At 38.8% G+C, this 111020-nt stretch overlaps 1 protein-coding gene across 3 annotated transcripts; it reads left to right on the forward strand.

Moving 5' to 3' along the window:
- Positions 1–10235: 10235 nt before the first annotated feature.
- On the forward strand, positions 10236–96631 carry RNF150 (ring finger protein 150). 3 transcript variants are annotated; one of them, XR_015697880.1, is made up of 8 exons: positions 10240–10871; positions 66423–66673; positions 74704–74775; positions 75072–75154; positions 75809–75905; positions 77208–77418; positions 87391–88235; positions 95985–96631. XR_015697880.1 is itself a non-coding variant. In XM_087724359.1 (7 exons), exons 1-7 carry the CDS (start codon positions 10370–10372, stop codon positions 96005–96007), a joined length of 1239 nt encoding a protein of 412 aa, XP_087580485.1. In that variant the 5' UTR covers positions 10236–10369; the 3' UTR covers positions 96008–96631. The 3 variants fall into 3 exon arrangements, 2 of the variants coding, with proteins under 2 accessions (XP_087580485.1, XP_013915263.2); XM_087724359.1 differs by lacking the exon at positions 87391–88235 and having other exon boundaries at positions 10236–10871; XM_014059788.2 differs by having other exon boundaries at positions 87391–96631.
- Positions 96632–111020: the final 14389 nt, after the last annotated feature.

Genomic DNA, 111020 nt, shown 5'->3' on the forward strand with positions numbered 1-111020 from the left:
TATTCATTATTTATAACCTGTGAACTCCATGTAGGCATTAGAAAAGACTTCCATCCTGTAAATGCTTAGCTCCATCCAGTTGCCCCAACGCTTCCCTGAATTTACACTACAGGATCATTAAAAAAAAACATTATTGCAGGCTAATTCTGCTGAATCCCAGGAGTTCAATTCTGACTGGCTCAAGATTGACTCAGTCTTCCACTCTTCCTAGGTCGGTAAAATGAGGACTCAGATTGTTGGGGGGAAAATACGCTGATTCTGTAAACTGCTTAGAGAAGGATCTGAAAGCACTATGAAGTGATATATAAGTCTAAGTGCTATTGCTATATACTTCATATGTATATGAGTAGTTTAAATCCTACTAATAGATGCTTTCATAAATACTGGTGAGCTTTAAGTAAATTATCTCTATATCTTGCAAATCTGATTGCCAAAGATTTACAGCATTCATGGAACAATATCACCCTCTAGTGGCAATCTTGACATTAATTCTCTTGTATATTAGGCATGTTTATTTTTCAAGAAATAAAATTCTAGCCAAAATACTTCTTACTATAGCCAGAGTAAAACACAGGAAGAGCCATTTGATTTCAGTCCAGGCTTAATGTTCAACCTAGCATTTATACAAGTAAAAATAGTTATAATTAACTTTGATCTTATTCTAAATGTAGACAATATATATATTTATTACTTGGCACAACATTGGTCTGCCAGGCCTTTAAAAAGCTCACTGCTCAACATACTACTTAGACATAGAAGATAATTCCTTAACTTGAAGTAATTTTACAATGCAAAAAATGCCTTAAAAATCGGGATTCAATTTTCACTCTTCATTTTTCCGTATTATTTGGCAACCCTTTACAGGCCTTCTAGCTACAAAATCAGAGCATATACTATACAGCATAGTATTTTTGATATTTTTTTAAGCCTAAAATCAAATTAAAAGGTAGTATTAGATTCTTTCAATTCATAGGAAATTGATGAAATGCTATGGAACGCTTACTGTGTATTATTTTCAAAAATAAAAATACCTTCTTTTTATATGCAATCAATGCTCACTAATCTGTTCAGAATTTTACCTGTTCCTGTCACAAGGACCTCTGCAACCTTGTTGCATTTTTCTGGTCATTTTCAAAGTAATTCACCATTTTGTTTTCTAAGAATACGTACAAGACTATTTATAAAGATAATGGTGAAAGTATGCCTCGGTATGCACCATGACAGTCTATTTAATTATTTTAAAAAATAAATGTAAGTCTGAAAGCAGAACCTGGTGGGGCTTGCAAGCATGATGTTTATAGAGTGATTTTGCAGGGGATGGGGTGTAAATTCTGACAACTAATCTGAGATCAAAGCCTTTGTATAAAAGAACATTCGTGGATTCCCATGAATTTCCTACAAATGCAGATCCTAATTTTGAATGCAAAAGACTAATTATGACTAATTTAAGCTCCATCTGAATACATTTATTAATCTTACCCAAAATAAGCATTATATAAAGAAATAAACATTTTTAAAAGGTATGTTTATGTATACTTATGACTGAATAGATGCCCTAATCCAGGAAAGATGACAACATTTCTAGTTACAGGAAATGTAGTTAAATGACAACAGAGGTTTTTCTGACACAAATTCGGATGGAGCAATAATTCATCTCAACTGCCTACTACTACCTACAACTTAAATAAAAAGGAGCTTACACCAAAGTTCCCTTCAGATGTACAGAATTACAGTATCTATAGTTTTGAGTTAGTTTGACAAAGTAGATCACAATCTACTACTTGGTAAGCTAGAAGAATGTGGAAAAGAAAACATCCACCACTAGATAGATTTGTTGCTGGCTGACAAACCATACTCAACGAGTAGTCCTTAATGGTACTACATCCACATGGAGAGAAGTAAGCAGTGGGATACTACAAGGCTCCGTCTGAGGCCCAGTATTCTTCAATATCTTTATAAATGACTTAGATGAGGGAATAGAAGGGAACTCATCAAATTTGCAGATGATACTAAACTGGCAGGAATAGCTAACACCCCAGAAGACAAATTCAGAATCCAAAAAGAACTTGTCAAACTTGAACAATGGGCCCTATCCAACAAAATGAATTTTAATGTGGAGAAAAGCAAAGCTTTATATTTAGGCAGGAAAGTGGAGTTCTAGCGGATGATCATTTAAATATGAGCCAGCAAGGTGTAGCAGCACGTAACCTCTGCAAACTGGTTGTTAAACCGGTAGGATCACACACTTGGGCCCAGCATTTCTATTTTATAGCTGTCACTCTGCCCATTCATGTTCTACATCAGTGAGACATTGGTAAGAATTTGAGGAGGTCATCATAAAACCAGACAATTTTTGTAGCAAATAATTCCTTTAGTATCTCCAAGTGAATTTATTGTAGTGTATTGAATATGAAGTGATATAATGGGGAAAGCATCTCTTAGAGTAGTGCTTTCCAAGCTTGGATATATTACCCAAAATTGGATAAAAGTAGTTGAAACATGAAACCATTACCCAATCATAACAGGGATATTTCACTGACTTAAACTGTTTTACCCACATTGGGTGAAAAAAAGGATTTTCTGATCAGCTGTTATGTGTAATTAAGGAAACGGTTTGAGAAGCACTGTCTTAGAAGTTGTTAGGAAAAAAATAACCCTAGGCCAGACATGTCCTTTTTCTTGTAAAACCACATTTTCCATTTACAGGATTATAAACACTCTTGTCCACAATCACATTTTCTTGTCTTTGTTCTGATTGTGACAATGTGCTGAATAGGATACAGTGGGAAATAGTTTAAGTGCTGAATAGAATGCAGTGGGAAATTATTTAAGGGGGCAAAGCAAGCTCACTTGTTTATCTTGAATTTTCTTTCTCAAAACTCAAAAGTCTACTGCAGATACAATGGCCTTCTTTTCAAAATCATGGAAGGATTCCACAAAGGAAAGCACATGAAACACAACCTTGTAGAAGGTTGGAAGGGGAAGTGAATAGGCTCAGAAAAACCCTGTCATAAGCAAGTATAACTACTATTGATCTCAATTGCGGACACCTGCAGAAACATTCCTTTGCTATAACACTCCAATCACAAGTAGATAAAATTTATACTGCCCTACTGCAGCATGTCTTAATCCTGATGTGTAGACCAACTCCTAGAACTCTTTAAGGTCTGTGGGCTTCAACTCCCAGAATTCCTCAGCCTCCACGCAAAGCCAGAAATGGGACTAATTTCATAAACTATGTGTCAGGTTCCAAGTAATGCATCCATCACAAATTGAACTGTGAGGCATTCCATTTTCTCAAAGTACAAATTTATTTAGATACACCATATTGGCACTAACTGGTGAAAAGCCAGAACTAAAGTTCCTGGGCTTTTCACCCCAATATAAATTTCAGATTCTCAAGTTTCCAAAACAAACTGTCACATTGTCCAACCAAGATGGGAGGTGGTTGCTTGGAGACTTCTATCCTCCTCGGGTCACTCAACCACTGGAATGTGCTTGACTCATTGTTAGCTATGAAGTTATGACTGAAGCAGAGGTGGTATTCAGCCGGTTCGGACTGGTTCACACGAATCGGTAGTGGAAGGCATGCAGAAATTGGCTGTATGCCATCCTATTTAGGCATGTTTTTAAGGCCAGGTGCACGTGCGCAAAGTGAGCAGGCATGTGTGGGGTGAACCGGTGGTAACAAAATGGGAAACCCACCACTGGACTGAAGACTCTGTCCTCCTTCAGCTTCACACTGTGTCAAACTAAATTCATATTAGAATACCCAAAGATACAAATAATCCCACATCCAAATCAAATTCAGGCTTGACACCATGATTAAATTAATAGCTATTTTAGGAGGGACTTCAGGGGACAACATTGGCAAAGTGTGGTTTCACTTTCATAGAGCCAGCAACCACAACAAAGAGTGGGAGAGACTAGGGTGTTGATTTTTGACAGTTAAGGGGCCAGATGGACTTAAAAGAACATTTCCTCTGGGTGTTTTAAAATTTTATAGAGAATATATAAAGATTTTAAAATTAATTGTCAGAAATCCTCCCATGGGAAAGTTTTGTTAATTGAAAAATAAATAGATAAGATAAGAGGACTTTGAAGATTGACTAGAGAGAACCATAAAGAGCTAAAGATTACAATTAAAGGAGAGTCAACCCATTAATGCAATAGAGCAGGGCTGTCAAATCCCCAACCCTCAGGCCAGATGCGTCATGCGCTGGCCACACCCACCCCTGGCTTCGTGAAGGGGGAAAAAACCCCAATACATCACGTGACGCCGCCATGATGACGTGAGTTTGACAACCCTGGGATAGAACAATACTATTCAACTATAGAAGAAATTAAATCTGTAGGGAACAATGTATGCAGAATACTTATAAGATTGTCTGATATTTTATAATGGGATATAGAAAAACAACAGATTTTATGGGAAAAACAGTCTAATTTGAATCAGGATTTAGATTTTGGAAAAAATGCCAGATTATAAAAATGATATGGAAAAAGATGCCGCAATGGATTTGGATGACATGAAACCAGTGTTTAATTCAAATCATAAATCAGCAGAGTACTTGGAAAGTCTTATCTTGGATTTACAAAAGGGACATGAAACTAATAAAATTGCTCTGGAGAGGAAACAAAGAAAAATGCTAAGATATCAGTTTATGGGACAACATTCAACAGGATTAAAGATCAAGAAAAGTAAACAGAAAGAAGTGACTTATCTGATCAGGTTTAATACATATGTTGTTGTTTCTAATAGATACTAATGGTATTTCTTTTTGAACAGGATCAAATAACAAGACTTTGAAGATCTTTTTATAAATGGGGAGATATTTCTTTTGCTTTAGAATAGGGGCATCAAACTGGATTTCTTCGAGGACTGGATCTGCACTGTAATTCTCTGCAGGCCAGAGGGGAGGTAGGGAGCAAGATGGGACAAATGCCCCTTGCAGCACCCTGCTGGCCAAAATGGGCCATGTGGAAGCCCCACCGCAAGGCCCCTGCATGGCCCTTTTTCCACCTCCATGGCCTGCAGAAGCACTCTGCCAGCTGAAAATGGGCTGCATGGGGGCCTTGCGGGGTTTCTGCGTGATCTCCTTTTGGCCAGCAGAGTGCTGCAGGAGGCCAGGGCAGAACCCCCAATGCCTACTTTGGTTGGCAGAGGCACCATGTGCCAGTCCTTTGATATTTCCAAGCCGGCCCCGCAGGCCAGATTTAAGCACCCCGTAGGCCAGATGTGGCCCACGGGCCTTGAGTTTGACACTCCTGCTTTAGAGCATGGGTGTCAAACTCATAGCATCACATTGCCATCACATGATGTTTTGCAATGTTTTTCCCCTTCATGGAGTTGGGGTGGGCATGGCCTGTGCATGATTCATCCAGCCCACGGACAGCCAGTTTGAAATCCTTACTTTAGAGAAACAGATAAGTTAAGGAAAAAAGAGGAGGAAATCAGTTTCTGGTAGCTGTGTAGAGCTTTATAGGTGATAACCAACATCTTGAATTGCACCCAGAACATACTGCACATATTTTTGGGGTGGTGGGAGTTTCAAATCACTATTGATTCCTTCTGATTGCCTAGATAAGTTCTTGTAGTTCTTGGTAAAATTTCAGAAGTGGTTTTCTATAGCTTCTTTCCTAGGGTTGAGTAGGAATGATTGACTCAAAGTCACCAAGCTGGTTTTGTACCTAGGCAGGATTAGAATTCAGTGTCTCCGTGTTTTTAGCTTGATGCCTTAATCACTGCACCACATAGGCTCTCCCTAAGCATAATTAATCCTCAATCATACTTAGCAAGCTGTAAATCCCAGGTGATATCTTGAAACCAGCTTTATGTTTATGCATGCATGTGTGTTGTCAAACACAAAGAAAACATTAATCCTGCCACTGGGGCATTCTTTTTAGTAAGCTGCATATATTGTACATCAAAGATAGTTTTTATCAAAATCCTAACACAAAAGTTTGTAAGAGAGAATAAAAGGTAACATTTTCAATCAACTCAAGCCACTGTCGCAAAGTTGAACTAGATTTTCAGAAGCTCCTTTCTTTCTTGAGTGATTGCTCTTAGACCATAATTGGAAGGAGTCCAGGAATTGTGGATTCGGGCCAAATATTGGCTCACAATTCTTCTACAGCTGTGTTTGATAAGATTTTGGCAGCCGAGGAAGGACAGTCCCAGTCTTAAAATAGTTCACCAGCTGGGATTGCAACTATATGTTTTGATTTTGGAGTTGTGATGCTTATGTGAGGCCAGCTTTTGTGTCTGTAAATCACAACTGATCATCTAGATGCACAGCCTTGGTTGCGTTGTGGGTTGACCAGGCCTACATTTTAAATGTGGGAGAGGCAGTTTGTTTTCTTTACAGGACTCACAACAGTTCATTTAGTGACCATTTGAAGTTACAACAGCACCCCAAAAAGTGACTTATGATAATTTTTCACACAACCGTTGCAGCATTCCCCATGGTCTTGTGATCAAAATTCAGACGCTTGGCAATTGACTCAAATTTATGACGGTTGCAGTGTTCTGAGGGTCATATGATCAGCTTTTCTGACCTTCTGACCAGCAAAGTCAATAGGGAAGCAAGAGTGACTTAACAACCGTGTTACTAACTTAACAACTGCAGTGATTCACAACAAATTTGGCAAGAAAAAAATGGGGCAAAATTCACTTAACAATGTCTTAGCAATAGAAATTTTGGGCTCAATTGTTAATAATACAATACAAATTAGTTCGTATTTTCTGTTTGGGAGGTCAGTTAAGGCAAATGGAAGGTCATACTTCGTAATAAAGGACAGCCACATAGTGCTGCTTTTTAGAGCATAGTATATATAGACAGTCCTTGTTATAGATAGAACAAGGCATTGACTATAGAGACAAGAACGCCCTGCGGCTACAGGGCCTATATTGCCTGCTAATGTATCAAGCAGAATCTTCCCTCCAGGGGAATACATATTATGGTTTTTAAATCAAGATGTATAGCTTATCAGGTTGCAACCAGCCAATTATACTGTAACAGTTTAATATTTTAATAAATCATGGGACCCTGGTTATTGTATAAAATAAAATAATGTAGCTCAGTATCTTGCTTATAGAGAGGGTCAGATTCAGTTAGATATCTTTACATACTCCTTTAAATGTTATATGGGTAGAGATGATCAGATGTCTTCTGTGTTTGGAGAATGTTTGATGCTGTATCTCACAGAACTACTAATAGTTCTGTGCTATAATTCTATAGCTATATAGCTCATATAAAAGGATACCAAGTGGAGGCAGCTAGACATTGTGGTTTTATGAGAATATCCTTCAATTTGCTTCACTGAGGAAATTTAGGATCCACATGCAGCACAATTAATTTATGTTTGCTCAGAAGCAAATCATATTTAGTTAAATGGAAGTTTCTCACAAGAATTGCATGAAATTGTGTTAGTAACTAATGAGATTAAAAGATCCCTGATATCCTTTCTAGACTGAGAAGAATGAAAGCAAGATTCTATTGTTTGAACAGATCTTTATCTTCTCTTTAATATTGGATTATAGTATGGACTTCATATTTAATATGTTTTCTCAAGTTGTTTCTAACACAGTTTTAAATGTGTGCCTAATCTCATTAGCACTACTTGAATTTTTAAATAGATAGCTAACACTTTGAGCTTGTATTCACATGGTAACATATACACTATGCATTTAACAGATTGAATGGTTGGATGCTGCTTCTCAAGGACTAATCTACACATTATCACTGGGTGACTCAAAACTCGTGTTTCGCAGAAAAATGTGGAAATGTCTGCATTTAAGGCTGTTCCTTTGTAAATGAGAGGCAGACAAAGTAAGCTCTGTTGGAGATGTTTGATTTGGGATGATTGCTCCAGGCTTGCAATTCACAATCTGGAATGTGTCCACACCTGTTTTTATACAGCTCCTCTGCATTCATTCCTTCCCTTGCAGGAGTCCCTTTTTAAACAAATGCAAAAGATGTTGCAGCATCTTGAACTAGTCACAACTCCTTGTTTCCTTCCTTTCTTGAATCAAGCTAAGACCTTTGTTCATTTAAAACACAGAACCATTGTGTATTTTAGTTAATAAACTGAGCTCCAGTAAACCAAACATAAAGCATGTGAATCAACTCACTATGTAATCGAAATCCATCTCTTTCTTGTGCATAACAGTTAAAGCCATGAATACTTTTATTTAAAACATTTGCTAGTCAGTTTTGTGCTAGTCAGTTTTTTTCTTAATGATCAAAATAAAAAAGCATAAAACAATTCTTAATCCAAGTTTTATGAAACAAGTTTTATTCTTTGTACGTCTAGATTTTTTACAAGAACACAACATAGTATGTGTGAAGGCTCTACCTTACTTTTTCTCCCAAAAATTTGGAATGCGTTGGGCTGAAAGAGAATGGCTGATCTGTAACTTAGAAGTTGCCATATGCTCTGAAAATAAAATCTTCAAGTTACATTTGATGACTGATGACCCCATTGGCTACATTCATGTAGTTTGCTTTACAAAAAATCAGAATTGGTATGCTATTTGCTTTGTTTTAGAATTTCCCCAATTATTTAGTTAATTCCACACCTTGGGATTTTCTAGTGGGTTCTCATTCCCATAATAACCAGTTCCGTTGAGATTTTTCAAGGTTAGTTGGATGTTGCCATCTGCTAAGAGGCAGTTATTGTTTGCATGTTTCAATTTTCTGTTGTCTCCAGTGAGGAAGGCACTTGTTGAGGAAGGCACTGTCCCTACAGGAACAATTTCGGTGGGGGGGGGAGGGCTCCTACTGGATTCAGAAGCACTGTTTGATGGACAGATGGAGGTCAGGAAATATTTTTTCAACTCAAGTGGGTGAACCTTGGGATATGATGTCACAACAATGACTTATGCCCTCATCATACTTGCATGGACTAGGACGTCGTAACATATTTTCGTAATATGCATGCAGATCCAAGCAGTGCGGCTTTTTGCATTTGACTGATGGTGATTTTGTCCATTTTTAACTGTTTTAAATGTAATTCCAGTGCTTTTGGAATAGTACCCAGTGTGCCAATTACCACTGGAATTACCACTGCTGGTTTGTGCCATAGTCATTGAATTTCAATTTTTAAGTCCTGGTATTTTGCTATTTTTTCATGTTCCTTCTCGGCGACCCTGCTATCACCTGGTATTGCGATGTTTTTATTATTATTATTATTATTATTATTATTATTATTATTATTATTATTATTATTATTATTATTATTATACAATTGTATCACAGCGGCCAGTTGTTTCGCCGGATTTGGCATTGGTTACTAGTCGGGCCCCACCCAGGGGCCTAGGACGTCATAAGGTATTTTCGTAATATGCGTGCAGATCCAAGCAGTGCGGCTTTTGGCATTTGACTGATGGTGATTTTGTCAATTTTTAACTGTTTTAAATGTAATTCCAGTGCTTTTGGAATAGCACCCAGTGTGCCAATTACCACTGGAATTATCACTGCTGGTTTGTGCCATTATTATTATTATTATTATTATTATTATTATTATTATTATTATTATTATTATTATTTGTTTGTTGTTTGTTGCTGTTGTCATTATTATTATGGCAAAGGATTATCAAGCAGCCCTGACCATTCAGCACCTGAGGATTCCACTATATAGCCACGCCAGTGTATGAGCCTATCGGGAGAGGAATGTGGAGACGGGAATTGTCTCGGATTCGAGCCAGGGCAGCCTCGGCGCTTCCAAAGGCTCACCTTGCCGGCCGCCTCCCGCCTTAGCGCGTCTTGGTCCTGCCTTCTCCCCCTCTACCGGCAGAGGTCGACCCTACTATTTCGGCACCGAGCGGGCTCCGAAGCGGAGCTGCGGGAGCTCTTGACATCACATCCAAGCTCCTCCTGCGCACGACCCCTTCCAGCTCTTCCTCTCCCCCCTTTTCTCTCCCCCAAACAAAACATTTCCGCTGGCGAGAGTCGGCCGTAAACCTAGCCGGGCAGGGCTGGGGAGGAATGGGAGAGGTCAAGAGCAGAAGTCGACTCGACATCGCCGGAGCAGCGCGCGGAGCCCGTCTCCCCGGGGCTTTTCCTTCGTCTGGCAGGAGGAGGCAGAAGCCGCTTCTCTCTTCCAGAAGCCCCGCCGGGACCGAAAAGGCGCCCTTTTGGCCAGGCGCGCCAGCCGAAGCCTCCCGTCTTCCCTGAGCAGCCGGCGGCTGCAAGAGGCGTGAGGGGGAGGCAGGCGGGCCACGGCTCGGGGCCCCGATTCGCGCCGCAGAGGCGAAATGCCAGCCTTCGGGTTGCAAAGGTGAGAGGCGCTCGCCCACCTTTGCACGGCTTCGCGCGGGAGCGGCGAGTGTCCCCACGCGCCTCCCCGCGCGCGCTCGCTCGCCCCCATGCAGACACGCGCACGGGGGGGCGAGCAGGAGCCGCCGAAGATGGCAATGTCTGTGATACAAGCGTGCCGCAGTCTGGCTCTTTCAACATGGCTGCTTTCCTTTTGTTTCGTGCATCTGCTCTGCCTGGATTTCACCGTGGCCGAAAAAGAGGAATGGTACACGGCCTTCGTGAACATCACTTATCCGGATCCCAGCGGGGGCGGCAGCGAGCTGCGTAGCGAAAAAACGGAGTGTGGCCGCTACGGGGAACACTCGCCCAAAAACGAGGTCTGGGGGCAGGTGGTCATGACCTCGGCGGCCGCTGACAGGCAAACTTGCGACCCCAACGCTAGGTTCGCCGTGCCGGGCTCCGGCAAGCTCTGGATCGCCCTGGTTCCTAAAGGGAACTGTACTTACAAGGACAAGATTCGGCACGCCGCCTCCCAAAACGCCTCGGCCGTGGTCATCTACAATGTCGGCTCCAGCAACGCCAACGAGACGATTACGATGCCCCCCGCAGGTGAGTGGGAGGCACAATCTCCCCCCTCCTTCCATACACACACACACACACACTTTCGGCTGCACGTCTCTGTCGGAGGATTTCACTTCTGGACTCGTTTAGGCTGCCAAATAGCCAAGGAGGTTATTAATAGCCCAGACTTAGCCGGGTTTAATATCCTGAGATCTGGCTATGCGCTTGTCTTATTACAAGATTGGAAGATCTAGTGACCCCCTTCCTGTCTTCAGTGTTATCTTGAAAAGTGGAGCAGTGAAAGTGGGAGAAATTGACCAGGGAAAGTGTTGCGTTTGAATGACAGTAGATGCAGAGGAGGCTTTTCAATGGACAAAAATCATCAAAAGAGGGCAAGGTCAGGTGCGAAAAGAGAGAGGTCGGTGGTTGCACAATAGGCTAGTGTGTCCCACAAGATGCTAGCACGTACCATAGCTAACCAAAGCTTGGTTAACTGACTTTGCACAATGCAATGAACCATCATGTTCATTCATAAATATTGGTGGGATAGCACAAGTACTGAGTCACAAGAGAGCCATCCACATTGTAGCTGAATGTGTTGGACAAACCTTGTGAATGTCCTTGGTTTATGGCTCCCTAGCTTCTATAAAACTACATTATATATACTAATCAATCACTGCTCATTAAACATTGGTAGGATGTGAACACAGCCTTAAAAAAATGTTGAAGGGACATCAGAAGCTCATCAGGAGTAGATTGAACAGGAAGTAGAAAAAAGTAGAAGCTTTGATGGAATATCATGCACTTTATAGTGGAGTACATCAAGATTAAAATATTGGAGTAATGTTGGGAAAGCTGCAGAATCCTTCACTGTTTTATCCCATTGTTTTCAACCTCCCCTTCAAATTTAGTCAATTGGTCTGTAAGCAGTAAGCTGATCACTAGGATTATTGTGCTAAATTATTCTCTTTTTTTAGGTTGTTCATCTTCTAAAGTCTTTCCCAGCAACACAGAGTTGTAAATCTCAGTTGCAGAGACCAATAAGGAGTAGCTGTGTTGACTGATACTGTGTTTTTGCTGCAACATGGAAAGTTTGAAAGTTCTGGGCCACTTCCTGAGTTGATGGGTTTGTGGTTTCTATGCTGAGTAGCAATAGTGTAAGCAGTTTTAGTGGCTTCTTTGGCTTCTGTTACTGTAGTTGAGAAGCAGCTGTGCTACGCCAGGAATGCAATTAGATTAATCACTGCTGCAAGATTTTACTTGGGAATTGAAATCTTAGTACAATACCTGTGATTCAGGACCAGAATAATTTATCTAATTTCATTCACTCATACACACATTCACATACATACACACACTATATATATTTCCCATCAAAATATCCATATATAGTGTAAGCCTTTGTGTTATTTATCACTTACAACACGATATTGAAGTTATGTGATAATGCTTCTGGACATAGTCTAGTTTGCTGTAGTGTTAGAAAATGTTGCAAAATAGTTACAATTTTAAAAGTTATGTAAATCATAAAAGGTTCATGCATAAAGTGCTATGCATTTACTTAAATACTGTTCTTTGGACAAACTGGAGCTTACATGTATACTCAGATAACTCCTGTAACTGCTTCTTCAGGGACACTGTCCTAGTGAGCCAAGGACATTTTGCTTTTTATCATTTCAAAAATAACTTTCTATTGACAGTTATATGCCATTTTAAGATATTTTTAAGATCCTATTTTCTTGCCAAACCTGTTTCATATTTGTTTGTTTGCAAAATAAGAGTAAATATGAAGTTTCTTCAATGGTGAAATAAAAAAGGTACTCAGTAAAATAGCCTTCCACAGTGTTGCAGTTATTCTTCAAATTGGATAAATCTATTAGACAAAATTACATTTTTTTCTTTTAAAACAGAAGCATTACACATACAGATCTCATTGGAATTATTTCCAGCTAAGTGACTTCAAAGGCAGGTAATAAAATTTCCTGCATTACAAGAATTATTGTACAGGCAACATGAAGGTATTTTTGTTGATTCAGTCTCCTGTTTTCCTTAGAAACTCAAAAGGTGTGTTTTAGATAAGGAAATTAGGAAGTACAGTATTTTTTTAAACAAAACGTGTCACTTTTATTCTTTCTAGGCATAACTGAAACTTTATAATAGCAATATATTTTTATATTACTAATTTCAATAATTAATATAGCAAATGGCAGAATGCTACATCACTCCTTTAGGTTAATCTCTACCATTTGCATTTGTGACAAATTTTTAGACACTAAAAACTGGTTCAGTTCATTGATTTTAGATTATACATTGAATACTTTGGCAGATATTTAAACAGGAAACCATGTGTGCTGAGAATATTTAACAAAAATATAGGTTTAAAAGTTAGGGTGATACATTTTTTCCAAATAATTTCATATAGGTTGTATTATAAGAAATATTTCACAATTTCTCTTAATAGTGAACTGCCATGAACCGCCATTCAGAATTCACAGCTTTTGAATGCTTATGTTTAAGCACTGAAGTTAATCCGTCTTAATTTTATGGACATATACAAATATATTTAGTAGTTCTCTGCTTTAAAAAAGGATAACTAGTTCAATGACCTTCACTGTAATCCTGTAGCACAGATGATGTTACATTCATATTGTATATTTTGAAACAGTAGACAACAGTATTATTACTTAGAATCTAAAAGAGCACAAGATGTATACTTCTGCAAGTATAAATCCTAAATTCCATAACTCCTCCTGTCCGTTCCTGAAAGGCTTTCACAGGACTCACTCAGTCTAGTCTAAAGAGTTGCAGTAGCTGGAAAGGAGTTTGAATTTGTAAACATCCCAAGAGCAGGAATTATCACAACTATCCCAGCATTACCCTTGAATAAACAAAAAATGATCATCTTTACAGACTTGTGAAATTATTCATGGGTGAAAAAAAGACTTTATGTTATTGGCAGGATCAATCACCAGTACAACAATTGCACAAACTGGGAAAACTACATTAATCTATGAAAATTCAAATACATTATAGCAGTGTTGTTCCTTTGAGGAATAATCCTATTAGTTATATAATACTGTTTAAAGAATACGACAAAATGTCTATCCTGTACAATTAAAGATGTTACAACAGGATATTGGTGTGCTTGTAATGTGTGAGATGTTTAACCTGCTTGGATGTGATGGGGAAAATTAGATAAGTATCAGGCTTGAGACACTTAAATTTATTTCACTTTGCTGCAGTCCTAGTGAAATTTGCTGCCTTAAATGCTGTTGCTTACAAGAGGAAAGCTGCCACTGATAATCAAAATGCATTCCTAGAGGAATTAGTTTCAGATCAAGGGAGGGAGGAAGAGGGGGGAGGGAGAGAGGGAGAGTGATTGACTGTGATTGACTTTCTAGGCAAAGGCTTAGTTGCCCTTCCTTGCTAAGACTGTTATAGATTGTTAGTGATGTCTGATTTTAGGCATTGTGATTTGCTAACCACAGCTTATGATTAACTTTCCTGTATGACTCAGGCAATTATGGTTTATACAGTAAGTATGAATAATATAAAAGCTAAATATAGTGGTAATGCCACATTTTGAAGAAGAAATGTGTTCTGAAGTTTCTTGTCAGTTTCATCTTGGTTGTAAATGTTCTTTTAGTCTTGAAGCAAAGCTGATTGTCATTATGCCTATTTTACGGCACTCATATCCTAATTCCTGCCTTTTCTAAATAGAGCTTATATCACTATAATTTGAATTGCTTGAAAAAGAAAACCTCAGACAGCATTTTGAACCATTCCTAGTATTGTCTGTTTTTGGCATTTTTGATTATACAAATTATCATAGCTACTAGTGCTGACATAATATAGTGCAGACTTATTCTCATATGGAAAGCATTACAGTGGAATGTTCTTCCACATTTTCCCTATTTCTGCCAATGACTCCCCAGATAAAAATAATAATGCCGTCTCTGAAAATGTCTAGTTGTGTTGTGCAGCATATTTGTGTATGGGAAAAGAAAACTTTATGTTCACAGGGTTGAATACTTTAGTCAGTTAACTTTGAATAGTAGAGCAGGCAAATGCATAATGCCAGATAAAAAAATATCTTAAGCCTTTTACATGGACAATGCTATATTTGTGCATCTTTTTATAGATCACTTCTTATATAGAACTGAAATTAGTTGTTAGCTGTTAAAACTTGTGAATTATCCAGCTTCATCAGCCTACAGCAGTGGTTCTCAACCTGTGGGTCGGGACCCCTTTGGGGGTCGAACAACCCTTTCACAGGGATCGCCTAAGACCATCGTAAAACACATATTTTTGATGGTCTTAGGAACAGAGACACCAATTTTATGGTTGGGGGGTCACCCCAACATGAGGAACTGTATTAGAGGGTCGCAGCATTGGGAAGATTGAGAACCACTGTCATCTTGATATGGAAGAATTTGTTAGCTTCATTGAACCTGGAAACCAAGCTGCCAGAAGCTTCCAGTAGTGCTATTTTTCCTGGCAAGAGAAAAGTGAAGCTAAAATAATCCACAGTAAAGTTGCAAAATGTTTTTTTAAAAAAATCAGAGAAATCTCAGGGCAATTTACAGCTATGATAAGCAGGGGTGGGCTGCAACCAGGTTAACAACCAGTTTGGTGATAGCACGCTTTGTGCATGCATGCACGCTTCATGCACACCTAACACACTTGGGCACAGCGTTCAAAATACAGCAATTTAATGCTCAGCTGCTTACCTTCTAAGGCAACCCCAGTAAGTAGAACAGAGGAGGCGTGGAAATCAGCTGTGCTGCACGAATCAGCTAAGCCAGAAAGAAGGAAATATAGGACAAGATAGAGTGGGGACAAGATAGGGTGGGGGCCAGCTGTTCGTCGGAACTACCACTTCACCTGAACCAGTCTGAACTGGCAGCAGCCCACCACTGATGATAAGAGTATTTGAATAATCATGAAAGACATCTAATAGAAGCAAATGGAATTGAAAGATGAAAGAAACTCTTTACAAATGAAGTGAGGGAAAAACAAACATTTGCAAAGAAAGAGTATATTTAGGAACTGACTGCACTTAAAAGTGAGATAGTTTAAATAATAGACCAACTGTCAAATAGAAAAGCACCTGGTGCAACTGAAATGCCCAAAGAAATGATTAAAGCTGCAGAAGAAATGCAGATCTGAGTCAGCAGTATGGTGTAAGACTGTAGGGTCCAGGCATTAGAAATGATTAGGGAGTAAAGTTAAATGAAAGAAGGCTGATACCAGAGATTGTAACTGACTAAACTATTTTACTAATGTCTCATGCAAGCTTTTGGTTCAGATAAATTTGAGCTATTCATGGAAAGAAACATTCTAAATGTACAGTCTGCTTTCAAAAAAGTAGAGAGATAAGGAAGAAATGAAGAAAACAAAACAAAAAACATTTTGTACCTTTATTTTTTAATTGAAAATAAAGGCTTTGGTTTTATATATTATGCCATAATGTAGATTATCTTTGACACTGATAAAATTCCAAAACACAGCTGTAGTTTTCTGGAGAATCTTTACAATGAATAATTCCTTTATGAGCTAAAAGAGAGAAAGGGAGTAAGATAAGACTGCCTGTTTCCTGTTTTATATGTCACATATATCATAAGAATGACAGAATTGGAAGAGCCAGAATTAAAATACAGAGCCAGATCACTAACAGTGTGCTAGTGTTAAATATTAGGAAGATGCTAGGTTGAGTGGTGTGAAGGCTAATAATTAATGACTACAATTCTGCTGCTTATAAATTTGGTTGCATTCTCAGTTAAAAGAAATATACCAGTTATGACAGCAATAGGACTGGGATTGCTGTTGCTAAGCAATGCAGTCATAAAGCAAAGTGTAACATAACTGCATTGCTTTGCCGATAACAATCCTGGCAGTCCCAGCTGCTGTCATTATCCAAAGATGTGTGAGTCATTAAGTGAGAAGCAGTGGGAATCTTAGGTGATCAGTGTGGTGGTGCACACCACACTGGGACTGCCATGGGTGCTATGGAGGAGTGTGTGCTACAGGGGAAGGTCCAGGGTGCAGGAGGCATTTGAGTTGAGGGAGACAAGGGGAAGACTTGGGAGGTCTGGCATAGGATGTGCAGGAGGGCAGGAAGGCCAAGGGGTGGATGGCAAGGCAAGATGAATAGTGCAGGAAGTGAAGGAAATTTACCACAACAACTTGCAAGCTTTCCTGCTGGCTTCACCATTAGCTGGCAGGGAATGTGGCAAACAGCGATGGTGGGAAGCTGCAAACACTGTAAGTGCCAAATTGTGATCCCACAATTTCAGGGGTACTGCAATGACCAGAACTTTAAGGACTGTTCATAAGTATTACTCATTCAGCACAACTTTGATTACTGATGACACCAAGGGAAGAAGTACAAAGTATAACAGATGTGTAACATAGACCTTCTACTATATACAGTATATCACAGAAGTGAGTACACTCCCTCACATTTTATAAATATTTAAGTATATCTTTTCATGTCACAACACTGAAGAGATGACAATTGGTTACAATGTAAAGTAGTGAGCATATAACAGTGTAAATGTGCTGTAAAAGACAACTGTTAAATTTTTTTTCTAAAATCTCATACAGGTCCTTACAAGAGTTAGTGACCATTCAGAGTTACAACTGCACTGAAAAAAGTGACTTACGATCGTTTTTCACACTTGACAACTGTTGCAGCATCCCTATAGACATGCGATCAAAATTCAGATGTTGGCAACAGACTCATATTTTGCATTGTCCCGGGATCATGTGATCCCCTTTTGCGACTTTCTGACAAGCAACTATCAGTGGGAAAGCCAGTTTCACTTAACAACCCTTTAACTATCTTAACAACTGCAGGGATTCACTTAACAACTGTGGCAAGAAAGGTCATAAAATGGGGCAAAATTTACTTCACAATTGTCTTGCTTAGCAACACAGAAAATTAGGGCTCAATTGTGGTTGTAAGGCAAGGACTACCTGTAAATAAAGATATAGAGATTTTATTTTTTATGTTCGTTCATCTAGTGTGCTTGCTTGTTTGCAACACTTGCAAAATTTTGCTTCTGGTATATGGTCACGTGTTGTTTTTGCCATAGCTTACAACAATAAATTTTGTCTTGTAATGTTTCTTAATGTATTCAGATATCTTCAGACAAATATTTCTTAGTAATATCTAAAGTTTTATCTGAAGTCCTTAGATATCCTAGCTGGTTGTCTTACAATATTTGCATAGTTTAGTTATGTTTCATTCTGTAAACTGTAGCTGACTGAGTTTGTTCAATACATGCAGCCCAAATCAAACCACTTTATGACTTTGCATGTTGTGTAAAACAGACCATTCTAAAAGTTCTAGATTTATGTAAACAAAATGTCTTAATTATTAACAGTTTCTACAATAGCCAAATTGTCTAAATGTTAATTTTTCATATCGTTTGCCTGCAGCTTGAAAAGGGAGGATGAGTTGCTTCAGAGAATTGTTTATGCCATTCATCTCTGTTTTTTATCCTTAGCTCTTCTTTGCTGTTTTTGCAAAACTGTAGTGAGTGAATTTGTCTTTGCAAGGGAACTGTACTTTCTAATGATTTACAAGCTGACTGCTCCAATTCTCCTAACTATTGTATAATTGAACTGGATTTTTATCAGCTAGATTAGAGTTCCTCAACTCTGGACACTTGAAGATGTGTGCATTCAACTCCCAGAATTCCGCAGCCAGCCACGTATTCTGGGAGTTGAAGTCCACACATCTTCAAGTTGCCAAGCTTGAGAAACACTTGAATTATGTTGTATTGTCATCTCTGGCTTTTGCAAGGTTAACACTATTCATTGCAGTCTTTCAGAAAGTTCTTTCTGTAAAATTCCAAACACCACTGCTAAGGTGTTAGTCTTTTTTTTTAATTGGCCAACAAACAGTATCCAGTCTGTTCAAGTGAGCAACAACAAATGACTCAACAGTTTCTCAGGATCCTGACAATTCTTCTTCTTGTGCCATATCCGTCATTGGACTTTGGCGATCATGTTGGCAATCCTATTTTTGTCAACAGCCACATGAAAAAGTGGTGCTGAGTTTTCTCCAAACCAGTCCATTAGGTTTTGAAGCCATGATGTTCTTCTTCTGCCTGGACCTTGTTTGCTTTCAATTTTTTCCCCTGAAGGATTAATTGAAGTATGCCGTATTTTTCTGGGTGTTATAAACCACATTCCTATTTGGGATGAAACAGAGGCTTTTTTGGGCTGAACATTCATAACTGTGCTTAAGGTTCTTTTAGGCAGCTTGTAAATATTGTCGTCATTTTTACCTATAGGACAAAGAAATGAACTTTCCTCTGCTAATCATTTATACATATAGAAATTGGGATCCAAGGCAACATTTCAAACCACCCTGAAATATTATGAAAGATTCAAGTTACAAAGAACCATGCAATTTTCTTTACCTAAATAAACTATGGGTTTAAAGCCTGTCTTGTAATGCCATGGTATGGAAGGGCTAGAGCAGGGGTAGCCAATCTAAACCTACAGTGACTCAACAGATACACACGCACACGCACACGCACACGTGCACACACACACGCACACACACGTACACAGACAAAATCAGGAAAAGTTTATATTTCAGCCAGATCTATAGCTAAAATGGATACACGAAAAAAGCAGTGTGCCTACATTAGCAGTTGTGAAAAGTGTGAGACAATTGTGACAATAAAGAGGTGAAAATAATGGAAGCATATTGAAGTGAAAAATAAGAGGTTACTCACTGAAAGAAGTACATTATTGACCTTTTTTCTTATCTTAGATCCATTCAGTTAAATTTTCTAGGCTCATTGAAGTATTTGTCATTGAATGGAGAACATATCCCTCTAAAGTTTTCAGTTGCACATTTCCTTTCTTTGTGGTTAGAGAAGACTTTCTGGCATCTAGTTTCTCATCTTCTTTCTTCTTCTCCATATATAGCTTTAAATTCTGTGGCAGAGAAGATTTTTTATATTGCATTCTGTATGGCAAATAATACATTCCTGCTGGTGACTAAGACAAAAATTTTCAGTAAAGAGAAAAAGTTCTACTGGGCAGAAAGAATAACAGTGCCACTCCTGAAATTATTACTCTGCTAGCTCTCTTCTCTTCTCTTCTCCTCTTTCTCTTCTCTTCTCTGAGGTTAGAATAAACAATCCCAATGGTTAATTGAATTAGTAAGTAGAGGAAAATACATACTTTTATGTACCCTTTGCACAAGTGTATATTTCATCATGTACAGGAACAAAACTGGTATTTTTAGCAATAAAAATTGGCAGGGAATTTTATTTTTCTTTTGAATGTAGGACCTGGCTAAAGAAAATATTTTGTTGAATATAGTATAATTAAGGGGTGCTAATTCTGCAGACCTCACTTTCAAAGCAGTAAACATAGTTTGTATTAATGATGCACTAAGGTGACTGGAATTACTTAGGGGTGATATTTTAAAATTGTTATCTAAAAAAAAGGTTCATACTTCGTTAGGCTGCTTCACTTGACATGAACATAAAGATTGTAAGCATACTGATGCCATTTCAGCACTTCCCAAAGAGGTTGGCGTCGTTGTGACTTTAGTGTAGACTTGTACTGGTCAATAAATACCTCTTTGCTGGTGCAGAGTTTAAGGGAGATGACCTGGAAAAAACATATGTGAGCACCATTATTTAGGCAAAGGGGGCTAAAAAATTATTTAAATTGGGAAATAAGATAATATTTGGATGTGACTTAAACAAATACCTTCCTAATTCATGAAGGGAGAAGGAAGAAGGATGGGCAGCACAATCAGATTTGCAGGATTCTGTTCTTATAGCCTACCTTACAGTGGTTGGTTCCTACTGGTTCCGACCAGTTCGGTCGAACTGGTAGTGGTTTGGTGGCCTGGGTTGCTGGAACCGGCAGCAACCACGCCTGCCATACCCCTGAACCGGTTCTCTGGGTGGCGCTGTAGGTGCCGCCATCTTGGTTTTTGCTTCTGCGCATACACAGAGCAATTTTTTTTTAAATTCTTTTTTTAAAATTATTATTATTATTTCAATTTAAAACAAGTACAATATCTTTCTTTACATGTTATAGAAAATATATCAGTCATTTTTTTTTAAATTCTTTTTTTTATTATTATTATTATTTCAATTTAAAACAATACACAGAGCAATTTTTATTGCACTGCGCATGTGCACGTGCTGCACAGCCATGAGCAAACCAGCAGTAGCGACTGCCGGAACCCACCCCTGCTACCTTAGTAAAGTATAATTTTGGTCTTCCTGTGGAGTTGAATATTTTGATCTGGTTTATCTAGAGGGACAGATACTATTTACTACATTTCTTCAAGTGGGGGAAAAACTATCTGGAGGATGGAATATAATTATGATTCACCTTCTGCTGTTAGTTAACCTAGAATAATATATATTACTCTATGATCTGGAAATAAGATAGGAGATATTGGCGCTATCTTTTCCAGAATTCTCAGCCAGCATAACATATTTTGAGGGGGAAAAAACCCACTGCATATAAGTAGATACAATTTGTTCAGTTTATTTTTATTACAGGAATTTTTAACATCTTGCTAAACTGTATGTAGCATGATAATTCAGTACAATAAATGGTTAATGACTAGCACATAATTATCCAATGATTATCATAATTGCTGGCAAACTGAACATGGTTTTAGGATGATAGTGATTGTACAAATTTATCAACTTGTCATAATTTGATTTGATTTTTCACATTTGTGTATCTAGCTACGTAGATATATATGGGTTATGGGTTATGGTTTGATGAGATGGGTGAGTCCATTCACTGTGACATATTCAAGAAACATTGTCTAAAAAATAATGGATATGTGTATGATATACGAACCTAGCCATTTTAACCACTATATAATCTATATTTCTCTTTGCCACTAATGTGTTTTCCGTATGTAGCATTCCTGAATTTGTACATCTAGTAGAAGTTTATATGCACAGAATGACGGGGTGGCTAGTATTTCCAGAAACTGGAAAACCAGACAGTCTTTGCACTACTTGGTGCGACTCACTAAATTGAAACTCTGCTTTGCCAGATGTTTTCTTAAACTCTCCTTAAAAACCAAGATAGAGGAAATTGTTGGATTTTCAAGCTCTAATAAAAGAGTATTTTTAAAAGAGTATGCTTTCATGGGAGAAGAATGAAATGTATTAAAGCCCACGAAAATACTAAGTAAAGTTAAAAATGTTCAGGAGTAGAGGTTTAATTCCAATGTCATTCATTTTGTGGTAGAATTTTTCATCCCACATAATGTATAATACATTACAATTGCAGGCAACTTTATCCATCTCCTTCTTGTATCTCCTTGCTTGTAAACAATTTTATATTGTATGAAAATATGAACATACGTAGCATTTTGGAGCTTATTAAATGCAGTTATCTATATTATACAAGCAAATCTTATTAGGCTCTTCCTTTGATTATATGGGGCCACTTACCGTGTTTTCCTGAAAATACTACATGTCCTGAAACTAAGGCCATGCCACATTTTTGGGTGGGCAAAAATATAAGCCCCCCTGAAAATAAGCCCTCTGGACAATCCCCCCCACCTGGCCAAGCAGAGCACCACTTGCCAACCTAGCGGTATCCTGAAGGCACCAAGCAACAGGAACAAGGTGGGGGGCAAAGGCACTCGTGTTGATTGGCGCCTTTGGGATACCGCTAGGTTGGTCAGTGGCGCTGTGCCCAGCTGAAGAGGGGAGTTGCCGGGTGGCTGCTCTCTTGCGAGCGGGCTCCTGAAGAGCCGGGCACAGCCTCAGGCCTCAGGCTCGAACGGCTGTGTTGCACTGTCTCAGCAGCAACATAGTGCCATTCACTGACCTAGGGGGTATCACCAAGCCGCAGGAGCGCCTGTTTGCCGCCTTCCGGCTCCTGCAGCTTGGTGCCTTCAAAATGCCCCTAGGTCAGTGAATGGAGCTCTGCATGGCTGGAGAGGGGGGTAGAGCCCCATTCACTGACCTAGGGGCATTTCGAAGGCACCAAGCTGCAGGAGCCGTGGGAATTGGCGAACAGGCATTCCCGCAGCTTGGCGATACCCCTAGGTCAGTGAATGGCACTGTGCCCGGCTGGAAAGGGGGGTTGCTGGGCAGCTGCTCATGAGCATGGTCACCTCATGGCTGCTGCGACAGTGCAACACAGCTGTTCAAGCCTGAGGCTGTGCCCAGCTCTTCAGGAGCCCACTCACAAGAGAGCAGCCTCCTAGCAACCCAAAACAATAAGCCCTCCCCTGATAATAAGGCCCAAGCTATATTTTGTGGGCCAAAAGAAAATAAGACCCTGTCTTATTTTCGGGGAAACATGCTATTTCTTGAAGGTAAAGCAGCTGAAAGTTTTTCATACCTATTTCAGTCTATTATTTGTTTAGCACAATGTTTTCATTCCTATGTGGCAGCAGCATTCAAGTAGTTTAACTAGATGCTTGAAAAAGTAACTAGAACTCAATTCTAGTTTTCTTGAATTAGAAAGAACATGTTCTCATCTGTGCTATGGTCTTCTACATGCAAACTGAATTGTATAACATCGTATAGTATGGTCATACTTGGTCCATAAGGTGCCTGGAATGGATCAAGTTCATGGGTGCATATATCCTAGGAGGTTGTGAAGCAAATGTGATCCTATCAGGACTAATATTAATTTTCTGCACTATCAGATCACAAATTAGTCCTTATGAAATCAATACTAGCTTCAATACTAGTTTCATATGAGTAAGATCATGCTATCTAGTGACAAGTCTATGGTTGCCATGGCAGTCATGAATTCCAACACCTACCTTTATTCAATGATAGTAACTGAAGTCCTCCTGAATATGCACAGTGAAGATTTTTTTTATCATTAGCCCAGCAATGAGGTCAAGAAGTCTGGGAAGGGATATACTTGGGTAATTGGGAGATGGTATGCAGCAAACCTTCTAGTTTGTCCCCAGCATCAGTGGCACAGTGGTGAGAATCCAGTATTGTAGGCAAACTCTTCCCCTAGTTTGGAGTTTGATCCTGACTGGCTCATCTTTCTGAGGTCAGTAAAATGAGGCCCAAGATTGTTGGGGGCAACATGCTAACATTGTAAACATCCCAGGAGTGTTGTAAAGCACTATTGGGGCAGTATATAAATCTAAGTGCTATTTCTATTGCTAAGTGCTATTGATGTGTCACATGTATTCCAGTTAGCAGATTTTGGACAGAGGAATCCCTCCATCCTTGGTCTAGATAAGTGTTGGTGAAACATGCAACATCTACTTGCTCTTCCACCTTTAGATTGTACAAGAACAAGGAATTATTATAGATGGGCGTAGCATTCAATAGTTCCAGTACACATTTAAGGTCTCCAATGATCCAGCATATAGGACCTTAGATTGGGGCCAGTAGAAAAGACCACATCTCCCAGACTATTATTTATAAAAAATGTCCTCACCTCCTGTAAACTCCTTCTACTACTCTAATTGTTTCTTCATTCTCTAGACATCCAAAAGCCCTAGCAACTCTACCTCTTATCTACTATCTGCCTGCATTTGCAAAAGTCTTATAAATGTAACTCAACAGTCCACCTGCTGTCTATGCAGGATTATTCCAACAAAATAGTCTGAGTCAGCATTTGTCAGTTTAATTGTTTTCACTAGGCTGTCTCTCCTCATTAACCTGTCTCTCCCCCCTAAGTCTGTTCTCCTGTCATTCTTTCTTTTTCTTCCTCATTCCACCAAACATAAAGCAGCCTTTTTTGACTGTCCTGTCTACTTACAGAGGTGTTCTCTGTGTTGTTCTTTAAAACTCCAGTTATTTTGCTGCCTGTTATCAGTAGTTCTAAAACCCATATTCTATCACCAACTATGTACTCTGCTGCCATGATAGTAGAAAAAAATAACTTAATTTTAGCCTCAGCAAAATTACTGAACTTTTTAAAAATAATTCTACAATGCTATTTTCACCAATAGAGATGTCATGGTAGAGAATAATAACAATAAAGGGCATCCTAGTAAAATTTGAACAGTGTATCCCATTGTAGCAGTCTTCACTAGACTAATGTCCTCCAGTTGTGTTGGGCTTCAATTCCCACTTCCTCAATTAGTATTACTGAAAGTGTTGATCTTGATTGCTAAAGGAGTTGGTTGCACACCTACTGATAGTACTAGGTTGGCAAAGGCAATGTTATGATGTTAGACTGTTGGTTCTAATGTATTTAATCTACAGTTGCTGTCAAGCTAATTCTATGATATAGGTTTATTGATTTACATTTCATACATGTAAAAACAACCTAAAGATTTAATTAATAGTTATAATGTTTTATTGTAAGTCATTGTAAGTTATTGGAATTGACCAAATGGATGCTGTGGGCTGAGAGAGAGTCACTGGTCCAAAGTCATCTAGCTGGCTTTCGTGCCTAAGGGGAGGACTAGAACTCACAGTCTCCTGATTTCAAGCCTGGTGCCTTAACTATTAGACCAACTACCATATACACAAGTGATAGGACTATATTCTAACACTGAAGTATTGTGTTAAAACCAGGGGTGGTTTTACATTTAAACATTTAAACACTTCTACAAATATATTTTCTTCCATAGTGGAGTTCCATGACAAATCTTGTGGTATACAATGCACTTAGCATATGATTCTTTTTTCTAGATATAACAGTGAACATATAGTTGATTAAAAGCAGATACATGAATGGGGTCACAAAGAAACAAAGAGCCTTTTGTTTGCAAAACCAAAAAAAAAAGGACTGAGTAATCCATTACAAGGAATGGGTCTAATCAGGTGTTCATTTGACTTCACTTTCCCCCTTTCTTGCTGCCTGTCTATCATGCCTTTGAGCTAGACAAAAAGAATTTCAAATGCCTTCCCCACCTTCCAATACCTTTTGCATGGTCATGCTAAACAAAGACAGTATTCAGTCTTGTCAAGGTGTTTTCCTACTTTTTCATTTCATATGGTAGATTATTTTGCTCTTGAAGTTCACAATGCATTCATTGATTTATTGTAGCGTGATATTTAAAAAGTTCATTAACTTGTGTAATATTATCTCTTGATAATGGAGTATTATACGTACCCCAGTGCTTTTGTATCACTTCAAAGCATCTATATCACTTCTCTATTAGTAAGAGTTGTTACTAAGAAAAGAACATTGTAGACCTTATCATGTATCTCACAACTACAAGCCAATTGTATTAACACAGTATTGCCTAGGCCTGTACAGCACTTCAGATTCAATTGTCAAATGGTCACTTGAAGGAATATAAACACAGCACATTGAAGCAACCAATTAGATCTTACTTAGTTCCATCCTGGAAATTTATAGAAAAAATTCAATATCACTGTTGTTTAATCTTCAGCCAAACTAACCCAAAGAGTCAAATTGGTTCTCAAGGTTAGATGCAAATAGCCAAAATATTGGCCTGTGGTCAGCAATGTCTAAAAAGCACATATTGAAAGCCAACATGTTTGAATCCTGGGTACTTTTATAAGACTACTTAAATTCTTCTGCTAATTCTAGTACTGTATAGTTTTTTAGGTGTTGGGCTGACATTAGAGAGACAAGTTCTAATCTATTGTCAGCCATAGGAGTTCCATAGGTGACTTCAAAGCTAAGCCTACCTCACAGGATAGCTGTTGGGTATATAAATAGGAGAGGATGAGTGCATATCTTGCCTTAAACTCTTGACCAAAAGGCAGAACAAAATCTAACAAATCATTTAGTTCTGCATATGCCCATTGATCAAAGATTACAATGTTTATATTAAAATCTTATAATAAAATATTATAAGGAAAATGTCTAATTAAAAGAGATGTATATTCATGTTTGTGAATCCTACTGATTTAATAACCTAATGTAGACTCCTTTAACCTTTAACCTGGTGCTCTACAGAAGTGTTGGCAGGCTGTTCCCAGAGTAGGAATTCCATAAGTTACAACACATCGAAAGCACATTGGACCAGATAAGATTGATTTAACATAAATATAAACATTTCACGATTACTAACATCCCAGTTTTTTTTTTAAAAAAATAAGATTTTACTATAAATATTCAGCAGAGACATATCTGCTTTCCATAACTCAAAATTGAATGTTAGCTTCTGTTCTGCTATCCCTGTTAGTATTGGCATTGGCATCCTTTAGTCTCAAAAGACTATGGTATTGTGCTCTGGAAAGAGGTCAGAGATGGAGTGTCCTCTCCAGCACAAGGTCTGGGTAGATTAATATGGAGGATAGACTGTTTCCCAAGCAACATATCCCCCCTCTCCACGTCGTTAAAATAGTCTAATGGAACAGCAGAGTCGATACGATTGGTTCGAGCTGCATCGAAGGAGTTACCAGAACGTGGTTGTACACAGTCACGAACTGCTTCCGGGACTCTGGCTCTGGGTTTTGCCTCAGGGTTGACTCCTGAAGGCTTTTCCAGTAGTGGATATAGCCACAAGGCAGTGGAGGTTTGTAATCAGTTTCCCTTCTCCTAGAAGATGGTTCTGCCGCTTTATCTGCCGTTGGGGCATAGAGCCCTCTTCTGCCTTCAAAACTGTTGACCATCTTCTTCTGTAACCCTGGAAATGGGCCCTTATGCGGTGCTACCAGCCAGGCCAGCTGGACCAAGGTTTTTTAAGGAGGTGTTACTCCTTCATCACTCACCTTTTGTCCTGGCTTGTGATAGACATAGCCTGGCTTCCCAAACGTTGGGCCCAGGATGGCACTGTTAGTATTAAGATTGAATATAATGACATAATAGCTAATATAGAACAATTGCTCCTTGATGAAGTTGATCCATATTAGCTGTCTCATGAACTGTAATTGTGTACTTTATTTCCTAGGCCTTAGGGTTAGTTACAAGATTGTAGAGCCAAGGTGGCGCAGTGGTTAAATGCAGCACTGCAGGCTACTGCTAGATCAGCAGGTCAGCGGTTCAAATCTCACCGGCTCAGGGTTGACTCAGCCTTCCATCCTTCCGAGGTGGGTAAAATGAGGACCCAGATTGTTGGGGGCAATATGCTGACTCTCTGTAAACCGCTTAGAGAGGCCTGAAAGGCCTATGAAGCGGTATATAAGTCTACTGCTATTGCTATTGCTAATAGAGCCACTGCATTTTCATGTTTTGCATGGCTTCTGTTGAGCAACAACCCTATGTCCAAATCCTACAGTGAATTATTATTCTTTAATTGCCTTACATTCCTCTATGCTTCTAAAAATAAATCAGATTTTAAAAATGGAAATCATTAAAAATACTCTTTTAGATTTTTTTTCTCACCGATATCCCAATGAGTAGCTGGGAAGGGAAATTCCCTCAGATTGGAGCTCCTTGCTACTTTACAAGATTCCCTAACTGCAACTCCTAATCTTTCCCAGGTTTGTAGAAAGAAGTTGCAGTAACAAGATAGTGTTACTAAAGATAGTGTGAGAAAATCTGCTTAATAAAAATCTTGAATTAAGGGAGGTGAATCAATAGTCTGATTTAGTGTAAGACCCTCTCCAAATTTTTCCTAACTTTTGAGATAAAGTGAGGTAGTATGGATAGGGCTGCGGAGATTTGGTGTGCTTAATTTCTGTGGAGCTATTACATTTTGTTTTATTTTTAATGCAGTATAAAATCAATAGAATATGTATACATACATACACAGTGTACATACATACATACATACCTTCCTCCCATATTTGGGCATACCAGGGGTTGTGACTTTAAATATATACCTTTCACCCTGGCCTGGCTGATAAGCAGTCGAGCTCCTTGGTTAACACATCTGCCTAAGGAGTCGAGCTCAATGGTTAACACATCTGCCTAAGAGGCAATAGAGCACAGGTTCGATTCCCAGCAAGGGTATGGCTAGCTGATGGGAGCTAAATAGCTTGAAATAAATCTATACTAGTCTCCCTTTATTTATTTATCAGCACAAATATAACATACATACATACATACATACATACATACATACATACATACATACATACATACACACACACACACACACACACACACACACACACACACATAAACAGTGTGTCTCTACTCTATTCTTAATAATTAATAATACAAAATCACATCAAAATGAATTAAATATTATGGTTTTTGTGTTGTGTGCTTTCAAGTTAGTCTTGATTCCTAGCGACTGCCTGGACTAGTACCTGTAGGTTTCTTGGCAAGTATTAAAAACAGAAAGTGAGGACAATTACAAATAGAAAAAGTTCAAATACATTTACAATATTGCTCAAAAGTCTTGCTTCTCTTCTGATAGCTAATAGCTATCAAGTCATGTTTGCAAATCTGTTCTGAATATTTTTTGTTGCATGTCCTCTCAGGATTAGTGATCCACGTAACTCTTGCTGACATTTTGGCATAATCTGATTTTAAAGAACTGGAAACTTGAGGCATTTGTCTTGAAAGAAGAGCTTATGTAATGGTGAACAACCCTTCCTCTTGCTGGTCACTTAACTTGCCTCCTCAGATTTGCATCCAGACACTTAACATTGTATGGTGAGCAAAGTGGCTTCCTCAAATACTCAATTTTATATGAAATTTCTAGCTATTTCAATTCTGTGTCTATCTAACTGATTTACATCCTTTGACATTCTGCAGGAATTGCTTCAATGTCCTTTCAACCATGTATTAATAGCTCCTAGTATCATATTTTGTTTCCACTTGTTAAATGGTTCTGTTCATCAGTGATCATTCTTAGCTGTTCTTCATAGAATTTTATGTACAGTATATCTCCTATTGAAAGGGATTTCCATTTTGCTTGTAGAATACAAGTTTAGAATAGGTTGGACACAATCTAATTTGCTGGACAGAATCCAGAGAGCAGTAAATTGTGTATCATTTTGCTGAGATCCCTAATTTATCTTTGGGGGAAAATATTTCTCTTTGACTTTGAATCAATCAGCTATTATATTTCAGCAACAGTTATTTGTGATGTGTATTAAATCAGTCAAAAATTGTTATCCAATAAGTATTAGAAAATGAAATATAAATGGTTTTATACCGAATTTTAAAAAAATTATGTACAGTCTTGACTGATTTTGATATCTAGACAGGCTCCTTTTCTTAACAAAGTTTTGTCATTAACTCCTTCTTAGGACTGAGAAAAAGTGAATAGCCCAACGTCACACAAATGGTTTTGAACCTAAGGTGGGACTAGATCTCCTGATTTTTGCCTGATGCCTTAACCAATACACCAACTAGCTGTCAAATCAGACTATGATCTGTCTAACTTGAATCCATCACTGTCACAGTCTCCAGGGTATCATGCAAAATATGGGAATCAAAACTTTTGATGCAAGTATTCCTGTACCTCTGAGCAACGCCTCTCCATTGCTCCTAGGCTTCCCTACTATGACTTGGCAGTAAATCAAAACCTCCTGATGCTTCAGGGATTAATTTATTATTTTAGGTAGACTTGCTAGGAACCTTGTGGTCTCACAGGCTTGGCTTTGTTAAAATCTTTACTGTAGACAAAAATGCAGCCATACGTAATAGCTCATTGCTTGTGAGTCTATGTTACAACTGTTGGTTAGGATGTTGTCTTCTCCTTGGCAGATCCTTGATTAGGGTATTGTTTTCTGCTTGATTGTCTGGTGATAATCCCTTCTCAATATTGGAAGGGCAGGATACTCTATAACCATGATGGCAAACCTATGGCACGCATGTCAGAGGTGGCACGCAGAGCCCTCTCTGTGGGCACGCACACATTTCCCAGCTGCTCTTGTGGTTTCTAGCATGCCAGATGGACTTCGTGCACCCAGGAGCATCAAAAACCCGAAGGCTAGTTGGTTAGTGTGCACCTGGTCTTCAGGTTTCCAGTGCTCCGACGTGTGTGAAGACCAGCTGGCTTGCACGCATGCACATGCTGGAAACCCGAAGACCAGGTGGCCGGTATGCACCCCGGCCAGCTGGTTTTTGGGTTTTTGGTGCTCCTGCACGCACATTTCAGTTTGGGCACTTGCTTCCCCATCACTGTTCTATAAAAACAGGAAGCAAACCCACACTTACTAGCACTGATGTTACCTAGTTGGATAATAAAACATCTGCAAACAAACAATCAAGCTCAGAGAGCACAAAGAATTCTATAGTTCTACCCCCTCTACCCCTCAATAAAAGTAATAGTCATACCTTATTTGTAAGCTTGTCTTTCCATTCATTCTGCTGGAAGATTAATTTGTTATCTAAGACATTTTTATGCAGGACTCATATTTTCTCTTCTTGCACTCATTCTGATTTCACTCTAGTTTCTCTCATGTTTTCTTTCTGTATCCTTTTTCCTGCAACTCTAATTTAGATTTAAAATTAGAAAAGACGCTCTCAGATTCCTGATTTTTTTGTCAGCATAGAATAATACTAACCTCTTCCTACAATACCAAATAGTTGTTATCACTTTCTGTAAATAATTTTATATTTTTACATTTTTATTTCAAATTAACATATGAACAACAGATTTAAAACATTTTATAAGCCTTTTTTCCAGTGGTTACTCTCATTCGTGTTGCATCTTTGATTGGCACAGTAACTTTTTCTGTATATTCTTATTTTGTTTCTACCCATCCATCCATTCATGTCATGTAATAAAATCATAGATCCTCTGGATTACACTATATTACATAATTGTTGCTAAAACTCATCTCTGATTCTTCTGTTATTACCGTTTATTGAAATATAGCATGCAACTGTAGCCAGTTCATTAGTTTCTAATTTCATATGCAACACAATAATTGAGATACCAGTAATGTGTCCTTTTAAAAGTGTAATTTAGCCTTTTTCTTGGTGACTTTGTCTACAAGATCTGGTAATTTCCTTTGCAATATAACCTTCCCCTTTCTCTTGAATTGACAAACAGGCATCTATTTTTATTTCTTTCATTAGTAATACATGCTCTCCAGCATTTATTCTTCTTTCATTCCAAATTACACTTTTCCATATGCCATTTCTGTTACTAGATGGACTTCTAAATCTTGGTTTCTGTTGCATATTAGGCTTGTTCTGTTAAGTTGTAGACTATCCTTACACAAGCCCATCCACATGCAGCTTTCCCTTCTAACAGTAAGGAAAATAACGTAAGTTTGGGCATGTTTGTCTAGTATGTCATAAGCATATGCTGGCCAGGAATGTTAACACTGTTTTACACAAGCTGAAAATTCTAATCTAACAACTGTTTTACAAGCTAAAATACTGTTGTCCATGTCACAGGATAGAAGTAGAAGATGGAAGAGTGTAGCTCTCTTCTAGCAAAATTAATATTTCATTATTTTTCATGATGCCTAGACATTGGTGGCATTGCATGAGAATGAAGGATGGAGTTATTTATTTAGAGTAAGAGCTTGAGAATGCATGCTACCAAATGTAGAATATGAGAGAGAGTTAGTATGCAGCCAACTGCAACTTGGATAGAAGCATTAGAAAAACTTGCTGTATGAGAATAGGACAATTTAGGAAAACTGTATTCCAGGTATGTGAGGAAATTTTTAAAAAGTGTTAGTATTGTTGTGATGCAAACTTAACTGTAGAAACCTAGCAGTCTTCTTACTCAAGAATGGATATTACAATACAATGATTGTATCAACTTTAATATCTTGGGCCTATCAAAAATATTCATACAACAGTCCCAGGAACCAGGCTTTAGATCCCTAAAATCAGGTGACATAATATTTATCTATCTTCTTCACAAGAACCATAATTCAAATTTTGCAGCAATATGGAAAGAATGAAATATTGTGTAAGTATATGCTTGGGTAAGAAAATGAACAACATGCACCAAAACGCTTTCCTTTGTTTATTCTCTCTAAAGATGTCATTTGAAATTAAACATATTGTGCTGCAGCAAACTCTTCGTTATAATTAGTTGTTCAAGCAAAAACCAAACAAGTTTAATAATTTCATTAGTGTCATAAACACGGTCTCTCATAAATTAAAACTGACAAGCTATATTAGCAATCTACATATTTCAGGAAATTGCTACTATTTGATTGGCTGATCGTTTTTCTAGATTACAGTGGTTTGAATTTTCTACAAAATACTCTGTTCGAATAATACATTTTTAAAGGAAATGGCAAAACATGATTTTTTTTTTTTTTGCTTTAATATCCACAACATCACCAAAATGAACCTATGTGGGCTGGGGAGTGGGTGGGCAAGAGGGAACAAATGACAATATTTATGTGATGACATCGTCATTGAAATACTGTAAAATTTGTTTGGTTCAAATCTCATAGCACTACATATAGGTTTCTAGATGCTCATATGTGATGTTTCATATATCAAGTTCATTGCCATTTTAGAAGAATCATTTAAGTGCTACTTTTGTAATAATGGTTAAGTGTTATTATCAGTCCTTGAATTACAGTAGAGGAGCAGCAGTTGCCTGAAATATTCAGAGAAAACAAGTGTTTGTACTTTAAAAGTGCCAGTGCTACACTGAGATTTCTTGGTATTAAAAAACCCTATTTTATGAGACCAAAATGGACTGGAAAGACAGGAAGAAATTAACAACAATGTGATACAATCATCTATGTTTCTGTAGTTAACATTGCACTGAATCTTTCTTTGGTGTAGGTGAATGTTACATATATGTATACATATACATACACACACAGACACACATTTTCCAGCTTTGGCGACTTACAAACATGTGAACTTTAGCTCCCGGCAATTTCAATAATAGTCATGCCAGTTGTGAAATTCTGAAACTAGAAGTCCATGCATCAGAAAGGGCATCCATGCATCAACATGGACAGTTTTGAAGGCCTCCCTAGGATGGTACATGTAACACCACTGACTACTGATCTGCTTCTGGGTACAATTCAAAGTGTTGGTTATCACCCTTAAAAACTCCTATGGCCTGGGTCCAGGATATCTACAAAACCGTCTTTCCCCAATGGGATTGGCCACTCCATGCATGCTGGTAGAAAGGGTCTACTGCGAATTCCATCAGCGAAGGAATTTTGCCTGGTATCTCCAAGAGAAAAGACTTTTCTGCCTCGGCTCCTGCTCTTTAGGCAGCGCAGTGGCTCAGAGGTTAAGATGCCGGACTTGTTGTCTGGAAAACTGACAGACTAGGTTAAAACAATTCAAGCAACTAAAAACTATAAAGCATTGTTACCTTCCCATTGGTGGTACTTATTTATCTACTTGCATTTGTATGCTTTCAAACTGCTAGGTTGGCAGTTTGAGCGCCATGTGAAGGGATGAGCTTTCATCTTTGCCCCAGCACCTGCCAACTTAGCAGTTCGAAACCATACAAATGTGAGTAGATAAATAAGTACCATCGGTGGGAAGGTAACAATGCTCTATGACACTATGCTGACTACATGACAGGAAATGTCTTTGGACAGCGCTGGCTCAATGACCTTGAAATGTAGAGGACCACTACTCATTAGATTCAGCAACACAGAGACTGCTTTTTACTTGCCCTTTCGAACATCTTGCCACAAGAGGCGAGATCTATCCCCTCTCTTTTAGTCTTCAGGAAATACCATACCTCAAAACCTGGCTATGCTGGTTGGCTTGGAGATGTAAAAGAGAAGCTGTAGGTGCTTGGTGCAGCAATAGAGAAGGCACCACTATCTTTCTGCTCCAAACCCAGGGTTTTTAGTTTGTTTGATTTTTTTGTATTTTAATCTGTTTTTATATTTATAATTGTGTTTGCATATTTTATCACATTGTAAGGTGCTCAGAGATGCCTCAAACCGCAAATATAATTGAATAATAATCATGTTCTACCTAACATTTCTGAAACAGCAATGAAGCGAGCACTCATATTGACTGACTCAATCCTTCTGCTTTCAATAACTGGGTAACAGCAGCCAGCCATCATTCCCTCTAAATCTGGAGAGCATCATGTTAAATGGTACCAGCTCACAAAGGAAAAGGAAGGACAAGAATATGTTTTAAATTATTTGTAACAACGTAAAACTAATTTGAAATGTTGTACAGAGTGGAAAAATTTTAAAGGCTGTAAATGTAAGGTTCATAATGCTGCATTTCATTTTTTTTTGCCGATTGTTGTACATCAATACAGAGTATCATAAAAAAGGTAGCAATGTTAATTCAACTCCACAGGAGATAATAAATTCAGGTAGTCATCACTTAATGACCACAAATAGGATCAACTACTCTGTTGCTAAGTGGCATAATCATTAAGAGAGATACCATGCAACCACAATCTGTGATTTTATTGCTGGTTTCTCTGTTGACTATACTTGTTGGAAGCTGCCTGTTAAGTGTGAAAATTGGCACCCTGTGACTGAAGGATGCTGCAACAGTTGTAAATTTGAGGAGCAATCATAGTTACTTTTTTAGCACCATAGTAATTTCAAATGGTCGCTAAACAGGACAATCAATTAAGCAAGAACTACCTGCATGAACTTTAAACTTGTTAATCTGTCTTTCCTTGATTGCTTACTAATGTTGTGCAAACATTTTCCATTTAAATTGTTTTCAGCTTGAAATGCCACATTTTAAATTTAAAATGCCCTTCTGGACTTAATGAAGAACTAGATTCACTTCCAAAGCAGTCAGAATAAGCTATTTTAAATCTAAAATATTTTGAGTTTGGAATTTTTTATACTGGTCCTTTTTTGTGTACATGATGTACAATGTTTGACAGACCTCTGTTGTTCACAATAACTAACAACAAAATCAACATTCTTCCATCCTCCATCAAACCGATTTCCACCTGGGGGTTTAATTCGATATTGTAAGGCCTCAGGCTTTAAGAAAATGTAGAGTAGGGGTGTCAAACTCACATTGTGACTCCCCCCCCCTTAACTAAACCAGGTGTGGGCGTGGCCAGCACATGATCCATCCGGGCTGCGGGTGGTGAGTTTAACAGCCCTGATGTAGAGGCCAGACCTGGCAAGAGCTAACAAAAAGTAACAACTGAACTTGGCAAGGATGCTGCCAAGATGTACAATTAAGTTGTAATAGGGTGGTAAAGGTCCTCTTTGAACCAATCAAAACATCTCTTAATTAATGAAGGTCTTGTGAGTAATATTCAAAGAATTAATTAAATTTCCAACATGAGCTTATGATAAAATTGTAACACATGAAAAACACGTGAAATTTTGAGATTTCCCCTTTAGACTTTGAGGCCCTAAGTCAGTGTTTTTCAACCACTGTGCCGGGGCACACTAGTGTGCCGTGACATAGTGTAAGGTGTGCCGTGGGAGAATTACTTTATTCTCTTTTACTTTTAGAGTTAATTTTTTTTAACATTTTCTAATGGTGGTGTGCCTCGTGATTTTTTTCATGAAAAAAGTGTGCCTTTGCACAAAAAAGGTTGAAAAACACTGCCCTAAGTAATACATTATTTAGCTTATGTCTAAATCTAGCCCTGCTTACCACTCAATTTATTTATTAATTACACACACAAAAACACACACTGATACACCATTAGTTATCCTGATATATACTTCTGGGTCTTGGTTTGTTTTAGTATAAACATTTCCTCATTTGGTTTTAGTTAAATACATTTTTTAAGAAACAAATATTTTAATGAAATTTTGGAAAAAATGAAGTGCATGCAATACTTTATCATTAAAGTATGCAAAGATATGTTGACAATAATACTTTAAGACTTACTGCAGGACAATCATAAGTCACACAGTTTAAATTGACTAAAGAAGGACTCATTGCTTCCTTTTTCTGTGAAAATGTCAGTATTGCTTAAAGGAAGAAATATCTTTTCTTGCTTTTGAGCATTGAGCATCTATATAGGTATGTTCATGATTGAAATGAATTGATATTATAAATAGTTGTCTCTATACCATTGTATTAAGAATTTTTGGACAGTCAGTACCAAATAGTAATATATGCATATCTTTAATTGTTTTATGAATCAATTTAAATTTATCTGAAATGCACAATATAATATCTTTCCAAACTTGTCAGAAAACAACACAAAAAATATATAACAATGAAAAGTATTTTTCAGGTTTTTTTTTATTATGGTGGTGGTTTTCCTACTCCTTTTGACACCTAGTTAATCATACTTCAACCCATTTGCCTTTGTACAAAATACTAAAAAAAATCATAACCAGTACATTTCAGACTTCCATTGTTAACCTCTTCTTTGGGTTTTCATCTTTACCTTTTAATGGTCTTGATAGATTTTTTTTTTTTTTGCTTTTCATCCTCTTTTATGCCTCATCTCATCTCACCTCAAGGACACCAGTTGGTTGGAAATATATATTCTATTAGTCAGTTGGAAAATATACATTTCCAAACAATTGATGTCCTTGAGATGAGATAAAGAAGATGAGAGGAGAGGAGATGAGATGAGGCATAAAAGAGGATGAAAAGCAAAAAAAGACTATCAAGACCATTAAGTGCTCAAAAACTAACTTTTATAAATCCCAATATATCTGACAATTACAATACAGCTTACAATTTGCATTTTGTCTGTAAAGACCTATAAAGTATTGTATCTACTACCATGTTGTAGCTTTAAAAAAGCCACCAAATAGCATATAGTTCCAATTGGCAAATAGTGTATGATGTTCTCTATCAGTTACCCAGCATTTCAATGGTTTTTGCCAATTTTTTTATTTTTGGAGTGCACTGCTAATAAAATAATTTAAGGAAATTATATACAATATAAATAGCTGTACCTCACTCCAAATAACATGCACATAAACATGAAAGGGGAAGGGATGGAATAAATCTTTTTAGAAAATAAGCCATAGCTATACTGAAACAGAGGTAGAGGTGGATGGACAGTAAAAACAATATATAAAACAATACATGAATCATGAACTTTAAATATATATGTGTATGTGTATATATTATATATATATATCAATATCACGTGATATGGGTAATTTAAAAGAAAAGGCCTAGTAGTCTCTATAAATCAGCAATGTTATGCTTTCAATTCTGGTATAAAAAGAAATGGGAATGCTAATCATTTATAAAATGTACTTTTTATAAATACTGGCTATACAATTGGTGGTTATTCTTCTGCCAGATTTTGATAACTAACATAATAGAGTAGAACATGTAATATAGAAAAACAGAGTTGGAAAGGAACTTGGAAATCCTCTAGTCCAACCCTTTGCTCAAGTAGAAGAGCATACCTATACCAGGGGTGTCAAACTCATTGCGGCATTGCCATGTGATGTATTATGACTCCCCCCCTTCGCTAAACCGAGCATGGTCAGCACATGACACATCTGGCCTGCAGGCTGGGAGTTTGACAGCCCTGCCCTATATCATTCTGGACAAATGGTTGCCATAGAATGTGAGAATGTGAGACTTAGTAGAGAATATAGGGAAAAGCTGAAATCAGAACAAAGAAGCACAGAAGATGAAGCAAGGTATACATTGGTGACTAGAAGGCATTTTCTATATCTCGGTTGAAGAATATTATTTTGAATATTTTAACTTAATTCTCCTTAAGTTAGAAATTAATAAGGAGCAGCAGACTCTGATAGTCACCTTAGGAAAGAAAGACGCTATTACGATAGCTGCCCTTCAGTTTGGTAATTGAGGTATGCTTGGTGACAGCTTTAATTCTTTTGCCTCTGATTCTGTGCATAAATAGCTTAGTATATAAAAGATTTAGTAAATGCACTAATAAATCTACTTGTATTCTCCAGTTTGATCATTCTAAAGAATGTTACATTTAAAAAAGGAAGTCTGAACAAAATTAAATATGGCATTAAAAAGTTATAAAAGAATAAGATCCTACTATTGTGTCCTTTTGAGAAAAGACCATCTGACTAATAAGATTATAGTGTATTGCTAAGTAAAAACTTTAACCAAGAGAATTGCCTGTTCCCAAAATATTTATGATATTTACATGATTATGGTAGTCAGCTCCTTTGAGAGAAGAATCAGCATGTGGAAGAAGGAGCAGAGGATAATGGCTCCAGTTGTTCCTTCTGATCTGTTTATGGATGCTTTTAGCAGATAATTAAAGAGTGGAGCATCTAACAGTTTGTAGATCTGCTACCACCTGCTGTTCTTCTGCTTTCTTCCCTACACCAACAAGGGAATGGAGAGAAAGATATTGAATTGGAAATCTAGTTGTCCTGGTGATTTGAATTTGTTTTGTTTTGTTTTAAAGCTATCTAAAGACTTTGAGAACAATTGCTGATGACTTTCTTCCTGGTGTTTGATCCTATTCTGTGCAATTAAATGCAATGGCATTTTGACATTCTTGTCATTGTGATTTATTCAAAGCAAAACAACCTATATGTCTTGGAAATGTACAAAAACTTAAAATTTATTAAAAATCGTTATAAAACAATTGTAAATAAGGTTTAATTTAAATTAATTGTCAGAATATGAGCACATGAACCTTATACAATAAGATGTAATAACTGGTGAACTCGCCCAGGTACGCCCAGGTACGCCCATAACTCGCCCAGGTACGCCTGGTGCGCCAGTTGCGACCCTACCTGAATCGGGAGGCACTCACAACAGTCACTCGGGCCCTCGTGACCTCTAGGCTGGAATACTGCAATGTGCTCTACATGGGGCTGCCCTTGAAGAGCATCCGGCGTCTTCAGCTAGTGCAGAACGCAGCCGCGCGAGCGATAGTGGGTGCACCGCGGTTCACCCACATTACACCTATCCTCCGCGAGCTGCGCTGGCTGCCTGTCGACTTCCGGGTGCGCTTCAAGGTGCTGTTAATCACCCATAAAGCCCTACATGGTAGTGGATCTGGATACTTGAGAGACCGCCTTCTGCCAATTACCTCCCTGCGACCAATAAGATCACACAGATTGGGCCTCCTCCGTATTCCATCGGCCAGCCAGTGTCGGCTGGCAACTACAAGGAGGAGGGCCTTCTCAGTAGTCGCCCCGACCCTTTGGAACGAACTCCCCGTGGAGATTCGTACCCTCACCACCGTCCAGGCCTTCCGCGCAGCCTTGAAGAACTGGCTAGCCCGTCAGGCCTGGGGATGAAGATAGTTGCCCCTCCCGAATGATGAATGCATGTTGGTTACTGTTTTTATTATATGTGTCTTTGTTATTGTCTGTATCTCCCCTTCCCCGATTTTGTGTGAGCCGCCCTGAGTCCCCTCAGGGAAAAGGGCGGCCTACAAATCTCAATAAAATGATAAAAAAAAAAATGAACACTGCCTTGTTAAATGCAAGTAACATCCTAAAATATCACTCTGTCATTTTTATGGATAATAATTCCAATTATATTCCGTTTCCATCCCAATATCTGTAGTCTGAGTGACTGTGATAATTAACTGTTCCTATTAAAATTACTCTATCACATTGTCTAGTATTAATTTTAGTACCCCAGTACATTTAAAAGACTTTGTACGAATGTTCACAGACTATCGCTATCCGAATAACAGCACAACAAACCAAACCAAAACAAACTGTGTGCTGTAGTTTCATAATGGCAATAGATTTGTTTGAAATGGAGATTCATTAGTTCAACAAAAAGCTCTAAAGGCACGGAAAATGTATTAAAAGAGGAAGGAGCATTAAGAGATAGTGCGGCTTTCATTCTAGGTTAAGCTCCGTTGGAATGCCAGAGCCCTCACTTCCTTGCCATGAAAAGATCCTGTCTCCTCACTTTGGTTGATTGCAGGAATAAAAAGGAAAGCTTGAGATAAGGAAGAGATAATGTGCTATAGATCAGAGCAGTGGTAAATAAAGACACTCATTTATGTTGGATTAAGTCCATGTTTAAAAGGTTACTATGCCCAGATAATACAGAAATTGTGTGGAGTATTATTTTCCACTGATATTTTCTCTCCCTCACACAGACACAGATACACAGCTTTAAAGCACTGAACAATTTATGAAATGGATTCTTCTCCTGCTTTTGTTTTGTTTTGTTTTGTTTTATTAATGTTACTGAGGTTTGGTATTCCTCTCTAATTAATAAAAGTTCAGGAGAACAAGCCGGATGTGTACTCATGCTCAAGCAGGGAATTAAAGGATTTTAAAGCTTTTGACATAATCACACAATTTTTTTGCATACATTATATATTGTGGTATCTATTTTAAGATTACATTAGTTTTTTTCAGTACACAAATCAAGGAACAGAGAACATAGACTGGATTTTCTCTTTTCTGAATACATCGCAAAGGAAGCTTTTGTTAACAATAACTACAGGGTATTATGGCAAGCGAAACAGCTATATTATATACCAACTGGTATTTTGTGGACCACTGGTGGTCTGTGAGAACATTTTGGTGGTCCACAGAAAAATCCTAGCATTTTTTATATTGCACTAAATCAGGCATCCTCAAACTATGGCCCCTTGGCTGCAATTACTCCTGCTCGCTGATGGGATGGGGTCCTTCGGGCACTTAACTTAGCTGCCAGTTTAGTAGCTCCAGCCCTTCCCTCCCTCCTTCCCTGGGAGTCCAGGCGCTTCAGTGAGTGGTGCACAAAACTTCGGCTGGGCTCCTCGAAAGACAGAGTTTGCAGGGGCCAATCTAGCGGCCGGGCTGGCTACAAGACAAACGTTCATTCTTGACCGTATTTAAGATTCCTAGCTGAAATGGACAGCAAACCTAGGGTTGACCCCGGGAGCTTCTCTTCATTAACAGGCAGCCAAGCTAAGTGCCTGAAGGACCCTATCCCGTAGACCACAATTCATATTCATGTTCTACGAGATTTAAAATTATGGATTTAGTGGTCTATGAGATCCGAAAGGTTGGTGACTCTTGTTATATAGAGTAAATGCTTACATTTTTGCTAAAACTTATAGGAAAGATGCATATTTTTACAAAGCATCATTTTAAAATCTTGATTAGGTGAAAGTTATGATTTTGAAATTCAACTAAAAAACCCCATGAAATAAAATTCTTGGAAGAAGAGGTCTGTCTTAATAACAAAATACTGCAACAAGAGGACACAGACCTACAGCTCTGTAGTACTATGATTCCTATAGAACTAGGATTACCAAATATCTGAATAAGCAAAGGAGGACAAAATAACTGTTTAAGTTGTTTGCTTTAGCAACACATATTTCATTGAAAAACTGAAATTTACTTAGGTCTACATGTATAAGAAATTTATTTTTCTCATATCTGAAAGACTGGATTTTCAGTTTCAGGAATGTGCTAAACTGGGTTAGGTCGGAGAGAAATGCTGTCAGTCTGAAACTGGTTAAGGTCTTGTCAATTTCAAATAAGGCAGGAGGGCAACTGGCCAGAGGATATTAATGAAGTAATGAAGGTGACAGAGCTGGGTTAGTTAACTTGAAGTCTTTGTTTATTCGGGAAGAGCTACATTATTGAAAAAAGTTCTTTAGGAGTACATAAGCATGTTAGATACTTTAAAAAAGCCAGACAATGTTTGATTATCTACCTACCAGATGGAGGAAATGAGGACAAAAAGGAGAATATATGGCAAACTCTTAGGTTCAGAGTCCATAAGTAATGCTCTTGGGTAACAAAGCTTATTCTGAACCTGATAAGCATTTTTCTCTAATTCAAATATAATCTATAGTTATAATGGTAACCTCTTCCAACCTACAATCTACATTGTGAAATTTTGATTTTGTTCTTTCTTCAATTTCTCCCGTGGAACTCTTGGAGCTGGAAAGGAACAAAACAGAGTGTGACCCCTACATGTAAGCATAAGCACATATCCCTTAAGAAATGCCTTTGTCGCCCTTCCCCTTTTCCTGAGAACACAAGAGAGCAGTACCAAAATAACTGGGTATCTATCCTTTCCTTCCGTAAGGGAGAACATCTTCTCCTCTGCCACAAGAATCTGCTAGCTGGGACATTTTGGAATATTTAAAAGTACTCATCTTGTCAATTACATTTGTTGAACATGCATTGGAGCAAATGTTAAGAAGGATGTTTCTTCCTGTCCCAGTTGTCATTGTGCCAAATCTTAGTTTGGCAAACCTCTGTCCCATTGCATCTCCTCCTTTCACCAATTAAAATAGTGTTCCTTCAGAATGTATAACTGTCCTGCTACAAGACAAGGGTCTGTTCTAATAGTTGTCTATCTAGTTTCTAAGATCACTTCATCCATTTGTCTCTGCTATGACTGACAGTTTATTCAACAAATTTTCCAGAATCATGGCTTGCTCAGTCCCCTGATTTCAAATAGAGACCCACATTTGAAGCAATAGTGAAACATTAACAAGAAAGCACTGAAAATAGTATAAACATTCTTACAATGATTCTGGATCCAACATAAATGGGAAAAAGAATGAGAAAGATTGTTCTAATTCAGCTTTTCTGATTTGACATTCACCATTTGAAAAGGAAAAGATGTATCATAAATTCATAAAGTTGAAAAGGACCATTTAGCCCACAGAAATCAACCTCCCACTCATACAGGAATCTGCATTAATGCCTCCCTGACGGATGGACATCTAGTCTCTGGGAAACATTTTTAAATACAAGGGAATCAGGAAACATTTACACTGAATAAATCCAGTTTTGGATACAGAATGTTTAAGGTAACTAGATATTAATTTCAGGAAACGGCAGGCTGGCTCCTTATCAGTAACATAATTCTGTAATAAATACTTATGTATACATGAGCAGTATCAGTTACTTTAATTGACCTTGCTAATGAGGACTCTTTTGAGTGGAGTTAAATCTTAAGGGTTTTGACTAACCTCTGTTCTTTATTTGTTTTATGCTGGTGAAGTGGACTTGTTTGTAGCCATTTAGGGAGAAAAAAATGTTGGCATTAAATATTGGTGTTGAGTACAAGTGTATGGTCAGCTTAAAAAAATTCTGTCATTCCTGTTGAATGAAACCAGCTTCTAAATAAAAAGACTATTGTGAAGTCTAAAAACAATGCCCCATTTCTAAACAAAAGTGAGCAGATGGTAGATTAGAATTTATTGATAGATCTTTGGATGATTTAAAGTAGATTAGTGAGGGTTTCTGAGTTCCAATTATTTATCACTGCAACTAAGATTACATTCTGGCAAAAAGAAAATGATGAGGTTTTTTAAGGGTTTCAATATGTATGGACTTAGAATTCATTTTATTTTTGACAAAACAAAATATGAGGCTCAAAATTCTTTTGCCTACCTTTTTGCTTTGGACTTCAGCTGGGCTGTCTTGGAATTCGGTTAAAATACAAAATAGCCTTATAAAAACATAGAGGAAAGCTCTGTTGCATCAAGCCAAAGATCTTTCTAGTCATATGTTATATGTATTATAAATTTGCTGATTGTGCAAACACCAAGCATGAACAGAGAACAAATCACTTTCCAGCGAATCCCTAACAACTTTTTTTTAGGATATGCTATTTGTGATTTGGGGATAGTAAGCAGCTATCAAGAGTAGACACACTTAATAGCTCAAGTTTATATAAATTTACCTATCCTCTTTAAAAATGATCTAAATTTGATGGCAGAAAATTTCAAATTTCACACTTTAACTCCACAATATACACTGAAGCAGTTCTTTTATCAGTCATGAATTTTTCCATATTCCCTACAATTTCAGTAGATGACCTGGAATTAGAACATTGTGAAAGAAAGAGAAACATTTCAATCTATTCTCACTTTCCATTCCATGCATGGTTTTATTATACCTCTACTACATCTCCCTATGTACACCATCATTGCAGGTAAGAATTCTAATTATTATAATCTTAATTAAGTAATCATAAAGAGGTACCATATGTCCCTAAAAACAACTCATCCAGATCTACAATTATAATACTCTTTTTATACATGCACACATACATAAATCATGGTCAGCACTTTCTAATTTAGATAGATAGTGACTCTAACATAAAGCGGTTGAAGTGGTTTCTTTAATTGAAATATGATGATGAGCTGAACATTTCTGGCTGCAGAAGTTACTTTTATGTGATCCTTAGTCATGACCGGTTTCTGAAATAACATATTTCTCAGAGGTCTTCCTTTTCAGAAACCTGAGAGCAATTTCCTTTAGCTAGCCCTGCTGCCACATGGACCAATAGGATGACTGCCAATATCTTCAGTTGGGAATATGCTTATCCAAAGTTTATGAACCTTACATTCTGTTCTGCGCCAAGAGCCAAGGTGGCGCAGTGGTTAAATGCAGCACTGCAGGCTACTGCTAGATCAGCAGTTCAGCGGTTCAAATCTCACCGGCTCAGGGTTGACTCAGCCTTCCATCCTTCCGATGTGGGTAAAATGAGGACCCAGATTGTTGGGGGCAATATGCTGACTCTCTGTAAACCGCTTAGAGAGGCCTGAAAGGCCTATGAAGCGGTATATAAGTCTACTGCTATTGCTATTGCTATTCTATGTTTGCAGCCATTGACATGACCATTTCAGTGCATTTTATAATCAAATTGAAGCTGTAGCTGTTCCTGACAAAGTGGCCTTTAGATTAAATGGAAATTTAAGCCTTAAAACCAGATATTTCAGTAGAACAGTCACCTAACTAGTATCAAGATCTTTCATCAACAGAAATCTAGAAGAATTCATAAAACAGACATAAACAATAGTTGCCCAACAATTTTATTCCCTAATTGAATAAAAATGTTTTCTAAATGAGAAAAGAGTCCAGACAATGTTATTTCAGGAGGCAGAGAATTCCTGAATCAGGCATGAAATCCTCTTATCTTTGCTACCGGTTCAGTAGCGGGAGCATGCACACCTTGGTCCTTCTACATATGCAGAAGGTCTGTGATGACATCAGGGTGGGTGGGCGGAGACTTGCGCTGCTGCCACTACCAGTTCGCCCGAACCGATGCAAACTGGCAGAATACCACCTCAGTCCTGAATGTGGAAGTTATTATGTTTTGTCTGAACCACATACACCTCATAAGGAGGCAAGATTCTCAACACGCCTTCTTTAGGTCATCATAAAAGGCCAACTGAACGATGCTTTGTAAATTTCTAAAATGTATAACTTGTACATTTTCGAACAGAGCAAGCACTGCCTCTCAAAGTAACATTTGTCTTTATCAAGTTTAATTTAAATCTCTGGTCTATTCAACTGTAGTTGTGCCATGTAATTGTGGCTGATGGTAATACTTCATCATGGCTTTCAAATACATTATGGGATGGTGTTTTGTTTTTGTTAGATAAAATAATTAGGAAATTGCTCAGATTTGTTTAGAGTTTAAACTAATTTATGTTATGTTACCAGCACAGAAACATGTATAAAACTTGAATATTATAACATGAATTTTCATTATTTATTCAGTAAGTCTGTTGTCATTACCAGCCCTAAGACTGCATTGCTAAGCACATGATTTCTAGTCAACTGGGGAAATATAGGATAGGAATATGACTTATCTCTCACCTATGGTGTCTCTCAGGACTCTATCTGTCCTGTTTCACTTTTACAGGAAACATCTGGGGTAAAGTTGCTCAGAACTTTGGATTAGGGTACCATCAGTGTGCTGATGATAGACACCTTAATGTTTTTTTATTGTGCAATTTCAAGGAGAGTATCAGCACCCTTGAAGTTTAATCTCTATGATAAGCTGAACGATCAAGAACAATTTGAAATAAATACAGACAAGATGGACATGCTGTCAGGAAAAATGATGAACTCTAAACTTGGGTAAGGTTTCCTATGGTGGGATCGTGAGCTGTGGTGGCACAGTGGTTAGAATATAGTACTGCAGGGCTAACTCACTGTTCACTCCAGGAGTTCGATTCTGAGCAGCTCAAGGTTGACTCAACCTTCCGTCCTCCCAAGGTTGGTAAAAGGTGACCCAAATTGTTGGAGGCAATATGCTGACTCTGTAAACTGCTTAGAGAGGGCTGTAAAGTGGTATATGAGTGTCAGCTTGTGGGTGCAGGGGATGGATCTTTGACTTTCTTTTGGGTGGGGAAAACCTGGAACTTTCAGATTCAGGTTTTCCCAGATGTACCAATATGACATCTCTATTAAAATGGAACTTTGAGGACCTTCAAGCCTCGGAGTCTTCTTTCATTGGGGGGTGTTACTTGAAACCCTGACATTAAATCTAAGTGCTATTGCTACTGTATTGCTATCTTCCCAGAAGAAAGAGGTTCACAATTTGGGAGTGCCCTTGAATCCTGCTGCCATTTGTAACTGACAGTTCTGGTGAAGAATGGATTTACACAAGTGTAGCTAATGTACCAACTGTGATCCTCCCTGAGCCGTTATAACCCTCCTTGACTACTGTGATGTGATGTGTATAGGAGTACCTTGGAAAAATGTACATTGCAGTACAAAATGTGACATCTAAATAACTCCAAATTACATGGATCGTGAATCCACTAATAAATTCTTTTTTACTGGAGAGGGTTAAACAGACTGGATGACCATCTGTCAAAGCTGTTGTATTATAAGTAGCCCTTTACTTAATGACCACAATTGGGACCGGAACCTCTGTCATGAAGTAATGCAATTGTTGAGTGGCATCTGATTTTTATGACCTTTATTGTTGTTAAACAAATGGTTGTAGATCAAGGACCAGATGGATTCCTATACTGAGGAAGAGTTTCATTTAGATTTCCAGATCTTATATTACCTGATAAATAGGATGTTTGTGTTAATCTCACATAGCTTGAGCCCTGACCTCTCCGTACAGCTGTCTCTCCTGTTATGAATTTGTGTGGCTACTTGAAACATCCTTTTACCTCCAGAATTTGGACCATCTAATATTTGGGGAAAGGGTTTTCTGCAGGGCTCCCAAACTGTGAAATTCAATCCCTAGAATAATGTGTTTACGAATATAGTAAAAATGTATTTTTTCCATAAAAAAATTACGAGCTAACTTATTGGAATAATTAATTTAATTCAGATTTTTAATACAACAGCATAAATGTGTATAAGCCTTTATATAAAAACAGTTTGTATTTTCTGTTTTTATATTACTGTAAACCCCTCGGAGTTCAGCATATCTGAAGTGTCAGAGATTCGTCACAACTGGTTTAAATATAAAATTACTGAAGAGGCCTACAGCAAAGCCTACAGGCCAAATATATCCTCTGGGAATTCCATACTTTGTTTGCCTAACCTCTTCCAAAGTGTCATCCCCTCTTCCAGTTTCTGCCTGCTACATTCCCCAGCACATAGATAAATGACTTATAGAATGGCAAAAAGGTGATGGATTCAACAAGCTTCATTGATCCTACAATTAGAAATACGTTGAAGGTAATTTAACCCCTGCTAAGTTCAGATTTTGCTAAACCATTTGTGATAGGTGGCTGTTAATTGAGTTTAAAGAATTCCAGTGAAGGAGAACATCCCATTTCAAAAAGCAACCTGTTTACTAAAGGATAGTTCTTACCATCAGATTATCTCTCCCGCTATCTAACCCAAATCTATTTCCTCATGATTTGAATTTCAACCTAAGGATTCTGGACCGCTCTTTGGGGCAGCAGAGGACACTTCCACTACTTCCTTTATATGATAATTCTATAATTTGGGTCTATGACAATTTGCCACAGCCAGCTTGCCATGACTAACCTACCACAGCCAACTCGCCATGGCCAACTTGCCATGGCCAACTCGCTGCAGGACAACTCGCCACAGCCATCTCTCGCTACAGGACAACTCACTATGGGACAAGAGTTATACTAATATCAAATAAATGGTGGAATAGGATTATTAAAGAAAGGATTCAAAAGGAGGGACAGAATGAAATGTGAATGGCAAAAATTAAAATAATTTTTATTTATTTTAAATAATTAAATAGAATTGTTAAATTGTCCTGCAATGAGTTGTCTTGCAGTGAGTTGGCCATGGCGAGTTGCCCCGTTGCAAGTTGGCTGGAAAGAGTGGGCTGTGGCGAGTTGGCTGGAGCAAATTGTCCCATTCCCTTCTAGATCATGTCTCATCTGAATCTTCCCTATAGCATAGACATACCCATTTTGTTTAACTGCTCCATAACAACTTAGTGCCCTGACCATTTTGTTTAACTGTCCCTTGAACTCTAGTCCGTCAATGTCTTTATTAGACTGTAGTGCCAGAACTGGGGGGGGGGGGGAGTATTTCAAGTGGGGGCAAATAGGAAGTGTAGAGCAGGTCAATTGCTTTCTGTGATCTGGAGTCTGCTAAGTCCCAAAATAGCATTTGCCTCTTTAGCAACTGCAACGTGCTGTTGGCATATGTTCAATTTGTGAGCTGATAGAATATTCAGTTCCTTTCCCATGTACAACTGCAAAGCCAAATTGTGTACTTCTGCCTTTCATTTTTTACATTTCTTCATGCTGGATTTTATCCTGTTCATTTCAGCTCATTGTTAAAATCTCTAGATTTTTTTTTAATCTCTTCTTTGTTTGGGAGGACTGTATCCAATCCTAGTCTGATGCAATGCAGATTGTATGCCAACTCCTCAAACCTTCTTTTAGATCATTAATAAAAATGTTGAACAGTACAGAGCTCAGAACTGAGCCAGTGGTTCAACACTACTCCCCAAACTGATGAAAAATCATCCAACAACTAATAAAGCCAACTAACACTTGTATCTTCCAGCCTATTATGTATTTTAGCAGTTCTAATTAGGATATTGTGGGTCATTATTGAATACTTGGCTGAGATCAAGGTACATTGTGTCTACAGAATTTCACCAAATTATTAATTTAATAACTCTGTCAAAAACATAGATTAATCTGTCAGAACATATTTGCGAGAAATCCTGCTGGCTCTTATTAATTGCTGAATTTCTTTCAAGTGCTTACAGATATGCAGTTTAATAATCTACTCATAGACATTGTCTAACTGATATGTTTGTAATTTCCTGGGTGGTTGTTGTCCTCTTTTGAAAATGGGGACAAGATTTCTGTTCTCCAGTCTTCTGGTAATTGCCCAATTTTCCTCAAAAACAACAGTTAGCAGTTCTGCAGTCATCTCTTCTGTTTCTTCAGGTTTTTATGATGCAATTTATCTCATGCTGGGGACTTAAATTCTATTTACTTCTAGCTAAGCATTTGTTTATCCTCTTTGGTCTATCTTGAAATTTCAATTCCCTTCCTATTCCAGTGGTGCAGCAATGGTCAGCAAGAGATTTGTTTCCCTTCTGAAGGAAGATGGACATAAAAAATAAAATTTAAGGCGGCCACCTGCTATCAATGTGCCTCTTTCTCCACACGAGAAAGACACAACTTTTCTGCCTTTTGTCTCCATACGAGATTCAAAGCCTTTTGTTTTTAGCATAATTAGGAATGCTGTTCTTGTTGGTTTGGGCATTTCTTGTGAGCCTTATTATCAGTTTAAGACCATGTGAACCAATTCTTTCCATTTCTGGTAACACTTATGTATATCCTCATGTTTATTCTTCCATTTCTATACTTATCCTCTTTATTTTTCAGCATTTATAACTACAGCATTTCTGATTCTACCTGGACTCCTTTCTCCTTCAGGATATTAAATCAGAGATATTATCTACTTTGCATCTGAGCTCATCATAATCTACTGTTTAAGGATTCAGCATTTAATGTCTAGTCCTCCTTCCATAGATATCATGAATTCAAATGACATACTAATTTTCTACTAAAGTTCTAATCTCAGGTGCTTAATATAGAGATATACTTAATATAGAGTATTATTTTTGTATTAGAAATGAAATGAAGAATTTTTCAATTGCAAAGGATTCCATCTGTTATTTTCAAGTGCCCAGAGTAAATATTGACTATAGTATGGATCAAAGCAAACAATATCTTAGTGATGCTATCATAATAACAGAAGTTGGATTCAATATTTGCTTCTTTATTCTTAACAGAGAGTGTTATGGCTTTAAAAAAACTGCTGTTATAATTTATTTATTGTTCAGACAAGATCAACAAGCTGGTCACACTGAATAACACAGTAAATCAAAAGTACAAATTTTGTGGTATTGGAGATGAACAACATGCTGGGTTTATTTCTTGATTGTCTTTAGTTGTTGGTTTGTTGGCCATTAAGAGCAGCTAAACAGACCACAGTTATTTCTATAGTTTGCTTATAAGTTAAATTCTGGTTTAGAATTCACTGAAAAAGTAGAGCCAGAAGCCACAATACTTTCTTAGTCTTAAATAGAGAAACAGAATGAGCACAAGTGAGCAAAAACCATTAGGAGAGGAAGCACCTTCTAAATTGCTGCAAACTTCCCGTTTGACAATAGTTGTGGGAAGCTGGCAAAGAACAACAAAATCACAATCATATCCCCATGGATGACCACAGTGGTGCTGCAACAGCTACAAGTCCTAGAATGCACCATTTTGGCTAATTGAAGGTTACAAACAGGATACTTTTATAGTATACAGATTACAGTTAGCATTATCATTTCAATGCCCATTTGTGGTTAACATCTTTTTTGAAAGTTTGAAAATGTTTTTAAAGTAAACATTTAACAGAGCAAAAAGAGAAAAATCTGGATTAATTCTATTTCTACATTTATACCAGACATTCAATATATTGCTTAATACTCCATGATGTCTTATAATATAAATCAATTTTTCTTTTTATATTAATCTGGATACAGATTAATTGAGAAGTCTTGCCTTTCTGTAGAAGTGCTGATTTATAATGATTAACAACTGACTCCTTAATTAAGCAACTGGCATGGTAATACAATTTAAAATTTGGATGCATCAGTCTGCCTTACTTTTTTCAATCATGTAAAATTTTGAATGTAGTCCTTGATTTTTTATTGGACCATATGTAATTCATAACTTGTTTATGCCAGTCACTTAATATCTTGTTTTCAATATATGTCCATGGAAGACAAAGTTGTCTTTGTAAACAATTCATTTTAACAGCTGCAGTTATTCCTAACCAAGACAGTTTCAACTTTTTCCATCTGGAAATATGTACTGCTATATTTTTCCAAATCTGTGAATAATTATTTTTAAGTAAATCCATATTTTTTGTCAAGTAAATTCCATATATCTGACCTTTTTTGCAGTAGTATTAAACCCCATTATTAACTGCATGTGTTGTTTTTCTTTGTCTTTTTAAATATCACAACAAAATTTTAATTTTACATTTATTTATCATTTGTAATAACCTGACACAAAACCATATTGCTGTATATTTCATTATCAATACATTTTTTATTAAGTATCTATTCATAAATTATCAGCATGTAATTTCAATTTGTGTTCTTATGTTTAGAATTTGACTCTTGGTATTTTATACTCTTGATGTACTTTCATTGCCTGTTGCTCTAATGCCAATAAAAATAAGTGGGGGAAGGGGACAACCTTGACTTGCTCCTTCAATAGGGGGCAAGTTTAATTATTACACAACAAAGGATACACGATGACACTGATTAATTATAATTTTCATCCTCATCTGCAGGAAAAAATTGAACTCAAAATATTGGAAATAAATACATTTATGCATGTCATGATAGATTAGCAGATGAATTGTGATAAATGCAACACTTTTATACAATTACTAAGCTTCTACAAATATATAAAGGAGGTTGAATCTTAGCACCAAGAGACAAAATAAATTAAATTTGATGCCACTCCTACTTAAAATATTTATATATTTCTTAAAGATAAACTTGAGTCTGAAATAAAACTTTTTGCTTCTTTTCTTCTAATTGTGCCCCTGTCTTTTATAACAAGCCTTTTTACTTAGCAGGGAAGGACTTGAGGAAATCTTGGAGCACATCCATCCCTGAGAGAAGGTGTATGTTCAATTTTAGACTGGCAGGAAGGCTGCAAAATTGCAGACGGCTGTTGAGTTAATTACTGCTGACAGTATGGACAAATGGTTGCCATCTTAATCACATATTAATTAGTATTACATTGCACTAGCAGAGTTATACTCTTATCAATTTGCCATGGATAAATGTCTTCTATCTCCATCTCTACTCATAAGGTTGTTGTAAGGATAAATGCAAAGGATATAATTTTAAATAACAAAATGAAAATATTTGGCATGCATACATATCTGCATTCCACAACTAAAGGCTACGTAGTTGTCATATTTTACATAGAATGTACAAAAATAATTTGATATCTTGCTTTTATACATTTGTTTTTCTCAGGATAAAGGCAATTTTAAAAAATCCTCTTTAAAGCACTTAGCTATAAATGCTCTTTTTATATCCACATTTATTTTTCTTTTCATCTAATATTTCATAAAATTATGAGAAGACCAAGCAACATCATTCATTTTTCACATATGATCGTTCTTCTCCATTTACGAACATAGAAATTACTGTAGATCTTTCTTTGAACGGTTCAGGATATTAGTAAATGGAACTGATTATCCTGGCATCATATCCTTTAGTGAAAATGTTACTCTTTTTATTGATGAATAATGTTCACACAAAAAACATAGATGTATATAAGTTGCCATCAACTTATGATAAATATTGGGTTGGGGGTGGGTTGCCAATATTTTTACTACTGGTTCGGGTGTGCTCCCACACGTGCTTCTGCACCTGTGCGACGCTTCTGCACATGCACAGAAGCATTCAGGTGGGCGGGCGGAGCCTCCCACCGCCACTACTACTAGTTTGGCCGGTCCAGGCTGAACCGGCAGCAACCCACCTCTGGTTGGCACATTGAATTATATCCCTGTTTGTGATTAAAAATGCATAGCTTCATTGTGTTTGATCAGTTGTAACTATTACATACATAATGGCTAGAAGTATTTGCTAATTCCTTTGATTGCTGAACTTTGTTCTCTGGAAAGCATACAAAATACAAAAGCATTATTTGAATTAAAGTTGCACCTTAGATTTTATGAATCTCAAGGTTGGGTTGCAAGGCTTTCAATTTTGATTTGGGGCTAAATTCAATATTTCATAAGCAGAATTAGATTCAGCAGAACATGTCTTTGTTTTCCCCTTCTCCTATACATGCTTGCATGCCCCAGATTTGCTTCAGATGATATCCCAATTCTCTGGAACAGATTTAGAGAATGCAGAAGGCTGGGGGGGTGGAATCACAAGCAGATGTTGCTTTACAGTGAAATAAACCAGCAAAGCTGACTCTAAAGCTGATTAAAAAGAGACTGAAGCACAATGGATGCTGTGTCCACAATTTTCATATCAGCCATGCCAGACTTGCTTTTTGATGAACTGAGGATCCTTCTCATGACTTAAGCTCCATTTGTCTTACCATTGTGAGATTTACAGAAAGAGAATCTGTTAAATGGGGGAAGAAAAATATGTAGCTGGATGAGCTTCCAGCAGAAGCACTCTTAGCATGTGTCAATTATTGTGAATATTCTACACTTTTTTTAAAAAATGGATTTGCAAAATTAAACTGAAGGCTAGGCTTCCACTAAAAATAAAATAAAAAATAAAAACACACAGAAGACTATATAAACAAAATAAAAGTAATCTCTTAACATGTGAGAAGTAATATTCTTCTGGAAAGCCCAAAGCAATAAATGGGAGCATTTTCATGATTTTGAATAGAGACGCTAATGCTTAGATATTCTGTGAATGCTTAACTTAATAGAATCAAAGAATATTTCACTTTGCACTGTAATGCAAAGATGTGGAAGCATAAGATCATAAAAGAACACGTCCATTGATTGTGTTTGTGGCATTTGCAAATTTTCAAAGGGTCTGCATGGAATTAAAATGGGCAAATTTTGAATTGGGGCCCTGACAATGATTTCAGAAACTTGAGAAGAAAATGTGACTTCTTTGCATTCTGTCTTGGTTTGTGCAATATTGGAAGTATCACAATCAGGTTTATTTTGTCTTGAGTTCTGATCTGAATTATAAAGGGAATCCTAATTAGAATTTGAGCAGTTTTAATCTGTTCTATTTGATTAATAGCTGAAAAGCAAATGCAGACTGTAATTTCTCCGTGGGAACATTAAATGAAACAAAATGTAATCAGCTATGATTACCATATTATATTGTTAGACTTCTGGGCTGTGATTCAGTTAATAATCCAAGAACAGGATCATTAAGAAGAGAAATTAGGATTTGAAAATATTTTATATAAACATGTTATCTTTCATCATAAAAATCTTCTTTTATGTTCTGTTTCATAGTAAGTTCTTTTTCCTGTAGTAACTCTTTGATTCCTTTCAAGTTGGATCCCTCTAAAGTTCCATATTCCTAGTGCTATTTATTATGAGAAGTCCAGTTTTAAGACAATAAGCACAACTATGTAGCCTATACATTTAACACTTTTGTTTCTACATTGCTTTTGGTAATTTAGTAGTTTGCCTTTCATGGAGACTTGCTCTTAATGTCTAACCGCCTCCTGCCAATAACCTCCCTGCGTCCCATCAGATCGCATAGAGCGGGCCTCCTCCGTATTCCATCCGCCAGTCAGTGCCGACTGGCGACCACCCGGAGGAGAACCTTCTCAGTTGCTGCTCCGACGCTATGGAACAATCTCCCCGTGGAGATTCATACCCTGACCACAGTCCAGGCCTTCCGCACAGCCCTCAAGATCTGGCTAGCCCGTCAGGCCTGGGGATAAATTTTCTTGCCCCTCCCGAATGCTGAGTGAATGTTGTGTTTTAGTACCTTTTAGTTATCTCACATTTTTTTTTCCTGTATTTTGTCTTTCACTCCCCTTTCCTTACTATTGTAAGCCGCCCTGAGTCCCCTCAGGGAAAAGGGCGGCCTATAAATGCTAAATAAAATCTAAAAAATCTAAAATCTAACATGCTTCAAATAATACAAATACTACATCTAGTCCTAGACCTACCAAACATTTGTTTAGTGGCCATTTAAAGTTAGAACAACAGTGAAATGAAGAACATGACTTACAACCTGTCCTTGCATACACCACTGTCATAGCATCCCAGGGTCACATGATCAAAATTCAGGTGCATGACAAAAAGTGTGTATTTACTGTTACACTGTCTTGAGGCCAAGTGATTGCCATTTGTGACTTTCCCAGCTGGCTTTTGACCAGCAAAGTCAAGGGTGGAAAATCAGATTTGCTTAATGGCCATACAGTCACATAACAACTGCAGTGATTTACCTAACAACCATGACAAACAAAATGGAAAATTAAGTGAAACTCCCTTTACTGCTTTGCTTAGCATGGAAATTCTGGTGGTTATAAGTTGAGGAATACCTGTACTGCAGCTTTCTTTGAGTCCTCCTTAGGTTTTTTTTTCATGAAAGTCTTGAGAGGTACTTGCATACTTGCATTTGACTCAGTCTAGCTCAGGACCAAACACTTGGACGTGGGGCTTAATGATATAATGGAAATTAAGGAAAATCTTGTATAAGTTTCTCAGTGCATTTTAGCTTCATAAATATATCCACCCTACCGTCCCGCCAAAAAAAACCCCATACCATACGCAACTCTAAACTGGCCTAAAAGATTTTACAGGGATTTCTGATATATGACCTTAATGAACAGAATACATTGTACACATCTTTGTGAGAAGTTGTATATGTTGTAGGCAGTTCTAATTAGATTACTGGCTTCTCTATATATTAGGTGTGGTGTCCCCATTTGTAAAATAACCCCTCATTCTGTATATATTAGCCTCTTTTTATTTCTTTGTAGTTTTTTTAAAGTTACTGAAAAAGGTGGTATGTTCTAAAAAGGGTCCTAATGAAGAAAGACATGGGGCTAATTTTGCATGCCTCTGCTGCCAAGTCAGTTGGTAACTCACATCTGAAAAGGATTTTGTAGATTATCTTAATTAATGTTTACATTTTAAGAAAAAGCTCTTTGTTGAGGACTGGACCTGCTGGTTAATCAGCCAGATTAAATGAGCCGTCTTCTCTAATGGATATTCTAATGGATACACTAGCATTTTCTGTAGATCCCAAATATTGGTATTAAAAGCTTTGCAACAAACTACTTGATAATAAGGTCATTCTCCATTGATTGGAGCTTAGTTAACTTCCTTGTGATGCCTTTTATAGGAAGTCCTTCTGCTTTCTCACTGCTGCTGCACTCTAATTGAATTTGCTTGAGGTAGTTTTACTGTCTGTAGAGTCTGTTGGGCATATGACAACAGGAAGAGAAAGTGGAGGAAGTTTCAAATTATTTGCTTTTCATTTGAGACCAGGTTTCCAATAATTGATGAGAAATGGAAGGATAGCCATTAACAAGACACATTGTGCTTATTTTGAGTATTTGTTTGATAATGTTGACATTCTTATCTTGATAAGAAGTTGAATTGTAGCATCTTTTGTTTTATATTCTTACATATCCATCACACCCTACACACACACGTACACACACACACATATATATATATGATTGAGATTGTCTTGGCAACGTTTCAACGAGGTCTCACTCACCATCTTCAGGCTGGGTTTTGGGCTTAACGTGTGATTGGAGCTGCCGTCTTTCTATAAATCTTGGTGGGAGTGTGTGGAGTGCTGGCTCTGTTTCAGTAAGTGGAATGATTTGTGTGGCTGTATCATGATTGGTAGATTGGTGCTGATTGGTGCTGGCTGTGTGTCCATTGTTATTTCGTGTTGTAACGGCCTGGATGCAATGTTCCCTCTAATTTTTTTCCAGTGTGAGCAGAAATGTATAGTGTTTGAGCAGCACATTTTCATGCCTGAGCACCTGAATTTTTTTCACAGATGTCACCTAAGATAACAACGAAATCAGTATTATTTGAAACTCAAAGTTATGTTTATTCAAGGTACCCGCTTAATTAAAAGTGTTATATAATATCAGTATCACTTAACAACGCTCCTGCTTAGCAACCAAAATGTTGGCTCAGAAAGTCTGGCATTTGAAGCACGCAAGTCTTAAAGCTGTTGATACAAGGTCCTTGCACCCCTAACCCTTTAGAAAAAAAAACAGGGGTCTTCAAACCTGACAGCTTTAAGACTTGTGGACTTCAACTCCCAGAATTCCTCCTCCAGTCATGTTGGCTCAGAAATTCTGGCATTGAAGCATGCAAGTCTTAAAGCTGTCAAGTTAAAAGATCTTTGCACCCATAACCCTTTAGGAAAAAATACCCCAGGGGTCTTCAAACCTGACAGCTCCACGAAGGGGCCAGAGAAATCTGGACGAGGCCCGCAAACCAAGGGCCCTGGGCCACAAGGGGCCACCACAACGACCATAGCCCTCTATGCACCCACCTTCTGGAAGGACCCCGGAACGCGGGGGATGGGAGGAAATGCATACAAAAGGCCCGCAGGCCACATGGTCCCGAGGGCACTCGCGCCCTCCGTAGATCAGGACAGGAAACGGGTGAACCTGGGGGAATGGCGAGCTCGTGGGCAAGGTGAATAGATGCACCAGAGGAGCGCCGAACCACCGACAGAACCCCCCAAAACAACGACGGATGGAGTTGCCACTCGCCCTCGACCAGAGGCACCCCACTCAGCCAAACCGCTGGGATGTAGGAGAGCCCGGAGATGTGCCCCGACACCAAGGACAACTGGAGCCTCTCCGCCCAGGTGCCCAGTAACAGAGCTTCCAGCCAGAGAGCCCGAGAGTGGATCCCCCCCGACGATAGACGTGGACCTTGGCGGCTACATCTTCCATCAGGACCACCGGGGCCTGAAGGCGTCGCAAAGCCTGGCGGACCTCTCCTGCTCCAATCAAGTGATGTTGTGACGAAAGGCTGAAACGACTACCTGACCTGAATCCTCCGGGAGCCCACCAGCCCCCCCCCACCGAACAGGCCCACGTCTGCAGGGATGCACGCCCTGGCCAGCTTCCTGAAGCAGGAGTCCGCTGAATGGCCCGGGAAAACCTCCACCCCAGCGAGACCCGCTCCCGCCACCAGGAGGCGGAGGATCTGCAAGAAGACTCAATTGCCCCCTTTGACAAGGAACGAAGTCCCCCCAAAGAGGCCGAAGAAGCCTGGCTCGTGGGACTATCCCGATGCCAGAAACCATCCTGTCCACTAACTGAGATAGATAGAGGATCGTCCCCTGGGCAGACGCCCCCCCCCCGACACAGAGACTAAACTGCCGCCAGGCAAAGAATGTGCATGGGGGGGAGAGGTGGCTCCTGGGGAGGTCCACCGAACAACCAGGACTCCGAAGCCGCCAGAAGGTGAGCTGAAGATCCGCAAAGGCCTGAGGAAGACCCCACCTGAACCAAGATATCGCCTAAAGAACAGTAGAGTCCCACTGGGATGGAGTGCAGATGAGCCGCCCCGGGGCGCTAGAACCCTCGTGAAGGCCCGGGGAGCGGAGGCTAGCCCGAAGGGGAGAACCCTGTGTAGGCAGTGAACGCTCCCATGGGGAAACCCCCCGGAACCTGCGATGACCGGCCAGAATTGGGATGCAAAGATAGGTCCCTGTGAGAACCACTGAGGCCAATAAGGCCTCTGCCCAGAGGACAGAAATGAGGGAAGGCTATCACATCGCCTGTGCCCCAGAAAATGGTGCAGATGGTTGAGGCCCCGAAGGCCTCCAGCCCCCGTCAGAACCACGAACAAGTGGGAGAAGTGGACCAGGCCCTGTTCCTCTAGAGGAACTGCCTCCACTGCCTGAACGTCGAGAAGGAGGGCGGTGACCTGAACCCTCAGGCTGGCGGCACTCCAGGCTCCGGGACGGAGGGACTGCCCCGAAGAGAGCTGGAGGGGTGGAGAGAATCCCCACCCCGAGACCGTGGTGAACTGTGGCCCGGACACAAGCGTCCGACGTGATTTTGTCCCAGTGATCCGCATAGAGGGAAAGACGGCCGCTGATGGGATGACTCGAGTTCGAGTCACTTTCTTCCGCGGTAGGGATGGCCGCCTCCTCCGCGAACGGGCCACCCGGACTGGTGCTGGAAGCCGTCCCCATCCCGAAGAACGACCTTGGGAACTGTCTGACAGAGCGGAAAGAAGAGAAACGCTGGTATAGACATAATCTGAGGCCCTATACTGTGGCACATGACAAGAATGAGACTTAGACTCGGGCTTCACAGCTTTATATGGGTGAATTTCCCTTGCCTCCATTCTGAGAACGGGGTTGAGGGCCCCCCCCAAAAGGATTAGGCCCCCGAATGGAACGGCCGCCAAGTTCCACAAGGCCTAGTTGGCCATCTGCCAGAGACGCAGCCACAGGAGCCTGTGAGATGAGATGGAAGTGGCCAGAGCACTGGATGCAACTCGAGTGAGTCCAGGGTCGCAACAGCGGAAAAACTGGCAGGCCGCCCCGACCCAGAGGAGGCCCTGGTGGAGCCGCTCATCCTGGATGGGAATGCACTCCTTGAGCTGCATAAGCCACATGACTGCGGCCCAGCCAAACAACAGGAGGGTTAGGACACGGATTTGATAGCCCATGCAGAGGCAATAGCACACCTATGCTCTGGCTTCAACTAATCTGCCGCATCGCCTGACGCCTCCAGAAAGGAGGACACCAGTGCAGCCACCGGAGAGGTGACGGATGGCAACTGAACAGCCTGGGCAAGGGTCCTATAGTGCCAGCGGCCAATGCTCCCAGGACACAAGAAGGAAGGGGGGACGTGTCCCCTGGCAGGTAAGAGCCTCCGTCCACAAGGGAGGAACCAGAATCTCCTCCCTGTACGTGGCCTTGGCAGAAAAAATACATGGCCATGTCAGGACCCCTAGGTGGAGGTACCGAGGACATTCCCCACCTAGGTGCGTTCCGTGCCCTGCCCAAGAGAACTAGAACAAGTCTGGGGCAAAGAAGTCCAGAGAAACGGGCTCACTCAATGGGATCGCACCCTCGTCCCCCGAGAAACCCAAGCCTCGGGGATTCTCCTCCCCCATGATCGAAGCCTCGCTAACCATGGAAGGGGACATAGTCCAAAACTGGGCGCGGCCCAGACCTCCATGCCTGGAAAGGAAGCAGTATCCATTTCGTCGGGCAATGCCCTACAAAAGGCATGGGAAAAAAACCACTTAAGACTCTCAGGGAGCAGATCCAATTCCTCTATATCACCATAGGCAGAACCAGGTCCCTGGGGATCCAACCTGCACGAGGGTTAGGACCCCCTAGAAGCACCCCCCAAGGGATCCCCTGAGCGGGAGGGAGAGGGGGACCCCACTCCACCCAGGAAAAAAAGGTGAAACCTGCCTGGGGAGGCCTAGGACGAAGAGGACTAACCTCTTAGGAGTGGATCGGGCTGAAAAGGACCTGAGGGGAGACCAAGGCCTGTCCCTGGTACATATAGCAATAGCACTTACACTTAGAACACATATATCTCTTCAGAGTGCTTTACAGCCCTCTCGTAAGCTGTTTACAGAATCAGTCCTCATTTTACCAACCTCTGAAGGATGGAGAGCTGAGACAATCAAGAGCAAGCCAGGATCGAACCCCTGGCAACCAGCAGAATTAGCCTGCCATGCTGCGTTCTAAGTACTGCGCCCCCATGCATCCCTTGACCTCCTCCCTCGTGGAGGATCGAGATTGGCGATTGGGCAGGGGAAAAACTTGGGGGGAGAACACCCGACTCCACCCCTGCACTGGGCCTCCTCACCTCTCACCAGGTCTGCCACCTGGCCCTGGGGAATATCCGAGCCCTCCTCCATCACCCCACTTACGCGTCCAGCCGGAAGGAACAGAGGAATTCAAGCCGCTGTGGGCCCCACCAGGACCTGGGCCTGCTGTCCCAGCCACCTGCTATGCCCAAAGCGAGCCACCGCACCAGCCTTGGTGGTCATAGGCCAAAGCGCGATCCTCGCGCACATGGCAACCAAGGCAAAATGGCTGCTGGAACTCTTTCCGCCGATCTAGCGACTCTGCCGGGCGGCCAAAGGCCCGTGCTGATGCAGGCAAGGTTGGGGGAGGCCACGCAGCCTCCAGGCATGCACCCCCTCCCCTAGGGACTCTCGCAGCGGCTAGAGTTGAAAGAGGAATGCGGCAGCCGCCCGAATCAAACGGCGGCTCCGCAAGCGGCTTGTACGCGCCTTGCGGTGCTGCTGCCGCTGCTGGCCGTTTAAAGGAGAAAACTGCTGGCACCCCCGCAATCCCGGGGATAGGGCTGAGGCTCTGGGCCCGCGGGGGGGGAGGCAGCATGCCCCACAGGGCCCTCCCCAACTTCCCGGGGCATAAAACTGTCCCTTGGGGCCGCAGCTGCAGAATTTAGCAATTTAGAGAACCTTTTAAAAATGCCCAATTAAACCAATTGAGACCAAATTGGAATAAAAATAAATCCTACCATGGGATAATTCTCAAACAGTTCTTGGACCAGAAAAGACTGAGAGGAAACTGGGATAGGACTGGAAGGCACCAGTATTTAAGCGTTTGCTCTCAGTCTTTGGACCAATCAGGCTTTGAGAATACCCACAGGTGACCATTCCCTCCCCTCCTCTGGAAAAGTTGGTTGTTTGCTTCTATTTCCATGGTGAATTGTATTTTGGATGTAGGCTGTTGAGATGTGTGAGGAAGTTGTCCAATTTTTCTTTCCCGTGTGGCCAAATCACAAAAGTGTCATCAACATATCTAAGCCAGAGTTTGGGTTTGTGTTCAGATTTATCTACGGTGTTAATTTCAAAATTTCCATTTTGGTGTGTGTGTGTGTGTGTGTGTGTGTGTGTGTGTGTGTGTGTGTGTGTGTGTGTTTTTCTGAGGTTTTCGCGGGGGGTTGTATGTAGGTCTTTGGTTATTTGGGTTTTCTCCCGCGTAAAATTGGAAGTGTCTTGGCGACGTTTCGACGAAGTCTCATTCATCATCTTCAGGCTGGTTTGCTCGGCTTCATGCTTCTAGGAGCAATGTGAGATCACAGTTGTTTCTTCCTTTTAACTGCCAGTAGGGGTGTGAGCTGATTGGGTGTGAGCTTGAGTGTGTTCTCATAGGGTGGAGGTGTGTTCTGATTGGTTGGGGGTTTTATGCTCGGCTTAGTCTGAGTTGCTGGGGGATTTGAGCTGTTGAGCTGTGTTGCTGTTGTTTGGCTTCGTGTTTGTGGCCGTGCCAGCTCTTCATGGTGGGTGTCAGCCTGCTTCATGTATGGATTGTAGCAATAGCAGTAGACTTATATACCGCTTCATAGGCCTTTCAGGCCTCTCTAAGCGGTTTACAGAGAGTCAGCATATTGCCCCCAACAATCTGGGTCCTCATTTTACCCACCTCGGAAGGATGGAAGGCTGAGTCAACCCTGAGCCGGTGAGATTTGAACCGCTGACCTGCTGATCTAGCAGTAGCCTGCAGTGCTGCTTTTAACCACTGCGCCACCTTGGCTGGGGTTTGAAGTGGCTAATGATGCAGTTGCGGTCTGGCTTCTCAAATACACACACACACACACACACACACACAACCAAACTGGGGGAAGGATGTAGGGTTCATTAGAACAACATATTTGGGCATGCCAGGGGTGTGACACAATATATATACATACACACACACACACACATACCAAACTGGGAAAAGGATGCAGGGTTCATTAGAACAACTTACCAATAAGGGCATATCATCAGATTTACTGCAGAAATTATTTGAACAATTTGATAAAACTATAACAGTTAAAAAGGAAATGGAAGAATGTTTTGCAATTATATAAAAAGATCTGAAAGAAGAAGTTAACAAAAATGAAAGTTCTGTTCAGCAACTTACTGCACATTAAAGCAAACTACTGAAAAAGTGGAGGACTTGAAAAGCAAAACAAAATTTATTAACAGAGAGATGGCGAGGATTTGGGCAATTTGGGATTTTTGGAATTTAGGGGAAAAGAATTTTGTTTAAGATTTAGAGCAATTTCAGAAGAACATGAAAGGGATATTGAAAAAAAGATTGTTAACTTCTTTGAATTTCTGGACTGGGAGGAAGATAATATTGATACAAAGACTGGTAAGTGTTATAGGATCATTATGCATTTTGCAAAATTAAGAAATGTTCCAAGGGATGTCCTTGTATAATTTGTCAGGAAGAAGACAAAACATGAAGTTCTACAGCAGCATTTTAATACCAGATAGAGGAGTGATAATATAGATGTAATTGTCCTTAAGAAATCCCAATTAGAATATTACATAAAATATAAAAGTCCTTTTTTTGATAGACAATCTTAAACAGGAAAAAAATCCATTTAGATGGGATAAGCTGGAAGAATTTTTTCCTTTCAAACATCAGGCATTTAGGTTGAATTATGTGCAAAAAGCAAGGTGTTTTTTTTTAAGTTTAAAGAAGACTTAGAGGAAATACAAAGGGAAGTGACAATGACAGATGAGACTGAACAAATGCTACAACATTAAAAAGACATTTAAAAAGACACTACATTGGTAGAGGTATTGACCTTTCTAAAAATATTGGGAAAGTGTATCGATTATAAATGTTTAACATGGAATATAAATAGAACAACAGTAAAAAATATTTCACAATTTAAATAAGTTAAAACAAGGTGTAATTTGTATACAAGGAATATATTTTAGGGAAAAAAGATATAAAACATTTAATTTACAAATATTTGGGAGATGAATTTTTATTTACCGGTAAGCAGATTTAAAGAAAAAATGGAGTTGTTTTATATACAATGATACAGACCTTCAACTATATCCAAACCAATGACGGGGAAGCAGGGCCTCACCACTGTCATCATGAAAAGAAAAATAAAAAGGAAAAAGGCTGAGGTAGTTGCTGCCAGAGTCACAGTGGATGACTCTGCTTAGTGCTTAACTGTTTAAAAAAGCCTCTAAAAAAGTGCCCTCTGCAGGAGGAGGCGGGAGAACCACATGCCTCATTTAATCTATCTTTATGATCACTCGAGCAGAGTTAAGCAAGGATTAAAAAATTCCTTATGTAGATGAGGCACTTGGTTCTCTCGCCTCCTCCTGTAGAGGACACTTTTTAAGAGGCTTTTTTAAACAGTTAAGCAGAGTCATCCATTGGAGACTCTGGCAGCAGCTAACCCAGACTGACCTCAGCAGCTCTTGCCTTTTTCCTTTTACATTTTTATATTTTCATCATGGCAGACAAGAGCAGAGTTGAAATCCTCTGTGAAACAGCTGGAAAAGGTATGTTGGTCGGAGGGAGGGGGAGGAATTCAAAATTAATGTAATTTGTAAGTAATTGTATTATTATAAGTAATTTTTTTTGTGTGTGTGTGTGTGTGTGTGTGTTTTACCCGCCTCTGCTGGCGTGCGGGTTGGCATTTTTTTTATATCGGGTATAGCAGCAGGGCTTTTGGACAATGATTTACTATGATTTTGGCTGAAAGGTTGATGATACTTTTACAGAATTTTATTTGAAAGGGTCAATGCAAATTTGAAAGAGTTAATGCAAAGGAAAGGGGAGGATTGGGTTTGCTTAATTTAAAATTGTATTTTACTGCTTATTGTATGGTCTGGATGAAAAGAACAGATGTTGCTGAAAAAACATGAGATGTCTAGAAGTAGATGGTCACTACCTGATGTTGGATGGCATGGATATTTATGGTATGTTAAAGTTAATAGGGTCTTGAAAAAATAATTTTTTAGATGTGCCACTTTGAGAATATGGAATAGATATAACCCCAAGTTATGCTCAAAAACACCTTTATGGATATAAGCATAGTGTGCAGAAATAACAGATAAAGATAAATGATTGACATACCAAGATGTTGAAAAAATATGAAGGGGAATTTAAAATAAAATCAAGAGAATAATTATTAGTAGAAGGATATAGTTGTAATCATTCTCCTATTTACATCTGAATCTGAAAGGTTTAAAATGAATATAAAGACTTAGGGCAGGGATGCTCAATCCCTGGGCAGCGGCCCACTATCGGGCCTTGAGTCTTTTCCTCTCCCCCCACCTCCCTGCTGGTCTGAAAAGGTTGGGGAATTCTGATTTAGGGTACAGAGCAAAGTAAGTCACAATTTGACAGTTGTGTACTGATGAGCAAGTAATTGCTTAAATGTATAAAATTAGATTTTCTGAGATGAGAAAATGTAATTATAGAAAAAAAATTATCTTTGTTTACTGCTGACTAGAAGCCTAACAACTTTTAGTGTAAAAATAAAAATAATTAATTTGGGACATGGTTTTGATAAATAGACAGGATAGTTTATAGATGTAACTTTAGAGCAGTGGTTCCCACCCTTTTTTTGGCCATGCCCCACCTAAGCATCTCTAAAATCCTGATGCCCCCCACCCCTGTGACATATAATTCTTAGTTTACTCAAAAAGTGAACTCTACTCATGTGGAGGAAGCCTAAAAGGCCATTAACTTGGTTCAAATTGCCCTCATTAAAAATCAAATTGCCCCCCTGTGGAGCATGGGCCACACGTTGGGAACCACTGCTTTAGACAGAGAGTTGGAAATATATTAATACTTATAACTACTGCGAATAATATCAGAAGCCACTTCTTTATATTTTTGCACTTTTTGTTTTTTATTTCTGTTTTTTTCTTACTATTAGTTTGTCTTAGCTTTTATCTTCTTATTTTAAAATTTTGCTAAAAATTATGCTAGAAACATCACAGCAGGGGAAAAAACTGAAGCAGACATTTTTGTACTTCTACACAGATATATCAGCAAAGATAAATTCTATTCACAAACTGATTTTTGGGAACAAGATGTAACTCTTAAGATAGATCCCACATCTATGAACTATGCTTATTGCTGATCTCAGAATATAGCCATTCATTTTTTCACCTTTATCTTTGTAGAAACTGAACAATGTCTGTTGTCTTGAAGACATTATAAGGTTTTATATGGCAAGCTGAGAGCCATATTCCCAAAGAATCCAACTCTGAAAATATTTTCAGTGAGGCTTAAGAAATCAATTTTCCCACTTAAAACTCATAGAAAATCACACAATTATAATAAACAGTCTTATATTTTGATCTCACCCCTCTGGAGAATAAAAAAGGAAAGCTGGTAAGCAGCTGGTGACTTTTGGACAGTATTGTTTTTGTATTTTCTTTTCCACTGATAATATCCCTCGTGAAGAAAATAAAACTGTTTTGGAGCTCACTTGGAGTATTTTTCTGTTAATAGTTATTTCTTTTCTGATAGGTATTGACGATGTTGTGGCAATAATGATCCCTGAGCCGAAGGGAAAAGAAATAGTAAGCCTACTGGAGCGGAATATTACTGTAATGATGCACATAACGGTGGGAACCCGTAACCTGCAGAAGTATGTTAGTCGTACTTCTGTGGTGTTTGTATCCATCTCCTTCATTGTGCTGATGATCATCTCCTTAGCATGGCTGGTCTTCTACTACATTCAGAGATTCAGATATGCGAATGCCAGAGACAGGAATCAGGTGAGTGATACTTTTAAATAGATATCCATTCCCCCTCTTTAAAAAAAATCAACATAAGCAGTGGTCTGTATATATTTTTACCTTCAGATTCCAGAAATCTGAAAAATACTGATTGAGGTATTGTTGTTAAAATGTAACAGAGCCAGAACTGAATTGATTAATGCAGGGGGGGGGGGCTTCAAAAATTTCAGCAATAGGTTCTTTGCCTGGTTATTGAGGGGCGTGGCCTAGTTGGCCTCCTGCACCACGGAGGGGGGGCGTTTTTGCCTTCCCCAGGCTCTGGAGGCTTTCCTCGAGCCTCTGGGAGGGCAGAAACGGCCTCCCCTGGGTTCCAGAAACTGTTTTTCCCCCTCCCAGAGCCTCCATGGGGGCCTTGCACTTACTTTGCATCCGAAATGGGCTGTGTGGAGACTCATGGGAGGGGAGTGGTGGGTGGAGCCAGGGGTAGGATTTGGAGGTTCTCTGAACCGGCTGTAACGTTAGCTATGGATTCTCCTGAACCTGGGCGAACCCATAGCAGCTCACCCCTGGGTTTATGTCACATTTAAATTTTTTAGTGGCCATCATGATGAATATTTCTTAAGAGTATTCATTATTTATATTACATTATATTTCCATAAGAAATAAAGAAAGATGTATTTCGTACAGTTAAATATAGGGACAAAGAACAAGAAGTTGATCAGCTGCTATGTCCTTCTCTTACCTATGGCACATAAGCTAGCACTATGTTGTTTAATATAGTTTTTAATTTGAAAAACATCAGTGAAGGGATTAATAAAATTCATATTCCATAATGCAGCCAATGCATTGAATTAATAAGAACCACAATATATTTCACTATTCCTTAACAGAGTGTAAGAATTTGCAGCTTGATGTTATTGTGCTACTAATATGGATCATCAAAATTCTCCTTCAGCCTAGATAATGCCAAAGGGAAAAAAAACAAAGAGAAGAAAGAACCTGGAGTTGAAAGACCAATGAAAATGGGCTGGAAAAGTCAGCAGAGGGGCTGGAAGAAAAATAGAATCTTTTTTGGATAGGCTACTGGTTTAATAATGTGTGTTTGTGTGTCTGGGTGTAAGAATGTAGGAGTCCTTCTGAGAGAAATAGACTCTGAGAATGAGTGTTTTTTGGAAGATAACTTTGAGAAACAGGAGAGAAAAACATTGTATCACAAAATGTATCAGAAATTTTAAGCTAAAAAGTATTCCCATTGGAGATGGATATTAAATGCAAAGGAATCTTAGTATAGTAAATAGTTGAATCAATCATTTTTCCTTATATTAGAATCTATTAATTGATTGTTTTCTTTATATTTTTATTTATATTGCAGTACAAAACATATGAGCATAGTATATTACAGACATTTAATATCTCATGAGTAAAAAGGCATTTTTTCCTGAAACCAGGTAAGATTATAACGTTTACAATTTGGATTAGAAAAAAACACATAATGAAAACATGTACGTTAAAATATATCACATAGATTACCCGTGCATTATACATTTAGATGCAGGTTTTTAATTGCCTAATTGGGTAATTATCTCACTATGGAATATAGTACCTTCCTTCCTATAGTGCCTCACTCAATAATCCAGTGGTGATTAGATGACCATTTAGGGTTCTTTTTATATATTTTACTTGGCTAGTTGGAATTATGATTTGGAAGTATTTTAAGTAAATTGGTCAAAACTGTCAGGCACAAGGAACCAGACCCACATAGTCAGTAAATCAAATGACTTCTTCAGTGTTGTACTGGCAGTTTACAAGACTGATTGTATTCTCTTGGCAATAGTGAAATAAAGCTTCAGGAAGTCTGGGGGAAACTACACGACTTTCTGCTGTGCAAAGGACAGAATGGGACAACTTGCCACAGTCAACTTGCTGCGGTCAACTTGCCACAGCCAACGCACCACAGCCAACTCGCAGTGGCCAACTCACCATGGCTAACTGGCAACTTGCCACAGCCAACTCACAACTGTCAACTCACAGTGGCCAACTAGCAGCGGCCAACTCACCACAACCAACTTGCCACTGTCAAATCACAACTTGCAGCAGCCAACTTGTAGCGGCCAACTCACCACAGCCAACTCGCCACAGCCAACTCAGCATGGGCAAGTCACAGTGGCCAACTCTCTTCTATTTCACAATTTCTTTGATATTAGTGTAACTCTTGTCCCGCAGCAAGTTCTTCTGTAGCAAGTTGTCCCAGAGTGAGTTGGCCACAGTAAGTTGGCCGTGGCAAGTTGGCTGCAGCACATTGTCATAGGCCTGTGCAAGGACTCCAAGCTCAGCCGCCTTCTTACATCTCCCTCCATTCAAGTTGGAGATTTAACACAGAACCTATATAATGTGGTGTTATCTATTCTAATATCTATTGTAGCATACTTGCATCAGCTGAAGAACAAATCTGAAATTTCTACATTACAATATACTGCACTCTAGCAGATACATCAAATGCCTGTATTGTGCATTTCTAGGCATATGCAGTATTTCACTGGTATGCAGTGATTCCAGAAACAGGAAGGCACTTGTGTATTCTTGGATTACACTTTTATAATTTTATTTTTTGTTTCATGTGTAAAACTGTTGAGGCAAAGCATGTCAGCGTTTAATATATATGGAAAAGAAATATAGCAATGTAATCCAGTCAACAAGTCTTTGAACATTTAGTTGATAATATATAGCAGCAACTAATCTTGTGCCTGATTAATTACGATCTATATTCAGTAACTCATATGTTGCAAGAAATCTCATATGTTGACTTGCCTTGTTCCTCTGTTTTACATGTTCTCTGACCTTTGGTTAGACTTACTGTTTCTTGCATTCCTTTCTTCCACTGCTCAGTCTGGAACAGCAGTGGCTTCGTATCTAAGCAACAAAAGAGAAAATGGGAAGACTGGGTTATTCTGTAAGTGCAGAAATATATTTCTGTTCATGGACTACAACTCACCAATCAGCACAAATGATTTATACCAGACTTGGTAAAGTGATGGTGTATGGAACAGAGGTGGTGACCTCTGGCTGGCCCTACGCCTGCTCACCACTTGCTCACCCCACTCACCACTCACTCCCTCGCTTGTCCTGCCCGCTCAATGCTTGCCCTGCTTGTCTCAGCCCTATATATGTTGCCTTCACCACACAGCTCAGCTAATTGCCTTGCCAGTCACCTCTGTGCCTCTCCTGCTCTGCTCAGCTCACCAAAGGTAAGCATGCTGCCTGATCACCCTTTGACTTGAGTCAGGGGCTGGGGCCCAAGAACATATCATTCCCTGAGACCCTGAAGCCATCGCCTGCTCGCCGTTCGCCCTGGCCAGGTTGGGGAATGCGCCATTCCCCAGCTGTGGCCTTCTCAGGGCCTCCTCCTGCATGCCACCCACTCTCCCTTTGCCAGTCCCATTTCTGCACCTTCAGAGACCCCAGCCCTAGCCCCATTTCCTCCCCCATGACCGTTTCTTTCTTCGGGCTTACCTTCCTCCCACAGCAGCTGGTCTGCTCTCCGGAAGGCAAGCTCTCTTATGGTGCAACTGTGAGAAACATCCCAGCTGCTGCCTCTTTGCCAGCTGCTTCCCAGCTGGGGCGGCTAGCTGGAGGATGCCAAAAACTACTGGAGGTCTTGAATGTGCCAAAAAAGCCACTGCCATCACCACCCTGCTCTTCGCTCTGGCCGCGCACACCCATCCCATTGCCTGCTGTGCCAGATGGACTTGCCCGGGCCCCACTTAGCCATGCTCATAGAACCAATAGTAAAAAAATTTGAATCCCACCACTGATCCTACAATCTACAACTAACAGGATGGTGAAAATATAGTAAGGGGATTGCATATTTAATTATTCATATATTAACTGCAGCTAGAATTGTATTTGCACAAAATTGAAAAAAGTGAAGAGATCCCCATAGATGAGAATGGGATCAGAAAAAAATTAGAATGTGCAGAAATGAATAGACTAATGCTAGCAATTAAGGAGAAAAAACAAACTGGCTATTAAATGATATGGGAATTATTTTATCAATGGTTAGATAACAAAAATTGAAGTTGGAAAAGAAAAAGATTAGTGAAATAAAAAAGATGTTAATAGAAAGAAGCAAATATTATTATTATGTTTAATACTACCATTATAATATTATAGAATTAATGTTAATGTAATGAATATTGTTATAAAAATTTATTATTTGTACCTGGACAACACACTGTTTAATTGAAGATGAAATTATTATATTAAAAAATAAAAAAAAGTTTTTAAAGAGTTGGTAAAATGATAATGTCTGGAAGTTCAGAATTATCACTCCTGTATTCTACAACTAACAGGACAGTGAATGGGATATTTTAAGACAGGTACCTCCAAAATATCCAAATATTACTAGGTTAACTGCTTCTACAGGTAGTTGTCCCTTTGCCTTTTAAAAAATTGATAGGTTTTTTTAATCATCCACTACATGGTTTTTGAAAGAATAACATCAAAATCTTTATATACATATATGGATATGGGCACGCGCGCGCACACACACACACACACACACACAGAGGGAGGGAGAGAGAGAGAGAGAGAGAGAGAGAGAGAGAGAGAGAAAGAAAGAAAGAAAGAAAGAAAGAACTATTTGAAATATTATCTGGTGTATTGCTGTCTCTTTATTGAAACCTAAAATGTTGCTTTGAGACAAAAGAATTAGGAACAGATGGGTAAGCAATTATTCCAATTCCAGTTTTACATGACGAAATGTGGCATAAATTTCCCAAGTGAACAGGGAGGTAATAAAATGAGTTTTGCTATCCTCAATGTAAAAATAGATTGAAATAATACTCTTTTATCTTTTAAAATGAGCTCATTTGCAATACAGACAAGTCTTGTTTACTAATTGCCTTATTTAGCGACACCCTTCCCAACAATCTCTATATGTAATTTTTCCTGCACCTGACCCAAAAGCTGTGATAGGTGGGAGATTTCAATATACACGTAATGATGACTGGTGTACAATAACACAAATTGTTTACTGTGGAGCACTCTGGTCCAGCTTGTTCCTCCACTAAGCAATTTATTTCTATTACCCAGTTTTCTATTTTGCTCAAAAGATGTTTTGCATAGATTTTAGCCACAATTCCAATAAGGCTCACTGGTCTATAACTTTTTGGATCACATTATCTTTCCTTTTATATATGGGAGTATAATTATGATTTCTCATCCGACTGGGATGCAACTTGTATTATTACAAAGGAGATGGTGTTCGACTTCTGGAAGAAGAGAGAGGAACCTGCCCCACTTTACATTGAGGAGGAGCTATGTGGAAAGAGTTTCCTCCTTTAAATTCCTGGGAGTCTATCTCAGAGAAGATCTCATCCGGAAAATCAACACAACCCAGGTGGCCCGAAAGGACCAACAGAGACTCCACTTCCTCAGGGTCTTGCAAAAAAACAAAGTGGAACAACAACTGATGACCTCCTTTTACCGGTCCACAATAGAAAGCATCCTCACTCATTGCATTACGCTGTGGTATGCCTGCCTGACAGCCGCGGATAAAAAGATATAACAGGGGGTGGTGAGCATAGCACAAAACATCATGGGCTGTCCCCTGATACCACTAGACGACATCACTAGGACTGGCTGCCTTAGAAGACTGAAGAAAATACTCATGGACGACTTACACCCTGGTCAGCACTTCTTTATTCTCCTGCCATTGGGAAGGAGATAGAGAAGCATAGGCAGCTGCACAAACAGGCTGAAGAACAGTTTTTATCCTTGGCTGTCAGACTTCTGAATGGAAAATAACTTTACAACAACATTGTACAATTGACTTGCGGGGCTGGCGTGACATGAAATAGGTTCACATGGTGCAGTAGGATTGTGTGTTAGTAGGATTCACTGGCTTAGAGATTTTCTGTCTTTCACTGTGAGTTCAGTGGTGGGTTCTACCGGTTCTGACCAGTTCAGCCGAACCGGTACTGGCATGCCGGCCTGGGTTGCCCGAACTGGCAGCAACCCGGACCTGCCACACCCACAAATCAGTTCCCCCGGTCGCCGCCAACACCGCCGCCATCTTGGTTTTCAGTTCTGGGCATGAGTGGAACAGTTTTAATTAGACTGTGCATGCAGTGTGCATCCAGCATGCGCATGTGCAGCGCTCCCATGAGCGAACCGGCAGTAGTGCCTGCCGGAACCCACCCCTATGTGAGTTGTCTTGGGTTGGGGGACGAAGGGAGACTCATCCAATCTCATCGTACACATGTTGTACTCTGACAATAAAGGTTTCAATTCACCTCTTGTGCGGGAGCTGCATTGGATGCCAATTTGCTTCTGAGTGTAATTCAATGTGCTGGTTGTCACCTTTAAAGCCCTTCATGGTTTGAGACCAGATTTTTTGAGGGACCATCTTTTGCCAGTGATATCCACCTGACCCACTAAAATGGGGAGGCAAGGAATGTTGTGGGTCCCAACCCCTAAGGAGGTACATCTGGCTCAGAAGATTAACCACCTCCATGGTAGCACTCTCCCTTTGAAATATCATGCCTGCAGAAATTTAACTGGTCCCCATTTTGACAATCTTTTGTAAGGCCATGAAGACTTGATTTTGCCAGTGAGCCTGGGGAACCCAGAGAGAGATGGAGCCTATCAAATGAATCATTTGACTGTGTGTTGTTGCTATGTTTGTTTGTTTTCTATATTGTTTTTATTGTTTGTAAACTATCTAGAGTAGCTGGGAGCAAGAAGGAAGCCATATAAATTTCCTAAATAAATATTTTTTAAAAAATTATACAATATAACAGCCCTCTTAACAATGAAGCCCACCAATCAATATGTTTCTTGAAGAGTTCTGGGGATAAAAATAATCTTATCTAGGTGCCTTATAAGAATCTAGAGAATGGCCAATAAATTTGATTTCTGACACTGACACTGGAGGCCAGGGAAGAAGGTTTTCAAAGGCTAGAGTATCAATGATTTTCTTAAATTGTGGGCGCTAGTTAGATTAGTAAGTACTTTTGCATATAAATCCTCCCAAACTGAAGCTGGAATGAGAATATTGAACTGGAATTTACGTTTCTTCAATAAACTTGATACAATATTCCAGAAAAAAAAATGAATTTCTCCCTTCCAGATCTGACCATATTTTAGTTGTGTAGGAAACTTTTTGAGAGGCTGTCACTTTCTTGTAATGAAAACATATTTTAACAATTTAGCATGTTTTTTTTACATTAGGGTGTCCCTGGACCTGGTGCATTTCTGCTCTCAACTTTCCGGTCTATAAATAGGCAGAATCAAACCAATTTGCACTTATTTGTTGTTGGTTTCTGGAAATTGATCAGTCAAGGATTTTCTCAGAGAGGCACAAATCAGGTGTAATGAGTCAAGATTTTATCTGGGATAAAAGAGAAAATTTTGTCCAAGTCTGGATATCTTTTGTATTCAGAAAGGCAGAAGTTGCCTTACTTTTGCCTAATTGAGCTTTCTGTTCTGCCTTACTTCAAGATTAGCTAATAGCCTCTGTTCTGGAGGCATAGCTAATGTATATCAGATCTGCTTTGGAAATGGACTGTGATTACTTGATGATTGCTATCCCTCCTTAATGTGCATGCAGCAGCATGTTTGAGCTGGGAACCAAATGTTTTGCTAATGAAAGCTTGTATGATGCACTATAGCAGGGCTGTCAAACTGGCAGCCTGCAGGGTAGATGCATCACACACCACCCCAGCTCCATGAAGGGGGAATATGTCACAAAAGTCATGTGATGGCAACGTTATGTGGCGAGTTTGACACCCGTGCACTATAGAGTGTGAAAATCAATTACATACAAATGGCAAAAAAGCAAGTGGAGAAATGAAAAGAATGCTTTGAAAGAATGCTTACTAAGCTTCAATAATCAAAATTTCTGTTCATAATTTAATATTTTTAATCTGTGCCATGTTGTACAGCATTTGTTCCCTATAAAAGTTCTTATTTTTACCTCTTATTTCAACTATTATTAATGCAAGGAGTAATCTGTATGAAGGTTTATCCCATAAGTATAAAATGGTTGTGTTTTTTCTTTTTCTTTTCAGCGTCGTCTTGGAGATGCTGCAAAGAAAGCAATTGGCAAACTCCAAGTCAGAACAATAAGGAAAGGAGACAAGGTAATTTAAAAAATGCTTTCTCTTTAAAAATGACCACTTTGTTCAGAGACAATGCATGAGGACAAAATAATAATTTAAAAAATAAAACTGGAAGTTTTTTTTACTTGTAAGTACAAAATGGAGTGGGTAAAGACTGGTCAGAAGATTGGATAAATCTAAAGAAGGTTCATGCCACCATTCATTTGCACATCGATATTGGCCACATCAACAAGGATGCATCTCTCTGAGTTTCAGTCAATTTGCATTTTTGTTATTTAAAAATATTAATGAGTATTATTATTATTGGGTTATTTTAGGAAACTGAGTCTGATTTTGACAACTGTGCAGTGTGTATTGAGGGTTACAAAGCAAATGATGTTGTCAGGATCTTGCCTTGCCGGTAAGTTATTATCATTATCCCAACAAATTTATTTTAATAAAGTAATTGATTTTAAGAAATAATCAAAACTTTTTCCAAGTTTCATTAGATTGCCTGATATAAAGGTTTGTATATTTATTGTTCTGTAATGTCATAACATTTGAGATGAGCATAAATTAATATTAATATTTGTTAATTTTTTTGACAAATTTACCACTGGTGTCACAAATAAACTACAACGAACTGTTTCTTTATCATACTGGGACAAATGTTTTATTATCTATATCTAAGTTTGGAATTGTTGTTATGGATGGTGGATTTGTTCATTTATTTATGCAGTTTTTCACATACATCCAAAAGTGATGTCCGTATATATATATTTAAAGTTTCTATAATAATTATTTATAATATTTATAATAATAAAAAGTTATCTATCCACTTTTTTGTTTATTTTTATTCTAATACTGCTACATAATCAACTCCAAAATACTTCTGTTTTTCAACTCTGACTTCATTTTTAACTTTCTCTATTGATTAAAAAGTTTGCTAAACAAATATACTGTTAGTTAAGATTCTTTATATTGCCAAACAAATTATTTCAACTTAATGTTTGACAATTTCAACCTGTAGGAAAAAAACCCATTGAACTAAATATAATTTTCCTCCATTTCATAGGCATCTCTTTCACAAATCTTGTGTAGATCCCTGGCTCCTAGATCATCGTACCTGTCCTATGTGTAAAATGAACATACTAAAAGCTCTAGGGATTCCGGTAAGCATGCCACATAATACAGTAAGTAAAACTGTATTTCTGCAAATATTTTTTATAATGAAAAGCAAGTCACATATACTAATTTATAAGCAAAAGCACGTAATATATTACAAAGCAGCATAAAAGACCCAAGTATTATATGGCCATTTTGTGTACTTACAAACTTAAATAGAGAAATTATTTAAAACTGGTACCATTTGCATTGGTATTGGTAAAACAACTGATGCATTGTTTTTAAACACAACAAATTCCTTAAATCTTGAGTTTTCTAAAGCAGCAAAGGTTCAGGAAAAAGGAGTTGTAGAAAAAAATATAGAATCCCTTCAGCTGTATTGAACTATAACTTTTCCCGATTCCCAAACAGATTGGACTTGGTTAGTTTTGTTCCAGAAAAAAAACTAGTTATGCGTTTTTTTGGGCAATCTTTCTCAGAGTAAAAAAAAACCTCACCCGATGGACTCACTTTCACTTCCTTCCGGAGCCGTCTCTGATTTCGTCAGCCTGGGGGCTGCCTGTTTGTCGCCGGCTTGAAGCGCTTCCCTTGGGTCAATCAGGGACTTTGCAGTGTCCCTGAGACCAGCAAGGCTTTGTCTTCCTGATCACTGTCTCTCCGGGACGGTTTAGGTCCTGCTGGACCATCCAATGGCAAAAGTGTCAACGGCGGTCTCAGACTGTCGAGACCACACGTTGTGTTGTCGCGACTTTGGCTCAAAGTCCATTAGTTATGCATTTTAAGTGAGAAACACTGTTTTATTGTAGACTCTACTGGTATTAAAAAGTTAAAGATTGCATTTACTTGATTAAAAAGGCCTCTTTTATATGTGTTTCTCTCTTAATATTTTAACTGAATTGATCCTTTGAAGTAGAAGTACATGTAGTGTGTTATTGAGAAGAAATGGCCATCCCAAAAAAAAAAAAAAAAGGAATGGCCATAGTAAGTATAAAATGGTTTGGATTCCAATTCATGTGAAAATGTTATTTACTGATAAATTGTGTTTTAATCCCAGGCAATTTTCCACAAAAATCTATCCTAGCAAATTTCTGATATGATCATTTATTTACCACTATATACAAATTAATATAGTCTCCATCAACTTTTATTTTTGTTTAAAACAAAATGAAAATAAATAGCAATAGGTTTCCTGATAACATAAGGAATATATTAAGATGGAAGCACATATCAAATTGTAAGGAAGATTTTGAGATAGAGGGAAACCTTTTCAATTGATATTGCTTTTGAACGTTATCTTTTACAAAGTGTCTTCCCAATTCTATGATTCTCTTCTTTTTCATTTCTTTTAGCCTAACGCAGATTGTATGGATGACATCCCTCCAGATTTTGAAGCTTCTATAGGAGGGCTTCCAACCAATCAGATTACAGGAGCTAGTGATATCACTGTGAATGAAAGCTCCATAGCAGTGGATACTCCTATCCGGACAGTTGGAGTATTACAAGTTATTCAGGATGCAGATCCTCTTCCGCAGGCTGGGGAAAGTAACAATACCACAAGCAGTAAGTCCCCATTGATCTCTTTGCTTTGAATAAAATGTTACAGATGCAATTCATAAAAGTATATAAAGTGGCTTTTCTGAAATACTTTCAGTTAGTTGATCCTCTGAATTCCACTTGGAAAACATTCAATAGAACTAGAATTTTCATAGGGGTACAATTCTTTTTTTTTGTCTTGATATTAATTCAAAACCAAATCTCACTAGTGGCATGGAACCATAGGATCAACATGTTCAGCATATGATTGCTGATTGGCTGGGATCATGCTGTTATATTGAAAAATAATGTTTTGCAGGAAGACATGGGGATGTAAAGGTTATAAATTACTATATTATGAACCGAATACTGCTTTCCCCTCAAAATATTTTCACATACAGACAAAATTCAATAATACATTTTATTTATTATTTATTTATTTATTTATTTGTCTTGTATGCCGCCCACTCCCGGAGGACTCTGGGCGGCTCACAAAAGACAAGGGAAAGGGGGGAACAAGACAAAGACAACATATTAAAAACAAAACCAACATTCACAATTTCTATGGAGGTAGATGCTTCTCAGCTCCCCCAGCCTGCTGGAACAGCCAGGACTTGGTGGCTTTGCGGAAGGCCGGGAGGGTAGTAAGGATCCGGATCTCAACAGGGAGCTCGTTCCAGAGGGCCGGAGCTGCAACAGAGAAGGCTCTCCCCCGGGGAGTCGCCAGCCGACATTGGCTGGCAGATGGAATCCGGAGGAGACCCAACCTGTGCGATCTAATTGGTCTGAGAGAGGTAATCGGCAGGAGGCGGTCTCTCAGGTACCCAGGTCCGATGCCATGTAGGGCTTTATAGGTAGCGACCAGCACCTTGAAGCGGATTTGGAGACTAATAGGTAGCCAGTGCAGCTTGCGGAGGATAGGTGTAACGTGGGTGTACCTTGGTGCACCCACAATCGCTCGCGCGGCTGCATTCTGGACTAATTGGAGTCTTCGAACACTCTTCAAGGGCAGCCCCATGTAGAGCACATTACAATAATCCAGTCTTGAGGTCACGAGGGCGTGAGTGACTGTCTGAAGGGCCTCCCGATCCAGGTAGGGTCGCAATTGGTGCACCAGGCGAACCTGGGCAAAGGTCCCCCTGGTCCACAGCCGACAGATGGTGTTCTAGAGTCAGCTGTGGGTCCAGGAGGACTCCCAAATTGCGAACCCTCTCTGAGGGGCGTATAATTTCGCCCCCCAGCCTGAGAGATGAAACAGTTGGACAATCATTTTCTGCATGGTATGAGATATAGGTCTAATATCTGATATAAGTCTGTCTTGATTTGAAAAAAAATACATGTTTAGTGAACTAGGTTTATACCTTCTTGAAGGGAAAACGGGTTTGTCCGACGTTTGAGGTGTAAGCCCTATGCTTTCTGACATTTAGTCTACGTTATTCTGGATAGATCTGGAAACCAGTTGCAGATGTCTGTGTTTGCAAATCTTTGCTGCTACCTCGAGTCCTCTTCTAATTTTATTGCTACAAATGCACTCTTCTATATGCTGTGAGGGAAAACAACTAAGCTGAAGCTTTCAGGCTACAGTAGCTGGCTTCAATTTCAGCAATATTTGTGCTTCCAAGTTTTACTATTAAAAATGCAGTTCCAGCAACCACAACAGTTGTCCAAAGATTCCCATTCTCCCTTTATTTATTACAGTCTTTAACATTACAGTTCCCTATATGCCAGTTAGCCTCATATCATTCTGTTTCTTCAATGTATGATCTGGCCTTATCAAGATTAGTTTATAACTGTTCTTGATTATCTGCTTTATCTTGCCAGATATCTTTTACAAGTAAATTTTGACTATATTCTTCTTTATCACTTATGAAATATTTTTAGAAATAGATTTCACTTTCATATATCAAGGCAGCAAGATATATCAACATCGTGACTAGAGTTGTGATATTGGTTAAACTTGGAACTTCCTGCAATAATTTGTAAAGCTTAAGAATTGTGACATGTTTTTATAAATACCCGATGGTCTTCTGCATCCCTGATCAAGGATAATCCAGTATCTTGCAATATAATGTATGTTGGAGAAAATAGAAATGTAAAGGGAATATTAATAACAAACACCAACTCTTTCTGTTGGTTCTTGGTTATGATTCAAGTCAGTGATGAAGGACACATTTTGACAGCAAGAGAACTTCACCAAGTTTAACTTGGTTTGCTTATTTATTTAAGGTAAGGTTGTAAAACGTGGATGTTTAATTAGAGCATCAGCGTTGTAAGTCAAAAAGCAGGAAGAGTCAGAATAAGTGGTTGGAGGCAACATAAAAACAAAATTGAATGTATTGAAATTCAGGTAAATATATGTAGATAAAAGGATTATTTACTATTGTCCCTATCTTTCATATTCAAATATTATAATTTTATGGCTCCGATGTAAGAACTCTATTTAGACAGGCATTCACTATGCTAAGCCTGAACCACCGAAAAAGGAAATTTCAACAAGAAGTGCCTGACCAGTCAACTTAATATAGCAGAACCAATACAAGCCTTAAAAAAGGATAACACTGCCCTGTATCAAAAACATCCCAGAAACACCAATAGACTATTACAACCACATTGCGTCAGCATAGCACACAAGCCAACTAAAGCTCTCCAGAACATCCTAAGTAAACCAAAAGAAATAGAAGAAAAAACTAGAAGAAAAAAACGAGAGCCATCCACAACATACAGTATAAAGATTGCAACAGCCCATGTAGGACAAACAGGCAGAAGACTAGCAGAATGCATCCATGAACATCAACTGGCAGTCAGAAGACATAATGACAACTCTTTAATCTCACAACATATAGATAGGCTTAATCATAGTTTCAACTGGGAAACTGTGACCATCCTACACCAAGCCAAGTTAAAAAATGCTGGAGAATTCCTGGAAGCCTGGCATTCTAACAAATAGGCCATCAATAGACATATTGGCATAAACAACATAGTGCAAAAAAGACAATCAACAAAGGAAAGAGGGAATAAAAAGACCCAAACAACTCTCCACCAGCAATCGACACCCAGATAAGTATAAATCAACACCAAGATTAACATCAGACCAAAAATCAAGAAGTTAATATCCTAATCAAGAGCTAGTACTTTTTCATAGCTACGAATGACCACTGTCTGAGGCAGTCATTAAAGGAGAAATACCTGCACCTAGTATCCAGTCATAAACATTTCCAGAATAATTTAAAGATCAATAAGAGATTGTGTTGATTCTTAGGCTTAAAATTAAAAACAAACATTAAAAATTAGCTATCTGGAACTTTTAACAGCTTTAATTCAGCTGAAATATCTTTCTCTTAAGTTTTCCTATGAATAGCTAGAATTTAAATAGCTGAAAAAGTGAGGAAGGCTAAATTTGCTGTGGCTCGACTTCCTCTATGTGACAGGATGATGCTGGGACTGCTAGATGAGCATCCAAAAGAGGCAAAGTCTGATGACTTTGCTGGCTTCTCAGGAGGACTGATTTTGAGTCCATTATGTGATCTACTGTTTTATGAAGGATTATGTTGTGCAACACTTTAGTTTTTTGCAATTAAGCTTTATTCTTTCCAAAGCTGCATATTAGAAATACTGGACTCTAGCTACAGTAAATTGTCAGGGTTCTGACGGATGTCCTAATTAAATCATGAGCCTCGAGCCAAGCTTCAAAAGAAATCCAGTTATTTATTAGGATCTTCATGTCGGCATGTTCCCAAGTGAAGCCAGCTCTGACCCCATGTAATTTATGGCCCCAATCATGATCCTGTTTCCCCCCATCCTCCCAGGGTGTGTCATCAATCACATTTGCCAATGGAGAAATTTTGGGGATTGTAGAGATCACTTCCCTCAGGCAGCTGTAAGTAACCCTGGGATACAGCCTTGAAAGAGATAAGTCTAGAATGTGCATCTGTCTTTTGCTGCTGTGGAATTTCGTTGGTTTCCCATCCCCCCCTTTCCTATGGCAACTTGAGAGCAGGCCAGGGATGCTTTGCGAGTTGACACAAATATTTTAGTTTTTAATTTCCTGGAGTTTGTTCCCTTTTTATAGTGCTTAGAGTTCAACACAAGTCATTGCCCTTCTAAAATATCAACCCAAGGGTTCATTCATTTTCAATTTCTGCTGATGTTGTCATGACATAATTTGGTTCCATCACAGTAACATCAGAAGTTATATAATTTCAAACTATAGGCCATGGATGTCAGATTCTTCCACACAATCCTTCCAATCTATAAGTTATAATAATAGGATTGTTCGATGGTAGTTAGTTCCCTCCAATGGAAGTCCAAATATATTGCTTTTGAAGGCACTTTACATAAAACTAAAAAGTCTTTAAAATATATTTTCAGTGGTTTCTAATGGTTGCAGAGATAATTTTCCTTTTCAAAGGAAAAAAAATCCAGTTGAAATCCCACTTTGGAATTTCTTATTCTTGCTTTCCAGTTGCTCATACGATTAATAACATTTCCATCTGGAAAAATAAATTCTTAGAGAAAGCCTATTTTTAGACTTTTATAGGAAAAGCTGAAGTAATAAATGCAGCCTTCAATTATTTGGCATCAAAAAATACAGCTTTAAAAAACTGTGCAATTTTTTAAAAATATATGTATATAATGGGCCAAAATGCATTTTTAGGATCATTTCTCTGCAATCTTCTCATCTTGCTAATCTCCAGATGTGTTTAGGTATAACTTCCAAAATTCATAATAAGATGTTGGCTGAACATTTTGGGAGTTCTAGACTTAACATCTGGAGAATGCTGAATTGGAGAAAAATGGGTCCATACGTATATCTTTCCTCTATGTTTTTTATTAAAATAACATTAACAAAGGGTAGTGTTGTTGCAACTCTTTATGATGTACTCCTAAGTATGCTTACTCAGAAGGAAATGCCCCTGAGTATAATATAATTGCTTAGGTATAAGTGTACTTTGTGGGGTGGGCTGCACTTACCTTCACCACCGGTTCACTGGTTGTGAGTGTGCATGCACAAATGTGCATGCTTCGCTCACAAGCACCTATTTGGGGCTGAAATGGAGCTTTAAATCAGGCAGCTCCAGTGAGTACAGCAGGCGCGGTGCAGCATGGCACAGCACAGAACTCAGCTGGGCAGCGTAGGCGGGGAAAATGAACCAGAAAGTTAATTATAAATGGAAAAAATAGCATAGGGGCGGGTGGGCAGGCCTAGCCAGTGATCACAGTTACTGATTCGCCCGAACCGATCCAATCAGGCAGCAGCCCACCCCTGATGTACTTCCTATGGGAGATACACTGGGGACTAAACTTTCTTAGGACAAAAATGTTGATTTCATAACTAATAAACTGTCAGTAGCACTACACAAAGCAAGATGTTCATTAAACTGAAAAGAATCATCTTGTTTAAACTTTACAGTCTTTAAGAAAAGACGGTATGCTTATGTTGCAGAGGGTGTTCTATGATTTAATTGACTATGTTTCACAGTGCAATATAGAGTAGATAGCCATTGGTAACGTCTGGGTAGCTTCTGACTTCAAATTAGCTAAAGGAGAAATGGATGGTGTCATTGGTCCCAACAATATCCCAGGTAAATAACAAATAAATAATAATTTACCACCCCTCTTTTTTAGTGATTTTTTAAAAAGCAGATAGTTTTTCCCTCTCCTAATAAAGCTCATAGCACTTCAGAATATAAGGATAATTTAAATGGTGATTTGGTGCCCTTTCAAATACACATTAGAAACATTGTTCTGAAATCTTTTATGTAGAGGCTTTTTGTTGCACAGAGATCTATATAAATACTCAAGGTTACAAAATGTTAAATTTGGCTCAGCTATAGTGTAATGTTAGCAATAGCTGCACTTGCTGGTTTGGCATGCAGCTCATACCAAGGTGTTCAGTTGTGCATACGTGATATAAGCTATTGCCAATTTACATGTCATTGCATTACCATTTCCTTTTGCTAGCTGTCAGCTGTAGTGGCAGCGCACCATAAATCACATCAGATTTCATTATACATTTACTTAAATCAGATCGATTTTATTATAAATGTACCCAAATCTTATACAGAATAGAAATCCAAAGTGATAACCCAAAACTTTCATCCTTTTGCCTCCAGTATTCTATGTATATCATGTTTCTGTGTTTAAGGACCTTATAGTATTTGATGAATTTTTATGGCCTTCATCAAAATATATTAGCTTGATGTACTTTCTTGATGCCCCAACCTTTTGGGCACCAGGGATTGGTTCCGTGGAGACAGGTTTTGCCACAGACCGAAGGGGGCATGGTTTCACATGCTGCCTGCATCCATGGATGGGGCTTCACTTGTTTCTGTGGCCCAGTTTCTAGCACGCCACGGACCAGTGCTGGTCCTTGGAGGAGAGATTGGGAACCCCTGTTCTAAGGTACATAAAATCACCACAATTCCTATTAAATTCTACTAAATTAATAGAATAATCTCATGCATACAGAAATGGAGGAAAAAAATAGAGAATATCCTATGTTCAGGGGAGACTCCAAGAAGAGAAAAGATGGAAAAATATCTAAACAAAAACATAAAAGGAGGAAACATTATAACAATAGTATAGTGGAATAAAATGTTGATAAGCCTGAGAGAAGGGAAGAACTGACAATCAAATTGAAGAAGAAATAGTATAACGTGATATTGGAAAACAGGAGAAAAATTTATAGATGTAACATGGAGTAGAATGATTAGGGGGAAAATAAAAATCATGAAACATGAAACAGAGTGACTAGAATAAAAGACAGAAGAGCTGTGCTGGAAACAACCATTACATAATATTGATTTGTGGAAGGGGAAGGGAAAGATGAATAATGAAACTAAGTGGGTAGAACACCGAATATGAAAATTCCATATTGTGGCCTTTTGTTCAAGGCCCACTTGTATATTCAGGATATGTGCATAAAAATTCAAATAATTACCTTCTGGTGAATTGTTGCATTTACATATTGACATTATGCATCTGGCATTCTGTTTTTCACTGTTTCAGTAACTATGATCCAACATGGGTACACACTGGTTAGCATGTGGGTGTGCATTACGAAGACGGAGTTGTAGTTCTTGAAAATAGCATGAAGAACTATGAGCATAAATTAGTTTTGTCCTGAATATAATTGCTCCCAAGAGAAGCTTTTGTGGATTTTAAAATGAATTTTTGTTGCTGAATATTGACAGTTGATAATTTTAGATGTAAAAAATTACATCTTTGCAATGGAAGTTCTAAAAAAAGAAATTATTAAAGGAAATTCTTTTGTTTTGAAACATATTTTATACTACTAATTTTATGTCCATTTCCAATGTAGATAGAATATAGAACCTGAGTCAACATAATGCTGCTCCCTAACCATCTATATAAAAAGTGTAACCAAGTTTATCTATCAAGACTTCCTTGCTTGGCAAGGAGCCTCATTGACTCGTCTTGTTCTTAATTCCACTCTACTCAGAGTCTTGGGTTTCACACCCCATCTTCTCACTACTCCAGCTGTTCTGATGATACCTGTGTTTGATCAGCTTTAAGTGATTCCTCGCTAGATAGTTTCTGAAGCTTACATTCCACAGGTTCAACTAGAGCAGCTTTGCCAGAGTTTGAATTCTGAGCCACGACATAAGGTGATTGTGTTTTAGCCTGTTTGGATGGGATAGCAAGCCCCCTGAAAGAGCAAGTACTGTCATTGGATTTGCAAATGGTGGTTGTGGCAAAGACTTTAATTATATAATTACTGGTTCCAGCTGTAGCCAATTATAAGCTTAATAATTAATTTTACAACAGTGAATTTTACAGCTAGTGATTTACTTGTCATTATTTTCACCACTTGTAATTTCCAGATTTTTCAAAGCCAACTTCATGTAAGCTACATTGCTGGTAACATTCTATCCTGATTATTGCAAAATAGCCTGTATGAGGTTGCCCTTGAAAAATGTCTAGAAATGGTGCAAATAATGGCAAGTAAACTAAGATGTGCAACAAACAGGAAATATATGAAGTTTGTACTGAAATATCTACATTGGTTGCTCATTAGTCATAATTACAGTTGTTGGTATTCATCATAAATGCCCTAAACCAAGGGTGTCAAACTTGCGGCATCATCTTGTTGTTCCGTGAGATATTGCTACTTTTTTCCTCTTTGCTAAACCGGAGGTGGGCGTGGCCATCTGGCCTGTGGGCGGCAAGTTTGACACCCCTGCCCTAAACCAGTGTTTTTCAACCTTTTTTGTGCAAAGGCACACTTTTTTCATGAAAAAAATCACGAGGCACACCACCATTAGAAAATGTTAAAAAAATTTAACTCTGTGCCTATATTGACTATATATAAAGTGTTTTTCCCACGGCACACCTTACACTATGTCACGGCACACTAGTGTGCCGCGGCACAGTGGTTGAAAAACACTGCCCTAAACCATACTTTTCAAGCATATTCTGCAAAGCACAATTGTTCCCCAAAGATTAATAGGTATTTGACAAATACCTATTTTCTCTCCCATGATGGAAGAGAAAATGTTTTGGGAGTTTTGGAACCAAGTGGTTTCATTAGCCATTGAATGGAGATGTCAGCATATTTCTTCTCAGACATCACATCAAATCAATTAGGGGGGGAGAAAACATTGGGATAAAGTTTCATAGAGGAACTGAGCTTTTATGTGAAAAGGCATTGAAGTGCCTCTTAACTTTTCTATCATTAATTTTGTGAAAGTGAATTTTTACATTCGCTTAAAAAAAACCCTCAAATACCAGAAAAATTATCTACATCTATTTTAAAAATTGAGACAGTATTATACTAACATTATGATAATATTAGACATCAATCATCTTTATTAATTTACTGCAGATTATGTCCCAATTTATCTCTCACAGCCAATACTAGGAGACATTGATTAATTGGAGAAATCAGGAACGCCCAACCTAAAGATTCAGAAGTACATGTGTTCCCTCAAGATTTCCAGTCACCTCCTCTTGCCACCAAATTATAACTGTCAGTATGAGAAATTGAATATGCAGGAAATAATCCTAATATTGTTTTGTCCTGAATCTATATACTTTTGGAAACATAGACTCCATGATGCCACTCAAATGCAAGAGCTGACCTTGTAAAACTATTGTAGACTTATGCTTTGACAGGTTTTCCTATTTTAATCAGAATAAAGCTGAAAGGAACCTTGTTCAAGCAGGAGACCCTGGCCCAGAGGTGGTTTTCTATCGGTTCAGAACGGTTCGACTGAACTGGTAGTGGTTTGGTGGCCTGGGTCACTGGAACTGGGAGTGACCCAGACCTGCCACGTCCCCGAACCAGTTCTCCTACAGGGCCACCAACTTGATTTTCGGTTCTGTACAGGTGCATAACAATTGTAATTGCACAAATTTAACCTTTTTCCTTTTTTTAACATTTTGCGCATGCACAGACCTATTTTTGTGCAAATGCGCATGCGTGCGTAGCACATTTTTGCACACACTGAACTGGCAGTAATGCTGGGAGAAACCCATGCCTGCCCTGGCCTATACCATTTCAGATAAGTGACTGTCTTCTTAAAAACCTTCAGTGATGAAGTGTCCATAATTTCTGAAGGCAAGCTGTTCCACTGGTTAATTGTTCTCACTGTTAGGCAGTTTCTCCTTAATTCCAGGTTGCTTTTCTGCTTGATTAGTTTCCATCCATTGTTTCTTGTCCTGCCCTCTGGTGCTTTGGAAAATAAATTGGCCACCTCCTCTTTGTGGCAGCATCTCAAATACTGGAATACTGCTATCAGCCACCACCACCCCCAGTTCTGCTTTTCTGTAGACTAGCTGAATCCAAATCCTGCAACCGTTCTTCATATGTTTCCATCTCCAGGCCTTTAATCATCTTAGTCACTCTTCTTTGCACTTTTTCCAAAGTCTCAACATCTTTTTTTGTAATGTGGTGACCAAATTTAAAACCTAGCTAACAAGAACAAAATAGAAGTGTGAAGATGAAAGACTGGCTCTAATCTTTCTTTCTTCTTTCAGGTGAGCAAGAACCAGCAGTAAGTAGTGATTCAGATATTTCATTGATTATGGCAATGGAGGTTGGACTCTCTGATGTGGAGCTTTCCACTGATCAAGACTGCGAGGAGGTGAAATCCTGAAAAAAAAAAGAGGAAACTATTGAAACATCCTTCTACTAAACGAACAGTAGCAGGAAGAAGAAATCAGTTGTGGTACACACAATTATCCATATACATATGTGCACATATGTAAGATTTGGGTCAGTTGTATATACATGAATACCCATATACAAACGTGCACATCTGTAACCACAAAGGCATCCGGAACATTATGCGAACTCCAGTTAATTCCATTCTGGGATGGTCATGAAAAGCAATAGTTACAGATATGTCTGCCTGGATGCAGTTTCATTATCTATTACATTTGTTCATTTCATTGAAAATGGAAGTTGAAAATGTATTGTTCCAATCCATGTGCCAGAAGAATTATGCACTTGCTTGGTGGCTTAGAACCATATAATTGAAATGAAGTCCTCTCCCCCCCCCACCTTTGTTTTTTGGGTTTTTAAGAAAGAAAAGGATACCATAAGAGGATTATAGCTGACATTGATGGACATTATTTTTCTTTCTTCTCAATAACCCAAGCTTATTCAAGTATTCAGTTCAGAGATCTGATCATTATGGTGGGTCACCAAAATGTATGAATGTCAGGCATTTTCTACATGAAGAAAGCATGGCTTCAGAAAGAAATGGTGCTTCCAACTTTGACTTGATTTGAAGACTCTTTTTATTAAGATATTATCGGCCCTTGGAGATCTGTGCTTCCAGGGTCTTCCAGACAAGAGAACAGAGACTGGTTTGATTGAGGTTGGCAAATTGCTATTTAATCCTGCTGGGTTCCACTCTGAGCTTTAGGACATTGATGGATAATTTCTGAGTGACAGAAGAAGTGTGAAGACAACAATCATGATGAAATTAAAGATCAACCAATATATGTGGCCCTTTGTACCACTATATACTTTTCATGCCTTAATGGCTTTCACAGTGATTGGTTTTATATTAGCTTTACTTTAAAAAAAAGCTTTCCCAAGAACTTTCTGACCTATGAATGAATGGAATGTATTGATATTATTTGCAGTTAGATGGAAAGAAAATAAAAATGTTGTAGGAAGGCAGCAGGGGTATGGTAGTTTAGGGTAGGTACCAATGGACTGTGATTGTTTATCATACAAGGTATACCTTGAAAATCACTTTATCCTCTCAAAAACATTATGAGTTACTCTTTATTTTACAAGTGACCGTTTTCCAAGTTCCCAAGGAACATTTCAATGATTGTGGTAAAGGATATTCAGACACAGCCTCATCTTTATTTTACATTTTAACATGGTTGGATAAATAACCAATAATCCAATTCAGGGAATCCTTTCATTCCTAGAAAAGAGTAAAATTGTACTAAGAATGAACTGCTTTCCCAAATACCCCTTAATCAAATTGATTGTACCATATTTAAGTTCACCTTAAAATTATTCAGAAAGTCTCAGGCATTTTTATTATGATGTGTGAAAATATGCTACAAACACCTTTTAATGTTGTTTTATGCTCCTGATGTAGAGTATGTAGGCTAAACCTAGATAACTTTAGAAGTAAGTCAAAACGTGATTATTTGTAATCTTATTTCTGAATCATAATTCAAAACTGAAACATTCAAAACCAAATTCACTAAGAGTTGTGTGTTTTGCCCTAACTAATTTATGTTGAAAATAAGTGCCATTAGCTGCTGGAATTTTAAGTGATTTTGTTTTATGCTATCGCTTAATGGGGTGTGCTATTTATGCAGAAGAGCAATTTGTATTTTAATCAAAGTACTTAAGAAGGACTTTTCATCTTATTTTTTGTCACAAAAGTTAAGCTAATACTTCTGACAATAAAAATAGTAATTTCAACCACAGTAGATAAACAGAGGTAACAGAGTCACTTGCACTTATAAACTGAATAGACATAGACTGTTTTTTCTTTCTGTAGTAGAATAGTACTATAACAATTCATCCATAGGTGAGCAAAAAGTAGATCTAGATCTACTTAACAGATCCTGAGTAACTGGCTATACATCAGTAACTACTCCTAATACCTGTATAATGACATTAGCTACAAAAGGCCCTCCCCACCTTAAATTGCCATTTGATCAAAGTATTGTTTCTTTATCAAAAGACACTGCATTGCAACCTGATCCAATAGTTGAGCTTTTAGCCCCATATGTTTCCAAATCTCAATGTCTGACTTCTGTATCAGCCTCCAGCTGGTGAATCTAAAGGCAGAAATAATGGCAGTAATAAATCCTTGAAAACAGAGATTTCCTAACTTCCAAAGTTAGCCCATGTACTGTCTTGTTACTCTTCTTATATTCTGTCCCCCCCCCCCTCTGCTGTTAATTTTCCTAATTTGCTACTCTGTGAGGAAACTGAACCCTGGAAATAATGGGCAAGCTTTGTATTCAGCACAATTTATCATGTTGCACAAAAATTGGAAACCTTTTAGTGCAAATGTCATCATTAATGCCATTTCTTCCTATCCCAGAACACCTTTGGATTCCAGCATATTTTGCAAAATGCCACCTGCGACAGGCTAAGGACTGGCATTGAATCCAAAAGTGGAAAAGATTGAAGATATCATCTGCTTCCATCTTTCTTTGTTTGGGATGGGGATGAAAACATCTTATGAAATCTAATTTTGGTGCTGTGAATAGTGCAAGTAGAAAGTGAGTCTACCTGGGAAAGACAGTTATTTACATTATGTCGAGGTTTGTTGTTGCATCTGATTTATTATAAGCACTGAAACTGCAATTTTGAAAGCAGCTTGCTCTTTTCAAGATCATTACCTTTAACAAAAGACCACTGAGAAAGATCAGTCTGCCCCATCTCCATGAAGCTTAATGAGGAATCTCCCCCAAATGGATGCAGTTATGTCTGATTCTGAAATAACAAAGGAACTAGAAATATTAGTATTCTCTTTATTCCTATTTGATTCAAACTGGGGGAAATTAAACCCTCCTCTACTAATACAAAAAGAATCTTGGCGAGTATAACTTGTGCTGCCACATATTGCTAACTCTGCCTGTGAAAACTTACCTGTCAGTTTATAAGTATGTGGTTGTTTTAATATTGGAAGAGGCTACTCAATGTTCCAGTATATTATTGTCTAAAAATATAAGGTATCCCTGTCTTCATTTCATTTCATTTCTATGACATGTGAGATACAGGGGTGGGTTGCCGCCGGTGTTGCTGCCAGTTTGCTTCATGCAAGCACCAGATGCATGCTGTGCACATGTGTGCAGTTGAATGTAAATTGTTCTGTGCATGCGCAGAACATGAAAAAATGATTAAAAACCAAGCCGGAAACAGCAGCAGCAATCGGGGAACCCATTCGGGGATGTGGCCAGCCTGTCATCCCTACCAGTTCGGTGACCCAATTCGCCCGAACTGGGGCGAACGGTAGCAACCCACCTCTGGTGAGATATTGTATTAATTAGCGGTAGTCAGGGGCAAAAGATTTCTTTACTAGCTGCTATTTCTTTACTACACAGCCATGTCCAGCTTTATGTTAACTACAGTGTTGCAGTAAGATGCAGTAAATATGCCTATTTTGCTGTTCTTGGTTGTTGACATGTTAAACCATGTTGTCCATCTGCATGCAGCCTCTCTGGAAAGTTGGGCTATGATCATCAGAAGTAATATTAGCTTGTAAACTGTCCCTAGGCCTGCCTATATTTCTGCTGTTTCACTCCAACCATTTCCATGTTATTTGAGGGTAAACAACACTAATGGCATATTATGTTAAGCAGTAAAAGCCATTATGGCCCATATACTGATGGTAGGTAGGTGGTCAACAAGTACCATGAGTGATTTTGCATTGATCGTTTTTCTTTTCCAAAGTACAAAAAAGTGGCAAGTATGTAATACTCTAAGGAAGCCAATTTGGTGCAGTGTTTTAAGGCATCAGCTTAGAAACCAAGAGACCATGAGTTCTAGTTCCATCTTAAGGGCAAAAACCATTGAGTGATCTTGGGTTAGTCAGTTTCTCTCAATCCTGAGAAGTAGGTAATGGCAAAGCACCTCTGAAAATCTTTGCTAGGAAAACTGCAGGGGCTTATCCATGCAGGGTCCAAGAATGAATGGAAGAAAATATATGTAATTAGGAACTATTGATATTGTCCTCTACTCTAGGAAGATGTCTTCTCTCTGTGTCATTAATTTAGACTAACAGTATTCAACTAAGGACATTCCTTATCATCTGGAACTTCTTTCTTTGGACTAAAGAAATCAGTAATTAAATCTTGCTGGTTTTTATTTTTTAGCTGTCCAAGAATGTGCTTAGTGCCAATGAACTAAAGATACTGATTGTTTTTGGATTTATTACTAATTTTCCAATTTACTGAAGACATCCTACCTAATAATTGATATTAAAAGCAATAGAATAATCCAGAAAATCAGTTTAACATTCTTTTTTAAATACAACAGCTTTCAAGCATACACACATGTTAAGGATCTGATAAAATTGCAAAAATAGACCACTGAGTAGCAGTCTTCAGTCTGATATAATTTTCTGCTTAGAATCAGTTTAGAGTTCTGGCAAGATAACCTGCCCCGCCCAACTGAATAGGGAAGTGTAGGGAGAGGGTGAAAGGATATTGGAAGCTAATGGCTTTTTGCTCTGAAATGTCTAATGCCTACAGATTGCTTAAACCCCACCAACTGTTGAACAGAATGCAACGTAATGGGACCCCTAAAGTTCTTGGGGGCTGGCTTTCTACTTCCAAATAATCACTTCTGCCACCAAAAGCTTTGAGAAGAGAAATCGGTTTCGGTTTCGGTTTCATTTTATTTATATGCCGCCCTATTCCCTGCGGGACTCAGGGCGGCACACAAACCCAAGGAGGGAAAGAGAAACACAAAAACTACAAATACAAGGCATTTAAAAACAACCAACAGCCACACGAATCGAGAGTGGGAGGGAACTCATCAACCCCAGGCCTACCAACACAGCCAGGTTTTGACGGCTTTTTGGAAGACCTGGAGAGAGGTGAGGGTCCGAATCTCTGTGGGGAGTTCATTCCAAAGGGCCAGAGCTGCCACAGAGAAGGCCCTCCCCCGGGTAGTAGCCAGATGAATTGGCTGGTAGACGGAACCCGGAGGAGGCCTACCCTGTGTGATCTAATGGGTCTTTGGGAGGTAATTGGCAGCAGGCGGTCTCTCAAGTACCCAGGTCATTATACTGTAGTGAAATGAGCTAAATGTGGGCTGTGTGTTGATGGGCAACCATGGGATAACAGTAGTAACATGTTGGAAAGCAGAACTGCAAGTATTCTGAATGACCATGCTGTCCTCAAGTGGCACTATAACATTAAAGTAAGACCCGCCCATCATGAGCTCTCCAGCATTCAGCTATTGCACAGGAAATGCAGGAGAGGAAACTTATTTGTAGAAGGCAAAGTCTTTTGCTAATTGTGTTGCTATATATAACTGGTTTTGTGAGAATGTATGCAATGTCACATTGGATTATTTATTTAATCAAATTTAATAATGCAGAACAGTGTTTGCTGATGCTCAATTCTAATAACTTCACTAGTATTAAGAACAGACTTTCTCGAGCTTGTATGAGCTTCCAATAGTATTTATAAAACTTTTCTCTGTTCTTGCTTACCCGTGTAGGGAGAATACTTCCATTTTACGTTTGCACAGTACACAGTCTGTGAAAAACCGAGATATTATTTTTCAGTAGTTCTTTGAGAAATCATGCCCCACTAAATGCTTCTAGCATGCTATCGATACAAACTGCGTCATGATCATTAGAGGCAGTGTTGCTGCCAGTTTTTCACCTCGAGTGTATTTTTGCCAAGAAGTCTATGAAGCAGGCACAAAGCAATGCCTTTTCCAGTATCTGCTTGAACGTAATATGGATTACAGAGAGCTGGAAGAGAAATCATGCTTCTAAATGTGCTTCCATTGGCAACCGGATGAATCAATAATAAGGGAAAACACAGTTCAGAGGATAGAATATGTACAGACACGTAGAAACACCAGATATTGCTGGTAGTTATATAAAGACCCTCTCTATTTTACTGACAGAGATGTAGTTCCATATCCACTGAAATGTTCCTCAAGTATTCAAACGGTATACAGGATTTTTGAGAAAGCTTTAGTACATTTTGTTTGTTTAAAATAATGTGTGTTCTAAGCAGTGCATAGAATACTAGCAAACAGCAAAAAAGATTGAGCTGTAACAAACTTCATTTTCTTTTCTTTTTCACTGAAGCAATTGATCCATAATAATAATAACAATAAATATAAGATACGGATTTTAGTATGCATAGCAGATCATGTTTGCTAACAGCTGCATAGCAGAGGAATGCCCTCTGCTGTAAAAATCCCAGTTTTTAGAACTTCTCTCTTAATATATTTATTGCTTTAGTAGTTGGAAATTTATCTCACCAGTAAAAATGCTGAATCATCCACAAGTGGGGTTGAGGGGAAAGAGAGTGATGTCCATTATTATTTTAAAAAGATGAAAAGGAAGTTGTATTTAACATACTAAAAGGCTCCCCCCAAAATCTTAATATTTATAGCATATCATCCTCAGCAAACAATGTTTTGGAGTGTCTCTTACAAGAATGTATGTGTAGAAGATTACAAAAAAGAAAAAGAAATTGAACATTTTTCTTCCTGTTTGCTTCTTTTGTATCTTGTTTGTTTGTTTTGAAGGCATCAAATGTTACCCATTTCTTTTGCTGCAATGGTTTACTGATATGAGATATCAAAATGTTTTTTACATGTACATAGTATTATTTCTTCTTCCCTTTTCCATAGCTAAACCACCTGATGAAGGTATTTACCATTTTATAAATAGAATAAAATGTAAAGCAGGAATTAATTTGGTGGGTGGGAAGGGCTGTTATTTTTATAGTAAGATGTTCCTTGTACTTATTAGCATTTTAAAATAATTTTGTACTTGTCAAACTGTACATTCCATCCATCTCTCAAAAATATTTTTTATTTAAAGTACTTTATAAACACACAAAAAACATTTGATAAAGAGTTTCATCAATAAAAACAAAAATATTTGGATTACAGTAATAACTCTAAAGTTCTCTCCTGCTGTGTCATATGGACTACATGCTATACCAGCAAATGCCAATAAAAAAAACTAGAAAAATTCCTTTTAAATAGTGGTAACTAAATTATTTCTAATTGCATTTTTTTTGCAATTTCTGTTTTTCAACAAGAAATTTGCCTCTAACTGCTGGATTTGGAATATTTCCCAATTTATATCTGAATGAGGAGCCTGCTTTGACAGCACTCATGCTGAGTTTTATTCAGGTTTGCTCTTCAGAATTTTGCTCAGGAAAACCTTTGTTTTTCTGTTTAAAGCTGGAGTCAGCTCTGTCTATGCTGATTGCCTAGCATTCTGTAAAGCCATAAGGCCATTTCCTCTTTCACTCATCTAACAGTTGTAGAATTAATTCATTGTTTAAAAATTTATAACTGTGCTCTGAAACCAGTTTAAAAATAGAGAATGGAGATTACACACACACACACACACAAAGACACACACACGAATATGACACTGTAAACCAGAACTCTTCAGAATTTTGGCTTATTAGCAAACAAGCATATTTACTATTACAAATTATGGAAGAAAACAAACTGCAAATTAAAAAGAAGCCATGGTTTGGATTTGAGCTTTTTCTCTGCCTTGTTTCAGAGGATAAAACAGAACCTCCAATTTGAATTACATCAAACCTGCTGATATCTTAAGAGTATCTGCCTAGAGCAGGGGTGTCAAACTCGCGACGACATGTTGTCACATGACGTATCACAACTTTTTCCCCTTAGCTAAACCAGAGGTGGGCGTGGTTGGCACGTGACACATCCAGCCCATGGGCTGCGAGTTTGACACCCCTGACTTAGAAGAAGAGCCATCAGAATGACCAGGGTCAGTGCTTATCCTGACCAGTTTCTTGATCAGTAGCAAACCAATATTCTGAAGAAGTCAGGGATGGCTAAAATAATCAGTAGAAAGAGCACTGTAATCTGTCCTTGACATTCCAAACACTTGGGGCAGGCTGGCCTTTCAGTCATGCTAATATTGTGAAATGCTGTGTAAACAAAAAACCAAAGGCCATGATGGCGAACCTATGGCATGCATGCCACAGGTGGCATGCAGCGCCCTGTCTGTCGACACGTGAGCTGTTGTCCTAGTTCAGTTCCACCATACATGCGTGTGTGCCTCCCACCAGCTAGCTGGTAGTTGGGTCTCTGCTGCGCATGTGTGCAGTGCAAGCGATGTGTGTGCCCGTGCATGCTTGGGGAGCAGAGAGGATGGGGGGACCACGTGCATATTGTATTTTGGGGGTTTGGGCGTGCGCGCTTTGAGCACTCAGTCCAGAAAAGGTTAGCCATCACTGACCTAAGGTAATGAAATTGTTAGAACAGATTGCTTGTTTTGGGGGAGTTGTTTTTGTTTTCATGTGCTTTGTTTTTGTTGAGTAAGTCTCCTCTAAAAACATACTAATCTTTTAAGTTTTAACTATTCTGTGTTTTTTTCCCCTTCCTGGTTTGACAGAGGAAAACAATCTAGCACAGTAACGTACAGCCTATTCTTCAACTTGATTAGCAAAATAGAGAAGAAGATGGAAATCATCACGATCGCCCATTTAAATTTGCATAGGCAAAAGCTTTTTTTATAAACCAATCTTTTTTTTTTTTGCTATACTATGTAGAGTGTACGCCTATGCAAAGCACCAGTGATTTGTGAAGAGTTTGTTTTCCTACAATATTTAGTAAAGTGTTGCAAATATATTTCAGTCACTAGTATATCTCCTGTTACTTTATTTCTGTATCTCTTTTATATCTCTCACCTTCCTTTCCAATGCACTTTATATCACTTGGAGAATGTGGGAGTTAGACACTATCACTAAAGGGACTTGCCTAAAATCATGAGGCAGACATGTTGGCTTTTTTCTTTATTGTTGTCCTTTCTGTACTTTTCAATTGAGACAGTGACTCAGTGAGGGTCAGGAGAAATATTGGAAAAACATTATTTGGTAGTAAAACATTGCTATTTTTGTTATATAGAGGATTATAATGTAAATATGTGATACTGTGTTATTCTGTATTAGTAAAATATTGCAACTGTAAAAGCTGAAGAATTGTGAATTCTAAGCAATTTTATTGCAAGGATTTTTTAATAAAAATATCTGAGAAGTGTCATACATTTTTCTTTACAAATGTACTGGTTGAACTTAGTTTCTTAGAACAGCAAAACTTGAAATCATCTCACATGCTACTCCTACAAATTATAATCTACAAAAATCCATGGCATTTGACGGAATCCATTCAATTGAATCTTCACATTTTCTTCTGTTAGTATATTTTGTATGGGGGAGAAAGAGGAATTAAGAATCATTTCTCATAGTCGCTGCAGTAGAATAAATTTAATTCAGCAGCCATAGCATTTTGTATTTTATAATACAAAACGTATCTTATAATCAAGGAGGTTGCAGTATTAATTACAAATAAGAAACAGGTGGGAAAAAACATATTTTCCTACCCAAATCCCAATGACCTCTTCAGTATTTTAAGTCTGGTTCTCATCTATGTTTAAGTATTTTAAGTTTAAGTATTCAGAAGTTAAATACAAATATTCACAAAGAAAAAATGCATCTAGAATAGGGAAAAATCAATAAAATGTTATTTAAAAACTACTTGGTTATAAATTTTATTATTCCCCCCCGTTGTGCTCCAACTAATAATTACAATCAATATATTTATAAATATTTCTACCTATTTTCCCCCCTTAGGAGTTGTATTCTAAGTATATGCTTGCCTTGTAGTATAATGTGTGATACAGTATATGTAAACCATTCCTGCTTAAATTTAATTAAGCTTCTGTTGAGAATATATACTATTAATTTTGCCATTGCTGCTTCTCTCCCAAGTTTAGTTTCCCAGTCTGATATCGCAAATGGATTGCATCCATTGATAACCATTCTGCAACTATAAAAAACTTAAACAGGACTAATGTAAATAAGTGATAGACCAATTGAAATGAATTGTATACATACCATAGGAAAGTGAGATGGCTGCAATCTTGAGGAATCGAATATATAAAAACACACACATGCAAACATAAATACACTTCTATAACTTCCACAATCTGAATTTACCATTTTTTTAAAAAATTAAGATTAAAAGCAATGACATGTTTTCTTCATTAAAATAAATATTTTTTCCTGTGATCTCTTTGCAAAAATGCTTCTTTTACACTTCCATGGGAAAATACACTTTGATTGACAGGGAGAAATTAGATCTAATTTTTATTTATTCATTTACAAGCCCATGTCAAATGTAGCTGTTTTTCTTCCACATAAATTTTAAATGGGTACTCCAATTGATGTTTGCTGACATTCTGGCTCATTTAGTAAAATAGATTAACATATCTAAGAGCTAAAAAAAATTATATTCAGGCAGGGGTAAGTGGTTCACCGACAAATGCGCGATAGACATGCGTGCCGACAAAACCGGGATGGACAAATGAGCGCCGTCAAAATCGCTAATTGATTTTTGACAATAGCGCACTGACAAATGCGCGACGACAAAATTGCAACAAAACCCTAACCCTAACTCTAATTTTTTTTCGATTTTATTGTCCTTGTCATCGCGGTTTTGTCGTCATGATTTTGTCGTCATGAATTTGTCGGCGCGATTTTGACATCATGTTTTAATCGGCGCTATTTTGTCATCGCGCATATGTCTATCGCACAATTGTCAGGTCACGGGGGTAAGTAAGATGTTTTAATTAATTTTCTGAATTTCAGATCCAAGCTTGCTATACCAGCTCTCCATAATATCTCCTAGATGACAGTTCTTGATTACAAGGATTCCAATGAATTGAGAAAAATCACAAGACAAATGTTCCCAGTTCTTCAAAAACAGCAGAACTAAATCTTGTGACTAGGCTCCGTCTGATGATGCAGCAAAACTGCTAAAACGACTCTTCCTATAAGAGGAAAACACATAAATGAAATCATACAGAGGAAACCACAGGTATTTTTATACATTTTTGTCAACAGTGCTGGGAAATGTTCTAATATAGCTGTACAAACAAAGGGCCCAAGAGGCCTCTTTTATAATCCCACTGCCATGATTTCAAGATGAGCCATAAATAATGTTTTCTTGATTATTATTAATCATTGTGGGAACAGACCGATATTAGTCTTCTATATTCCAACATCAGAAGGAATCTAGTTGCACATTTTCAGACTAACAGCACAAGCTTTAGATAACTCACAAAAACATATTTCTGTAAGTCTTCAAAAGTTTGTATGTTTGTTTATTTATTATTCCCCAGTACTCTCAGTTCTTCTTCCTATTTTCTTTCTTATTTCTTGTTGCTATTTATTCATAAGACCCATTTAAAATATGGTCATCAGAGAAAAGGAATAATGTGTTTGACACAGCTGTTTCTGCTGCTGTGATCTGTTCATACAATATGTCACTGATATTATAGATCTTAAGGGAAAGAATCATCTCAAACATCTGAAGAGGAGTACATTTAAAAAGCTAGAAAAATGGTTATCGGCATCTAGAAATAAAAATGAAAAACAGAATGACCAATTCCAAGATAAGCAGCATTCTGAGAATTAAGCTAATTTGTTCATGTCCACCCAGGTCTACAGTTCTTAGCAAAAGACTTTTGATGTAAAGATGCCATTATATCAAATATCAACTCTTATTTTGCCTCAGCCTTCTCTGAAAATAATGTATGTGTTCTGTTAGCAACTGAAGAACAAATGAAACTCATAGAATCATTGGTGAAGCTATCTGTTGGGGCTGGGAAATGCATTCAGGCATCTACCTCTTTCAAAGGCTTAGTAGCCTGCTTTGAGATCTTTTCAAAGTTGTGCTACCTGTGAATATGTTACTTCGGTCCTGAGACTGATAGGGAAGCAAGCACTTGAACTAATGTGCAAATGCAGAGAAGATTGGGGAAGGTTATCAAAGCAGCCATGCTGAGCATCTGGAGGGGGTGCAGTTGCCTCAATCTTTCAAGAGTGGTTGCTTGTTGTACCAGTTAGTTTGTGAAGCACCTCTTTTTTGCACAAACCTCATGCCTGCAGTATTTGTTTGAAATAAGATTAAATATCTAGGAAGACATGAAATTCTGAAGTTGCTGAATTTTTGTTGAAACATTTTATATTTGACAACTCTTGGAGAACTGGTGAAATGCCAGGTGATTACAGGAGGCAAACATCAAAAAGAGGAAAAGGGAAAATCTACATACCTGCAGAACCAATTACTTTGACATCAATACTGGGGGAATTTCTAGAGAAAATCTTAAAGCAACTGGGCTGAAAGCAATACAGGCCTTCTTCTAAGTCAAACAGATAAGAATTACTCCACCCCTCCCTCAATTTATTGAGATGAATTCATTGTAAAATGTAGTACTCTTTCACTGTTGTGAGTCATGGGTTGCTTTGCACCTACACATCATACCTCTCACTATGGGATACTTAGAAGTTAAAAGAATGTTTTACAAAAGATATTTGTGTTCCTTTTGCTAAATGGTTTATTAAATTCTTTACTTCACGCACAATACAAGCAAAGATATAGTTTTCTTATTGATGTGCTTGGATTCCTGTTAAGATATATATAAATAATACATTTTGAAATAAAATTGCTTAACTTTGCATCACAAGCAGAGAATGAATCTGTTTACAGAAGAAACATCTAGGTCCATTATTGCTAATAGTGATGAACCACCTCAAGATACATGTTGAAGATACACACCTTCTTTCTTAGATTATAATTTTGAAGCATCTTCTCAGATTTTATATTTGATGAAACTTTCGTGAATTCTGCTCTGAAGATAAAATAAGTCCCCCCTCCCCCCCGATCAGTTGATGGTACACATCATGAATTGGATACAATGGCAATATTATACTGTAGTTGGACCACAGTGTTGGATTAAGCTCCAAGAGACTTCAACTACTTTATCAATATTAGGTCCATTTTAACAAAAAATAAAACTTTGCTACCTCTTGTCCTACATGACCAGATGATTATTTTTGTGATATTTCAATTAGTTCTAAAAATAATGTAATGAGTTTTTGTTTTTATTTTTATTTTTTCTCCTGACCTCACATAGTTGTTTTTAAAACTGGAGAAGGCTGGCTGAGAAAATATTTACATTGCCATGAATGGCAGAATTTAGACTAAACAAACACCATTAGGATATAATTTCATATTGTGGGTTCTATCAAGAAAGTTTCTATTGCCATCTAGTGGCTGATACTAGCACTTAATACTGTACATTGTTTTATGTTATCCTTCATGCTTTTTGAATTTGGTTTCTTCACTTTTCATTACCCAACTAGGTAATATTATGAGTGTGGGTTTTGCCCTCTGTTTATATACAGTAACTTGCCCTACCAATATTGGTGGGGATGTGGTTTTCTCCTTGGTAGCATCTTGATTAGCATATTGTTTTCTGCTTGACAGTTTGCCTGATGTAATCCCTGCTTATCTGGGTGATGGCTGTTGAAGGAGGTGTGTTCTGGTCTTTTTGTTTCCTTCTTAGCTCTTTTACTTTTTTTAGTAATATGGACATACGGTTCATTTCTACGTGTCTAGGGGAGCCACCCCAAGATCTCTCAGATCTTCTGGGACCTGCAGGTCTAATAGTACAGCCAGATCTTGAAGGACTTGCAGAACATTAAATGGGATCATCTGGGGTGAGAAGAGTCCATAAAGCAGGCACCATGGCATAAAAGGCCTGCCTCCTGGACTCAACAAGTGTAATTCCTTAACAAATAGGATCCACAGCATGCCTTATCTGCCAGATCTGATGGAATACTCTTCAAGGAGAGCCCCACATTACAGAGGTCCAAATGGAAGGCGACTAAGGCATGAGTGATTGTGAGCAGCAAGTGATTGTGAGCAGCAAGCCATGACTGCCACCTGTTCTTCAAGCAGGAGTCATAGATCCAGGATGACCCCCAGATTGTACACCAGATCTGCCTGACATAGTGACAAACCCATTCAGCACCAATGATGGCATCATCCTAAAACTGAAGGTCCAAAGCCCCAAAGCCACTCAATCTTATTGAAACCTGTTTTTCCTCATTAAAATCCTCACAGCCTCCAGGCACTGGGATAAAATGTTCACAGCATCATTTAATTTACTAGTGATAGATATATAATTATGTATGATTAGCATACTGATGATACCTAATCTCATGGTGATGAATGATCTCATCTCGCAGCCCCTTACAGATGTATACTGAACCCTGCAGCACTTCATATAGTATAGGCTTTCCTCTCCAGCAACCACAGACAGGAATCAAACCCAGAGAAAGGAGGTGAACCAGCACAGCACCAGAGGTGGGTTGCTTCCGGTTTGGCCTGGATCAGACGAACTGATAGTAGTGGCAACGGGAGACCCCGCCCACTCACCCGGGTGCACAGAAGCATCATGCGCCCGAACCAGTAGTAAGAAAACCCCCAATTGAAAGATACAGAGAGACCATTCATCCTCTGTCAATTTTCTTCTGGCTCTCCCCTAAAGGAAGGAATCGACTCCCTCACACTCACTTTTACCCACTAGCATCTAAAGGCCCCATCACCCTCATGCTCTCACCAGCTGGTAGAAGCCCACACCCTATTTACCTCCTATCAGTTCCACCTCTTGTTCTCACAGAGGAAGGAGAAAAAAGGAGCACCACAGTCCAACTCCCAAGGACTTCACTATTAGATAGATGGGAACAACAGCATTTTTTTTTCATCTGCAGGGATACAGGAGGGAACGCAAAAAGATATCTGCAGGGAGGGAGTCCACAGTAGTATGCCAGTCCATTGCCACCCCTGCCCAGCCTGGCACTGCCCCACCTCCAAAGTCTCAGTTCAATGGCAGAGCAAGTGGTGAAATAGAGGACTGTACCAGAGCATTATTGAGCTCCCAAAATGCAGTCAATATGGCAAGTGCAAAAGAAACAGAAATTTCTTATCCCCTATTATAGTCTATTTCAGTGATGGCAAACCTATGGCATGTGTACCAGAGGTGGCACACAGAGCCCTCTCTGTGGGCACACGTACCATCACCAGCTGCTCTTCTGGTTTCCAGTTCGGGCATGCGCGCTGGGCAGCTGGTCTTCATGTGCACTGGAGCACCAGAAACCCAAACACCAGCTGGCCAGTGTACATGCCGTGTGCCAGAAACCCGAAGACTAGATGACCAGTGTGCGCTCGCAAGCCGGCCACCTGGTCTTTTGGTTTCTGGTGCTCTGGTGCATGTGCATGCATGCACACAAGTTTCCATTTTGGCACTCGGTGGTGAAAAGGTTCATCATCACTAGTCTATTCTCTGGCTCTCTCCTCAGTCTACCATAAAACAGCTTGAGAGCACTCTATACAGAACAGTAGACCAGAGGTGGGTTGCTCCGATTCAGCCTGGATCAGGCGAACCTATAGTAGCAGCGGCGGGAGGCTCCACCCATCTGCCCCGACACTTCTGTGCATGCGCAGAAGCATTGCCCGCAAGCACACCCAAACCGGTAGTAAAAAAATTGGCAACCCACCACTGCATCCAAGCCAGTCCAAAAAAGTAACCCACCAAATTTTTTTTAAAAAGGTTGTCCAGTTTACAAGTGTGGCAAACACAGCAAACCTCACAACAGCAAATGCTATCCAGCACAGTTCTCTGTTCAGCAAAGATCCCAAAGAAATCCAAATGGAGCTGTGAAGTGCAGCTACCTTCAGACTAGGGCCACTCCAAAAATATCCCTCAAACCATAAAAGCAGCATACAGCACACAGCATAAAATTACAAGAACAGCCGCTCCAATGCTCTCACTCTTTCCGCCATCTTAACCAGAATCCAACTGCTAAAAACCATGAAACTGTGTTGAATCTGACCACGCATTGTGAGTTTAAGGATTTTCATTGATCCTTTTCATTTCTATTCCATAAATGTACATTTCGCTGAGGCAATGTTTCTTAACTTCAATCACTTTAAGAGTAAAGGAATTGTGGGAGGGGAAATCTATATTTCTTAAAGTTGCTAAAAACACGATTCTAAGAGACTTTTTTTGATAAAAATATATCCCATTCCTATCCAGTCATGCTTCTGCATTCATTGATGTCACAGCAGTGTTTTTACTTGATCTTGAAAAATAACTAGTTCTTCTGAGATGGTATCAAAGGATAGAAAGAACAAACTACTTTCCAAAGAAGACCCTTTCCATGTCCATCTGCCTCTAAATGACATTTCCAAGGTTGCTGTTAGCAATTAATGTCACCAATGCTTTCTTCTTAAAGATTGGCAGCCACCTTTGATAGAGTTAGCCATTGCTCAAGATGCTGAATAATGGGTCACTAAGGAGAAATGCAGAGTAGTGGTAGCCTGTGACTTAGGCTACTTCAGAACATGGTCTGCTGGTTTTCTAGAAAAGCCCAGCTTACAGGGGTTTTCATTCCAGCCTGTCCACCATCTCAGTCACTTCTCAGCTGGGCTTTTTTTGGACAGAGGTTTATCACTTCCCAGAACCAGAAACTGGTTTGCCAGTTTCTTTGCCTCAACACAGGAATAACTAGGAAGAAGCTACAGCAGATATTTCTGTATACAAATTTCCGTTGTCTTATACCAGGGATGGCTAACCTTTTTGTCATCGCGTGCCGAAAGCGTGGGCACGTGTGCAACAGCACATGTGCGCCCACATCCATAATGCAATGTGTGTGCAATACCCCCCCACATGCTGGGCCCATGCGCATGCGTGAGTGACACCCCCGTGCCCTGTTTGGGCCTAGCAGGCTTCCCTGCAGCCTCCTGGGGCCAAAAAAGGAGCACAGGGGAGGGCACGCCTCCCCCGTGCATGTGTGCGCGTCTCCCGCATGCACCCCACCCCCCCTGCATTCATGGCAGAGACCTGAAAATCAGCTGGCCGGTGGGAGGCGCACTCGCATGTAGAGCTGAACTGGGATGACAGCTCACATGCCCACAGAGAGGGCTGTGCATGCCACCTGTCTTATACCTTATGTAATTTGTACAACAGCATGATATTAACACAAAGAGCAATTTCCAAGAGGAAATTGTAAACCTTTTTATCCAAACATGAGAAAGATGAGCCTGAAATCCCTATTTGCTTATTTACACAACATCAAGATTGGTTTTAAGAGGCCCTCAATGAAATTTCACAGAAGCTTCTTCTCTTCATGACTCAGATTAAGTTCTGCTTAATATTCTCTTTGCCTCAAGTCCTTTTTCAGGAGAAATAAAACAACATGCCAAGAAAACTACTCTGCTTCTCTAACAACTGTGCCAATCAGCTTTAATTCTGCACTTTGTATTTTAGTGGGTTTTATCCAAGGTTTACATAAAGCTCTGATATCAGTCCGCTGAGATTCTCAGCAGTTGTAACACAGAGCGCCTGACTCAGTTCCTAAATATAGCAAAATATGTCAGCCTAGTCCAAGGTGCCGACCTGATTACGAATGAGGTTTTTCTCAGTCCTTAGCATATGTGGAAATCGTATGACACAAAACTGCATAATGACATTACAAAATAGGCAGGTTTTTTTTCTTTAACAAAATGAACCAATTGTGTTCCTTTTTTGTGAAATTGTAACAGTAACACAACATCTGTGGTCACAGCCATGTTACAAACGTCAACCAATTTTAACAGTAATTTCCTGTTTGGTGGGGGCCTGGGAACTGTGGTTGTGGGAGACAGATGAAGTGAAGCTTCTATTACTTCAGACTACTTCTTTGCATTATGTTATGGTTACTAGGCCTGCATAGGATTTATGTTTATTTTTAAATATACCCAGTCTCTGACCACTGACATCTTCCCAGTTGAAATGTCTAGAATTTGCTCTAGACAGTGTTTACTTACAGGTTAACTCTAGCAGAAGCCAGTCTTTGAAACCCAATATTTAAGGTGACCAGATTTTCAGATTGGTAAAGAGGGACACCGTTGACGGGGGTGGGTGGGGCTTGATTAAAAATTTTATACGGAGCAACAAAAATTTTCATACAACGCAAAAATAGTATTGTAATGTTTTTTTTTATTTCAACATAACTACAATTTACAAATATAAATTGTAACTGTTGCCAAACATCAAAATTTTGATCACGTAACCATGAGGATGCTGCAACAGTCACTAAGTGTGAAAATGGTCGCTAAGTGTGAAAAATGGTCATCAGTCACTTTTTTCAATGCCATTGTAACTTTGGTCACTAAGCCCATTATACCACCTTTCTTGCCACAGTTCTTAAGTGAATAAATGCAGCTGATAAGTTAGTAGCATAAGTGAATCTGGTTTCCCCATTTGACTTTGTCAAAAGGTGATTATATGACCCCAGGACAATGAAACCATCATAAATACGAATCTGTTGCCAAACATCAAAATTTTGATCGTGTGACCATGAGGATGCTGCAACGGTCACTAAGTGTGAAAATGGTTGCTAAGTGTGAAAAATGGTCATCAGTCACTTTTTTCAATGCCATTGTAACTTTGGTCACTATACCATCTTTCCTGCCACAGTTCTTAAGTGAATCTTAAGTGAAGATGTTATATCTTAAGTGAATCTTAAGTCTTAAGTGAAGATGTTATACAGTAGAACCTCTGGTCACGAACGCTTCTGACCAAAATATTCACATTCTCCCCGCTGCTGATTTCCCCTTCTGCACCATTTTCTTTGTAAGGGCCAAATTTCCAAAATTAGGTTTGATTCATGACCAAATCAGTTTGCAACCAAAGTTATGGAACAAATTATGGTTATGACCAGAGGTTCTACTGTATTCATGCCTTTACATACTCTATATCACCTCAAAATGTTGCACAGCCTTCATAAGTTTCTAATACAGATAAAATTAAATACAACATCAAAACCATAAAAAAGTAAAATTAACCTGGCTGGAAAATCCTATGCCTGTCTTGCTATTATTACACACTTGCTGCAGTATTTGATGGCTAAAAGAAAAAAAAATATTGTTAAAGTGTGTATTATGTTCACTCCCATGTCTTGTCTGCTGCATTGATTTTGAATTTATTAAAAGAGCTTATTTTACATCAAATCCCTGTCATATTATTCTCCTATGTTCAATAAACCCTAAGAGACAACATACTATACATGAAATTCCTGTAACTGTATATTTAGTAAATTGTGGATCTGAGTTTATCCAATTAACTCAGTTTTTGGACTTGAGTAAGTCCAAAGTAAGTCTTTATTGTAGGAAAGGATAAAGGAAATAAAACTATTTAGAATGAAGTGTAGTTGGCTATTGTGATTAAGGGTGTCATGCACAAACAATTATAGTTTTTGTCAAGAAAATACCCTTAAAAAACCCTTTTGTTCTTTCAGGGTTTTTTTTAATGATTTTTCCATGGCACATCATAGTGTTACACATATTGTTTTGAATAAAAAAACAGCAGCTGCACATTTTTAAAAACCTACATTATTTTAAAGTGCATTAAAAAAGAAAAGGAAAGAACCCAGCACACTTACCAGCAGGCAGAAGCTCCAAGTCAATCCAAAATGATATAGATCTTAATACAAAGAACTGAGCAAATTGAAACTTTCCCACCATTTTGGAGCAGACCTCCAATCTCCGTGCCCCTCCCCTCCAGAAAATCCAGGAAGTAACACTGGCGACCTCTCTGGCCATTTCCTGCAGCTCTATGGTACTAGATCATTTTTTTCTTATAAAATGAGGTAAACGCGGCGCGGCGTGGGGGGGATCTGTTTTGTTGCTTTAACGTTTTAATATCTTCAATGAAAGTACTGAGACAGAGAGAGAGGGGGATTAGACAGGGTGTCTTTTGTCTTGCCCTGGTTAGGATTTCTTAAGCAAATCCACTGGGCTTTCAACATGAAGCCAGAAAATCAGGACTGTTTTAAAACGTGGAGGGACACGGGAAAAATTGTTATAAAGCGTGCTTGTCACGCTGAAATCGGTACGTCTGGTCACCTTATTTATGGATCCTAAATTACAAAATGTCTGGAGAACATCAGATTGCTTATCTGTAACCGTGGTTTCTTGAATGAGTTGTATTACATCTGATTATAATTTGGAGCAGCACTTCCCAAATTTTTCCTTCATTACCCAAAACCACCTTGGAAAATCCATTTTGCCCAATGTAGGTAAAACACTTAAAGTCAATTTAAATATTTCTGATGTGATTGGGTAATGGGTTCATGTGTCATTACCTAAAGAAAAACCTGCTTTCATCCAATTGGGTAGTTTACCGATTTTGGAATCGTTAGTTTAAGAGCGTTGGGTAAACCCAACTTGTATTAGAGAATGAAAACAGCAAACATATCAGCTCTAGATCTGGTAGACTGCTTTTTCTCTTCTCCTTTTTCAAAACCACATAAACAAAGGCTGAAACCTGCTTTAGCTGACATAACAATTTTAGATATTAGCTATGTTATATAGGTAGTCCTCAACTTCTGACCACAATGGAACCCAAAATTTGTCGCTGTGACACATGTTAGTGAGTTTTGCCCTATTTTCTTGCAACAGTTGTTAAGTGAATCACTGCAATTGTTAAGTTAATAACACGTTTGTTAAATGACAAAGTCCACATTGATTTTGTCAGAAAATTGCAAAAAGTGATCACATGACCTGGGACAATAACACTCATAAATATGAGTCAATTGTGTCTGAATTTTGATGACATAACCATGGGGATGCTGCAACAGTCATTAAGTGAGAAAAATTGTCATGTCACTTTTTTTAGTGCCATTGTACCTTTGAATGATCACTAACCAAACTAAGTCAAAAAACACCTGTATAACAAGGCCAAAATGTAGTTGCCTGATTTTGAACACATTAGCTGTGTTTGTATTATGTACTTAAGGTAAAGATAAAGGTTCTGCACATGCGTGCTAGTCATTTCCAGCTCTAAGGGCGGTGCTCATCTCCGTTTCAAAGCTGAAGAGCCAGCACTGTCCGAAGACGTCTCCGTGGTCCTGTGGCCAGCATGACTAAATGCCAAAGGTGCATGAAATGCTGTTACCTTTCCACCAAAGGCGGTCCTTGTGTTTCTACTTGCATTTTTTATGTGCTTTCGAGCTCCTAGATTGGCAGAAACTGGGACAAGTAACTGGAGTTCATTACGCGGTGCTAGGGATTTGAACTGTTGAACTGCCGACCTTCTGATCGACAAGCTCAGTGTCTTGGGGCTGACAGCCCTCTGGGGTTATTTTAGACCTCTTTTGCCTGGCAGGATTATGTTAAGGTTTCTGTACTTAGCTTCTTGAAAATTATAATTTAGTCACACAATTTCCATAAGCAATACCACTTCTCCTTCCTTTTTAAAAATAGTTTTTATTAAGAAAGTATTCAACAGAATTAAAACAATGCAAATTGTGAACAAGAGAAAAAAGGGTAAAAGTAATAAGAACATTTTTCTTTTCTATTTCTTTTTACAAAGTAATAAGTGGTCTTCGAAACGTGTTTTAAAGACACAGTAGCTCCCTGCAGCTTCCTGCCCATCCCCCTTTGTCAATGGGCCATTAAGATGCCCAAGCCAGTCTATTCTACATTATAAAGAGTTCTCCCTGTCAGCTCCAGGGTGATGGGATTAAGGCATGATAGTATTAGCCCTTTACCCAACTCACCACATGGCATCTGAGAACTCAACCAAACTTGAGACTCAAAACACAGCCTAGAGAGTTGCCCCTGCACGGCAGTTTCTTACACCGGAACAGGAAACAGAGAGGTGGGGCCGAACAGAGAGTATAAATCCAGGAACTTTCAGCATTTCGTCCTCTCTTCTTCTTCATCCAACATTGAAGCATGTGATCACCTTTTCTGTTCAGGACTCAAGCCATGTGGTCCAGTCCATCATTAAACCAACTTTCCAAGCAGCCTCCATGTCTCCAGTGTCTTTTTCCCCACTTGGAGCCAAACCCAGAAGGACATTTTGTCCAACAGCTGTTATTATGGCCTGGAAACACCGTTCCAAAAAGATTGGCTATTCAGCTTTTGAAAGGGTGCCACTGGTCCAGCTGATGGCATAGGTGATTGAGGTCATCTGTAAGACATACATACAGAAGAAGATCTTTATTCATTCATTAGAGCCATGGTGACACAGTGGTTAGAGTGCAGTACTGCAGGCTACTTCAGGTGATTGCCTGTTGACTGCAATTTGGCAGTTGGAATCCCATCAGGCTCAAGCCTTCCATCCTTCCGAGGTCAGTAAAATGAGCAGCCAGATTGTTGGAGACAATATGCTGACTCTGTAAACCACTTAGACAAGGCTGTAAAGCACTGTGAAATGGTAGATATGTACGTCTAAGTGCTATTGCTATTGCTATCTTTGCATCAGCCCTACCATGTATTATTATTTCCTGCCCTGTCCACCCCACTACTGAAACAGAATGGCTTGAAACCTCTTACCTTGGACAGCTGTTGTTTGACACTGTCCAAGATGAAATGGTTGCCACTCAGCTAGCCAGTGGCACAGCTCATTCAATTCATCTGAAAGACAAAGGAAACAAGGATTTTAGTCATTCCTAATATATTCTTTTACTTTGTTATGATTGCTGGAAAACATTCACCTTCAAAAAGGGAAGATGAACCACTAAAAGGGTGCCATCCTGCCAGCTGAGTGCAGAGTTCATTTACGTACTCTGTAAGACACAACAAAAAGCAAGTCCATTAGTCCATCATCTCTGGAACCGCCCAAATAATATTTTTATCCAGGGTTATTCTTACCTTGGGACTGGCTACAAGAGTATGGCTGCCACCCAGCTAGCAGGGCACACAAGTTGTCTATATCTGTAAGAGACACAAAAAAGGAGCTAAGTCATTAGTACTTCATCCCCTGAGATGCTTTAGAGATGGCTCAACCCATTGGTTTTCTTCTGATTTCCTTTCCACCATGGCTTCCGTGGCTTTTCTTTTACAGCCCATCCCCAAATCTTCTACTCTCCACAGCTCTCGTCTTAATGAAACTATTTCCCTCTGACTAAGTCTTCTGGAGAAACAAGGGATCCCTTCAATGGGTGAGATGGCCCAATTCCTACCTGTCATATTGGAAGAATTGACTTTACAAAACTACGAGTAGTACTGGCACTATCTCCTATCGAGTCAGCGTCCGGTAAAAGGTGGTCAGTAAAAGTAGAATCATTTAAAAGTGTTTACTCCTGTCCCTACGGTAACCCTGGACATTCTGAGATGCAAAGAGAATTTTCAGAGTAGAAGCTGATGATGAAACGTGATGTCACCGAAGAAGCCAAGGAGCACATCAGCAATTTCTATCAAGAGCTAAGCCTGGGAGGAAAGAAAATGCCCAGTCCTTCTTCTGACCACCCACCTTCCCTGGTAGCCAATCATCACTTTGAGAGATGTGGGAAATAGCTTTCATTTGGGCAGTAGATGACTTCTTTCTTCTTGAATAAAGTTTTCCTGAATGGCCCAAAGTTAGCAATCCTCAGTCTGTTCCAGCTGTGCGGGAACAAGGAGCTGGTAACCCCATAGCTGTAATGTTTTTAAACCTTCTTCATGGCTAAAGTGCTATAAAGAGTTTATACCAGGGAAGAGATGTATAAAAGTCAACATCAGGGATCAGTTTCGCTGTCATGCAGGACAGGCC

Source organism: Thamnophis sirtalis, unplaced genomic scaffold (genome assembly GCF_051295495.1).
Source record: "Thamnophis sirtalis isolate CommonGarterSnake01/CBP01778 unplaced genomic scaffold, rThaSir2_p1.2 scaffold_10, whole genome shotgun sequence".
In the NCBI taxonomy this organism is placed as follows: Eukaryota; Metazoa; Chordata; class Lepidosauria; order Squamata; family Natricidae; genus Thamnophis; species Thamnophis sirtalis.

Coding starts and splice junctions, on each gene's coding strand:
- RNF150 (XM_014059788.2), top strand. CDS start 10,370: ATGCAGACACGCGCACGGGGGGGCGAGCAGGAGCCGCCGAAGATGGCA. Junction 75,906..77,207: donor TAAAAGCTCTAGGGATTCCG/GTAAGCATGCCA, acceptor CATTTCTTTTAG/CCTAACGCAGATTGTATGGA. Junction 77,419..87,390: donor AAGTAACAATACCACAAGCA/GTAAGTCCCCAT, acceptor TTCTTCTTTCAG/GTGAGCAAGAACCAGCAGTA.